The following is a 144,179-nucleotide window of genomic DNA, read 5'->3' on the forward strand; positions in this document are numbered from 1 at the left end:
GGCCAGATGGCTTCCTTTTGTGCTGTAAATAGCTGTGGTTATACAATTTAGAAGGATTAAGTTATGTGCAACCAAATTCATTGGAGTTTTGAGAGGATGTTACAGATCTAATAGATAGGCAATGGACGCTATATACCTGGAATTACAAAGCCATTTGAATATACATAACATACTAACTTACATTATGCATCCATAGATAGATAACATTGTACTAAATTGGATTGGAATTTTAAAAACTGATGATGCTTATAGCAGTATTACAGTAGAGACAGGTGGTCAGTGGAGTTCCATTGCTGTATATGTTGAGGCACTGTCATTGATAATGTATATAAAGGACTCAAAGGACATGATATTGTTCAAAGTACTTAAGTTTGTGGATGACACTTGTTGAGTTGCAATGGCCAATGATGCTATTAAATGTGTTATCATCCAAAGGGATTTAGGTAAGTTGAGCAGAGAGACTTTGGGAAGAATATTATGGGGAGCACGGACGTCTGCTCAGGGCTGGAGAGGAAATTGCAGGGGAAGGGAGAGGATCGTGGTCCATGTAGGTACCAACAACATAAGTGGGGCTAGGAAAAAGGTTCTGCATAGAGTGTATGAGGAGCGAGGCACCAAATTAAAAATCAGAACCCCAGAAGTCATAATCTCCGGATTATTACCTGAGCTGCGTGCAAATTGGCATAGGGTACATAAAATTAGAGAGATGAACACGTGGCTCCAAGACTAGTGTGGGAGAAGTGGGTTCCAGTTTGTGGGGCACTGGCACCCTACTGGAGAAAGTGGGGGCTGTACCAGTGGGACAGCCTATACCTGAACCATGCTGGGACCAGTGTTCATGCAAACTGTACATGAGGGAAGTAGAGAGTGGGGGTAAGGGATCAAATGTGGAAAGAGGTGGTATATCAAAGAGTAGAGACAAGGTAAGAGAGGAGAAAAGAAATATGGAAAATGAGGGCCGGAGAATGGCAAGAATGGACAGGGAGAAAAAACCTATGAGCGCACCAACAATCAAGACTAGGAGCCAGAATTTTCCAGCCCCTCACGCCAGCAGGATTTTCCAGTCCCGCTGATGTAAATGGAGATTTCAATAGCTCACGGCCCTACTGCAGGGGAACCTGCCAATGGGATGGGGTGGGGCAGGGGTAGGGGGGGTTCTGGAAAACTCCGGCCTAGATGTTACAAAGATAACAAAAAGACAAAACTAAAGGCTCTGTGTTTGAATGTGCATAGCATTCATAAGAAAGTAAATGATTTGATTGCGCACATTGAAGTAAACAGATATGATCTGATAGCCATTACAGAGACGTGGCTGCAGGATGACAAGAGTTCGGTCTTGAATATTGATGGGTATATGACATTCAAGAAGAATAGGAAGCTAGGTAAAGGTGGAGGGGTAGAACTGTTAATCAACGATGGCATTTGTGCAACAGTTAGCGATGACCTTGGTTCAGGAGATAAGGATGTAGAATCAGTTTGGGTGGAGATGAGAAATAGTAGGGGAAAGAAGTCACTAGTGGGAGTGGTTTACAGGCCCACTAACAGTAACCACAATGTAGGACAAAGTATACAAGCAGAAAAAATGGGTGCTTGTGATAAAGGGATGGCAACAATTATGGGTGACTTTAATCTACATATAAACTGGAAAAGTCGGATTGGCAGTAGTAGCCTGCAGGAAAATTTCATAGAATGCTTTTGAGATAGTTTCTTAGATCAGCATGTTCTGGAACCAGCCAGAGAGCAGGTTGTATTAGATTTGGTATTGTGTAATGTGACAGGATTAATTAATGACCTCAGAGTAAAGGCATCCCTAGGTAGAAGCGACCACAATATGATTGAATTTTATGTCCAGTTTGAAAGGGAGAAGAGTGGGTCTAAGCCTAGTATTTTAAACTTAAATAAGGGCAACTATGTGGGTATGAAAGCTGAGCTAGCTGAAGTGAACTGGGATTCTAGGCTAAGGGATGGATCAATAGAGAAGCAGTGGCAGACATTTAAGGGGATATTTCAGACTAGTCAGAATAAACAATAGTGTATAACTGCGCAAAGATGAGAGGCGGGTCAGATGATTGGTCAGAATATAAAGAATGGCAGAGAGTGACTAAAAGGTTAATCAGGAGAAAGAAATTAGAGTATGAGGGGAAGCTAGCTAGAAATGTAAAAATGGATTGCAAGAGTTTCTATAGGTATTTAAAAGAGTAAGTAAAGTGAGTGTTGGTCAAGTGACAAGAGGGGATTAATAGTAGATAATAAGGAAATGATGGATAAATTGACAAATATTTTGTTTCTGTCTTCATGATAGAGGATATAGAAAACATTCCAGTAATAGCTATAAATTAGGAGGTGGAAGGGAGAAAGGATCTAGGTGAAATTACAATCACTGGGGAAGTGGTACTGAGCAAACTGATGGAGCTGCGGACTGACAAGTCTCCAGGTCCTGATGGACTTCATCCTAGGGTCTTATAAGAAGTGCCTAATGAGGTAGTAGATGCGTTGGTGTTCATTTTCCAAAATTCCCTAGATTCTGGAAAGCTTCCATCAGACTGGAAAGTAGTAAATATAACCCCTCTATTCAAGAAGGGAGGGAGGCAGAAAACAGGAAACTATAGGCCAATTTATTAGAGTTCTTTGAAGGAGTAACATGTGCTGTGGATAAAGCGGAGCCTGTAGACGTCTTGTGCTTGGATTTCCAGAAGCCATTTGACAAGGCACCATATCAAAAGTCATTGCGGAATAACTTTTGATATGGTGCCTTATCAAATGGCTTCTGGAAATCCAAGCACAAGATGTCTACAGGCTCCCCTTTATCCACAGCACATGTTACTCCTTCAAAAGACTCTAATAAATTGGTTAAACATGATTTCCCTTCCACAAAACCATGCTGACTCTTCCTGATTACCTGGAGTTTTTCTAAGAGTCCAGCTATAACCTCTTTAATGATCGATTCTAATGCTTTCCTCATGACGGACGTTAAGCTAGCTGGCCTATAGTTTCCTCTTCGTATGTTTGTACCTTTTGTAAGGCCAAATGGATCCCAGAGGCAGATAAGCCTGGAGTCTTGGGCAGGGAGGGTTTGGGCAGGTTAGGGAGGGGGCCGAAGTGTGGTAGTAGTGATAATAGGATTTGTTTAATGTAGCAGGTGGTTAGGAAGAAAGAGGAGATTCTATCTTAGGGGTGCTGTGCCCCGATCTGCAAAGGGAAGCCCCCAAAGATAGGATTCCCCCTTCCTTCTCGCCCTTCAAATTTTTTTTTAAAAAGCAGGCTGCCCATTCCAGCCCGACTGCCCATGCCAAACTTTTGGTGGCAAGTGGGCTGCCGATTTTGGCACCCGTTTACCACCCATATTATGGCCGTGAGCTTGGGGTGGGCAGGAAGGTGGTGGGGTGGGCACCTGCCTATTTTGTGTGCCCCCCTTGTCGAAAAACGTGCCCGGCTGCAGCACATAAAACAGCCCTTTGTTACTGACTGCAATCAGAAACCAATCTTAAAAGATAAATTTAACCCATTCATAACTTCGTCTTAATTAGTTTTGCACACAAGGGGGTAGGATTTTGTCTTCAAAGCCTAGGTGGTAATCTGAAGGAACAGATTGGCTGTCTGTTACAGAACCCACCTGATTTTCATTCTATTGAAGTCAACTGAATTAAAATTGCATCGGTTCTACAAGGGCCTGGTGATCTGCTTCACCAGACTAATGTCTAAGCAGTGAAGACAACAATTTACCTCAGCGAGTCAAGACAAATAGTTGAAGCAAATAGTTCAGAGGCTTAGAGATAATTAGAGCTGAGAAGGCAAGTACAATTTAGTCCTCATTTTCAAGCAATGTATTCTATCCTTATTTTTATACAATGCCTCACTTTTATATTATTTATGGTTAAATAGCAGTACTTAGGATTATTTTGACAGCACAGATTTTATGGAGTTGGTTGGAGCATAGTAGATTCTCTGCAGTATGGGCTGAGGAGCTAAATGCTAGACTGGCATGCGATTGTGTTACTTCTGGTGGAAGCGTGTCATTGCAGAGTGACAGCTCTACTTCATTTCCATCATAATTGTAGACGTAGGAATTTAGTGTAGAAAAAGCTGAACCAAAAGTGTGACAGAAATGTGACCTCAGGAGGCAAGGTTTTGTAAGCAGAAAGGATACGCATTTTTAGTATATATAAAACCTTTATTATATACTTATTGATGTGCTTCATGTTGCTATTTTTGTCCCTGTAAAATATCTGTCGGATAAATACATTAAGGATGTATACTGAAGAACGTAATATACAGAATAGTGAAACATGCTTGCACATTTGATGTTCTAGAATGCAGTGTTATTGCAATGATAGACTATTGCCTTATCCATATGTGTATATTTGTGGTCTATGACTTTTGCTTGCTTGCAGTCCTTTGCAAAGAAATAAACCAGAATTTTACACATTAATTGCCTGATGACCATAAAATCCTGCCATAGCTTCCTAGCCTGGCAGAGGGCTGGGCACTGCCTCTATGTAAAGTCCAATATCACGATTTCCAGGATTACAAATCATATGCTTGCAAACCAATGCTTGGAAGCCATTTTTAAAATTGAAGCAAACAATCTTTGCCTATGGCAATAAGGTGGAGCATGCCTTGCATAAGTGTATCTTAAACTGAGCCTGAAAGCCTAGCCTTTACATGTAAAAGGATGTTGCAAATGTCATATAGAAACCAGGCTTTTGCTCTAAATTAACTGAAATGCAAAAACTCATTTTCTACTTGCTGATTCAAGCACCAATTAAAATCTGTAATTTTTTGCAATTCCATAATTTGATTTTTTGGTAAAGTACAGTGTATTCCTTTTTTTCTGTGATGGATAACATCACCATACATGCAACTATCCTTTCATGTCATACATGGTTAATGAAAAGCAAGTCCTTTTTGACATCTACCATTTGAAAACATATTTGAGTTATTTTCTAATGCTGCAGCACATTAGTTATCCCATTTATATTAGGTAATTTACTCCAATGTGCACAAGTGGTATTGTTATTGCTGCATGGAGCAACCTTTCAAAATCAAGAGTGATAATTTGTGTATAAATCAAATGACATTACTGTGCATCAGCGTGTACAATTGCCCCCCAAAAAATTAACCTTTATCCATCGAGAAATGTACAGAAATTCCATTATTATAATTCACAACTATTTTGATTTGAAAGGGCATGGAATGTGACTAAGTTGTATGAGAAATGTTGTATCCATAGAATCAATAGGACACCTCAACCATAGATAATGAATTCCACTGAAGCACCATAATTTATGAATATATCATTATAGGTCTTTCAAACTTGACAGACTGGTTGAAAATGTTCCAGAGATGAACGCATTGAAGCTGTATGCGCACAAGTTCCTGTGCACATTCACCTGTAATGCATTTCTTTTTAAAAAGACTGCTGCTGGGCATGCAGAAGGTGCAGCCAAGTTGGATGAGGTTGGTCCGGTCGCTGCCAGGGTTCAGCTTCTCCAACACCAGACATGTGGTTAGGCCATCAGTTCTGTACAAGCTCACTCCTGGAGCAATACCATAACAGTTGCTCGCACCCAAGTAAGACCTCTGTATTTATGCCAAGAACACAAGAGCTCCTGCAGCTGCACATCAGCAAACTCATGCAATTCAAAATATCGGCACAGAATACCAATAGTGAAACTCTATGCGCTGAACTTCCTGTGGAACTGACAGGAGCAGTTAGTGACTTGGATTATTATTGCCTTTGTGTCTAATGGGCTGACTTTCTTTTTAATTGTGCACCACCAGAATTTGAGTATGATGTTATCGATCTTTCAAACTTGATAGACTGCTTAAAAATGTGGCTTGAGGGTCAAGACCTACAATGCAGGACACCACTCAGGCTGAACTGAGCAGGCAAAATTTGACCAGTATTTCACCCATGGACATATCATGTTGGGTTTCAAAATTCTGTGCATTGCCAGAGGGGAAGCCCTGTGCACCCATGTCTTTACAAGGGTGTGGATCCCTGATTCCTATCAGAGTTCCCCACCAACACCACCTCCCCCAACCCTCACCGGCCCATGCCACCAGTTTGCTAATCAAGCCAAACACTGGGGCCAACTCCACAGTCCCAGTATTAATCAGCTAACTTAATCCTGGCGGCTGATGGACTGCTCCTTGCATCAGTGCACCTATGAAAATGAAGAAAGATCAGTCTAAGAATCCTTTAATTTGCCTATTTGCAATAAATCAGACTACCTTGTGTATTCCATGTTGATGGACCTTGAGCAAAAACACATTCTATTTTCTGAGTAAAAGCATTGTCTGCAATGTGAATTGTTTGGGGATGTACGGAGAATGCGAAAGGCAAATGCAGCGGGCAATTTGCACACAACAATGCCTTACAAAGAGTAATGCAACAAATAACCCATTCATCTATTGTTATTTGTGTTATTTGAGGGATAAATGTTGAGCCTGAAGCCTAAAGAATTCCCCTGCTCTTCTTTGAATCGCACAATAGGATCTATTAATAAAGGGCCTATGCCTGTTTTAGGACCTCAATTTGAAATTGGTTTGAACTGAATATATCAGCATTTAGGTTAATTGTGTTCAGGATTGCTGGCTCTAAATAAAGCCTAACTAGTTGTCTTCAAAGGAGCTGCTACAGCGTGGGCCACCAAAAAGGCGTACTTTAATACAAAGCAGGAAGAATTATACTGATGCGTGCTTTCCTGCACCGACAGTCCCCAATATCCCACAACCCACGGTTGCTCAGACGGACTTTATGCCTTGCGGTTGGCGAGCTGTCTTTCTGGTCTTGGCTGATGCCTGTAGCGTAGGATACAATTCCAATGAAGCTGCTGAATCAACCTGCTATGGGCACACCACTGGCCTTATTAGGCATGTGCAGCACAGAATTTGTGCCACGATTTGCACACAACTTTATATCCAGGCAATGGTCTTCCTCCCCATGATTGTTTCTACCTCCCTCTCTGTTTTGTTTGAGCTGAACTATAATGCTGGCTTCTCTTTCATTTTGAAGGTTCTATACACAAAACTTTAAGCCACATTCTCATTTTATAGCAGTTGATCAAAGTGCTGTCTGTTTCAACCATTTTCTGCTTCAGATTTGAACCTCTGACATCTGCAGTTGTTTTTATTCTTCTTGTTATACATGGCCATAACCTAAATAGCTGCATATTAAACATAGATAAAGAACAGAAGAGAGTCAAAAATAAAGGTGTCCAGCTGCAAATGAGCTAATTTTGGTGGCATAAAAGTGAACTCAGTGCAAGTTAATTGGCCGGGAAAAAACAGCAAATCAAACAGTGGACAAGCAGTGGGAGATATTTAAATACAAGATGAATTCAGTACATTTTAAATACATTCTGACTAGTTGTAATGGGGGATGCATCAAAGATTGGGTTTCCATGGTTAAATAAAAAGGTTAATACAAAAGGGAAGTTGAAAGATGAGGAGCTATGTTAATTGAAGAGGAGATAATACAGAAGAAAATTGAGAAAATTTAGAGGAGTAATTGGAATGTCTCAGAGGGCATAGGAATAAAAGCCTGACAGTCAACATGAGAACAAATCGCAAAAGTTTTTATAAGCACATAAGAAGTAAAACAACAACCAGTAAGAAATGGAACATGGAGACATGAAATGGGGAAGGGGGAGATCTTGTACTTGAGTTTGAAGGATTTGTAAGATGTTTAAAAAGTATTTGGCCTCAATTTATAATGGATAGTGCAAGTGGAACAGTGAGTGAAACAGCCAACAACGGAATTAAATATTTGTAAGGAATCTGCAACAAAAAACGAATGGAACTGCATGTAGGCCTAGATATTATGCATCCCAGAATATGAAAGGCGATGATAGTAGAAGCAGCAACCACTTTCCAAAAATCTTTGGAAAGGGGACATTTGCCAGAGGATTGGAGGCTGTCACATGTCACATGCTACATCGGTAATCAAAAAAAGGGAAAGGACTAAACCAGGAAATTACACGCTTGATAGTCTTTAATTTAAACATAGATAATAGAGCAAGTCATGGGCCAATCACAAATTATCAGCCCACATTTATAAAGGAAAGGATCACACTTAACAAAATGTATACATTTTCAGAAGGCATTTGATAAGATGCCAAGATAAAAAGTTTGTTACGGTACTTGTTACTGAAGAAAATGCAACTCTGCGGATACAAGAATAGGTAGATCAATGTTTTTGGAGATAGGCACAATAAAAGTTTTATGTTTAAATTTTCTAATGATACCAAATTAGGCGACATGGCAAACTGTGAAGAACAATGCAAGGAATTACAGGAACACGTAGATATATTTGCGGAATCAATTGATAAGTGGCAGGTGAAGAGACATTCCACATTTGAAGAAAAGTGGTTGGATGTTTGTAAACAGGGATCTGTCAGTTGCTATGGGAATTACTTTGGCCAAAGGATGAGAACAGTGCTAGTAAGACTAATCTGTTTGAAATTCTGAATTCAGCATACAGTTGGGTTCAATTACCATAATTTAAATTTGCCAAACCAGAAATTTGCAGGTTTAGCACTCAGCTACTGATTTGACACAATTTTCATATGCATGTGAGTTCTTTGCAACCACTCCCACTGAAGGTGTACAGTGCTCTGGCTGGCACACAGCAGAACATTGCTCAGGAACCAAGGGAAAGGATACATAGGTCATTGGCCAGACATTGGAAGTCTTGGTGGTGGAGGTTCAGAGGAGGAGGGATGACCTGTACCCACAGATAGGAAGGATACTTCCTCACTCTCCCTCTCTTCTGCTGGTGCAGTTCTGCCTGGCCTCGTGCCCTCCCCTTATTCCTCACCTAGACCAATTGAGGCCCCGAGCAAGATAACCATGACAAACCACTTGCTTCCTCCTGTTGACTCCCATAAGCTATCTAATAAGATGGAATAACACAGCACTCCCTCTTTTGAGGGGTCAGTTCTGGGAGTGGTGGGACCTGTACAGGCCGAAAGGGTTGCACCTAAACAGAGATGGAACCAATTTCCTTGCAGGGCGATTTGCTAGTGCTTTTGGGGAGGATTTAAACTAACTTGACAGGGGTGTGTGAGCTAGGAGGTAATGCTAGAGAGGAATACCAAGGTGCATACTAGAAGAGACAGAAGGAACCAGAATAGGAAATGGTAAAGTAGTCAGCAGGTTCAGTGTAAGGGGGAAAGCGAGATTTTGGACAGCCTTTTGCTGGTGGTGCCCAAAAAAGAGGCCACCATCCACTGGCCCTTAATTGGCCACTTAAGTAGCTCGATTGGCAACCAAGGTTCCTGCTGCTCGCAAAATTACACAGCGGCAAGAAGACATTGATCACCCCTCCCAATGAACCCCAAACCACCCCGCTCCACCCACCCTGTCATTTTGCCAGCCCTCCCAGCTCCAAGTACATCACCTATGGGCCAGGAAAATTCAGCTCAAAGTTTATCAAAACTGAACCCATAACCACAGTAATATGTTGTAATATTAAAGCTGCACTAGCTCGTTTACTTCTGCCTTCAGAAGGTGAGATTAAGTTTTGTTGACTGTTATTAAGACACTTGGCTTACCTGCAATTATTCCATGCATTTCAACCTTACTTTTAATATTTGTGCAGCTTTGTAAATTAATCCAAATCCAATGAAAAAGGGCTAGGTAGCCAAATTAGTAATTGACTGACCCTGAACGTACTGTTTCTGAAGAACCAGAAAGCAATATTAGCATTTTTGCTGTGCTGTTTTATTTTCCCAACCTTCATTCCACATGACTGTGTAACTCTGTTTTTTAGGGACTTGCATAATTCCGAAATGTCTGCGTTTGCATATTTTCATATCAGGAATCCAGAGGACGGTTTCCTTTGTGTGGTATTGGGAGTGAAACTCTAAAAGTGTTTACAGTTTTGCCACAGAGCACATAAATTTCCCTTTCTCTGACTGGCTGCTTTAATTATGCTGTCAATAGTCAAATTATAATTCCTCTACAAGTCTTGTATTTTTGACAAATGGTTGATCCATTTGTATAAGAGTATAAGAGCTATGATATACTGTGCTCCATTTTAATAAGTTCCATGTTTCTACTATTTTAAAAGTAAAACATATCTTCATTAATTTCTATTGCAGCCTACACATCTAACTATTAACAAAGATAGCTTCTCTTTTAGTGTATGTTTTCATCGCTTATCGATGCAGTATGCTGTATTGTAGCAAAAAAGATTAATGCAGGTACAACCAACCTTTGGCTGGGTTACTCTGGCTATTGAGCAATTAAATAATCTAGTGTAGATACTTCATTCTCAATTTAATATGAAAATAATTTTTGAAGTACGACACTCTAGGTGTGTATTCGGCTAACATAGGCACATTTGAGTTTCCTGTACTACCTAAACATATTGTCTAAATATTAAAGAGAACTTATTAACATGTCATCTACCAAATGCCTATTCATTTACATGATCTGTACTAAGAACATTCTAGTAAAGGAAATGTTTGAGAAGCTCAGTGTGGTCCATTGATCCATTCAAATGCACTCTACATTAGTCAGCTACTACAAAGGATGAAAAGGTTTTGCTCAGCGTTGAGGTGTTTGCTTTAAGAGATTTTTACTCTATTATACAGACCTCAGTTTATATAAAAGAGCCTGCAATCTGGAGGAAGAAACGGGAGAGGATGTCTGAAGCAGACCTTTAATAGAATGCAGACTCTCCCAGCAGGAATCATTGGCTTTTCTGTATTAGTTTATTTCTACAGCAGGGTAATAAAACTAAGGCTCATCAAGAAGGAACGGGTCTTAACTGACAAACAATAATATGGTTAGACCTTAATGCTATGTGGGATTACTGAAACAAATGGATGGATATATAAGAAAAGGACAGCATCTGTGCTGTCAGCTGTGGCATGTGCAAATGGATTTCATAAGTAGCAGTGAAGACATTTAAGCGTCTGCTGGAGGGCTTGTATTCATTGTAACTGTAGCTGCACAAGTTCCAGGCTGAGGCTGGAAGATACTGTAGAGACGTTGTGTGCAGTGAGTAGTCTGATTATTTTTGATTCATAGTCCATTTCATAAAATGTGATTGGTTGGAATTACCACTGTATGTTTCTAAATGTACTTTCATAGACCTATAATGTTTTGATGGAATTTTATTTTGATCAATTTGAAAGAAACGTTGTTAGACTTGTTTGCTTTCTGAATGGAAACCCTGGTTCAGTTTATTTGCTATTCATTGTTTTACGTGGATTTAATTTGTTGTGAAGAAAAGAGGCAATCCAGAGGAAAAATTCTCCGATGCTGATACTACGTTTCTTTTTTTTTTTTGGTGCTGACATGTTTCTGTTTGCTATTAGCCCCCAAAAAGGGGAAATTTTTGTCAGTCTCAGTTCAACTGATGTTGAAAAATCGAGTCCCAAAGAGTAAAAGCTGAATCGAACTCCTTTTGAATTATTCACTCGCTTCAATTATTTATGAGCTATAATAGCTTCTGTGTATGTGTGGTAGCTGAACCCTGACAGTTTCACATGACTTAGTTGAGAGAGATAATGTGGATATTGCTGTAATGGATGTGGAAAGCATTGCAATAAGTGGGTGGGGGAATCCTGAGAGTACAGTGGTCACTCCACTTTAGATTCCTGTGTGAGTGCAGAAGCAGGTGAAGCTGGACATAATGCAGCAGGTTATCTTGCAGGCGAGGACTTGAGCTTTTTTTTTTCCCCCTTGTGCACTAACAACCCCTGAAGAAGTATTTTAGAAAGGGGGAGAAATGCATAATTCTTATTACTTCCGGCTGTCTGTAAGCTGGAATGAAAAATGCAGAATCAACACACTGTATAATGCTAAATAATTATTAAGTATAAATTATTCAAAACCTGTTTATTGACTGAATACGCTTTGCATCATTAGCTTCATCTAGCATTAGTTAATAATGAATTATCCAATGTAGGAAGGTTGTTATTTTTACAAAAGATTGTCCCTGACATGGGAGGTGACCACACACTTAATTTTATGTTGTTGCTTCATTTTCTGTCTTATAAAGATTCTTCCTCCTGCCACTGTAAGATTAATGGTAAAAATACAAGACGCAAAATCAAGTAAGATTGCACATCGGTGAAAGTAAAATATTAATTGTCTACAACTGTCATTTAGTTGCTGTAAGGAACAAACGTATATTCACACATCACATTCTTTTACAATCTCACAACATCCCAAATTACAAAAGAAACAATTAATTACTTTGAAGTGAATTAATTATTGTTTTATGGACAAACAAGATAGCCAATTTTTAGACAGCAAAATCCCCTAAACAGCAGTGTGATCAATGACCAGTTAATTTGTTTAGGTGGTGACTGAATAAGTGAATGACTGTTGGACAGCAGAAGGACACCTTGCTTTCCTCAAAAAATGTGCTGTGGGATCTTATACATCCACTCAACTAGGCAGAGGGACCTTTGTTTAACATCTCATCCAAAAGACAGTATCTCTAACAATACAGTACTCTTCTGAAGTGTCAACCTAGATTATGTGCTTACATGGAGTGGGTTTTGAACTCGCAACCTTCTAACAGATAAGCAAACATGCTGACACTAAGCCAAGATGACACTGCTACTTGGAGTTTGGGACTGGATTGTGTTTAAGCTTCATGCTCATAGCTTGAGAACATCAGAATAAATTTGCTGTATTACAGCCTTGTAACACACTCCTGAAACATTATGGCATGACAAGATAACCATCCAATATTAGCTCTGCCTCCTTAAGAGAAAGAAAAACTCAAGTTTTCAAAGGAAGGCACTCCAGTTAATAATAAATGCATTTAAATGAGGTGGTGAATCCATCTTTTAATAATAATTACTATTGTAACAGAGAATTTTTAATGCAGCAAGTTGTTGTGATCTGGAATGCATGGCCTTAAAGAGTGGTGAAAGCAAATTCAATCATAACTGCCAAAAAGGAACTGGATAAATATTTCAAACAGCAACATTAACAGGGCTATGAAGAAAGTTTAGGGAATGGGACTAATTGGATAGTTCTTTCAAAGGAACTGAACAATGGGCCTCCTCCATTTACTCCTTTTCTCACCTGTTAGAAGGCAGATAGTCCGATGGGAAAGCTTGTGGTAGAAGGCTGGAGCCGAGAAACACTGAATGGGAACAGACCTCGGCAGCTGGGAAAGATCAGGGAATAGGTGAGGGGAGGATTGCTGAGTGGGTGCAGCGCAGCCAACAGATTATGGGGAAGCTGTTTGACATGATGGAGGGTCGGCAGATCATGGGTTGGAGGGCAGATCGCGGGGGGCGTCAGTGGATCAGAGGTGGGTCATTGGATTATTGGGGGGGGGGGGGGGTGCCGAGTGTCTGTGGGGGAAAGTGTTCCTGTTCCTCCCCCTCCTGCCTCACAGATAGCTCTTGAAAGCACTTATCACCTGCAGCTCCCACTTCCTTTATTAGCTGCCAGGTTTTCCCCCAGAACAGGTTACTCAGGCACCCGCAATCCTGCCCCAGTTAAACTGGAAGCAGGTGTATTTGTGATGCGTTGGTTTTGGTTTGCACATCTTCAGCGATTTTAACATTCCACTCCATCCACCCCATGACCCTCCCCCACCCGTCATGAGTGTGGGTTTAAATGCTCCCCCACGATTCCACTAACGACGCACCATTAAATCTGACAAAGGCCAGGATATTTCAGATGACGGGGTTTCCCTTCCTACCATCCGAAGGGTCGGCCAGGAACACATCCCTGCCCAACTTTGCCTGCCCCGCCTTTTCACACTCGAATAAGCGTCAGCTGGCTGCAGGCGGGACTTCCGCCCCTCACTCAGGAGAGGTTGCCAGCCAATCTGATTGGACGCCAGCTTTCTCGTCCCTGCAGCAACAGGAGCTGCAGTGGACAGAAGAGGGAGTGTATGAAGATGACAGAGCCTAAGTCCCTGTAAGCTCTCGGGGTCCCAGGGGCGGGGAGGGTAAGGAAAGGCCTGGGAGGGGGTGGAAATTGGTGATTGGGTGTTGAAGGAGAGGCCGGGGGAAGAGAAGGAGGTCCAGCGGCCACCAAGCTTTAAGGAGGGTGCACCCGAAGTTGGAAGGGCGCTTCTGATGGAGGCAACCCCCCCACCCCACCAACCCCCTCTCCCCACCTCCCCCACCACTTCCCGTCCCAGACATAAGCCCAATCATTTTTGGGCTTCTGCCATGCCTGGGAAATCCTCCCACCACCCTAAAGATTGAGGCTTAGTGGGATATGACACTTAAGTGGTCAATAATTGACCACTTAAGGGCCTCAATTGGGGCAAGGGTGGGCAACCCATCTGAGGCCTCACCTGCCCCGGTGTAAAATTGCTGTGGGGTCGAGGCAGCTGGGGACCCAGCGGGAAGCCCATTCCTTCTATTTCACGCATCCCAGCCCCCCCACCCCACCACCTAAGAACCCGCTGACGGGGAAAGGTGAAATTCAGGCCATAATATATCTTCCAAATTACTCTGATACTAGCACTGATGTAAATCGGAAAAATGGGAGAGGCAGAGGGTCTGGTGGATCATGCAATAAGGCAAAATTGTACAGCTGCAGGAAATCTGAAATAAAAACAGAAAATGCTGGAAATACTCAACAGGTCAGGCAGTATCTGTGGAGAGAGAAACAAACTTAGGCCAGAACGTTCCGCCCCTGTTGGCATCAGGCGTCATTGTGGGCATGAGTGGACAATATGGATACACCATCGTGAAACTAGGTTGCGATCGTCCGCTCTACCTGTCACGGGCCACATTTTCCACCACTGGACTTCAGGAACGTCATTTTAATACATTTGCATCTAATTATAAGCCCTGCTCACTGGGATCATCCCCCCCATACTGGGTCATCCAGGCTAACATGTTTCACAACTGCACATAAGCGATGTGCATCTATCAAGCCGCACTTCACTCGGGACTTCAAGGTTTGTTTACCTACCTTTCTTCGGGCAGCACTCGCGGTCATTAGTGCCAGGCAGAACCACATCACTTTTGGGGGAGCTCAGGGCAGGTCTCTACCTACCAGACTAACCAGAACCCAGAATGAAGAAACAGTGAAAACTGGGAAATAAGAATACTGGTCTGAACTGGTTTCATATACCTTAAAATGGAACACCAGTTAAAAACTGGGAAATAAGAGTACTGGCCGAAATGTTCTTTTTTCCTTCTGGGAAGGCTTTCCAATGGCTGCAGGGCTACGGCTTGCTTGGGGAAGGGAGAGAAGTGGCCTCAGGCAAGGGAAGAGGATGCAGGGCAAGAGCTGTACTGGGGAAGGAGGGAATCCCAGGATGTGTGTGAGGACACATGTTGATCTGTGCAAGTGGCCTCAAGATGGTGAGGACAGAGGGGGCAGTCTCCAGAGGTGATAAAGCCAGATGGAGATGTGAGAATGTGTGTGAGAGAGTGAGTGGTGATGTCCCTTGAGCTGGCAGTTAGTGAGATGCCAGTGAATGTGTGATGGGCTTGCGAGTGTGTGAGTTTAGAGTGATGAGATGGCTGCCTTACCCTGGTGGCATGGATGAGACGATTCATCCGTTTTCTGCACTGGATGGCTCACCTCTTATGTGCAGCATTGGCACTGACCACCTCCGCTATACCGCCTCCCAAGCCGGAGTGATGAGACTGGTGGGCCTCCTGCAGCCAGAGTGGGGTAGAGAACATTCCGGCAGGCCTTCACTGTGTTCAGAAGGCATCCCAGAAATACGTCACTGACTTAGGGGCGGGGTGGGGTGGGGGGGAGGGGTTGGGGGTGGGGGGGTGTGGGGGGTGGGGGGGCTGCACTCATCTTGGCTTTTGGGGCCATGTCTTCACCAGGGCCCGACTGGGCTGTGATCATTGAGAAGAGTCCGCGCGGCTGCAGTTTAAATGTTGCGCCCTGCATGAGGAAGCGGCGAGGTAATGGCATGGTGGGAAAATCTGAGGCCGCCCGCCAGCGAGACAGCGTGTTTCCTATGGCTGCATAATTAATGAGGAGGGAATGGGATGATACCGCGCAAAAAGCCACCGTTGTGGTCAGCGGGTAAAACGTCGTTTTTCCCGCCCGCTACTGCATTTAATGCAAATCTAGAATGATTCTGCTCTTAGAGTTTCCAGTTGATCATGACCCTTCATCAGATCTGCTCTGTCATCATTGACCCAAAACATTAACTCTGGGCTGGATTTTGTGGAGCCTGCTGGAGCGGGAAAGATGGCGGGTGGGCTCTGAGAATTGAGAGGGAGACCACACATCAGAATCCCAGCGGTTACCAATAACGTCAGTGGTGGGAGGGTAAGCAAACAGGAAACTTAACCATTATTGACAGGAATGGCATAAATATTGAAAAACAACCAGTGCCTGCAATTCATCAGGAATTAATGCAGCCTCCCCAATTAAATGAAGCGGACACGAGTCTCCCATCCCCTCAATAACCCGCCCAGGCTTAAATGTGGTTTACCTGACTCACTGTGAGAGCTCTTTTGACTTGCAGGAGATTGAGTCACAGGGACCTACGTTGCCTTTGGAGATTATTTCTCCGGGTTCAAACTTGAAAATGGGGAGTGGAGTTTGAGGTAGGGAGTCACTAAGCCTAAAGTGTTGGTTGCACAAATTAGTGGCAGTGCATAGCCTAGGAATAGAGAGGCCACTCATTAAAGTGGCAATGCATAACTGAATCCTAGGAGGGCACTTCAGAGGCTGCCTGGAAAGAAAGAGAGAGGGTGTTGCACTATGGGAATCAGTCACCCTGTATTCCTTCATCCTTAAGCGTTGGAAGGGATTGGCACTGCAGGAACACTATGCTGCACAGGAATCAGGGCAAGTAGCCCAGCAACAGGAGGAAGCACAATGATGGGAGGCCAGGCAGCAAGGCAAAGGCAGATGGACTCCCCTGGCATATCCAAGAGTCTACAGGGCCAGTTTGACGTACCTATAAATGTTGGAGAAACAGTGCCTGAAGAGCCTACACCTCAGCCTAATGCCGTACTGTCTGCATCCATGGGGATACAGTGGGCACCCAATGCCAGTAGAATTGAATGCCATTGCAGCTTTTAACTTCTATGTGGCCGGTTCTTTCCAGGGTCTATAAGTGATGTCTTTGGCATCTCTCAAGCAGCTGCTCACCACTGCATCAAAGAGGTGACAAATGCACTGTACAAGAGGGCTGGAGAATTCATACAATTGTAGTCACTTAAGGGTCTCAGCCTGGCACCGATTGAGTTGTACCAGCAGTGGGGTGGGAGGGCCACATGGAAAGACCGACTAGTATACCTTGGCGGCCTCCCTGAAGTCTTGGATAGGGATGGCTCTCCTAATCCGCCACACTGTGGCCCATGAGGCCCCCTCGGGAGCAAGGGACACCCCTTGCTGAATGCACCTCCCTGCCCTACGTTCTGACCCCCCACCCCCACTCTCGCTGGGTCCTGCCTAGCTGGCCCTGATGAATCTGCCCAACCCAGCTTTCTTCTGGGGCTTCCTTCATGACTGATGTTCCAGGGTCTGCTGCAGTCCCAGCAGTGGCCACCACTCCCAGTGTCGCTGCTGCACCTGAAGGAGCTGCCAGCCCTCTGATTGGGTGGTACCTTCACCCTTAAAGGCACGGGAGCTGTGATGGCAGGGAGTTAATTGCCTGATTGACATTTCATTCCGATGGGGCTCCCAGAAATGGCTGCGGCGGCGTTACTGGGCCACCAACATAGTTCGTAAATTCAGCCCTTTGTCTCTTGCTTCAGCAATGGCCTCCCAGCTCGAGATTAAAAGTGAACCTTTCAATTCTGCTTAAGATTTGCAATTAAAAGCTCTCCTTTCAAACACCAATGCTCCTTCCTTACTTTCTGAGCAGATGCGAAGTGTTGAGAAGCTGGAAGTCAGTCTGAAGGGCACAAACATTGGCTTCCAAACATTCCCTTGGAAAACACATTGTTGGTGGATCAATAAACATTCATTATGTATCTACCTCATGTTGGGAGTTTGTTTTGTGGCCAAACTTTAAAAATTTAGGCGTGGCACCAGCGACATATTTCTGTGTCAACCTCGAGTATTCTTTTCAGCGATCTGGTTGTGTGTGAGTGAAAGTTGAAAAGCTGCTGGGAGCACTTTGCATGTGGTTTCAGTCAAGCAACGCCAGGATCAAAGGAAAATCTGTAGGGTATGGATATTTTGTTGATTATAGTTGTGGTATAGGTGTCACTGAAGCGTTTCATTTAAAACTTTACACTTGGTGTTTACTTTGTAATATATTCACTGATATGTATAAATGGGGATTCAAAAGTCAGAACACAACAGCAAAATAAAGGTTAAACATTTTAATGTAAAAGATGATACGAAAAAGAAAGTAGGGCAGTGAGATTAATTTAGAATTGTTTTGGCAAACACCTAACACTGATGCGATTGAATAATTGGCCTGCTTTTGTGGCACAAGTTTCTATGATTCTTAAAAATATATATCCTTTTTGGATTGTACTATTATTCAAGCAAGAACTATTATAAGAATCCTGTGTTTTTCCATAACTGAGAGCACTTTAAAAACAATAGGTCCTATTGCAGAAGTGTTGAAGAAAGAATTGTATTAGTTTGACACGTTCTTGAGTTTTGGGTTATTGATTTCCATTATAACAAGCCATATACAGCCTGATGGGCCTGTTTGATCCAAGTTTTAAAGGCATGTTTGTTGACTCTCCAGAGAATTTTGTTGAGACCACTATATTTCACACCTTCATGCATGTAGGAAACATAGAAATAAAGTACAAAATGATTTAATGGGCAGGAGTTTCCACTAGGTTGTGCTGGTGTTCCCAGCACATTTTGCCTGAAATCAGATAAAGTAGCTCAAAAGTTCACGGAACTTTAAAGATTCCACAAAATTCTTTGCGCTGGTTCTAAAAAAAAATCAGTCTTTGAAGCCTTGGCCACCCACAAAATAGCCACTAAGCCAGTTATAATTAATTCACATTCTGAATTTCTGTTCCAATTTTCTGTTTATCCAGCCCAATTATGGGCCTTCAAGGAGGTACTTTTTTAATTCTTTCAGAGGATGTGGGCATCGCTGGCTAGATCAGCATTTGTTGCCTATCCTTAATTGTTCTTGAGAAGGTGGTGGTGAGCTGCCTTCTTGAACCACTGTAGCCCATGTGGCATGGGCGTACCTGCAGTGTTGTTTGGGAGGGAGTTCCAGAATTTTGACCCAGTGACAGTGAAGAAACGGTGATATGGTTCCAAGCCAGGATGGTGATTGGCTTGGAGGAGAACTTGCAGGTGGTGGTGTTCTCATGCATCTGCTGCCCTTGTCATTCTAGGTGGTAGAGGCCATTGGTTTGGAAGGTGCTGTCGTAGGAACCTTGGTGAGTTCCTGCATTGCATCCTGTAGATGCTACACACTGCTGCCATTGTGCATTGGTCATGGAGGGAGTGAATGTTGAAGGTGGTGGATGGGGTGCCAATCAAGCAGGCTGCTTTGTCCTGTCCAGCTTCTTGAGTGTTGTTGGAGTTGCATTCATCCAGGCAAGTGGAGAGTATTCCATCACACTCCTGACTTGTGCCTTGTAGATGGTGGACAGGCTTTAGGGAGTCAGGAGGTGAGTAACTCACTGCAGAATTCCTAGCCTACCTGCTCTTGTAGTTTTAAAAATTAATCATTTTTTCCAGCCCAAGGACACAAATGGGCACCGATTTTAAAATCGCTTAATTTATGAAAGAAACTGACTACTGCCCTTCAATGAAATTAGGAAATGGCTCTCTCTAGTCTTTTTAGGGCGTTTCCAGTTATTACACGAGGGTTCCGAACAGGTGGTGGATCAGACGGTCATTAAAAATACACTTCAGTGCTAAAGCCATTTCTGTTGTAGTAATGAAACTGGTTCATGTTGCCCCTCTTAAATATGTCACTGATTTTTAAAAAATGCAAATACATTCTAAAATGTTGTCTGATTATGTTAGCTCGGCAGGTTTTATGTTCAGCAATGTACAAATTGAGTGCAAACTTGAGAAAAAACACTTCCCAAACCTAGCGCAATGAATAAATGAATGCTGAAGTACAGTGCCAAATATTCAGTACAACTGTTCAGATTTATATTGGAAAGTGAAAATGCTTAACCACAGTATGGCATAAACTAAATCCATGCAAACTGTGCTTGATAATCTTCCAGAAGTCAGAAAACACCTTTCTCATTTTTTCTCCCAATCTCTAAGGATGAGAGATGGCACTGAACCTTTTGCTCACTTCCTCCCACATAGTGCGGACTTGCAGCAGAAGCACTTCACATGCAGCATTTTCAAAGGGAACAGTCAAATATCTTTCATCCGTCATTAGACTTCCAGCAATTCAGGTGTGGCATATTGCAACATGGCAAGCTGCTTCACTTTAAGAAGCAGCAGCGACCCTTTAACAGCAGCTGATATGCAGGAATACCTCACCCCCTAAATCAGCAAATACCCTTTCCAAGGCCCAGCAAATACCTGATCCGAGAACAATTCTAGGCAGGGCGTTCATTGATCACATGGTTTTCTTTCGCAAGGCTGGCTCATTTGCAAGTGAAAAGAGTCAGTAAACCAGGTGTACATTTCATTTTAGGAATCCAGAGGTCCATTGTACTATCCTCTTGTCACTCAGGCACAGGCCAGCTAATCCAGCAAAGGGCCGACATTGACTTAGTTTAGCAACTCCCTCGATTAAATTCACTGGGCCTTTGTGGGAACTTAGCATTATTTTTTAGCCTACCAATTTTTGCATCTAACAGATCAACTTCCCTGATCTTCTCCCATGCTCCTGGATTTTCAGAGTTGAAATTGGTGTACATCAGTGATGCACAATGGGCTCATCATGAATCAGCAGCCTATTTCTACAATTGAAGAGAAAAATTTGATGGGTATGAAAAAGGCTTCTGATTCACCACGAGCCCAGTTTGAGCTTCTGTAGTAGACCTATTTCAGCTCTCTCTGACAATGGACTTTCCATTGATTATCTACAGGGAGGCAAACTCGAAAGCCACTTGGATTATGATTCCTCCCACACTTTTCCTACAGGATCCACCTCTTCCAATTTGTCCATTGCAGTTGCATGCAGCAATAGGGAAACAGAACTGAGAATTTTTTGTTCTTTCACGCGATGTGGGCATCACTGACTAGGCCAGCAATTTTGTTCCCCATCCCTAACTGTTCCTGAGAAGGTGGTGAGCTGCCTTCTTGAACCACTGCAGTCCATGTGGTGTAGGTACACCTACAGTGCTGTTAGGGAGGGAGTTCCAGGATTTTGACACAGCGACAGTGAAGGAATGGTGACTTGGATGGTGGGTGTCTTGAAGGGGAACTTCAAGGTGATGGTGTTCCCAAGCATCTGCTGCCCTTGTCCTCCTAGGTGGTAGAGTCTGCTGGTTTTGAAGGTGCTGTCGAAGGAGCCTTAGTGAGTTGCTGCAGTGCATCTTGTAGATGGTACATACTGCTGCCACTATGCATCAGTGGCAGAGAGAAAGGATCTTTAAGCTGGTGGATGGGGTGCCAATTAAGCTTGTTGCTTTGTCCTGCATTGTGTTGAACTTCTTGAGTGTTGTTGGAGCTGCACTCATCCAGGCAAGTGGAGAGTATTCCGTCAAACTCCTGACTTGTGCTTTGGAGATGGTTTACAAGCTTTGGGGAGTCAAGAGATGATTTACTCTCCGCAGACTTCCCAGCCTCTGACCTGCTGTTGTAGCCACAGTATTTATATGGCTGGTCCAGTTCAGTTTCTAGTCAATGGTAACCCCCAAGATGTTGATAGTGGGGGGCATTCAGTGATGGCAATGCCATTGAATGTCAAGGGGAGATAGTCATTTCCTGGCACTTGTGTGATATGAACATTCCTTGCCACTTATCAGCCCAAGCCTGAATGTCATTCAGGTCATGCTGTATATGACCACGAACTGCTTCAGTATCTGACGAGTTGCGGATGGTGCAGAACATTGTGCAATCATCAGTGAACATCCCCACTCCCTACTTCTAACCTTATGATGGAGGGAAGGTCATTGATGAAGCAACTGAAGATGGTTGGGGCCTAGCACACTGACCCTAGGAACCCCTGCAGTGATGTCCAAGGACTGAGATGATTTTTCTTTATTCATTCAAGGGATGTGGGCTTCGCTGGCTAGGCCAGCATTTATTGCCCATCCCTAATTTCCCTAGAGAAGGTAGTGATGGTGAGCTGCCTTCTTGAACCACTGCAGTCCATGCAGTGTAGGTACACCCACAGTGCTGTTAGGGATGGAGTTCCAGGATTTTTACCCAGCGACAATGAAGGAATGGCGATATATTTCCAAGTTAGGATGGTGAGTGGTTTGGAGGGTAACTTCCAGGTGGTGGTGTTCCCATGTACCTGCTGCCCTTATCCTTCTAGATGGTATTGGTCGTGGGTTTGGAAGGTGCTGTCTAAGGAGCCTTGGTGAATTCCTGCGGTGCATTTTGTAGATGGTACACACTGCTGCCACTGTTCATCAATGGTGGAAGGAGTGAATGTTTGTGGATGGGGTGCCAATCAAGCAGACTGCTTTGTTCAGAATAGTGTCAAGCTTCTTGAGTGTTGTTGGAGCTGCACTCTTCCAGACAAGTGGAGAGTATACCAACACACTCCTGACTTGTGCTTTGTAGATGGTGGATGGGATTTAGGGAGTCAGGCGGTGAGTTACTCGCCACAGGATTCCTAGCCTCTGACCTGCTCTTGTAGCCACAGTATTTATTTGGCTAGTCCAGTTCAGTTTCTGGTGCATGGTAACCCCTAGGATGTTGATAATGGGGGATTCAGTGATGGTAATGCCATTGAATGTCAAGGGATGATGGTTAGATTCTTTCTTATTGGAGTTGGTCATTGCCTGGCACTTGTGAGCGTGACTGTTGCTTGCCACTTGACACCCCAAGCCTGGATGATGTTCTGGTCTTGCAGCATTTGGACATGGGCTGCTTCAGTATCAGAGAAGTCGCAAATGGTGCTGAACATTGTGCAATCATCAGCGAACATCCCCACTTCTGACCTTATGATGGAAGGAAGGTCATTGATGAAGCAGCTGAAGATGGTTGCGCCTAGGACACTACCCTGAGGGACTCCTGCAGTGATGTCCTGGAACTGAGATGACTGACCTCCAACAAACACAACCATCTTCCTTTGTGCTAGGTATGACTCTAAACAGTGGAGAGTTTTCCCTCTGATTCCCATTGACTCCAGTTTTGCTAGGGCTCCTTATGCCAATCTCGATCAAATTCTGTCTTGTTGTCAAGGGCAGTCACTCTCACCTCACCTGTTAAATGTTGTTAGATCTAATTGTTTGGGTATCTAAGGCCTGTTTATTTTTTTCTTCTCTTATCAGCAGCAAAGCTGAACTAAAGGCAAGTTAATAATATTTTTCTCTGTTTCAGACATTTTCTACATTTCTTAATTAGCCATTAATGACAGAAATCCATCATTTCTCTCAGGATCGAAATTTTTCAGGTATCCGTTGAACTGCTTTCTTTTCTGTATTACTTTAAACAACAAGTTACACATTCATACACAGTTGCAACAATCCAGGATTTAGTTTTAATGAGACACCATATAAGTGCTGCTATATGGTGAACAACTCATGCACATTCTTACCTTTGATCTCTACATTCCGTGCATGCCATAAATAAAATGTAGCGAAGCAATGATGCATATAAGTGACAACAGAATAACAACATGGACCCAGAAAAAAGCACTTAGCCCTTCTCAACCTCCCCCTGCTATGATGGTTATACTGCCCTCTTAATCTCTTCAGGTCATTTCATTCCATGGTTATGTTGCCCTTAACCTTTTCACAAGTGATCAAACTTACATATTGCAGGCCATTAGAGAGATGGTTGAGTGACTTCCACACATTCCATCATCCTCCTTATCTGCGAACATACATTTGGCTAAAACCCCCTAACACAATGCAAAAACTTCAGAAAACTGTTTTAACTGATTGGGCTGAATTTTACTAACCCCGGGTGATGGGAATGGAGATGGGGGCCAGTAACGTGCTGGGGAGCCATGTAGGGATGGCTGCCCACTGTATTCGCACTGTTGCAGATGTTTCCCAACAGCGGGCTGCATGCCAGATTGGCTGCCTGGACCAAGGAGGCGGGCAGCCCATTAAAGCATTTAAGGCCCAAATTAATAACCATTAAGTGGAGGCGCTGGTCTTTTGCCAAGGGCCAGAATGGACCTTGTGGGGAGCCTGCCAATTTCATGGAAACAGCCAGCCTCAGGAAATTCAGTAGGGGAGTGGCTCCATGATCCTAAATAATCCTCCTGGAAAGATTTCCCCTCCAATCAGTGAGGTCTATCACCCTTGGCCACTTGCTTTTTTAAAAAATCTGATATTACCTTTCCAAGGGTGCCTCTATTTGGAGGTGCCCTGTGGGTCTTCAGCCTGCCTTAGCAGTGCCCACCTCTCCAATGGCTCTGTTGAGACTTCAGAGCTGCCCCTTTCTCCAATTGAGACAGGACGCAGCCAATTAGGAGGCTGTCTCCAATAAAATCACCAAGCAGGCCCTGCTGGGCCCGGAATACCCCTTTGGTCTCAACATTCGGGTCCCAAAGACCACAGGAAAATTTCAGCCCATTATGTGCAATCCCACAGGCTGCCCAGAACATTGTAGTACTCAGGTATCATGGAATCTCACACCAATACTCCAGAGGTGCATGCAATGAAATTAATGCCGTACCTTGAAACTTTATTTTAAAAATGTTTTTTTAAGAGTCAGTCCTGATGGAGTTCATATCTAAATTGGACTTGCTCAGCTGTGTATGTATTAGTAATTGAGGCCAGTGGTTACAATCTGGAATGCCTGTTCTATATAATTATTGTACAAATGCCTAGCATCTTTGTATCAAATTCCTCTGTCTGCTATTTTAAGAAGAATTTGCTTAGTGTCTATAACAATGGACAGAAATTTTGATAAGCACACATTGACTCTTCATACAACAATCTCCAGGCTTGCATCTCCAACATCTCTTATAGATGAAATTTGGTAAAAGTGTTAAACAATTGTGAAAATCAGTCTGGTGTTAGATTGCAGACCATTATAACATCTGGGACCTTTATTTGTTGCAGCATGTTGACTATATATGGCTTCAGCGTGCATCATCTAGCTTCATTTTTAGCTGAGAGCCATAGCACTTTGTTACCTCCGATTTTGCTCTATGTTCAATTGCTAGGACTATTTAGGGAGCAAATGTGTAATTTTTGCTTTATCTAACCATTAAAAAACAGCTGGCTCAGTGGTAGTACATTAGTCTCCATCTCTGAAAGTTGTGGCTTCAAGCCTCTTTCCAGGTACTTGAACACAAAAACTAGGCAGATAATAGCTCAATGCTAAGAGAATGGTTATATTGTTGGAGGTATCATCTTTCTGGTGATATTTTTAAACCGAGGCCCTGTCTGGCTAATTGAAAGCAAGAAAGGGAGCTCCCCCAGTGCCCTATTCAACATTTATCCCTCAAACAAAACCAACAACAAACTAACCGGCTATTTAAACTGACTATATAAACAATGAAGAAGGGTCATACGGACTCAAAACTTTAACTCTGTTTCTCTCTTCACAGATGCTGCTAGACCTGCTGAGTTTTCCCAGCATTTTCTGTTTTTGTTTCAGATCTCCAGCATCTGCAGTATTTTGCTTTTATGTATAAAATAAGTTGGGTTAAAAATTCAATTAGATCTAATAGAGAACCCAGGGTTCATGGTGTGCAATTACCATATGTCTGGTCGACTTGAGGCAAGCTGCATGCAACCTTTGTGCTGCCTGTTCATCAGCTTGTTTGCACTCTGCAGCTTCTAACTGGCTGTATGCTCAGCAAGGGATCAAGGTACATGTTTAGCTAGCACAAGTCACAGCTGGCCTACACTTCTTAAAGACAGCCTGTCCTTTTTAAAATAGGGGAAGAGGCTACATTCAGGCTACAGCAGTTGCTGGAACTGTGTTAAGAAGGCTTTGATGGAAGGAAGAGGACCACCAATGGAGCAATTGGCCAGAGAAAGGGTTCCCAAGTTAACTGATGCGTTACTGGAGGCCTTAGTTCAGGAGGTCAAAAAGATGAGAGAGATTCTGTTTTGACAAGTGGCCTGCAAGGTATGCCCTCTGAAGTGAATTGAAGCATGTGGCCAGAAAGATGAATTCCCAGAGTCTGGACCTGAGGAAGATGAATTCCTGGAGTCTGGCTGCGGAGCTAGAAAAAGCTCAATGAGCTCTCATGAGTGGTCAAGGTCTATGAATACATCTTCAAATGGCACCTCCAACCATCCTCTCGCACTGCACAATGCACCACATTCCCATCACTCACCCATCATCAATCAGAACCCACACCCAATATTCAGTGCTCCACCTCACCTTCATACACTTATCACTGTAGCCAACCTCACAATCATTTCTCACAGCTTTCACATATCTTGAGCTTTGGCAGGCAAATCACACAAAAACACCATCAGTCAGGAAAGGCAAATGAGTAGGGTGTGGGCTGGATTAATAGTAAGTGAGGGAGAGTCATACTATAAAAAAGCAAACCCCCATAAAAATCAGAGCAGAGAGGGTTGTGATTATAATGGATATCTTCAGGAATTGCTAAATAATAAATTGAATAAAACAAGGTGGAAGGTCAAAGGGATATTTTCAAATTGTCCTCAAAATTCCCCAGTTTGAATTGGGATGCAACTGATCTACTATCCGAATGCAAAATGTTTAAACAGCATACAGACGGTACACAACGGGTACCTTCAAGCAATAAGAATTGACCATCCAGTATCCCATCAGAAACGTATACATGAGGTTCATTGACAAACCATGAAATAACGATTAAGTACACAACGAGATGATAAACTGCAAACACATTTTTCACACTGTCAACCTTGTGGAAAACATAGATGCCATCACACTGTCCAAGGTGTTTGCCAAGAATAAAATTATCTGTCCAAAGTAAGCTGGCAAACATTCGTTATTAACCAAGATTGACACAGGAGCAAGTGCCAACATACTACTCCTGCGAATTCTAAAAGACATGCATCCACAGTCATGGAAGGCCATGGAAACCTACTGCTGTGAAAATTTCAGCGTACGATGGTTCACTAATTGCAAGTGCAGGATCCATAGTTCTGGAGTGCAAATATAATCAATCCTCCTAGGTGCTACAGATGCTCCACCTGGTGGAGACTAAAGGCCCAGTGATCACAGGCCTTCCAGCATACTGTGGGCTCGAACTAGTGACAATGCATGGAATTAGTCAGACCTCACAAAGCACATCAAACTCAGAAACTATTTCTATCACCTCAGATCATAATCTAGCGTTGAAATATCCAGATTGTTTCGACAGAATTGGCAGTTTCTCGTGAGCTGCAATGTTTTAATTGCAGGAGAATGCAAGTCTGTCAACTGATCTGGTACAAATGGCAGCAGTTACAAGAAGAAGCAGCAAAAGATTATATACTGCAGAAACCGTCAAAAACCATCATTGAAGGATGGCCTGATTCAATTCATATGCCAAGTATCACGATGACGGGAAGCTGTGACTGAGTGAGATCTACACCTAAATTCACTAGCTAACCACAGATATATTGATCTGCTTAAGGAAGACCTGTTTTTTTTTAAAAAAAGAAAAGACACTGATCAAAAAATGGCTGCCACGAGTCACCTGATGTCTGATACTGTAAACTGACGACTTTTCTGGAAAGTTTCTATATGAATTTCACTGTTGCATGGAATTCTACACCTTGGGGGTGGGGTAACAAGGTCCACTTAAAACAGGGACTCTCTTGAAAGGAAGGCATTAAAAATGCAGGACTTTGATCAGCTGTAGTTCTATCAACACAATGCAAACTGCTAACCAGCCAGATACTCAGACATTCAAATACCCCTTTAGAGAATGAAATCACCCCATCCACTGTTGATTTCTATCTTGAAATGTGTCAAAAGCTTTGGAGATGAAAAGATAAAATAATTGGATTACTTGGTCTGCAACAATGATTGACTACAAGATATGCTAATTGAATCCTTTTGTGGGAATATACAGACAGGAGTTTTAAGAACTAGTTCGGCCATGCAGAATCAGAAGAAGGAGGTGAAAGAAAATCACTGTCATCTGAAAACACTGCTGGAAGAGAGCATTAAGATCAACCTACCTACCTACCTATCTACCTATCTCTCTCTCTCTATCTGAAGCTAAAAGAATGTTGTCAACAAGGTGCAGATCTGAACCAAATCAACTCCAGAATTCAACAGAAAACCAAGTAACTTCAAATGGCTGCAACATTCAACGTTCTACACCTCAGATACAAACAAAGGACATAACTTTTTATTAGACCCTAACTTTCTTATGTCTGAGATCTGTGTGTGAATGTCATTGCATCTTTATTATTTTTTTTGGGTTTAATAACTCATAAACATGCTCGTTCTTTGACTCAAGAAAACCTGGGTTTGATGGGCTCCTTGTTAAAGGAACAAATACATTTGGATTACAAAGGGCATTTATGGGGAAAATAAATTTTAAAACCTTTGTTGCGATTAACCAAGAGGGCAGAATATAAGGGGAACCAGCTCACTCCTCCTCACTCAGTCATAATACAAGTCAGCACAAAGAACCACTGATTCCACATGAAGTTCCTACCCATCCTTGGTCCAAAATTGCATCTGACGTCTTTCATGTCCATGGCACTGACTTCATCAATATCATTGACTATTTTATCAAGTGCCCCATCATTTGACAATTGCACAATACATCAAGCACAACTCTTGCAACAGTGTCATAACAGTGTCTAAGTGCTATACTCAGGTTTTCTGATGTGCCTGGAGAGACCATTCAGGACAACAGTCTGTAATTTATTGGTAAGCTATTTCAGAATGTGTGTGAGAAGTGGAATATCGATCACACTACTTCTTCTCCTCATTATTCTAGATCTAATGGCCTAGCTGAATGAATGATTCGCACAATGAAATCCACAATTCTCAAATGTGGGCATGCCAAGCAAGATCTACACATTGCAATGCTATATCTGGGAGGGGCACCACTATTCCATCACCAGCAGAGCTCATGTTTGGCAGACCAGTGCGTACCAATTTACCTACTCTTACCCATTCCACTCTCTCAGAAACGTACCCAATCTACTCCCTCAGAAATTAGAGAGCAACTTTTAAAACTGCAAGAGAAGATGACCAATTTGCATGATAAAAATGTAGGTACAGAATTGCCAAATTTATATTGGGACAACAAGTTCACATCAAGGATCCCACAGAAGGTACATGGCAACCTGCCGAGGTGACAGGATTTGTTCGGAACCAAGGTCCCATGAAGCCATTACACACAAAAGAGCAATGGTGAGGAGTAACCGAGGATAGGTCAGATCTATTCCATCTCCACAACCATTGTACAGCCCTATTGTATCTAAGACAAGATCCAAAATGTAACCAGGAACAATATCCAAGAATGGCAATCCCACAGATCACTGTGAGCATTTAAAAAAACTTCCAGAAAAGGTTACAATTACAGGATCTGTGTGTACCTGCAGGTTATCTCTACGCTTTAGAGGCTCATAGATTTCACCAGTCCTATAGACTTATGTAATGGTAACTAAACATGAACATATAAATAGTTATACTTTTTTGGAAGGTGGGAAGGGGGGCAAATGAGGAAGGGGAAAATTATCTTGATAAAGAAAAGGGGATGTTGTAATTTGCCTTTAAGGGATAGCATCATACCATCACTAGAAGGGAAGTGTGTCATGTAATCCTGTCTCAGTTTCACTTTAGCCTGTGAGCAGAACATAGCACACACAGCTCCGCTACTGATGTATTCAAGCTTTCTACCCATGTATATCTGTTCTCATGTGCCTAGCCTTAATTAATGAACCTACAATATATTTACCCAGTCCCTTATGAGCGATTGGTGCCTTTGTATCACAATAAAACATGACAGAATTGTGGGGCAGGCAGTAACTGAGGTAATGTGTCTGGCTTCAACAAGAACATTCAGAGTGATGGTATGTTCCTGCCTTATGCCCCTTTTTAATCCCACTTCACCCTCATTGTGCTATTTAGCATAATGGACTAGCTGCAGATGGTGTGATCTTGGACCTCTCGCTTTTTACCTCAAAACTTCTCTTAATCATTTTTGCTTTCAAATACGTTTAATGCCAGTGCAGGGCTCACCATGAAGGGTGCGAACAAGAGCAGATGTCTGATAAAGAAGCACCATCACTTGATCTGACACTCAGCTACCAGTTGAGATACTGGCATAACATGTATTTTCGAGGGTAATATATAGACTTGGTATCAGCGTGTATTGAGTCACTGGGCTTGAGTAACCTGCAACCAGGCCAAGGGGAAAGGACCACATGTGCCAGCTTAATAGAGGGGAGTTCACAGACGAGTCCGCCTGCAGAAGACTCAGATGAGTGGTTTGATCGGGCAGCATAGAGGGAAATACTAATGGGTATGCATACCAAGATGTCTAGTGCATTGGCAGACCTGCCAAAGAGCCTGTTTACACTGTCAAAAAGAATGAGGAGTCCTGCTCCAACTTGGCACTTGGCTTTGCACAGAGCTTGGAGCCCAATATTTCATGTGTGAAGTTGTGGCCAACTCCATGGCAGCACTTGGACCCAGCCTTATGGTGGTTGATGTCTTAGCCTGCATTGCAGCACAGGCGGAAGCCCCCCCTCCCCCTCCCCCCCCAACCCCCCACAACCCCATGTCAGAGTGCTGAAGCGGAAGTTTACATTAAGGTCATTAATTCTTGTCGCTATGCAAGCCCAACTTGTTGTCATGCAGGCTCAGACTGCTACCATCATGGCTGAGGATAACAGTGCTCAAAGGAGCTTTCAGGCTTTCACAGCAGTCCAGAAATCTAGACTCCAACAGATGACTAGGATTGCTAAGGTGCCATCCTGGGGAATGGATGTGGCTCCATGGAGCCACAGGATGACAGCATTTGTGTTCCCACTATTCTGCCCGGTGAAAGCATGTCCTGTTCATAACCTTAAACATGGACTGCATTCAGTATATAATTTTCGGTAACTGTCCCTTGTTTCAAAATGGGCACTAACAAGATTGCTAATATGGTTGCTGAAGGGCAGGTGACTTTTGCAATTTCTGCCTCAAATCTTCAGAACGTTCCTGGTTGAATAACCAAGGGTGTGAACCTTCCCCTTGAATGGGCATACCAAGACAAAACCCATCTATGGGATTTGCACTTGCTATTGTTTGTGGACTCATCCGAAACTCAATCTATAGACCCAGAGACTGCCTGACTCTGAGCTTGATACTTAACAAAAGAAAGGTGCAGAAGCCAGTTTACCATAAGTGGGTGTGAACAGAACCCCGTCCATTCTCCATTGTATAGCAATGCTTCTAGCTTTAAATCATTCTGGATGGGCAATAGAAATATTTGATCATGTGGTCACCTGATCAGAACTATCTTCAGGTAACATATCTATTATCCCAAGAACCAGAGAGAAAATAGTCAGTCTGCAGTGAACATAACTAGAAACAACAGCTGTAGTAAAAGGCAGTAACATCCAAACCTTTTCTGTAAATCTAGAGACAACTACATCTTAAAGTATCCCAGCCATTCCTTTTCAAAGTCCACCAGTACACGAACTTAACCTCCTAGTAGGAAAAACTACAAGTGACTAACTTAGTAACCTGCTGATCATTCCTTTCTTTGAGGGATTCCTGCAATAATCCTGATATAAAACTCCAGCTATTGAAACCACCTAGACTACCCTTCAGAAGTGGAAACGCCTTCTTCAATGGGCCCGCAATGCACTGTTTTTCCTACAACGAGCCAAACACATGCCCGCACAGGGATCGCTCAGTGCTTCCGGGCGCACATCACAATGGGCGGGCCTTAATTGGCCCACCCACATAAAATGGTGGCGCGGACTCAATTGGGGGTGCCGGTCGGGTTTGTGCCCACTCCCGCCCGCCCCTGCACAACCCCCCCAACCGGGGGAAATTTCTGGCCAATGTCATAACAAAAAAGTGGAAGCACTAGAGAGGTTGCAAAAAAGATTTACAATGCTGATACCAGGACTGAGAGGGTATAACTATGGGGAAAGATTGAACAGGCCGGGTTCTTCTCCCCAGAAAAGTCAAGGCTGAGGACTGGCCTAATGGAGGTCTTTAAGATTGTTGAAGGATTTTATCGGGTAGATGTGAGAAGGGAGGGGCCAGTTAGCTCGGTTAGCTAGATGGCTTGTGTGCGCTTCAGAATAATGCCAGCAGCATGGGTTCGCGTTCCGTTCTAACTGAACTTAACTTGGGGACTGCCTCCTCACCCTGACCCCGAGTGTGGAAGGCAATCGCAAGCCATTACTGGGGAAAAAAACTACCAAGAAAACAGCTCCAGATGAAGCATCAGCCAATAATGAGCTAAGAATATGAGTGAATGTGAGAAAATGTTTCCACTAGTGGGCAGATCAAAACTAGAGATAATAAATGTAATATGCAATAGGGATTGTAGGAGAAACATCTTTATCCAGAGAGTAGTTAGAATGTGGAACACACCCACCACAAGAAGTGTTTGAGGCAAATAGCATAGATGCATTTAAGGTGAATAGAAGATTATACTGATGGGGTTAGGTGAAGGAGGATAGGAGGAGTCTCATGTGGAGCACAAACATTGGCATGACCCAGCTATACTGAATAGCCTGTTGAATGATTGAATGAATTTCTGTGTAATCAAGACAATCAAATGTACATTCCGGAAACAGCCACTTTTCAGTGTTCAGACGCTCATCAAGTTTTAAAAGTACACGACCAATCTTGATTTATTTTGGGAAATCACAAAATTGCTTCACCATGATGTCACCTTACCACCCTTTGCTCCTGCTTTGCCAAAAAATAATAAGGACTTACCATAAGAAATAGGAGCAGGTGTAGGACCTTTCCCCATTGAGCCTGCTCAATCATTCAGCAAGGTCATGGCTGGTCCTTTTCCACAACTTCACCTTTTTAAAAAATTTGTTCTTGAGGTGTGGGTATTTCTGGCTAGGCCAGCATTTATAGTCCATCCCTAGGTACAGTTTTATAGCCATGGTGTTATAATTTTTACAAATATTAATGTCTGTCTGTTATATACCCACCTAATTTTCCTCTCCATTGACTTTAACATATCGCGAGGTAGCTGAAAAACACCCGCCAGTTTCCAACGTGGGTTCTGGGAGGAAATTACCTCCTCAAAGTCACCACTTAAAACAAAAATAAAAAGTTCAATTTACATAAAACCATAAAGCATTTTCATATGTTCCACTATAGATTGAAGTGATTCCATGCCACTCGTGACTACCACACACAAGTAGAGTTCTCCACATTTTCCAACCTGATTTCCCCCATCAGGCAGACTTATTGCTCCTGACAATTCTTGGTACGCAGCTAATACTTGTCTTTTGAAAGCTGAGCTCTGGAAGTCATTCTATCCTCTACAGTAGGGCTAGGTCACAGTTATGACACAGCAGTTGGTAAAGGCTGAGTTACTTAAAATCCCAGAGGGAAACTTTAAACAACTGTCATAACCTATATTTTCAATTGGTGTGTTTGAGATGCAGCTCTGAATTCAGAAATGGAACCCACCAAGTCTCAAGGTTTCTTATATAAATTAAATTAAACATTTATTGACTTAACAACAAATTTAAACACATACACATGTCTACAAGTTACTACCATAATAACAACTAAACAAATCCCCAAATTACTCACTCCCGGGTAATCTTCCCCAAGGCAACAATAACCCATAGGCTTAAACAGGCACCAGGCAAAGCACATATTATCTGACAAATTCAAAATGAGGTTCCTTTCAATTTGGTTCCTTTGCACAGTTGTAGGCTTATAGGCAGCATGCCTCTGACTCACACACAAAACTCTTTTCTGTATATACCTAGCCTTCCCTTTGAATGCAAATTCTCATTGTATCACCAGGCCCTTCGAACTCCTCCTCTTCTAACAATAAAACTCTTTCATAGTACCAATTTTATTAGTAATATGAACATATTGCTTGGTGTCTCATAGCTACGTGCAAGTTTTCACCCCCGGTCTTTGAATGGTTTATTCAACAAAATGCAAATGGGTCCCCCTCTACCTTACTGTTTAACATCTCAAAATTAGCATACATCAAAGCACCCAGACTAGCTGGCTTTAATCCAATTAAGACACACACACTCACATCCACAGGCACAGACCCTACTACAAGTCCAATTAAAAAATAATTTCCAATAACATTATATACATTAATATCTTCCTGACAGTCACAAGATTGCCCTCTGGTGAGCCACGACCTGAGCCATCCACTTCTCCTGCCCTCCTTCTATACGCATGTATTCAGGGTGTTAGATAGTACTGACCCCTCTTAAGTCACTGTCTAAAGGCCAGTGGTGCTTTTAAGTGTGAGTGATAGTGTACCTTCAGTTGCAGTAGCCTCCTGCTCTTACTGTCAATGGACTTAGCGCATCAGGACCCATTTTTCAAAAATCATCAGCATTGAGGTATATTGTTCCAAATAACTGCTTACTCAATGAAGCACCAGACAGTGATATAGACTGAGTGACAGAGATGGCTTAAAGATAAGATAAATAGATGGTTATAGGGCTAACCATCCTATGCCATGCTTCCTCTTGCCTTGGTCTTTGCAACAGCTCAGGCATTGCGCTAACTCGCCATACCCATAGAAGCCTCTGAAGCCAATGATAGCACATAAAAGGATGGAGTCCTTTCTTTTATGAGTCCTCACTCTCCCTGGAATTGAATGGAAGTTTGCCCTGCAAAAGGAAAGGGTGTGTATTAGAATGTGTCATGCTGAAGAATTCTGAACATCAGCAGCTGAGGGTAGGATAGTTTGGCTACTATTATGAAGAAACATCAGGTATGTGTAAGAAGGTATTGATAGTGACAGCAATGACTTTGGCAGGGTTCGGATGTGGCAGAAAGAGGATGGACACTGGGGAATGTTGCAATGATTGGAGAAGAGTAATGTGAAGTGGGGTAGGCCAAGATTTGCACTTGTCTTGGCTGAATTAACAAAGATAGAAAGACTATGAATGGAAGTCTTACCTTAGCAATCTGAGTCAGGTCACTGAACTTCTTTCTGTACTTCGAAGGGAGTAAACAGCAGGCAGTAATATTCTTATGCTATCTAGAATCATGCTTCCCTGATAGTGTGACAGGGCACCTTTACCCATCTGTTGGAAATGAGACATCCTTCACTAAAGCCTCCAGGGCACTCTCCAAGAAATTGGACGCGCTCCCAGTGGACAATTTCTGCCTTTCAATTCACTGAAATTGTACTCGGCTCAGCTCTACAACAAGTACTTCATCTCCCCTTGAAGAGCTGCAGGCTACCAAGAATTGACATTGGACGTGTCCAGAATTCATCCCCTCCCCAGCCACAATGGACGGGCTGTACAATTACTGACACTATCCACATTGACATGTCTCCTTGTCAAACTTATATAAGGCAAGAACTAGAATAGGTTTCATACCTCGCGCTGATGCTATTGGGCGAATGACAAAATTGCCTTGCCCATTTCCTACCAATTTTTGGATGTGAGATAAACATTTGGCCCAATATGTAAATATTTCTGTTTGCTTTATGAAAGCAAACTTGATTCGGAAAATTTTAATTGCTTCTAAAACTAGTCTCGGTATTAGATGAGACTTTTGATAAAGATTCTAATTTAGTTTCAAACATGAGTCTGCCAGGATTATCGGTATGAGGCATCACAGCTATGATTTTGGATGTTATGGCTATAATAACAAGGATTTCAGAAGGATTAGAGATGGCTTCCTATGATATCCATAAAAAACAAAGTGACCCATCTCTGTTGGAACTTCAGTTATTACTTCAACAATGTTTTTTTACTTTTATGTATATCTAAATGTTATTACATTAATCAATCTTCTGATTTTGAATCATTGTGAACACCAACATCACAATTGGGTTGATTTAGAATTTATGAAATTGCTTTGAAACTGACAAGTAGCTTATCAGAGAAAAGAAAATGCAATTTCAAAATTATGCTTTGTGGAAGGGATCGTGGAAATGATCTTTGAAAGACTGGTTGCCTATTAATTAAAATTGCTGTATTAGTTAAAACCAAACTGCTTTCTCATCATCTATCCAGTTAAATTACATTCATCTTTACTTATGTGGCGCTCACAATATAATGACATGGCCAGCTAACAGAAATTCAAAAATGTTTTTACGCAGATTTCTTATTTTGGCTCCCCAGCATTTGTCAAGAACTGTTTAATCATCTGATTTAGCAATTCTAATTTTACAAATTACATTTCTACATTGGCAAACACATCATTTACATTCCAGATGGTGACTGCAATCAATCACATGTAAAAATTCATGCAGGGTAGAGTGAGCTGTGGAGAAATGCTGGAATCATTGAGCAGATGTTGAACTATAGTGTACTGATTAGAATCCAGAACTGGCATACTGGATATTAAACCAAAACTTTTTTTTGTTATATAATCCAGACACACTAGAAATACACACAATCCCACATTGCGGGCTGCCTTGCCTATGTTTTCGAGGGGCCTAACACCTGTTTTGCAACCACTACCTGAAATTCATCTGGTCTGAGCAGAGCAGGAGCCAGGATTGTTCTGCTTAGGTTTTCATGCCTAGGTGCAGCCTTACAATCGGTTGTCAGCACAAGCTTTTTTTTTATATGCAAGGGATGTTCCTCCCAGCTCCAAGGCATTCCAGCAGGAATGCTAATGGTCCACGATGGCGCCATTCCCATTCTCCTACTCCTCCCACCTAGCACCTCCCCAAAGGCTGCTACTGATGAGACAGGTAGTCTACATTAGATACCTCAATATGGGTGGGCAGCTTCAATTTTGCTCGGACCTCAGACCTACTTGTTTGTGCGCAGAGATCATTCCTTGTACCCTGTTTGCACTGGCCTAGTGGCATGAAGAAATGTCTACCCCTATTTCTGCTTGAAAACAAACCAATATTGCTGCCAATTTATTACAAATGATTGCAGATAAACTCTTCATGAACTGTTCAGCAGAGCAGACCCAATATAAAAGAGCTCAGCCAGATTGTTTCATTAGGACATGGACATTAACCTTAGAACCTTAGAAGTTTAACCCTGCAGGAATTAGGCGAGAATTATGCCATGGACTGGATTATTTAGACTAATAATTCTAATGTTCTGAGATGTCCCTTTCTTGAGCTCTGGAATTCTCCATGTTGACAAACTCAATAACAACATGGTATTCAGTGGAATTCCTTAAAATTTTCAAGATCATCCTCTTCTGCATTAGCATGAAATAATCCAACCTCTTGCAGAAATATTACCGTGGTTCTTCGTTCAGCTCTTCTAGCTATTATAAGAAATCAGAGAGAAACAATGTTAACAAAGAACCTAGTTACTGGGGTCAAGTGACAATGGATTACCAATTCTGCTAGTCTTTTTGCTGGATAAACACTCCCTTTACAACATCAATAATAAGTGAAACAATGTACACTCATTTCAGTCTTTTTAGGGCCTGCAAATGTCTGTTCCTTCTGGGGGACAGGAGGTGTAAATTGAAAAGGAATTCTGTCAACATTCATTTTTTCTCCACTTGTGCATTTTAACAGGGCCACTTTAGGATCAGGCTGTTGATTCTTACTGCTATGTGATTACTAGATTTCTCTTCCAAATGATCAATACTGAAGAAGTTAGTGTATTCACTGCAGTCCTTGGAGTCTATGAGAACCAAATATAAATAGAAAATATCATTAACTTGGACAGGTCACCATCATGGAGGAATAAAATCCATGCATGTACATGCAAGGCAACAATCAGGAGACAGATAATGGTACACAGCATACAAGATACTAAGACCCTGATAATGACTGTGTGACAGGAAGAGAGCATGGTTGCGGGGCAAGGGATGGGGGCAGCCAGCAAACATTGAAGTACTGGATGTTCTGCCAAATTTAACAGCAGAAAATCATTTCAATTTTCTGAATCGGTTTCCCTGACACAGGTTTATAATATTAGGAAAGCCCATCTTTAAAGGGATGGTTATTTGAATTGATGGAAAGGTTTAGTGTGTTTGGTTTGGCTTGAACTGACCCAAGTGTGTCAAACCTGGAGCCTGAGGCAATAATATCCTTACTTAGGTCATTTATTGCAATTATAGTGAAGTTTACTTTCAAACTGTAAATAGCCGCCATAAGCAAGGGACCCAAGGTCGCATCTCAGTTGAGACATTCAGTGGGCATCATAAAATGTGAAAATGAAACTCAAATGGCTTTCACCTCAATCCAAGTGATAGCCTTTTACAAGAATTAATTGTGTTATTTGAATAAATAGTAAATGTACAAGCCCCTTTCCTGAAAGTGGTTTTAAATTTTTTCTTGGGATCTGAGCATTACTGGCAAAGCCAGCATTTATTGCCCAGCTCTGATTGCTCTTGTGAAAATGCTGGTCAGCCACCTTCTTGAACCACTGCAACCCATGTGGTGTAGGTACAACCATGGTGCTACTGGGATTTTGAGTCTGCGACAGTGAAGGAATGCTGATATAGTTCTAAGCCAGGATCATGGGTGACCTGGAGGGAAACTTATACATGGTGTTCCCATGCATCTTGCCCTTGACCTCCTCGGTGGCAGAGGTACAGGTTTGGAAGGCGCTGTCAAAGAATCCTTGGTGAGTTCCTGCAGCGCTTCTTGTAGATGGTAGATACGGCTGCCACCACGTGTCGGCGGTGGAGGGAGTGAATGTTTAAATTGGTGGAAGGGGTGCTGATCAAGTGGCTGCTTTGTCCTGGATAGTGTCAAACTTCTTAAGTGTTGTTGGAGCTGCACTCATTCAGGTAAATGGAGAGTATTCCATCACACCCCTGACTTGTGGACAGGCTCTAATCAGGAAGTCTCTTTTTTATTCATTCATGGAATGTGGGCTGCATTGACTGGGCCAGTATTTATTGCCCATCCCTGGTTGCCCTTGAAAAGGCAGTGGTGAGCTGCCTTCTTGAACCACTCCAGTCCATGTGATGTAGGTAGACCCACAGTGCTGTTAAGAAGGGAGTTCTAGGATTTTGACCCAGCGACAGTGAAGGAACGGCGGTATATTTCCAATTCAGGATGGTGAGTGACTTGGAGGGGAACTTCCAGTTGGTGGTGTTCCTTTCTATCAGCTGCCCTTGCCCTTCTAGATGGTAGTGGTTGTGAGTTTGGAAGGTGCTGTCGATGGAGCCTTGGGGACCGTTTCTGGGGAAGGTGGGACCTGTATAAGTGGGACAGTCTACATCTGAACCAGAGCGGGACTAACATCCTTGTGGGTGGGTTTGCTAGTGCTGTTGGGAGGAGTTTAAACTAATTCAGCAGGGGAGGGGACACAGAATGTTATCAGAATAGGGACACATCATAATACAGTAAAACAATCAAGTCAGAGGGAGTACAGCTGCATTAAGCTTCAAGGAAGTAAGGCAAGGCTGGATGGCCTCTACTTTAATGCCAGGAGTATTACAGGTAAAACGGATAAGTTAAGGGTGAGGATTGACGCATGGATTTGTGATATAGTAGCCATCACTGAGACGTGGTTGAGGGAGGGGCAGGATTGGCAGCTCAACATTCCAGGATATAGAATCTTCAGGCGAGACAGGGGAGGGGGTAAAAGAGGAGGAGGCGTTGCATTATTAGTTAAGGAGTCAGTTACTGCAGTAAGGAGAGATGATATCTTGGAGGGGGCATCGAATGAAGCTTTGTGGATAGAACTTAGGAATAAAAAAGGGGCAGTCACAGTGTTAGGTGTTTATTATAGACCCCCAGATAGTCAGCGGGAAATTGAGGAGCAAATACGTGCACAATTTGAGGAGGTGTGTAAAATTAGGTTATCCTAATTAATAGGTTAAAATTAATATTAGGTGATTTCAACTTTCCCAACATTAATTAGGATAGACATAGGGCAGAATTTTCCCATCAGCAAGTTGGGGGCGGGGCCTGCTCGCCGACGGGAAAATGATGCGGGATGACGTCGGAGGAACCCCCGACATCATCCCGCCCCATTTAAATATTCAGGAAGGCGGGGGGACGGCGCAATCAGCTGTCCGCCCGCCGACCTGTCGATGGCCAATTGAGGCCATTGACAGGGTAGTTAAATCAATTAAAGACCTGCCTGTCCAACCTTAAGGTTGGTGGGCAGGCCAGGAGCCCCAGCAGGCTTCTGAAAAAACATGAAACCTCATCCACCGGCAGGATGAGGTTTCATGTCGGTTTTTAAAAAGTTTAATAAAATTTCTGTGAAATTTATTAACATGTCCCATCTCATGTGACGTTGCCACATGAGGGGGACATGTTAATGATTTTTTTATTTTTCTATTTTTAAACTTTCAAAAACTTTCAGCGCTCTCCCTGAGGCAGCACTTAGTCTCAGGGAGATGTGTGCTCTTTCGTGCGCATTGGTGAAAGAGCGCACTATGGCAGTTGGGGAATCCTCCCCTGCCCACACAGGAAGCACATAGCGCTTCCCATCAGGCGGCCACTTAAAATGGTGGCGGGGCCCATTTTGACAGCAGCGATCGGCTGCCTGCCCGCCGCCGAGTTGGCGGGGCCCATCCGCCCATCGAGGGCAAAATTCTGCCCATAGTGTTAAGGGCTTGGATGGAGTGGATTTCTTGAAATGTGTGCAGGAGAACTTTTTAGGTCAATATGTAGAGGGTCCAACAAGGGACGGCGCAGTGCTGGACCTAATTCTGGGGAATGAAGCCAGACAGGTGGCTGAGGTGGTGGTGGGGGAGCATTTTAGTGATAGCAACCACAACATGGTACAGTTTAAATTTGTTTTGGACAAAGAAATTGACAAGTTGCAAAAAAATGTTTTGGATTGGGGGAGAGTGGATTTTAGTAAAATAAGGCAGGATCTGGCCAAGGTAGACTGGGAACAACTACTTCTGGGGAAATCTACAGATGAGCAGTACGGGGTGTTCAAAAAGGAAATGGGGAGGGTACAGGCTCAAGGGTGATAGGAAGGAATAACAATCCCAGAGAACCATGGATGACTAGAGATATTCAGGTTACGATGAGAAGGAAAAGAGAGGCTTTTAGCAGGTCCAAGGGAAGCAAATCAGCGGAGGCATTAGTGGAGTACAGAAAGTGCAGGGTGGAGCTTAAGAAAGCAATTAGGAGAGCAAAGAGGGGATATGAGAAAGCTCTGGCTGGTAAAAGTAGGGAAAATCCCAAGATATTCTATAAGTATATCAATGGGAAGAGGATAACCAGGGAAAGGACCAAGGAGGCAATCTATGGGTGGAGCCAGAGGACATCGCTAGAGTGTTGAATGAATACTTCACATCCATCTTCACCCAAGAGAATGAGGATGAAGGTATCGAACTCGGGGAAAGAGACTGCGTGGTTCTTAAACAAATTGAAAGAGAGAGTGACAAGGTATTGGAGGTGTTGGCAGGCTTAAAAGTGGACAAATCTCCAGGCACAGATGATTTGTGTCCCAGACTGCTGAGGGAGGCAAGGGAGGAGATCGCAGGGGCTCTGACCCAAGTTTTTAATTCCTCTCTGGCCACGGAGGAGGTGCCAGAGGACTGGAGAACAGCTAATGTAGTTCCGCTATTTAAGAAGGGTTGTAGAGATAAGCCAGGGAACTACAAGCCAGTGAATCTCATGTCAGTGGTAGGGAAACTATTAGAGAAAATTCTGAAGGAGAGAATATATCTCCACTTGGAGAAGCAAAGTTTGATCAGGGATAGTCAGCATGGCTTTGTCAGAGGAAGGTCATGCCTAACAAATTTGATTGAATTTTTTGAGGAGGTGACCAGGTGTGTAGGTGAGTGTAATGCAGTTGATGTAGTTTATATGGATTTCAGCAAAGCTTTTGACAAGGTCCCACATGGGAGACTTATAAAGAAGGCAAATGCACATGGGATACAGGGTAATTTGATAAGGTGGATTCAAAATTGGTTTAGTTGTAGAAGACAGAGGGTGATGTCAGAAGGATGCTTTAGTGACTGGAAGCTAGTGTCCAGTGGTGTACCACAGGGATCTGTGCTGGGTCCCCTAATATTTGTCATTTATATAAACAACATAGATGACTAGGTAGGATTAGTAAGTTTGCGGATGACACAAAGATTGGCCGGGTGGCTAATAGTGAGGTTGAGTGACTTGGGCTACAGGAAGATGAAGACGGGATGGTCAAATGGGCAGATAAGTGGCAGATATGTGGCAGATGGAATTTAACCCTGAAAAGTGTGAGGTGATACACTTCGGAAGGAATTTGACAAGGAAGTATTCAATGAACAGCATGACACTCGGAAGTTCTGAGGAACAAAGGGACCTTGGCGTGTGTGTCCATAGATCTCTGAAGGTGGAGGGGCGTGTTAGTGGGGTGGTGAAAAAGGCATATGGGACACTTGCCTTTATCAATCAAGGCATAGATTACAAAAGTAGGGAGGTCATGTTGGAGTTGTATAGAACATTGGTGAGGCCACAGCTGGAGTACTGTGTGCAGTTCTGGTCGCCACATTATAGGAAGGATGTGATTGCATTGGAGGGGGTGCAGAGGAGATTCACCAGGGTGTTGACTGGGATGAAACATTTAAGTTATGAAGAGAGGTTGGATAGACTTGTGTTGTTTTCGTTGGAGCAGAGAAGACTGAGGGGTGACCTGATCGAGGTGTACAAGATTATGAGGGGCATGGACAGGGTGGATAGGGAGCAGCTGTTCCCCTTAGTTGAAGGGTCAGTCACACGGCAACATAAGTTCAAGGTGAGGAGCAGGAGGTTCAGGGGGGATGTGAGGAAAAACATTTTTACCCAGAGGGTGGTGACGGTCTGGAATGCATTGCCTGGGAGGGTGGTGGAGGCGGGTTGCCTCACATCCTTTAAAAAATACCTGGATGAGCACTTGGCATGTCATAACATTCAAGGCTATGGGCCAAGTGCTAGTAAATGGGATTATTTAGGTAGGTCAGGTGTTTCTCACGTGTCGGTGCAGACTCGATGGGCTGAAGGGCCTTTTCTGCACTGTGTGATTCTGTGAATTCCTACAGCGTATCTTGTAGATGGTACACACTGCTGCTACTGTGCGTTGGCAGTAGAGGGAGTGAATGTTTGTGGATGTGGTGCCAATCAAGCGGTCTGCTTTGTCTTGGATGGTGTCAAGCTTCTTGAATGTTGTGGGAGCTGCACTCATCCAGGCAAGTGGGGAGCATTCCTTCACACTCCAGGCTTGTGCCTTGTAGATGGTGGACAGGCTTTGGGGAGTCAGGAGGATTGCAGGATTCCTAGCCTCTGACCTGTTCTTGTAGCCACAGTACTTATATGGCTAGTCCAGTTCAGTGTCTGGTCAATGGTAACCCCAAGGATATTGATAGTGGGGGATTCAGTGATGGTAATGCCATTGAACATCAGGGGGTGATGGTTGGATTCTCTCTTGTTGGAGATGGTCATTGCCTGACACTTGTGTGATGCGAATATTATTTGTCACTTGTCAGCCCAAGCCTGGATATTGTCCAGGGTGAGTTCCTCACCAAAGAATTCCCAGCCTCTGTACTGCTTTTGGAGCCACAGTTTTTATATGACTAGTCCAGTTAACTTTATGGTCAATGGTAACCCCACAGAATTTTGATAGTGGGGCACTCACCAATGGTAATGCCACTTATCAGCCTGACCCTGAATGTTATTCAGGTATGGACTGCTTCAGTATTTGAGGGGTAGTGAATGGTGCTGAACATTGTGCAATCATCAGAAAATACTTCTGACGTTATGATGGAGGGCAAACCATTGATGAAGAAGCTGCAGATTTTTGGGACCTAGTATTGTTTTTTTTTTCTCCCTCAAAGAAATGCAGCGTTGGCATATGTGAAAGTGAGTTATTATGATGCTTCAAAATGTCTACAGCCTCATGCTTTCCAGCTTGGTTTCAGTTTTCTTAACCACACACACGGGGTTGACTGACAGCACACAGTGAGCACGCACAATCAAACCCTGAATAATTAAATACAGCATCTTTGGCCCCTTGTAAAACTAAAGGACCTTAAGCCATGATAAACAACAAATATATGTACATTGAGTAATTTTTTAGAGTCCAGCATGTGTGTTTTCTCTAAGAACGGAAATAGTCTTTGAGATATGAAGGCTGCTGGTGATGGTGCTGAGATGATGAATTTGAGGTTGTGGTTCCATGTGAGTGCCCTGTTGAGGCAGGTGATCAACATCACAGTCGCTCATGGGAAAAGGAAATGTATCCTCATAACCACTGACCTTGAAACATCCTGGTCTGTTTACTGTCAAGCATCTTGCATTCCACTTTGTGTTGTCATCCAACAGATAAGCGCTGGTAATGAGCAGTTGCTTGATCTGCTTTAGTCCTGATAGAGATGATGCGAGCTTGTAGTTGTGATTTAGCCCATTTGTGCAAACTCAGTCTCTAACTTCAAATTGTGATTTCCTTGCGAATGTTCGCTTGTTGAAGTACACTTTTGCTTTTCCTTGTTGCCTTGTGATTTTCTTCTGCTTTCACTCTGACATTCTCATTGGAAGGCGGGTGACAGCTTAAGAATGATCACTGGTATATAAAAGTTATGACCAGTCATGAGTTTGGCTGGCGTTTTTCTGGACAGAGAGTGTAGGGTGAATCGACATGTGCGAAGTAGAACGTGAATGGATTGTTCAAACATTTTCCCCTTAGACATGCTAAGCCTCAGACTGTCCTTGATCACCCTAACGGGTTATTTGATGCCACCATTCAATTGCGGGTTGGATCGCATCAGGTGGCGGTGAGTTCCATAGCTTGCTAGGAACTCCGTGAACTAACTAGAAGCAAACTGCGGGTCCATTGTCTGTAGCGGTAATCTCCACAAACCCTGTTTGTAAACAACTTGTCTAGAATGTCAATGATTGAAGTGGTGGTTATGGAATTTGTTGTCGCGACTTCTGGCCATTTTTTATGTAGGTCATGAACAGGAAGCAAAAAACATGAATTGCTAGGGGCTGCTCGCAGCTCTCCAGAAATATCTACTTGGAGCTGTCACCATGATGTTGTTGGCCATGTGGTTGGTTGTAAAGGTGCAGAACATGGTTTAACAGATTTTTTCACTGAGTATATATCCTGCTCAGTTTCTAATGAACTCTTCTCTGTGGCGATCTATTGCTGGTCACCAGACTGCTTCAAGGGATTGTTGCTTCATCTTAATGGCGCAGGGATATTCTTCATGGGCAAGACGCAATACAGGTTGCTGTGGGATAATTGCTCAAGTTCTCTGTGCAAGACAGTTGTCATTAAACAACTGGAGCTCATTGTGTACTCTGTAGTACAGAACCAGTTATTCCTCTATTTTGCGAGGCCACTCAGTTTATAGGCAATGGCTTACTTTCTGTAGTACGCTGTCTGTCACTAATTCTGCCATCAACACCTCTTGTGCAACAAAATTCATGGTTGCGTGTGAAATCACCATGATTACATAGTCCTTGTCGCAAGTTGCTTGCTATATCACTAACACTGTCTGCGATAGTAGTACAGCTAAGCATGTCAGCTACTCATTTCTATGAACCTGCAAGATACTCGACCTCAAAGTCGCACTGCAGAAGGCAATTCGACCGTCCATCGATGTATAGAGGTCGATGACCAGATTCTGACGTGACTTAACAGTGTAGTCAGCACTTGGTGATTGGTGCAGAAAGTGAACTTTCTACCACAGAGATACATGTGCTGATGTTCACAAGCATAGATGCAGTAGAATATTTGTGTTCAGTTTCTGACAATGGGCATGACATATAGGCAGTTGGTCATTCACTTCCTTCAATATACTGAGTGTATAGCGCCAGTTGCATTTCCTGACGCATCTGTTGTGACATGCACTTCTGCACGTGGGTTGAAATGCACGAGGACTGGCAGAGGTGTTATCCTTGAACATGTCAAACGCTGTTTGCTGTGCGATTGTTCATTCCCATTGTGCATCTTTGCACAATAGCTTTTGTCTGCATATTTAGGAATGAGTTTATGATAGAAGTTTATGAGGAATGATGCCAATTCTTATTAGATGGGATTGGAAGCACATGAATGGTTTTGTCGATGTCGTGTATAAACTTTACTCCGGCTGCTGTCACTCTGTGCTCTAGAAAGTCAATCTCAGCTGCAGTGAATGTGCATTTGTCCTTGTTGAGCAGCACATTGTATTGTGCAAGTCAAGTGAGTACTACTGATAACCTCTGACCATGTTCTGCTTTATCCCTTCCCTGGATAATAATGTTGTCAAGGAGGTCAAGAGCCCCCTCAATGCCTGACAAGACCGAAGAAACAATCTTCTGGAATGTGCTAGGTGCTGAACTTAATCCAGAGGGCATTCTGCTGTGTTAATTGTATAAATCAAGGTTAAGTGTCTAAAGGTAAAGGGGGTGCACTCATTGGATAATGGCTTGTGCACATATAAGGAGACACATATTGACACTGTTGGTGGGTTGTAGATTTAGGAGCTATATACCTGTAACGTTTCACTTTGTGAAACTGAGTAAAGATTGACTTCTGATCTCTTCCTTTAACAACACGTTATAAGAAGTTTAATGTGCAGTACTGAAACACACCATCGTGAATAACAAAAGCTGTAAGATATCGACTTTGCTCCGCTAATGGTATCTGGAGATAACTCCGTCATATGTCAAGCTTCATGGAGACTGTGGAGTCATGGAATGATGTCAGTAGTTCTGAGATCATAGGAAGTGGATCTTGGATGGAATTATTGCTTTGTTGGCCACCTTAAGGTCAAACCACAGTCTAAGTTTGCCATTTTTGCATCACGCAATGATTAGCTTCAATATCCATAGAGATGAGTTGATTCGTTCAATGATACTGTTTGCTTCAATAGTTTCAGATTCTGTGACACTTCACAGGTATTGCAAATGGCAACTGTCTCAAATTTTGCAAACTGACCGAATTGACATGTCGACGTGAGGAGTGTGACAACACTCCTTAATCTGTTGAGAGATGTGGGAACACTTTGCTTTAAGGCTGTAGCCTGTAGAAATATGGAGGTGTGACTGCTGCAATTATGAAAGAGCTTTTAAAGCGTGGGGATAACTCTAGCCTCACCATCGAGAGCCTGCAAGAGACCACTCAGAATAGGAACTCCTATGAAAGGGTTAAGTGTATGCCAATTTTTATGCCACAGGCTCAATCCAAGCAGCCATTGGTTCCCAAAGGAAAGTAAAAAGCACTTCCCTGAAAATGATTTGCCTGATCCTTGATCCTCTTTCTACTGTTATCATTTGGCGGGAAATCCACTCAGGCCACAGTTAAAATTGCAGTTGGGCCCTGATAACATCACCAGACTCTGATCTGTATATTTAAATAAGGATCGCGCCAGCTTCAGGCTAATGTCGTTGCTCTTTGTTCAAGAGAGAAGATTAAAATTGAAGATTGTGGGATTGGTGCAGGACATCAGCGGGTCAGGCATCTGGCTTATGTTAACTACCCACCAGCCCGGTTTCCACCAGGTGAGCGGGATTAAAATTGCCCCCAATATGAATACTTTAGACCTTCTTTTCTGTGTTATGGAGTAGCAGCTGTAGTATGAACAGAAATGCTGTTTCACAGTATTTTGCCCTTGGCTGCAAAGAATTATAATTCTACTGCCAGAATTACTGTGAGTTGGTTTTTTTACTTTGCTAAAGGTGAAGGACCATGATCATATGCTGATAGGCCTTGGCAAGTTTCCCTATGTGAGGAAAGGAAAGCACCTAAGGCTTCACTAGTGAATCATTTTGACAGGTAATAGGCACCACGAGAGATATTCTACTAGTAAGCTAACTTCACTGGATAATGTGAGAGGAGTCGACGAGAGCTAATTGGCTTTATTTGAGCACTTGTTGCGCCTATACATGTCAGGCAGATTATGTCTTGCCAAGTAGCCTATACCTACTTGAAGCCTCAGCTCCTCCTGCTGGCTCAGTTGGTAAAATCACTGTGTAATTGGGCTACACTGAGCAGCAGGCCCTAGTTTCAGTTCCTGATCTATGCTAAATTAGCTGAGCTCTGCCAGGGTAGCAGGAGGAGTTCTACAATTGGCTCAGCGCTCCCTGATTAACAAGGAGAATATCGGACAGGGAGCCCACTCCTATTCACTATTCAGTGACTGCTCCTGGAAACTGCGTTGTGCAGATGTTGAGGGAGGATGGATTTGGGCTCGGCCGAGAAACCCCTGCAGTTGAACAGTGTACGAATGCTTGCTGTGCTTGGATGAAGAATAAGAACTTGGTTAGGTACTGGAGGGAACCCATGCTTGGAAGATAATTCCCTAGCAGCAGTCACACATTAAAAGAATCTTACAGAACACAAGGTGGACATTCAGCCCGTTACTCCAATGCCAATTCTTTAAAAGAGCCACCCGCCATTTTCATTCCCTTGTTCTTTTCTCCAAACACTTTTGTATCGTTTTTCCTTTTTTGAAAGGGTAATCCGCTTGTCTCTTAAATGTTATTATGGATTCTGTTCTGGTATTCTACATCTCATCAATGCTATTAAATGTATACAATTGCTTACCAATTCACAGATTGATGGAAATAGTTAAGGAGAACCTTGAGTCAATACCTTAAGCAGAAGAGAAAAGAGAAGTTTAGGAGAGACTTCAAGAGCTCACCCTCTATATCCATTTTAAAAACCCAAAAATTATAAAAGTATTGCGATTAACATCAACGACATATTACTGTTTTGTTTCATTGTATCCATTTCTGGTGATTTTTGAATATTTTTATTCAATCAATCAGTGAATAATTTAGCACTAATTGTGCATGTTCATTCCTTTTGCCTCAGTAATGCTAGCAAGTCTTGCTGATATTATAAGCATTGACTGCTTTCAAAGAATAATTGAAGTGCAATGCACAGGGCAAAGCAAAAGAAAATAATGTCACATATCTTTGAAGCAACTTGACGTGAAAATGTACCTTCAAATTTGAAGGTATGGGATTAATTTTCAATCCACAAAACAATAGAGTTGGGTCACATGGGATATTTTAAGTTTTGAAAATCTCAGACCCAAACTCAACTCACCTCGAACAAGATGCTGCCTGACTTGATGAGTATTTCTAGCGTTTTCTGTTTTTATTTCAGATTTCCAGCATCCGCAGTTTCCTGCTTTTCCACCTCGAACCTACCAATTCTGGTTTTGACAGAGACTAAATGGGGGGACAAGCAACCAACCTGCTCCCAGGAGGTGAGCTGCTGGTTTAACTATTTTACTGAGGCTGCATACCTAAGGTTTTATTGTTGTTTCAGGCTTAATGGTTGTCAGCAGTTGAAGGGAGACAGGGACGAGTGTGTGGAAGAGGCAAGTGTTTTTCCAGCACTGCTTGTGGCCCAGGAGGAGGATGAGTGCTTCCTCCCAACCTCGCCATCCCAAACTAATTTGCTTTGCTCCATGCACTTGGAGTCCCTTCCCCCCTACCCCCACAATCACTGCATCCTCCTCATAAAATTTCCGTACTGCACCTTCTCAGTTTGCTTCAAATCACAGGCCTTTGTCATAAAGTCAATCTTATTCCTTAGTCTCTAAATTGAGCCCACTTGACTATTGGAAATTAGGTTAGCAACGAACAATTAGCATTCACATCGTAGGCCATGAGGTTAGTTTAGAGTCCTTTGCCAATTCATTCTTGATTATTTTCTTGTCCTACCTAAGAGGGAAAGGAATAAAATGAGAAAAAAAAAACATTCAGCTTTCCTGTGTGTTTCCAGAAATAATATCCTGCTGTAGAAATGGGTGATGATGTCTACTATAGTATTAAATGTGTTTCTTGTAGAGCTTTTTAATTGAGAAGAATGGGCACAGTGTTAGCATAAATTTCCTCAGCAAAAAATGCCTGAAGTTTTAAGTCATTAATTGAGCAAATATGACTTGCATTTAAAACAACAACAACTTGCGTTTGTATAACACCTTTAACATACTAAAACATGTGAAGATGCTTCATGGGAGCATTATCAAACAGAATTTGACACCAAGCCACAGAAGGCAATATTAGGACAGATGACCGAAAGTTTGGCTGAAGAGGTAGTTATTAAGGAGCATCTCAAAGTTGAGGTTAACGGAGTACATTCCAGAGCTTAGGGCCTATAAGCAGCTGAAAGCATGGCCGCCCATGGTAGAGGAATTGAAAGAGTTCAGTATTGGAGGAGAGTGAGAGTTCCCAGAGGGTTGTGGGACTGGAGGAGTTGATGGAGATGGAGAAGGGCGAGTCCATGGAGAAATTTGAAAGAAAGGTTGAGAATTTTAAGATTGAGGCGTTGGTGGATAGCAGCGAGCCAATGTAGGCTAGCAAGCACATGGGTGAATGGGACTTGTTGCAAGTTAGGTTACGGGAACAGAAGTTTGGATGAGCTCAAGTTTATGGAGGGTGGAAGGTGGGAGGCTCACAAAGGAGAGAGTTGGAATACTCAAGGCTGGAGGCAACAAAGGCATGGATTGTTTTATCTGAGGCTATTATTTGAAACCCAGCAGATTGTTTACCCCTAATTAAACATTAAACAAGGGTACCACAACTTCCACATCATAGTTTTACTGTCTGTGCATGTGCAATCCTAGCTACTATTGTTTTCATCAAGTTCTCTGATACTGAAATAAGTGAAACATCAATAGAACAGATTTATATGCCTGGTAAGAGAAAAGGACCTGTTTTAATTAAATTTTGGATTGACTTTATGCAGCTGAACGTTAACAGATTTGTGATTCAATAAAGACAGAGATGCAGTTAATGCAGCTGCAGCTCTCACAAGACAAAATGCTAATGAGTTTCTTTTGTGTTGTACTCCACTAGATCCTCCAAAAAAAACTACATGCATCTGCAGCCAATTTATAATTCTTCATGAAATTACTTTCTTAATGTTGTATTATGATTTGGATCTAATGAGATGCAAATTGCTTGTAAACTAGGTTTAATTTGTGTGCCTGTCAAGAGTAGATTGGCTGCTTACTAACACTATCCTTTCACGAGGCAATAAATAACAAGATGAGTTACAAGAATATTTGGTTGTGCAATGCTTCCTGGCATAGAGTCTATATTTTATCCCTTTCTGAGAGTGGCCCCAATCAATTATTTCACACTGATTGTCTACTTAAATGAAAAATAATAATTTGTTTCTTTGTGATGGTGCAGGCCAATATTAGGCTCATAAAATATTAAGTGTGAATGTTTTGGGAAATGGATGTACCCCACACAATGCCTGACACTCAGCAATAGTGCTGCTTCAGTCACATCCATTTCCTATCCATCTTACGATTTTGAATTTAAAGATGGCATAAAAATCCTCATATTGACTGTCAGCTTGGATTAAGCTGAACATGAATCCTCAAGAAAGGTATTCAACATTTTTGCTAATGTATGTGTTGGATTATTGCAAATTCATTAGGTCGGTGGTGAAATGTAAGTGACTTACAGTGAGATCTATATTCTGTGAAATGCTGTGAGCATACAGTCATTTTCCAGAAGGAAAATGATTTGAGGCTTGATTAACCAAAACAATAATGAGTTCTAAAAGATAAATTTCACCAGGTGCAAATAAATACAGAAAATAAGTCCTTGGTGTGAAGAATTATGGTAAATATTTATATGTTCCATTATGAAGTATTCAGTACATATTTAATGTATTTAAATTGTCTGAATCGGATTTATACAATCTTAGGAACATATTCTGGCCAGACACACCAGACACAAAGGAATATTCTGACTTGTGCTGCCTATTGTTATTGACATGTTTTACTGTAACTTAAACTGCAATGTCACTGGCGATAGCAGAACATTTGTACAAAGTGGAATTAACGCCTATTATTTCTTTTAACGTCACAACACTATTGCAGTAAATTTCTGTGTGGCAAAGGCAGGAGGGAGCCTGACTGTACTAACAATCAGCTTCCACTGCACCTTATGCTGTCAGCAAGTAATTTAGAGTATTTGTCAGAAATGTCACAATGCCAGACTACAAATGTAGGCATGTGCTGTGGTTTGTACTAAGTAATTCCAAGTAAAAGTTAATCTGTTGTAGACCAAGGCAGCATCTGAGGAAAAATGAGCCAAGTAACAAACTGAGGTGATTGCTAATTTCTTTTTTTATTCATTCACGGGATGTGGCCTTTACTGTCAAGGCCAGCATTTATTGTTCACCCATAATAGCCCTGAAGAAGCTGGTGGTGAACTGCTTTCTCGAATACAATTGAGGGGCTTGCGACGCCATTTCAGGGGGCAGTTAGGAGTCAGTCACATTACTGTGGTTCTGGAATCACATATAGGGTAGAGAAGAATAAATGCAAAATACTGAGGATGCTGGAAACCTGAAATAAAAACAGAAAATGCTGGAAAAGCTCAGCAGGTCTGGTAGCATCTGTGGAGAAAGAAACAGAGTTAATATTTTGAGTCTGTATGAGTTCTTCAGAGCTTCTTGTGCTCTGAAGAAGAGTCATACAGACTCAAAAAGTTAACTCTGTTTCTCTCTCCACAGATGCTGCCAGACCTGCTGAGCTTTTCCAGTATTTTCTGTTTTCATTTTTGGCTAGACAGGCAAGCTCAGCAAATTTCCTTCCCTAAAGAGCATTAGTGAACCAGGTATGTTTAAATGGCAATCTGGTAGTTTCATGATCATTATTAGTATTTTTATAATGCCAAATTTTAATAAATTAATTGAATTTGAGTTTGCTGGTTGCTGGGGTGGGATCTGAATTTACGCCTGCAGATTATTGGTCCAGTAACACAGACACAATTCTGCTGTACCCCTTTTTTTCAGTTTCTTTATTCTGGGCTTTTCACTTTCATAAGTTTTTCATTTCTTTTTCTCCCATTTTACCCCAGTTCGTGTGAGTGCTAACTTAAGCAAGGCATTGTTCATAAATGTTGGCGATCTACAAGTGACCTTTTTTTTTAAAAAAAATGCAGCCCCTGGCATGGGACTTGAACCTGGAGTGAGGCAGGGATGATTCCGCCGCGCCACAAGTCCTTTTGTGCACACCTACTCATTACGGAATGGAAATTCATCTGGGCGGAACAGAAATTGGGCCTTAAGCTTCATTTAAAGGTTTCATATGAGTTGCTGGTGCCTGTATCTCCACAGGCAACTTGCACTTCTCCATGACTGAATTTCCGCCCAGAACATTTTTTAAAAATGAGCTCCATAAATTTAACAGTAGGATCAAGATTCGTGCATACTGGACACAGATCACTCCACTGCTAAAAATGACTTGCTTTGTGCCAATTGTATGCCCCAAAGGGGCCGTGACTAATTTCACTTTCTACCTATAAATGTTGGCAGGCTACTTGACTGTGGTGAAGCGTATATCACAGCTTGGCCTGAACTGTTCTCATTTGGCATCCACACAGTTACACTTTCCAATTGAATTTCTTGGATGCTGGGAAGAGTGATTGATCCTGCTCCTCCTTCCAATTATGGATATTAAAGACAATTTGAAAAATCCCCACTAGCAGTCTAAGATCAGTTAAACGACTGAAGATAGCACCTAAAAATAGTCTGGTCTTTATGGCTCAGTCCCACACAGTGTCTTTAGCAGCTAAACCATCAGAGGATAATTTCTGTCCTGCACATCCCAACCTGAAAAACTAAAAGCTGACCAACTTTAAAGCAGCTGATACAGCTTCAAAAAAGCAATTGATGCAAGAACAGATCTGAATGTAAGCCTATGACACGTATTTACACATACATTGAGGTACTGGCACGTGTAGTTGTCATTTTACCATAACAAAAAGTCCTGGCACAAGCTGTTGGGTTAGTTGTTTCTTGTGGTGACATTAGCAACTACCGTAGATATGGAGAGAGTACAGAGATGTATCAGAAGGACACCAGTAATGGGGAATTGTAGAGCAAGAGAAACTGAAATTGTGCTCCTTAGGATAGATATGTTTAAGGGGATATTTAATTCATTTGTTCAAAACCATGATGATTTCTGACAGGATAAATAGGAGAAACCATTTCCACTTGCAAGAGAGCGAAGGACACAGTTTTAAGACAATAAGCAAAAGAACTGTAGGGGAGATGAGGAGATTTTTTTTTTGCATGGAGTTATGACCTGTAATGCACTACCTGAAATTAGGGTAGAAGTTGAATCTGTAGTAATTTTCATAAGGGATTTGGATATATACTTGAAGAGGAAATATTTGTCAGACTATGGGCCGGTATATCGTACCAGTGATGCAGCTTCAGGAGATCGTACATCAACATCTCAGGTAGTATCATTATCCCATAATTTGGATGGAGGTGATTCCTTTATGCAACCCTTCCAGTAGGAAGTGGTTCTCGAAATGAATGCATCTTGGGCCGCAGCTCATGATTTTCCATCCGTTGTTTACAAATGAACGGTTAAAATTAGCTATTAAAATGCATGGCAAGTCACAGCTTTGGCCACAACAGAGAACCTCTGGCATGTGTGAAAGACATGCCCCTCCCCTCGCGAAAATGGGAAGTGCTGTCTTCGGGGGCAGGACTTGATTTTCAAGCAGCTCCACTATTTTCACCATGAAATGGATGGGACATGGGGACTGTGTGGGAAGTGAGGGGTGGGGAGGGTGGTGAGGGCTGGGGGGAATGTTTCATATTTTAGTCCTTATTTTTGAACATTGGACACCATGCCGGATCCCCGAGGTAAGCCTTCCAACCAGCCCACCTCTGAACCCAACAGCCCACTCGGTCCTTCCAGGGGGTCGCCCACCCCGACTCCTAATCCAGCCCACCCAAAGGCACCCGTTTTTGGGAGTTAAAATTCCCTTAATGCTGTTTGCTAATATGCCACAGAAAATTAAATGCAAACTGAGCCCAACCGGTCGGCTCCGGGAGACAGTCATTTCCCAGCAAGGCCTCGCTTACTCAGTGTTATAAATTAGAGCATTTTGAAAGATCTTAAGGAACCTCAGTGTTCAAAGTTTAACAGTTAGGAGCCACTGTTAAATTTTAAACTCAGCTATTAATTACAAAATAATATTAAACTAAAAAGCCAAGTACTCAGCGATGCTGGAATTTTTAATGTGTAAATGATCTATTTATACTAATAGCTAAACTCTCAGAGAATCCTAGGAATTAAGTTACTGCTTTTGAATTCAATCTGGGATTTTTGCATGAGGGACAGATTCTGCGGAAGAAAAGCTGGTTGGGAATACCAATTATTTGACAGCTTGGTAATTTTAATACTTGCCCAATTAATTTCTATCTTGATAAAAAAATGGCCATTCAGATTTTCCATTACATATTCTCCTTTATGTTATATTTAGTATAGCTTGACATTTATCAGGCTTTCAACAAACCAACTACATCGGTTACAAATTCTAGTGATCATCCTGCATATTCTGGTAAAGCTACAAGGATCATATTTGTCACTGTAAAAATAGATCAATGAGGGTGGTAAATATACATTAATATGTTCTATCTATTTTACAGGAAGTCAGTTTGATGTATGTTGTTATTCTGCAATGTGGCACAATATCAAACATTTTCCCGCACCTGGACAAAAGAGTCAATGGACAGAATCTTGCGCCATCCCCTCTGGCAAATTTGGTGGTGGGGGCACTTAATCAGGGAGGAGGGTGGTGGCTAAGGACCTCGCCACTTCCCCACCTCGCCCCCAAATAAGCTCGTGGCAGGAAGGCTTGCAAAGAAATTCCCCGCACCCTCCCACCCCCCACCCCAACAACCAAATGAGGCCCTTAAATTGGCAATTAATGCCCACTTAAGGGCCTCATTCTACCGTTGCTGGTATTAACCTAGCAGCGGGCGAGGGGCTCATCATGCGTGGTGCATGACAAGTACATAAAGGGTTTCTTGCAGGCTTCCAGGGTGTCCCTCGTTCAAAGGCACTCGGTGCTTGATCGAGGGACCTGGCATTAGGAAGGGGAGCCCACTGGGAGCCATCCCCTTCCCTTGCTGCTGGCCCCCACAAACCCCCTCCCACCATCGCTCACCAGTGGCCTCAGGATCCAATGACGATCCCAGGCCTCAAGCAGTTGTGCCTCAAGTTGTACCAGCAGCAGCCACCACCTCCCCGATGGCACTATTGTTCAATAGAGCTAAAAGCAAAAGACTGTGGATGTTGGAAATCTGAAAAGAAAATGCTGGAAAAACTCAGCAGGCCTGACAACATCTGTGGACAGAGAAACAGAGTTAACGTTTCGAGCCCATATGACCCTCAGAGGAATCACATGGACTCGAAACATTAACTCTATTTCTCTCTCCACAGATGCTGTCACACTTGCTGAGTTTTTTCCGGCATGTACTGTGTTTGTTCAATAGATCTGTTGGTCTTTGATTGACCAGCAGCTCTTGGCCGGCTGGATTTCTGCCCCCAGGGTCCTTGATCCCGGGGAAAGGCTTGCTGCTGGTCTCTCAAGTGCTTTAGTGGAACCTGATGTGACAAACATTCCCGAAGCGACATGAGACTCTCACCGTCTCTCCAACCAGTAGCCAAGATCCTCATCACCTCCATACGATTCCGATCAACATGCACTAAAACGTACGATAGGTTGAGTTTTTTAATCCCTGGCAGCAAAGATGCAAACAATATCATTAAAAGGAAAGAATATATGTTAATTAGGTAACGTGTAGGTGTTCGTGATCCTGAAGGCATTTTTCCCTCAATTAATTCACTTACCTCGGGCTATTAAAGCAAAACTGTGACCTTAGCTTAACTTAAAGCAGCCAACTGAAAATTCAGAACTCATTCCAAAGGAATAACTGCAGGATACTTGAAGATAATACCAGGGCCAGATGAGAAAATCACTTTACAAATTATTTTTAAAGCAGTGGTTTATCATTATTGACTTTCTGCAGCTTAATTTGGTGAGTGTAATCATTCTGATGCTGCTCATATTGTTCTGTAACAACCAAGCTCCTACCACTGTGGAAGATGAGAAAATACTTCTTACCGACTTGGAAGTTTAATTAGCCAAACACTCACCTGGGACCTTAGCGATAGAAGTGAACATGTTTCAATCAATCAGGCATCCCGCTGATAACTTCATTTTGTTTGAGATCTCCACTTGAGGAGTTAGCTCTACCTGCAATTAGTACCATGGTCAAAACAAAAACAAAATTACCTGGAAAAACTCAGCAGGTCTGGCAGCATCGGCGGAGAAGAAAAGAGTTGACGTTTCGAGTCCTCATGACCCTTCAGCAGAACTGATTGAAGTTAGGAGAGGGGTGAAATATAAGCTAATTTAAGGTCGGCGGGGTGGGGGGGGTGGGGGAGAGAAGTTGGGGTGGGGGGGTTGGTTGTAGGGACAAGCAAGCAGTGATACAGATAATCAAAAGATGTCACAGACAAAGGAACAGGGAGGTGTTAAAGGTGGTGATATTATCTAAGAGAATGTGCTAATTAAGAATGGATGGCAGGACACTCAAAGTACAGCTCTAGTGGGGGTGGAGTGGAAACACTGACAGGGTATTATAGTTATAGATTTAAAAATAATGGAAATAGGTGGGAAAAGAAAAATCTGTATAAATTATTGGAAAAAACAAAAGGGAGGGGGAAGAAATGGAAATGGGGGTGGGGATGGGGGAGGGAGTTTAAGATCTAAAGTTGTTGAATTCAATATTCAGCCTGGAAGGCTGTAAAGTGCCTAGTCGGAAGATGAGGTGCTGTTCCCCCAGTTTGCATTGGGCTTCACTGGAACAATGCAGCAAGCCAAGGACAGACATGTGGGCAAGAGAACAGGGTGGAGTGTTAAAATGGCAAGCGACAGGGAGGTTTGGGTCTTTCTTGCGGACAGACCGCAGGTGTTCTGCAAAGCGGTCGCCCAGTTTGCGTTTGGTCTCTCCAATGTAGAGGAGACCGCATTGGGAGCAACGAATGCAGTAGACTAAGTTAGAGGAAATGCAAGTGAAATGCTGCTTCACTTGAAAGGAGTGTTTGGGCCCTTGGACGGTGAGGAGAGAGGAAGTGAGAGGCAGGTGTTGCATCTTCTGCGTGGGCATGGGGAGGTGCCATAAGTGGGGGTTGAGGAGTAGGGGGTGATGGAGGAGTGGACCAGGGTGTCCCGGAGGGAACAATCCCTATGGAATGCCGCCAGGGGGGGTGAAGGGAAGATGTGTTTGGTGGTGGCATCATGCTGGAGTTGGCGGAAATGGCGGAGGATGATCCTTTGAATGCGGAGGCTGGTGGGGTGATAAATGAGGACAAGGGGGACCCTATCATGTTTCTGGGAGGGAGGAGAAGGCGTGAGGGTGTATGCGCGGGAGATGGGCCGGACACGGTTTTGATTATCTGTATCACTGCTTGCTTGTCCCTACAATCAGCCCCCACCCCCCTCAACTTCCCCCCCCCCCACCCCCCCACCCCGACCTTAAACTAGCTTATATTTCACCCCTCTCCTAACTTCACTCAGTTCTGCTGAAGGGTCATGAGGACTCGAAACATCGACTCTTTTCTTCTCCGCCGATGTGCCAGACCTGCTGAGTTTTTCCAGGTAATTTTGTTTTTGTTTTGGATTTCCAGCATCCGCAGTAGTTTTTTGTTAGTACCATGGTCAGTCTCCCAGTGTAGAGCCATTTTGATTTTATTCATTCACGGGATGTGGGCTTCGCTGGCTAGGCCAGCATTGTTTGCCCATCCCTAGTTGCCCTTGAGAAGGTGGTTATAGTTTTGTTTGTAATTGTCATTTGATCTGGGGGACAATTTCACACTGAATATATGATTTGGATATATTTCTGGGCTGTGGAATGGCTTCCATCATTCTGATCTGGACAAGCAAAGAACAGGAAATTTGTCAGCATGGGATTTCATCCAATGTCCATTAGCATCCCATTACCCCCAGTTTTGTGCAAGAGTATAATTTAAGTACTTGAATAAGTCACTAATGCATATAAATGTGAACATTCACAATTGCTGGCCTCAGGGCTCCATTTTGCACTCAATCCATCCCTCTGCAATGGGCACAAACAGAAGTTCAATGCATAGAAGAAGCTCCTCAAGGAGCAGAAACATGCTTAATACATTGTATTGAATCATTGATTTAGACAGTACAGAAGAACTTGGTCCATCATGCCTTTGCTGGTTCTCTGACAGATATGCATACTTAGTCTCATTCCCTTACCCTTTTTGAAAATCTTCTTATTCAAATGTTTATTCACTTCTTTTTTTAAAAAAACTATATTGACTTCAACTGCCATCGTTGTCTTTGCTAAGGCATACATACCTTAAACAACCTAAAAAAAATTCTTCTCACATCAACCTGAATAATTTTGGCAGTAATTTTAAATTTATGCTAATGGATCAGCAATGCATAGATTTTTCTTTTAATCTATTCACTGTATCAATCTTTTGAGTACCTCTGTTAGATCTCTTAACTCCCCCTGCTATAATGAAAGGCAGCGCTTTGTGACATGAATAGTTGTGCAATATACTTGCTAATGATACCATTGGATTTTTGCACCTTACTATTAACCTTAAAGCACCCATCTTTGTCCACATCTGTTTTTACAGGTGGGATCATCCCAGATTTGTACTAAGTGCGGTAGCAGCCGGGAAAAAGGATGTTTTACCCGCCGGCCTCAATGGAGACTTCTCACGCTGTATCGTTCAATTCCCGGCGCATTCTGCCTCATCACTCTCAACTCACAGACTCACAAACCCATCAAACATCCGCAGGGATCTCACACCTCAACAGACAACACCACTAACTCTCACACACACCCTCACTTCTCCATTAGGCTCATATCCTCTGGATTCCATGTCCTCATCCTGTCCACGGCTCCGCTCACCACACAAACATTCCACGCAGTGCCAAGTGTCCTGCTCACACTCTACCTGTTTACAAGAGGAAGAAGCTGGCTCACATCTGCAGGAAGAGGGTCCAGACGGGGGGTGGAGTGGTCCACAATTGGCCCCTCACTCACTTCGAGGAACGTGCCACCGCGCTGACTGGTGAGGACGTGGACTGTGTCTGCGGCAATGGCCAGGATGCCAGCGAACACATAGATGAGGATGTTGCACCACATCACCCCTCTCTCAACACAACTGTGAGTGCTCTCTCTCCTGTTATTGACCCTGCTGCCATGCACTAATTATCTCTGCTTTGGTTCACAGGAAGCTCTGCCAAGTGACCAACACCCTCAGCCAGCCAGTCCCTCAGCACCATCCACGTCTTCACCTCCAGCCAAGAGGACACCTCCTCCATTGAAAAGCTGGAAATCAGCAGCCTGGAAGACCCTTCACAGCGCTTACCCACACCCTCCACCAGCACAGACACCTCAGTGGGACCTAGATCTAGAGCAGGCTCGGTTTCACAACTTGGTGGTCAGCGCACGGACACGTGTCCGCAGCAGGGGGAGGCAGGTTCAGCTGAGCTCCCTGGCACTTGGAGGACTGCTGGGGAAGAGGAATCCGTGAGGTCCGAGTCAGATGACGAGCCTCGGGATTCAACCTTCCAACTCATCGTGGAGAGTCAGCAGAAGGCGGTAGCCAGGAGTGACTTCCTGCAGTAGCAATGCGAGAGGGGAACTGAGCACCTTAATGTCCCTCCAGGCGTTCCTTCCCCTCACGGAGTCAGGCTGGGGCGCTCAGGCACCCAAAGGGAGGAAAAGCGGCAGCAGGACACCCTGTCATCCACTCAGGACTCTTAGAAGCTGTCCTCTCCCTCCAAGTCCCCTTTGCCTGTGACCCCCTCATCCTCATCCTCCATCACCACAGAGGGAGCAGCTGCCGCACAGGATGACAGCCAAAGCAAGCCAGGGGCCTCTCCAGAGGGCCCATGCCAAAGTCATCAGAGGCAGCAGGGCCAACCATTGCACAAGCTGTCTCCACCCCTGCTGCAGGTGCCAGGGCAGCACCTAGAAGACATGGTAGGCCTAGAAAAGTTAAGAATTTCTGATCACAAGTGGTTGCGCGGGTGAACACATTTTGTCATTTTATAATCTGAAAATATATTCACTTTCACTGAACAATGTTTAATGTTGACTTTCAGCTTTATTTGCAGGCTTCGCGAGTCCTCCCCCTGCATTCCCCCCGATTAGCAGTTCAGCTGCGCGCAGCCGGACCACGACTTATTCCGGAGGGAGAAGTGTGTGTATGGCAGAGCCTTTCGGAGACTTGTGCAAGCTCTCTCCCACACACACGGAGCCTTCGTCCGTCACTCTCATCTTACTGTCCCGAACAAATTCATGCTGCCCGCTGGGGTTCCCTTTTAGTTGTTCCTCTGATCTGACCTGCATCTCCACCCACCCACTGACCACACTCCCAGGCAGCACCTGTGATCGTCCAACATGAGGCTCCTCTCACCTTCGATTTCAGAAGCATAGTCATTGTAAGGTTTGTTTTCAGCTCCCCCATCCTTTCCCCTCACACAGTCATCCATGTCCTTTCCCCCATCGCTGTTGATGCCCTTGCATCATCTTCCACCTCCCCACCATCAGCTACCAACCAGAACTTTATTGTTTCCAGGATGTCCAGGTGAACGTACACAATCCCTCCTTTCCTGAGAATCCCATGCCCATCCACATTGACCTCCCTGACCTCCTCCTTCCCACCCCCAGGGTCCGTGCCTGCCTCCAAGTTCCCACCAACCACCCTTGCTGTCCCTTCTACCGCTCCTGTCACACCCTCACCCTCCTACCCTACCAACTTACTCTGTTCTCTCTCATACTCATCATTCCCTCCTACCACGTCCACCCTCAGTTCACTTCCCAGGAGGGAATGGTGAGTATGAGACTCCATAGACCCTCCCTTATGCGTTCACCTGAACATCACCGCCGCCCCCCTTACTCCTTCCTCCCCCCGGACTCCTTCCTCCCCCTGGACTCCTTTCTCCTCCTGGACTCCTTCCCACTCCAAACACCTTCTCTTACACCTTCCTTCCCCCACACACGCACCTCCCCAGTTGCCGCATTCTCCTCTGGTGCATCCTCCTTCCCCCCACAGCCAGCAACACCTTCGTTCCCCCCTCCCAACCTCTTGCCCCACCGACACCTTCGTTCCCCCCAGTACACCTTCCTCTCCCAGTCAAACCTAGATCTTCCTCACCCACCATCCCCCACCTCACCGCCCCTGCCAATACACCTTCCTATCCCACTCACAGCTGGACCTTCCCCTCCACCCCCTGCCCCCCCTGGATGATCATCCTTAGCAGTCCACGGTCAAGACCCCAATGTCCCGAAGCAGATCTCAAACATCAACAGAGACCTCCCACCTTCCACGAGCTGCTTCACAGCAGAACTATGTCCATGGGAATCCACCCAGCATGCGATGCACGTGTACCTCCAGGGCCCAGTAGTTGTAGGGCACCAGCACCTTCTGCTTCTTGGATGTCAGTGATATGGGCAAGGCCCTAACAGTAAGTCCCGACTTCTGCCCGGCACACTTGTCAAGATGTATTCTGGGCCGGCGTTATTTCCCGCCGATGTGAGTGGTAAATTTGACGTGGGGGATGATTCCAGCAAGCAGGGCTTACAATGAAATGCAGATGTACTAAAATGATGTTCCCGATGCGTGGCAGCGGGAACGGCAGCGCGCCATTGGTGGATGGAGCGGGCAATCGCAAACTGGTTTCACGATGGCGTGAAACCAATTGTTGGCCTTCTTGCCATATTGTCCACTCACGCCCGCCATGACGCCCAACAGGGACGGAAAATTCCAGCCTATGGCTTGTAGGTATTAGTTAGAGCTTTGTGCACTGTTGTGCTCTGGACTGAGGGACAGAATGACCTTCCTTGCAGCCACCCCACACAGCAATACCCTAGCTTTACCAACTATCTATAATGGTGGGTGGTAGGGGAGGCCTGGCGACTGAGTCACTCATTACTTGTCCATTCACCTCCTTTCCTGCCTCCAAGTTGATTTTATTTACTACTGGATTTTAACAGCAACTTCCTTGCCCAGTGCACTCTTGATTAAGAATTAAAAATATGTGTTACATACAATAAATTATAATATATTTAGAGTGATTATATTCTTTAAAATGTTACGAAACAGTCCTTCTCTCATTTGTGACTTCTCAAAAACAAGCCCAACTTACTATGGAAAGTAGGCACTTGGATAAGTGATTGAGTGACTGACAGGAAACAGAGGCCAGAATTTTCCATCCGTGTTGGTGTCGGGCGTCGTGGCAGAGGTGGGCGGACAAGATGACGGGAAGGCCAAAAATCACTTTCACGCCGTCGTGAAACCAGTTTGCGATCGTCTGCTCCACCCGTCAATGATGAGCCACCTTTCCCACCCCACCGCACGTCGGGAACATCATTTTAATACATCTGCATATCATTATCAGCCTCGCTTGTCACAATCATCCCCCACGTCAAATTTATCACCTACATCAGCGAGAAAACACGCCGGCCCAGAACACTCTTGACACGTGTGACTTCCAGAAGTCGTGACTTGCCGTTAGGGCCTTGCTCACGTCACACACATCCCAAGAGCCAGGAGATGCTGGAGGCCTACAGCTACTGGACCCTGGGTGGGTGGGATTCGCATGGTCACGGCTCTGCGGCAATGCAGCTCACGGAAGGTGGGATTTCACCATCGATATCCGGGGTCTGTTTCGCGACATCAGTGTCATGGCCATGGTCTGCTATGATGATTCTCGAGTTGTAAACAGACTAAGATCCCTTTGAAATTCAAATAATCCCATCATTTATCTAAAAATGTAAATTCCCTTCACACCTTACATGCTAAGCCAGCATCCATGTTTACTCTTCAGCATGTCAAGCACCTAGCTTCTTTTGATGATTTCAAGCTTGCAGCCTACTTGACTCCAAATGCAATTACCTCACACAAACAGACCCAACTATACTTAGCCCCATAAACCTACTTCATAATAAACCAGAAAAATATGATCAAAATTACTATACCTTTGTCACAAATGTGGCAACTGAGGATATAGCTGTAAGGAGGAAGGAAGGTGTAAAGGAAGGAGCTCAGTGCGTGGGGAAGCACTTTGCGGGGGAGGAAGGAGTTCGGAGGGGAGCAGGACTTTGGGGGGTGGAAGGAGTTCAGAGTGGGGAAGGAGTCCAGGAGGAAGCTGTCCTCTTTTGCAGGGCATTGGCGCTGACCACCGCTGCCCACAGCCTGCCACGCTTGATTGGTGACCTTGCTTACTGGCCTTCACCCAGAGCCCAGGTAGAGGACATCGCAGAGGGCCTCCAGTAGGCACTTCAGGGAGGTGTCACTAAACCAGGGTATAGCGTGTTTCCTCCCTTTGATGGCCATCAGTTCCCAGTCGCTTCCTATCCCTTGAAGAGTGCTAGCTTTTTGCAGGTGTGGCCTTTAAGTGTGACACCCGGTTTACTGAAGGCCTGAGTTAGCAGCGAGTTGAGCGAATTAGAGCAACCTGGCACTGATTCCCTGGTTTCCCGGGGATGCATAATGAATGAGGCAGGAATGGAATGATGAGGTGCAAAAACCTGCCATTGCAGTCAGCGGGCAAAACGTCCTTTTCCCGCCCGCTACTGCACTTAGTGCAAATTTGGGACGATTCTACCCAGAGAGTAGTGATAAATGTTTTTCAGATTGGAGGAAGGTTTGTAGTGGAGTTCCCCAGGGGTCAAGACCCTTGGTCTTCCTTATAAATATTAATGACCTAGACTGTGGTATTCAGGGCATGATTTCAAAATTTGCAGATGATACAAAGATTGGAAACATCAACTGTGATGAGGATAGTCTTGAACGTCAAAAGGACATTGACATGTTGGTGGATTGGGCAGACAAGTGGCAGATGAAATTCAGTGCAGAGAAATGTGAGGTGATACATTTTGGCAGGAAGAATATGGAGAGACAGTATTAAAAAAAAAGGAGAAATGCTAAAGGAGGTGCAGAAGCAGAGGGACTTTGGTGTATACGTACATAAGTCATTGAAGGTGGCAGGGCATGTTGAGAGAGCAGTTAACAAAACATAAAGCATCTTAGGCTTTATTAATAGGGGCATTGAGTACAAGAATAACGAGGTCATGTTGAACTTGTATAATTAGGTCTCAACAGGAATATTGCGTACAGTTCTGGGCGCCATATTTGAGGAAGGGTGTGAAGGCATTGGAGAGAGTACAGAGGAGATTTGCAAGAATAATTCCAGGGATAAAGAACTGTAGCTATGAGGATAGATTGGAGAGGTTGGGACTGTTTTCCTTGGAGAAAAGAAGGCAGAGAGAAGACTTGATAGAGGTATTCAAGGTCCTGAGGGGTATGGACAGGGTAACAAGAGAGAATCAAGACCTCGAGGGCATAGATTCAAAATAATTGGCAAAAGGAGTAAAAGTGGTGTCAGGAAAAAAAAAATCACCCAAAGGTGGTTGGAGTCTGGAATGAACTTCCTGTGAGGATGATGGAGGCAGGTTCGATCGAGGTATTCAAAGGGGAATTGGATTGCTATCTAAAAAGAGAGAATGTGCAAGGTTATGGGGATAAGGCAGGGGAGTGGGACCAGGTGGAATGTTTTTGAAGAGAGCCAGTGCAGAATTGATGGGCTGAATGGCCTCCTTCTGCACTGTACAGATTCTGTGAATTTGGTCTAGGAGTCGTTAGTCCTAGTTAGTGTTAATAGCCCTGACATTGCAAGATTCAGTAGGCTCAGCTATCCTGAACTCTGAAGTGCAAATTCCCATTTACAGAAAATCTACAGCTGAGGGAGTAGACACCTACCAATTGAATCCAAGACAAAAGTGTTTGATCAAAATCTTGGAGTTATTTATTTGCCAAAAGACACTCAGCAAAAGCACTGGTGATTAAGTAATAATTAACTAACATATATTCACCACAGGATGACTGACATTCACAAGTTCAATGATATTGATTGTCCCTCAGTTACAATAGATGTCATGCAATAGTGGTTTATGGCATCACAGGTCATGAATGATTTGTTAGTAAGAAATCATGTACATGCTGCCCAAAATTAAACCCAACAAAATGTAGAACTGTTAACCTGGTGTAAGATTATTGGATATCAGTCAGCTGCATGCAGAATCATTGCCCCGCATTAAAATGACAAGCAGAGACATGAGGATGACCTATCCTTTGGCCTATTATAGCTCATTGACCTAGAATGACCCATAAACAAAGAATTGAAAATACTGAAATCAAAATATAGGGGTTATTGCTCAAGAAATAGGGGAAAAATTTTACCCTTGGCATGCGGGCTTGGCAGGGGCAGATGGGGGCACTTGGGAAGCCTCCCGCTGCCTGCGATCGGCAGTGCACCGCAATTTTATGTGGGCGGGCCAACTAAGGCCTGCCCAGCGAGAGGCGCAGCCTGTGACTGAGCACGAAGGGGCAGGCAGGGGCGGGGGTTTAATGTCTGCCGGGTCCAATGGTGACCCAGCGGCTGATTCAAATGCGGCCTTGGCAGCCCTTGGAAGGCTGCCACCGATGGATGTGGAAGTTGACGGCATGGATGGCGCAGCGGGTGGTCATGGCAAGCAGGAGGGGAGGTCGGGGAGGCAGTCGGCCCAGCATTTTTCAGACTAGTGCCTCGGTGCACTCCTGGAGGAGGTGGCAGCGAGGAGAGAAACACTTCCCCCGCCAACCTCACCAAAAAGGCCTGGGAGGATCAGCATCAGCAAGAGGATCAGGGTCAGCAGCCACGACGTAGTGAGGCTCACATGGGACCAGAACCGGAAGCGCCTTAATGATCTCCTGCGGTTGGGAAGAGTGAGTACCGTGTTGGCATGGGTCACTTTGCAGAACGGGTAAGAGCTGCCCATCCCACCATGGACCTCAGAGGTGTTAGAGTGTGAGTGACAAATGTCAATGAGGCAGGATCTGGCCATGAGGATGAGCCCTGGCTGCTTGGACTGAGTGCCTTGCGGCTCCAGGGTCACGAATGGGCTGAGCCCTGCGAAGTGTTCCTCAGGTGGGGTTGGCCAGGCTGCAACGGCGCTGCAGGTAGATGGTACATTAATCAATGCCCCTCTATCCTACCAGGAGAAAATATCCCATAAAAATGCTGAAAGGTCACGGACTGGCAGGGGACCCCGCACCTCCTCATCCTCACGCGATACGAGCAAGAGGCCCAGGAGCTGGAGAGGCGCCATGCATCTCGGTCAAGCGGCCGCGGCGAGGTTGGGGTGCCAGGGGGTGATAAGAGTGAAGTGCACTGAGGTAAGAATGTGGCTTTTCACAACCATTGCAGTGTAGCCTGTATAAAGATGTCAGCCTCGAACCTGGAATGCCCATTGATAATGGAAAGACGAGGGCACCATGATGCAGATTTCTGTCTTATCAGGGTGCCAGGCATGCACAGTGACAGTCTAATAACTTAAACTAATGACATGTCCTTCTTCTCCCCTTTAGGCTCACCAGCAGCCCCTCATTGTGAGGAGCCTGAAGACCCACCCTTGACCCCTGAGGACCAGCATGCTGAGCACGCACCAGTGTCACACCCTCTCTGTCAGGCAGGCACCAGCGCAGATACCAGCTCAGTGGCCAAAAGATCGGCATCTAGTATCTCGGTGCACATTGGTGAGGGCACTTCAAACTCGCTTGAGGTGCAGGCAGAGGCAGAGACTGCCCAGGACGGCGGCAGTCAGAGGACTGCTGGGGATCAAGACAATGCTCATTCAATGGCTGCTGATGGGCCTCTGGAGTCATCCCTGAGGCAGCAGATGCTGGAAGTCCAGCAGGGTGTGCGGGAGGATCTGGCAGAGATACATGAGGGAGTGCGTGCCATGATATCCGTTGTGGAGGAGTCCCTGTGGAGCATAAGCACTGTGTTGACCCTCATGGCCGAGTACAATGCCCCCTCCATGGAGAGAGTAGCGACTGTCATGGAGAGGCTCCTCCAGGGACTCAATCAGGTGTTCCCAGGGATGCACTCGGACCTGCAAGCCCTCACACCGGCAATGCCCTCACAACGGCTGGTCAGTGTCAGTGTGGGAGATGGATTGGGCACCCAGTATCCCAGCTAGGTGCCCATCCATCAATGGTGAGCAGGGAGCTTCCTGTCGTCTCTGCGGGCTCCTCTCAGGGCGCTCTGGATGATGGCAGCAGCTCCTCTGCCCCTCTGCCAGTGACCGTGGCAAATGATGAGGCTGCAGCAATTGAGGAGATGCCAGCCGTGGCGCTGGACACTCCCTCCCAGGCAGGGCCAACACAGGCTCCACGGGCCGGAGGACGCCCGCCAAGGTCATCAAGGCCAACAGGGCACCAGAGTGAGCAGGCTGCCTCCAATGCTGGTGCCAGCGAGGGGGGGAGCTCCTAGGCAGAGTACTCGCAAACGAAAACTTAAAGCACCTTAAGCACAACACAGCCTGATCACAAGTGATATTTGTTTCCCCCATTTCTCTATTTTTTTTAATGTTGTAACGTAAAACACCAGTCAATGTTAATTTCAGCAATGTTTGTCAGTCAGCAGTAAATGGCCTCTGGCTGCTTCAGTTGCTCTGTAGGTGCAGGGTAAGCCATGATCTTTTGATGGATCTGTGACTCCTTTCACTATGTGCCAGTGCAATAAAGTTTATGTTGTTGATCAAGGAACTGGTCCTGTCAGGGATCGAATATGGAGCCTGCAGCCCTGGCATGTGGTGGTGGCTCTTATCTGGTAGGTTAGCTGAAGGAGCGTTGGATCAAAGCTTCCTGGGTGGCCCTGCCTCCCTGGAGGTTTCCCAGGCCTGTGTTTATGCCCTCAGTGTTCCCCTGACTGTGCTCGTGCTTAGACTCACTACTGGACTCATCGTCTGTTGCCTGTGCAGCTGTGTCAAGATCTTCTTCCTCCACTGCGTCCCCCTTTCCAGGCCAGATTGTGTAGAGTGCAGCATGCAAACACTATCAGTGACACATGATCTGGGGGATACTGCAGAGCGTCCCTAAACAGTCCAGACATCGGAAGTGTATCTTGAGCAGACCGATGTTTCTCTCCACCACCGCCTGTTGTGTCGCTGCTTGGCCTCTGTTCTTGGGTGGCAAAGAGGCGCCATGAGCCACCATTTGAGGGGATAGCCCTTGTCACCCAGCAGCCATCTATCCAGCTGGGCTGGAGCACTGAAGAGCCTCGACACCTGGGAGGGTGTAAGTGTCATGGGAGCTGCCAGGGTACTTTGCACAGACTTGTAGAATCAGCATCCTGTGATCACACACTATCTGCACGTTCATGGAGTGGAAGCCCTTCCTGTTGACGAAGGCACCCGGCTCACCCGCTAGAGCCTTGATGGCCACATGTGTGCAATCAATGGCACCCTGGAAGCAGAGGAACCCAGCAATCATTGTGAAATCTCTGGCTCGCTCTGCCTGGCTGGCCTCGTCCGTATGGTAATGAATGAAAGTCAATGCACGCCTGAACAGAGCGTCGGTCACCAGTTTGACGCAACTGTGGACAGCTGATTGGGACACTCCACACAGATCCCCCACTGACCCCTGGAAAGAGCCAGAGGCATAGAAGCTTAGAGCCACTGTAACCTTCAGAGCCACTGGCATGGGCTGTCCACCTATACAGTCAGAGCTTATCTCAGGGCCGAGTTTCTAACAGATGGAGGTCACTGTCTCCCTTGAGAGATGGAGCTTCCTTCAGCATTGCATCTCAGACATATTGAGGTAGCTGCATCACTGCCGGATAGTGGCAGCAGGGTAGTGGCATCTTCTACGGTCCCTTCTGCCTTGGCCTTCCTGCTGGCCCTGTGCCCCTTGTGCCTGCACCTCTCCTCCCATAGGTCACTCCCCTGGAAGCTGAATAGGGACACCTGGCCTCCTCCCCCTTCTGCCTCTCTCTTCCTCCTCAGAGGATGTACCTCCTGTGGAGACCACAATCCCCATTCCCAGGGTAAGGGGAGGTTGTCTGATACCTGGAAGGCCCCATGCGGTGTGAATCCAACACTGGAAGACAACACTGAGTCCTGAGCTGAAGCCTCTAAATGCTCTGAATGCAACTCTGAAGTGAAATGAACTGTCCTGTTCACAGAAGCAAGCAGCAGCAAGTGATATCCAAAACTACTCACTATTCACCTTGTGAAGCCCACTGACCCCACTTATCCCACCCGTGGATGAGGTTTTGCTAATTGTGGCCTGCCCGCCTGCCCGTTTTGCCCGTGCGACGGCCTGAAAATCGCACGGGCTACGTAAACTCAGAGTCAATTGGTCTCTCAAGGGCCTTAACTGGCCACTTAATTAATAGCAGGCGCACCTCCGTCTTCATCGCGCGCCCGCCTAGCGAAATATCACAAGAGTGCTCGTTGACGCTGGGACGCTCGTCTGATGTCAACGCGCTTTATTTCATGAATGGGCATGTTGGGCACGCGCCCAAACACCAAGGGTAAAATTCTGCCCAGGGTCTTGATGAGTGACACCTTAGTCGGCTACCTTTTCTCATGCCTCATTTCTTTTCTCAATTTTTCATACTTGTGCGCAGTTCTTCGATGTATTTAAAAAGTTGCCCCTTATTATTGCTGAGACCACCCCGTGCTTCCTGCTCTCTGCACAGACTCTATGACTCATGCTATCAGTACATATTTAGACCTTCCCCTCTCTCAGTATAGCCCCTATTCCTCCTCCTCAGTCGGTTTGGACCCCGTTCCTCCTTCTCTCTCAATTGTCCCTGTTCCTCCTTCTCATTCAGTAGAAAGCCTGTTCCTCTTCTTACGACGGACCCTTTGCCTGTCTCTTTCTCTTTCTCTGTCTCTCTCTCTCTCTCTCTCTCATGCCTCTGGAGCCAGTGCCTTCTTCTGTATTAGGTTTACAACAGGAGACAGTCATAAAGTGAGTATGCTATAACAAAATAACTATCTACTTAAAGATTCAGATCTCACATTATTAAACTAAATAATGGATGGACACTCAATTATTCTGTATGAAAATGTACTTTCATTTTGTAAATTATACATAATAAAAGAAGATGAATTAACACTTAAAAAATGAATGTGCAATTCTAGTTGGTTTTAGGCTGTGTTTGCCGCCAATGCGGTACCTGCGCAGTTGTACTGTTTTACCCCATGAGCGGCAGAGATCAGAATTCATATCAATTATACTTTTCAGTTCCTTAGATATAATACCTTGTGATTTCCCAAAGCCTTACTGCATTCTATTTACCTGTTACGCATGACTAGATGCACATGAGATGCCCAAAACTTTTCATTTCCTACATACAATACAAAAGTGCGAAAATTCCTGTATGGACTGAGGCTTCACGATGTACTTAATACCATTAATTATACTTGATCACAAATGCACCAAGTCTAAAGTAATACTACACAAGGCAAAAAAAAAGAATCCCTATCTAAAAATAACTGCTTTTTTTTCTAACAAATAAGGCCAGAGCTACTTTAATGTCTGAGAGGTCAATGCATTTCAATCCCTCCCACCTTGTCCAGTTGGCTGTCTGTGTACACAACTAAAAAAATATCTCCATATATTCAATGGATTGCAATCATTTTATTGTATATGAGATCAAAAGCAAAACAGCAATGGCTGTGCAACATCTATCCTTTGAGTAGCTGTGTTGTGGGAAAGATGAGAATTGGGCATTAGGTTCTAGGATCTGCTGATAGGTTGCAGAACTGAGAAAAACCTGTCAGTCTCTCTCTGCAAGCATTGTCCCTTGAACATGTCAGATTTTACAATGTAAGCTCAAAGGAACTCCAAGAAAACTTGGAGATCCCCATCCCAAATAAGTATGCCATTTCTGCCATAGTGACACATTGCAGCCTCCATCATAAATAACTCCAGGGTTTTTGCCTCCACTGTTCTAACCAGATGTTCAGTCCATATGCAGATCTCCTTCAGCTTAAGAACTTGCTGAAATCAGTCCTGCTTTTTGCTACTTTTTTCTGGTTTGTACCTGTGCCCCTTTCTCTTACTGTCATGGTTTTGTTTGAAGTGGTGTTCCTGATCTATCTTTCCTGGATCACTTCCTATCTTTTATGCCTGTTATCTCAAGGCTGCAAAGCACAAATATCTCTAATCTTAAAACTGAGTCCTTTGATGCAAGGGTCATTCTCTTGGCTTTCTCTGAACAGTCTCTAGGGGCGAAATGCCTTGTGTTTCATTGAGCAGAACTTGGCATTGTATTCAATTGACCAGAGCAAAATACGTTTAACAATTCTGTGATTCTGTAGGAAGCAATGGCGACATGAGGAAAAGCAGTGAGTGGTTAGGATTCGGAAAGAACTGCCAGAGAATGTGGTGGAGACAGATTCAATCGAGGCATTCAAAAGGGAATTAGGTGGTTATCTGAAAAGGAAGAATGTGCAGGGTTACGGGGAGAAGGCAGGGGAATGGCACTAGGTGAATTGCTGATTCGGAGAGCCATTGCAGACATGATGGGCTGAATGGCCTCATTCTGCACTGTAACAATTCGGTGATTCTTTTTTGAGCAGGAGTACGCACTGATATTCTGAAGTTTGATAGTTTTGCTTCAGAATTCTCTTCATGCCCTATTCTGGCTTTGAATTACTGCTGATGTGTTTGCTCAGAATTATCAATATTCTTTCGTTTTTGCAACAGCTGCCAAGTTATGATTCCTCCTAAGTACAAGAAGTTTTATCAGCCAATAATCTATCAGCAACAAAAAATAATGGCTGAATAGAAAAGGTCATCAAATGTTAGCAGTCTGCTCAATCCTCCATTCAGAGTTTAATGGAAAACTATCATTAAAAATGATAGTGGTGGAGAGGATTCATTAGGCAGTGCTCCACGTTCATGCTTCAGACCAGTACTGCACCATTCACTGGGTTATAAACAAGACATTAATACTGAAAAATGACCTATTTTTGTATGGATTTTATTTCCTACCCTATCCCCATATTCTTGCAGCAGTAGCTGATATCCAAATGTTCATGATAAAAAACATTCGAATTGTCACTCAGCTTTCCCTTATGAAAATTTTACAGCATGATTACTTATTTTACTACAGCTGCGGAATCACACCCAAGCACAGTGATTCTTGAACTGTTGTCCACAAACAACTGGGGGTCCATTGGGACTTTCTGGCGGTCTGCAAAATAAGATGAAAGTGTAAGGCCATCCTTAGGGATGGGCAATGTGGGCAACGGCTCAGAGCCCTGTGGCCAGGACTTTGATCTCATCTTGTCACCATGTAGCCACTCAGGACTGTCTGCTTAAGACGCTGAGCTTTTTGTGGTAAAGAGCCACGATGGGAGTGATATGGTAAATGCTAACAGAATCTGCAGCCTCTTGTATTGGTGCTCTGTCACTCAAGGAGACTCACAATGCTGTCAAACTAATCTCAGACCATCCTTCAGCCAGTCTACCAGTGCTCTTAAGGTCACTGCTTCACCAGGCTGAGTAAATCAAATTCTGTTTTCAATTAGGCGGGATTTTTATGGGCGTATTGGAGAACCACATTTTACAATTCCATCCACTTCGCTATGAGAAATAAAAAAAATGTTGGCTTTTATTTAGAATGAGTTATGAGTGTCTTTGTCAAAAGTTATACCGAGAGTAGACAGGCTGAAATGAAAAGCAGACATACCCATTTCAATGCTATCAGTAAGTAAATACTTGTTTCTTAAAAATCACTCTTTCTATGGGTATTATTATGAGTATTACATACTATTATAATTTAGGTGAAGGGCCTGTGATTACTCACCCATTTGAAAAGGGGTCCTTCAGCCTAAAACATTTAAGGACCACTGCCCAAGCACAAATCAATACCTTCAGACTGCTGTCAGGGAGGGGGGTGCGTGAGAGGTGGAGTGGGGGGGCGGTAGTGGTGGTGGGATGAAATTGGAAGCAAATATACAGAACTAATTATGAGTGATGACAAAAGTGAAACTCCTTTTTAAGCTTTGGGAATTGGTGCAACTGCTATTTTCTTTGTCTACTTTCTCCCCTTCCCTCCTGTCAGTTGACTACCTATTTAAGAAAGTTGACAGAGGAAAACCATGGAATTAGAGGCCAGTCTGACAACTGTTGTTGGGAAATTGCTAGAGTCTATAATTAAGGGTAGGTTGACTGAACACCTTGAAAATGTTTAGCTAGGGGAGACAGTGGTGTAGTGGTAATAATACTGTACTAATAATCTAGGGACCCAAGCTAATGGCTCTGGGAACATGGGTTCAAAATCCACCATGGCAGCTGGTGGAATTGAAATTCAATGATTAAAAACCTGGAATTCAAAAGCTAGTCTCAGTAATGGTGACCATGAAGCTATCAACAACTGTTGTAAAAACCCATCAGGTTCATTAATGCCTTTTAGGGAAGGAAATCTGCTGTCCTTATGGTCAGGCCTACATGTGACTCCAGATCTCTTAACTGCCCTCTGAAATGGCCTTGTAAGCCGCTGTTACGATTCAGCCTTTCGGTAAAGCTGAGTTATTAAAATGTCCCAGAAGGAAACTTTAAACAACTGTCATTACCTATATTTTTAAGTGGTATGTTTGAGATGCAACTCTAAATTCAGGAATCAGATCACCAGTTCTCGAGTTTTATATTAAACTAAATGAAACATTTTATTAATTTACACAAGTTAAATATGTACACATGGCTACAAATTACTACTATCATAACACTTAACAAATTCCCAAACTAAACTCCATTAAGGCAACATCAACCCTTAGGCTTAATCAGCCACCAGGCAAAGCAGTTTCACCTTACAAATTCAAAATGAGTTTCCTTTCACTTTGGTTCCTATGAAGACAGTTGTAGGCTTACAGCTACTTTGACCTTACATTGCCTCTGCTCTGTACACACAAAAACTGCTGAAGCTATACCTAGCACAGATCATTGAATGTAAATTCTCATTGTATCACCAGTCTCTTCTAACAATAAAACTGCTTTCATAGTACCAATTTTATTAGTAATATAAATATATTGCTTGATCTCCGCTAGCTAGGTGCCAGATTTCACTCGTCTTCTTGAATGTACTATTCAAAAAATGCAAATGCACTCTACCTCTCTTACATCTCAAAACTAGTACACATCAAAGCTCCAAGACTAGTTGGCTTTAATCCAATTAAGACACAACCACAGCCTAAGCCTCTATTTTAAAAGAAAAATATTTTCCAATAATATTATATACATTAATAGCTTCATGACAGCCACTCAATTCAAGAGCAATTAAGGATAGGCAACAAATGTTGGCCTTGAGATTGTTTTACAATATAAGCTAGTCAAAGAGAGTCAACATTGCTTGTAAAGGGTAGGTCATGCCTACAAATCTGATTGAATTTTTTGAAGTGGTGAATAAATTAGTGGTCAAGTAAATGTCTGTGGGTGTTATTTACATGGATTTCCAGAAGATATTTGATAAAATCCCTCCTAAAAGACTGTTAGCTAAAGTTGGAATTAATGGAATTGAAGGCAAATGATTGACTTGTTTAGGAAATCTGCTGTGTGCCAGGCAACAGAGAATAGGGATAATAGATAGGTTCTCTAATTGGTAGGATATGACCAGTGTCCGTGTTGGGGTCTCAACTATTCACTGTAGACATTAGTGACTTAGATAATGGGATAGAAAGCCTCATATTCAAATTTACTGATAACTCAAAGGTAAGGGGTGTTGTAAGCAGTGTAGTTGCTAATAACATAAAGGAATATTGATACATTAAGTGAATATGTAAAACTGTGGAAAATGGATTTCAATGTAAGCAATGTGAGGTCATCCATTTTGCATCTGAATAGATGGAACAGGGTACCTAATGTTGAAAAACTAGAAACAGTGGAGGTACAAAGAGACTTGGGGGTCCAGATGCACAGGTCATTAAAATGCCATCAACGGATAAAGAAGAATATCAAAAAGGCTAATGAAATGCTGAAGTCATGCTTCAGCGACACAAGCCTTGAATTTTTTGGTTGTCGGGCACATGAGATCAGCGGGCCTGGGAGCGGTCGGGAAATGGGCCCTTGACCTTGATCGGCCCCTGACTGCGATTTCACACTGGCAGGCCAATTAACGGCAAGCCAACATGAAAAGCGCCCTGAAAAGCTTAGCGCTGCCAGGGTGTGGGTGGGAAGAGGGCAGGCGTCGATGTCACCGCGGGCGCGGGTGAGCGCTTCCACTGAGCTCCCCGAAGGCAGACAGCTGCCTGAGGGAGCTGCAGACCTCCAAGTAATAAAATAAAGCACAAAAACGCTGCAGAAAATATCCATGCAGCACCATCAAGCACCTGAAAGCATACCTCATAAAAATGCTGTCCCCAAATATTTCTTTTTATTTTGTATCCTAATGGAGATTTCATCCCGCCCGTGGATGAGGTTTCATCAAAAATGTAAAGCCCACCTGGCTGATTGTCCCATCCATAAGGTAGGACGGGCCACGAAAAATCCCTTACAATTGTGCCGTTAATGGGCTTAATTGCCCGCTTAATTGTTGGCAGGTGTCCTTCTGACTGCCGCGCATGCCCACCGAGCGAAATATCGCGTGACTGTGACATCGGGACGCTCGCCTGATACCATCTCGTGCATTTTTCTGCCCGTTCAGGTCAGGCACACGCCCGCCCGCGGAATGTAAAATTCTGCCCTCGGGACACATGAGCTACAGTTCGAGCCGCCACACACAAGGAAGGACACATTGGCCTTGGAGGGAGTGCAACAGATTTACCAGAGTATTACCTGGACTTCAAGGGTTAATTTACACAAACTAGGGTTGTACTCCCCAGAATTTAGAAGGTTAAGCAATGGCTTGCTTGATGTTTTCAAGATATTAAGGGGAACAGATAGGGTAGACTGGGTGAAATTATTTCTGCTGTTTGGGGAGTCCTGGACTAGGGACATAGACAAAAGTATTAGAGCAAGACCTTTCAGGAGTGGAATTAAGGAATATTCCTTCATGCAAAGGATGGTAGGAGTTTGGAACTCTCTTCCCCAAATGGCAATTGATGCTAGATAAATTGTTAAGTTTAAGCTGTGATTTTTGTTAGCCAAAGTGATATGGGGCAAAGGTAGGTATATTAAGGTTTTTTTCTTTACCCTTTCATGGGATGTGGGCATCGCTGGCAAGTCAGCATTTGTTGCCCATCCCTAATTGCCTAATTGACCTGAGGGCTTGCTAAGCCATTTCAGAGGGCAGTTGAAAGTCCACCATATTGCTGTGGGCCTGGATTCACATGTAGGCCAGACTCAGTAAGGGTGGCAGATTTCCTTTCCTAAATGATATTAGTAAACCAAATGGGTTTTTAACGACAATCGATGATATTTTCATGGTCACCATTACTATGACTAGCTTTATATTCCAAATTTATGAATTGAATTTAAATTCCATGAGCTGCCATGTTGGGATTGGAACCTGTGCTCCCTGGACCTCTGGCCACAGATCAGTCACGAACTCACTGAATGACGAAAACAGGGTCGAGGGACTAAATGGCCACCTCTTCTTCATATGTTCCTAGGTATTGCCTTCTTGCTAGGCACAGTTCAATTGCCACAAGTGACTCTCTAGTGTCTTACCCAACTGGCCATTATTTAAGATTCTGGAAGGGATTGACAGAGTGGACACCGAGAGGTTGTTTCCTAAGGCTGGAACGCAAAGGCACAATCTCAGGGTACGGAGACGATCATTTAAGATTGAGGTGAGGAGAAATTTCTTCACTCAAAGGGTTGTGAATTTAAAGGTATAGCACAGCTGAACCAGTTCACACAATCTCCATGCATTGCTGTCCAATAATCCCTGTTTAATCAGGAGCAGGAATCCTGGCCATTTGTTTTATCTCCCTAATGCAGGTGCGCGCACAACTATTCCAGTAGCCATTCTGTCACTCCAACTGAAATTTGATAAATCAGCAAAGACCAGGCATCAAATTTGGAACTTTTTCTCATCTGTATGGTTTACTAGTCCCTGGATACTCCACTGAGCATCAGGGGGCCTATATCATCGGAGACTATAGAGGAGACAATAATGCACTGTGACATGGCTTGAACTCTCCAGAGTATGCATTGATTATAAAAACATGCGCTAGAGTTTCACCATGCAGAGAATGACACAGTTCAGAGTCAGAAAAATCCAGCATATTAAGTTGTGTTCAATATATCCATTATTAAGTAAATCCAAGACCGAAATAACATTATATTATACTAAATTAATCTAATAATTATTATATAATATTCAATAGTGAAAAACATTTTTAAAATGTAGTATCCAGATGTGGGTGTGCTGGAGGACTGAATTTATGGCCCATCCCTGGTAGTCCTGAGAAGGTGGTAGTGTCTCCTCCCCTGAACCACTTCCATCTTTGATATGATTCCCTTACAAAGGTATTCTATTCGGAAATTTTGACTGAGTATTATTGAAGGAACGGTGATGTATGCCCAAGGTAAAATATTGTACAACTTGGAGGATACCTTGCAGGTGATAGTGTTCCCTGATGTTCCTGTTCTGGTCCTCCTTGGTGGTGGAAGTCTTAGGCCAGAATTTTCCACTCCCATTGGCGGTGGGCATCATGGTGGGCAGGGGTGAGATTTTGGTGGGGGCACAGAAATCAGTTTCACAGAAATCAGAAATCACAGTGGGATCACCTGATAGTGTCCATGGTGGATCACAAATGCCACTGGAGACCGGCATGAGCCCAATTTGCATCCCACTAATGGGATGCAAAGTAAGGCCTGACTAGAATCGTCCCCCCAAGCCCGATTTACCGTTACGTCGGCAGGAAAACATGGCGGCCCAGAATATGTCTTGACAAGTGTGATGCACAGAAGTTGGGATTTACCTTTAGGGCCTTGCTCAGATCGCAGACATCCAAGGAGAAGACGATGTTGGAGCCCAACAGCCATTGGACCGTGGAGGAGCACATGCATCACATGTTGGGTGGGTCCTCATGCACATGGGTCCGCAAAGCAGCAAAGCAGCTCTCGGAAGGCGAGAAGTCTCCATGCAGCAGCTTCAACTTTGCTGAGGCTTTTGAAGTTCATGGACTTTGCCATGGGCACACACCATCTTCCATGGTCTCCATTAATGCTTTGAACCTGCTTTGGAACTTCACAGACTTCGCCATGGGCTGTTCTGGGTGGGGTTGGGGGAAAGGAAGGTCTGATGTGAGGGGGAGAGGGAGGTGTACCGGGGCGGGGGGTGGGTGCGGGGGGTGGTGTGTGGGGTGGTGTGGTTGAGGTTGGAAAGCAGGGGTGAAGGTATCAGGGGGTTAAGTGTTATAAGGGTGGCCAAGTTGTACTGTTAGTAATAGAGTTGAACTGCAGACACTTCTTGAATGGAAGCACTAAGTTTATTTACAATATACTCAGCAGCAGCTACACTTCTGCTTTCAACTCCAACTCTATCTTTGCGTTGTCTGCTGAGGTAGCCCATGCTACTCTCCTATTGGTTACTACAGATCATGTGATCTTCCCTAATAAGTATTATTCTTAAAGGTATTTAAACACTAAATAAAACCATAATTATTACATTCCTCCCCCTTAACTCAGCTATAAATATTATGTTTACAAGGACATATTTTTCAAGACAACATAATATTTACACTGGGTAAGTTCAGTCTTGCAGGTAGTTTCCTGGTATGTGTGGAACATCGCAGCTCCACAAATTCAGATTCTTTGTCAGGAACCTCCTTTCCTGGAGTTGCCTGAATATCAGGTGCTTCCATGGACACTTGCAGTTCTGTATGGTCGATTCTTACAGAAACATTGGACATGTCAGTCCTGGGTTGAGTATCTTCAACAGCGGATGCAGACCTAATCATGGTCACTGGTGGAACCAAACCTTGGTGATTTGTCTCTCTCTTCCTTAAATGGTCCACATGTTTATGGATGATCCGGCCTTCCATCTCCACGTGGTAAGATAGAGGTACAGTCACCGCACTTATTTCACCCGGTAACCACTTTGGTCCTTGACCGAAGTTTTTCACATATACCGTTCTCTCACAGTAAATTTCCTCTGTGGAACTGGGACATGTTCATCGTTTTCTTGTAAAGGCAAATGACTAAGGGCATCAGCGTTTGCAATTTGATTGCCAGGCCTATGTACAAAAGTGTATTCATATGCTGCCAGAATAAAGGCCAACCAATGTATTCTTGCTGAGGCTATCTGTGATATAGCCTTTTCCTCACTAAACGACATTAGCAGTGGTTTGTGATCTGAAACGATTGTAAAACGACAGCCGTGTACATACTGGTGAAACTTCTTGACACCAAAGATGATTGACGGGCCTTCTTTATCTATCTGTGTGCATCGCTTTTCTGCGGTGGTGAGTGTCCTTGATATGTATCCTATTGGCCGTTCCGTGCCACCATCCATTCGACGAGATAGCACTGCTCCCACTCCATAGGGAGATGCGTCACATGTCAGCACCAATTCTTTTGTTCGGTCATAATGCACTAATAGATTGGACGAGTGTAACAATTGTTTCACCTGTATGAAAGCTTCTTTCTGGCTTCTCCCAAGACTTATTTGAGTAGAGAATGCAGGGGGACCAACACTGTGGACAAATTGGGTAAGAACCGCCCACAATGGTTGATCATTTCTAGGAATGATTTGAGCTCTGAGGTGTTCTTTGGCCAGGTGCCTCTCTTATGGTTCTCACCTTCTTCTCAACTGGGTAGAGGCCCTGTGAACCTACCCGATGACCCAAATAGGTAACCTCCCTCTCTGGGAATGTGCCCTTTTCTTTTTTTAGATGCACTCCAGCTTGCAAGAAACATTTTAAGACTTCTTCTAATGCTCTTTTTCAGCGAATCCTGTCACCAATAAATAGTCACCAGACTACAACCTGGGGCAGTCCCTGCACTAAGCTTTCCATTGTTCTCTGAAAGACGGCACAAGCTGAGGAGACACCAAAAGGCAATCATGTATATTGATACATGTGGGTATTAATTGTGACAGATCCCTGGGAGTCATTATCCAACTCTAGTTGTTGATAAGCATGACTCATGTCGAGTTTTGAGTACGATGTCTCTTCTGCCAGCTTGGCAAACTGGTCTTCAGTTTTTGGAATGGGCTACCTATCAGCTTGGCTACCTTATTAACTATCAGTTTGTAGTCCCCACAAATTCGGATGCTTTGGTTGGGTTTAAGGACGGGGACTATGGGTGCTGCCCATTCTGAGAACTGAACAGGTTATATAACACCATGGCTGATCTTCTTGTGTTTCGAGTTCTACATTCTCACCTATTCCGATAAACTTTGATTCCCTTGCCTAATAAGAATCTATCTACCTCTGCCTTAAAAATATTCAGTGACTCCACTTCCACTGCCTTCTGAGGCAGAGAGTTCCAAAGTTGCACAGCCCTCTGAAAGAAAAACATTTCTCCTTATCTCTGTCCTATAAGGGCGATCCCTAATCTTAAAACAGTGCCCCCTAGTTCTGGACTCACCCACAAGAGGAAACATCCTTTCCACGTCCACCTTGTCAAGGCCATTTAGGATCTTATATACTTCAATCAAATCACCCCTCACTCTTCTAAACTCCAGTGGAAACTAGCCCAGCCTGTCCAACCTTTCCTCATAAGACAACCTGCTTATTCCAGGTATCAATCTAGTAAACCTCCTCTGAACTGCCTCCAATGCATTTACATCCTTCCTTAAATAAGGAGATCAAAACAGCACACAGTATTCGAGATGCGGTCTCACCAATGTTCTGTATAACTGAAGCATAACACCCTTACTTTTATATTCAATTCCTCTCGTAATAAAGGATGGCATTCCATTAGCCTCCTTGATTATACTGTATATGCTGTACCTGCATACTGACTTTTTGTGACTCGTGCACGAGAACTCCTAGGGCAGGATTTTGCCCTTGATGGGGATGCTCAGAGGGGGCGGTGGGGTGGGTCTGGAAGCCGACTGCCACCCACAATCAGTTCTGCACCGCGGTTTCATGCAGGCAGGCCAGTTAAGGCCCGTCCTGCATGGATCGCGAGCGGCAGCGCTGAGTGTTGCCTGTGCAGGCGGGGGGAGGAGGGAGAGCCGGGCCTAGCATGCAGTTTGCACATGCTCGAGAAAGAGCGCTTCAATCTCCCCGCGTGGAGCTGCCTCAGGGAGATTGAAGCGCTGTGTAAAAAAAAAGGGAACAAAAATTCAATGAAACATGTCCCCTCATGTGACTCTATCACATGAGCTGGGACACGTTTTTAATTGAAAAATAAAGTTTATATTTAATGTTTATTTGCTTTAGGAAACCTCATCCCGCTCGTGGATTTGAATTTAATTAGATTGTTAATGGCCTTAATAGGACTTCTGGTTTTCGGCGGGCATGCAGCTGACTCCAGCACGTGCCCACCGAACGAAATAACGCCAGACTGCGTGATGATGTCGAGACGCACACCGACATCATCGCGCATCATTTTACGCTCGGTCATGTCAGGTCCACATGCCCAGTGTAATATTCTGCCCCTAGATCCCTTTGCACCTCAGAATTCTGCAGTTGTTCTCCGTTTAAGTAATACTCTGCTTTTTTATTCTCCCTGCCAAAGTGAACAACTTCACATTTTCCCACATTATACTCCATCTGCCAGATCTTTACCCATTCACTCAACTTATCTATATCTGTCTGCCAAGTCCTTATGTCTTCTTCACAACATACTTTCCCACCTATCTTTGTGTCGTCTGTAAATTTAGCGACTATTTAGCCTTCGCTCCCCTCATCTAATTGATGTAAGTTGCAAAAGGTTGAGGCCCCAGTACAGAGCGCTGCGGGACTCCACTCGTCACATCCTGCCAATCAGACAAAGACCTATTTATGCATAATCTCAGTTTTCTTCTAGCCAGCCAATCCAGGCTAATATATTACCTCCTATACCATGAACTTTCATTTTCCACAATAACCTTTGATGTAGCATCTTATCAAATACCTTCTGGAAATCCAAGTACTGTATGTATACAGACCCCCCCTTTATCCACGGCACATGTTACTTCTTCAAAGAACTCTAATACATCGATTAAACATGATTTATGTTTCACAAAACTATGCTGGCTCTTGCAGATTACCTTATGTTTTTCTAAGTGCCCACTATAACGTTGTTAATGATTGACTGTAACACCTTCCCCACAACAGACATCAAGCTAACTGGCCTATAGTTTCCTGTTTTCTGCCTCCCTCCCTTCTTGGGTTATATTTGCTATTTCCCCGCCTGATGGAACCCTTCCAGAATCTAGGGAGTTTTGGAAAATTAACACCAACACATTTACTATCTCATTGGCCATCTCTTTTAAGACCCTAGGATGAAGTTCATCTGGACCCGGAAATTTGTCAGCCCGCAGCTCCATCAGTTTTCTCAGCGTTGCTTCCCTAGCGATTGTAATTTCACCCAGTTGCCCTCTCCCCTCTACCTCCTGATTTACAGCTATTACTGGAATGTTTTCTATATCCTCTATAGTTGATAAAAGCAAAATATTTGTTCATTTCATCTGCCAGTTCCTTATTATCTACTATTAACTCCTCGTTGTTACTCTCTAGAGGACCAACACTCACTTTAGCTACTCTTTTCCTGTTTAAATACCTGTAGAAAATCTTGTTATCCCTTTTTACATTTCTAGCTAGCCTCCTCTCATACTCTAATTTCTTTTTCCTGATTGCCCTTTTAGTCATTCTCTGCCGTTCTTTATATTCTGACCAATCACCTGACCTGCCACTCATCTTTGCGCAGTTATATGCTTTTTCCATAAGTTTGATTCTTTCCTTAACTTCTTTAATTAACCACGAATGGTGGGTCTTCCCTTTAGAATTTTTCTCTATATTAGCAATATAGTTATTCTGAATATTCTGAAAAATACCCTTAAATCTCTGCCACTGCTTCTCTATTGATCTATCCCCTAGCCTAGTATCCCAGTTCACTTCAGCTGGCTTGGCTTTCATGCCCACATATTTGCCCTTATTTAAGTTTAAAATGCTAGTCTTAGACCTACTTTTCTCCCTTTCATACTGGATGTAAAATCCAATCATATTGTGGTAGCTGCTACCTAAGAGTGCCTTCACCCTGAGGTTATTAATTAATCCTGTCACAATACTCAATATCAAGTCTAACATAACCTGTTCTCTGGTTGGTTCCAGAATGTGCTGCTCTAAGAAACTACCTCAAAAGCATTCTATGAACTTTTCATCCAAGTTACTACTGCCAATCTGATTTTTCCAGTTTATATATAGATTAAAGTCACCCATGATTATTGCCATCCCTTTATCACAAGCACCAATATTCCTTCATGTACACTTTGTCCTACATTGTGGTTACTGTTAGTGGGCCTGTAGACCACTCCCACTAGTGACTTCCTTCCTCTACTATTCCTCATCTCCACCCAACCTGATTCTATATCCTGATCTCCTAAACCAAGGTCATCTCTAACTATTGCACAAATGCCATCCTTGATTAACAATGCTACCCCTCCACCTTTACCTAGCTTCCTATTCTTCTTGAATATCATATATCCCTCAATATTCAGGACACAATCCTTGTCTTGCAGCCACATCTCCGTAATGGTTGCTTGATCATATTTGTTTACTTCAATGTGTGCTATCAATTTGTTTACTATGTTAAGAATGCTACATGCATTCAGATACAAAGCCTTTAGTTTTGTCTTTTTGTTATCTTTGTGAAATCTAGCCTTGATTCTTGGTGCAATTTTAGGTTTCTTCTCTCTGTCCCTTCCTGCTATTCTCCTACCCTCATTTCCCATATTACTATTTTCCTCTCTTACCTTGTCTCTGCTCTTTGATATACCACATCTTTCCACATTTAACAACCTCTCTGCTTCCCTAGTTATGCGGTTCACAAGAACACTGGTCCCAGCATGGTTCAGGTGTAGACCATCCCAATGGTACAGCCCCCACTTTCCCCAGTACTAGTGCCAGTGCTTCACAAACTGGAGCCCATTTCTCGCACACCAGTCTTTGAGCCTTAGAAGGGACAGACCAACCCCCCCATAGAACTACCTCAGCTATTACAGAAGTTGAACCCACACCATCGGGTGAGGACTTATATAGAGTGGCACAATACTCCCTCTTTTTAAGTGAATTCCTGAAAGAATTTCTGGAATAACTATTGGTAGAGTGTTGGTGAAGTTTTGACAAACTGTCGAGAAAGTCTCCTGATATGTTTCAAAAGTCACCTTCAAATTTCCAGCAGTAAATGAACAGTAAAAATACCTTTATGTCGCAGTGAAAATCCTCAGCAATGACTTGTTTACTCCCAATCGCTGTTAGGATAGCGCATTAAGTCAAGCACCATCCACCAAAATGCCATATAACCTCGTTAATGAGTGCTACCAGGCAATTTAAGTGGCAATCAGCCTCTTAGCAATCCTCCTGGCTGCCATTTCTAGTGTGCCAGTTATTTTATCAAGGCGGCGTCATGGGTTTAATGCAAGCTAAACCAGTGTTTCAGCTCCAAACCCCACCTCAAAGGCTCTTTAGCACCTGAAGGAGCATTTGAAAATTGGCCCATAATCTCTATAGGTTTTGTCTGATATGTCCAAACGCTGGCGTTTAAGCCTTTGTGTATAACTAGCGGTGGACTGTTGGGTGTTCATTGATATTCTCAAACACAACTGTCCAAGATGCCTCCTGTTATTCTATTGCTCCAGAATCTAAAAAGAGAAAGGGATGCTCAGAAGAATTCCCACAGCTCCTTTTGAAGCAGCACACCAGGACCATTTTATAAAGAAACAGGCACAGATAATGGATGGATTGCAGCATTAAAAACTTGGCTGTAAGAATAATATTCTTCCACAATATAGGACAGAAGAAGCAAAGGACCAATAGCAACATAGAAATTGGAAAAACAGCAATGTGACTTTAATAGTGAATACCAAACTGAAGAAAAGAGGTGACCAGGCAGTACTTATTTTATCCATAGGCATTAGATATTCCCCCTGGTCTACCAAACAGCAGAGTACTGCTGCTCAACCTGGCTCAGGAGCCGCCACACAAACATGGTAGGAATCAACCTCTGGGAAGTCGTGAGGATTATTTCTGGAACGGTGAGACCAACACTGCCCCAGTGGCTTCCCCTGCCAGCACACATTGAACCTCCTTATGTCCGCAAAGAAAACATCCTCCTCAAAGAGCACCACCAGCTGACAGCTAACAAAGTACTCCCACTGACACAGGACCTCAAAAGAAACCCAGGCACCCATCTGAAATCCCGTAGCCCCTACTGGAACACACTCCACACCCTGCAAACTGATGACAGTCCCACCTCCCGATGGCCCACCCCCCTGGTTGACTGCAAACATCACCAGCTGCAACCTGGTAACTGATCCGAGTGGTGAAGTCTCGGGTTTTAATCTTCCACAGGAAATCTGGACAACCCTCAAATGCTTGAGGATAGGTCAAGGAAGTCGTGGCTACTTGCTCCACAAGGGAAACATGAGGAATAGTTAAATTGTGACTGTGGCCATCCATGTCAGACCATCACTCACATACTGAACCCCTGTCCTGAGAGATCCCTTCTTGATGGCATCACAACCATTCATATTCAGTCATCTGAAGCCATTGAATGGATTGTTAACCTCAATGTCGAACTATAACTGCTTGCCCAGCCATACAAATAAAAAAAAGGTTAAACTTTAAATGAATGCTGATGGCATCGAACTCTTTCTCTCCACTACCTCTCTCACCCATTTCACTGCCTTTGTGCTGTTAGACCATTTATCTAACATCTAACCTTGGATGAGCTGCAATCCCGTCCAGCTAAACATTGGGAAAAGTGAAACTATTGCCTTTGACCCCTGCCACAATGTCACTATCCTTACCAATGACTTCTTCCCCCTCCCAGCCATAGTCTCAGGCTGAGTCAGATGTTTTACAAACTCGCTGTTCTGTTCAACTCCATATAATCTCCATCAAAAATATCATCTACCGCCACAGAAATAATCACCCACCACCACTGCTATCACAGCCCATTGGCTGCAGGAACTCTCATTTATGCCTTTGACACCTTCAGACTCAATTATTCCAATACTCTCCTGCTTGTTCTCCTGTCCTCCTCTTTCTGTAATGTTCAATTCCTCCAAGACTTGTTTTCCCATGAAGTTCTGCTTGCCATCACATCTTGCCCAGAAGGAAAAAACAGTTCAGACCAGTACTCTTGTTTCCCAGTTTTTACTGTTTTTTCATTCTGGGTGCTGACTTATATTGGCTACTTACCATCAACATCTCAAATTTCAAACTCTCATTCTCATATTTAAGTCCCTTCATGGTCACGCTCTCCCTGTTTTTGTGATGTTCTGCAACTCTACCACCGCCAACATGTCCATCCCTCTGACTCTGACCTCGTCTTCTCCCCTCCTCATTTCTTCATCTTTAGGTCAATATTCACTGTTTGCTTATGTCCCTGTGAAGCGCTGGAGGATCTTTTCCAGATGAAGGGTGCTACTTAAATGCAAGCTATTGCTACTGACTATCCTGAGAGCTGCTCAGGTGTTCTTAACATATTAAGGCAACATCCACAAATTGAAATTAAAACTGGGACCTTAATGAGTCTAACAAAAAGCAAGTGCAAAAGCTTTGAAACACCACAGGTGCAGCTGCCACGTTATGATATGCACTTTGCTTCACTCAGAAATCCTCAGTGCCTCATTACATGAGGAGTTGGTTATGATGAACAGCAATGCTGCAGGTGCCAAAGAACATATTATTGGCCAATAAATCTACTGGCTGTCCTGCAATATGTTATCAAGTTTATTTTAACTCCCAAGAAAGGAATAAGGAGCAGAGATGAACATTGCTCTCAGGATGTGTGCCCTTTCAGTGCCATTGATGTAGAAGGGTATGTTCATGAATAGCTTAAGGTTATTAAATCACCTGAATATTTTATTGTTGCATTTTTATACAAAATAATTTGTATTAAACAGCTGGCATTACATGTTGTATTTAATTCAATTTTCGATTGTAACAAATTGAATTTTCCATGAATAATGAATGAACCAGTTTCTGTTAAATGCACAACATTTCACTGCAAACTAAGTTAGAATTTCAACGGTACAGTAGGTTCACATGGGAAGGATTAGCAAAGGGTTCGGTACCAACCGTCAACAACTCGACAAGGAGTCGAGTGAAAAATACATAGAACCATAGAACCATAGAAAAGTTACAGCACAGAAGGAGGCCATTCGGCCCATCTTATCCATGCCAGCCCGAGGACACTCAGGTGCCCTTTCCAATCCCACCTTCCTGCACCCGGCCCATAGCCCTGCAGCTTACAGCACTTAAGGTGCAGATCCAGGTACTTTTTAAAAGAGTTTAAAGTTTCTGCCTCTACCACCAACTTGGGCAGCGAATTCCAGACACCCACTACCCTCTGCGTAAAAAAGTTCTTCCTCATGTCCCCCCTACACCTTCTGCCACTTATCTTGAATCTATGTCCCCTGGTTCTAGAATTAAGTGAGCTCAGTTACAGGAGCATATGTCAGGTGATAGGACCGAACCCATGTAATTTCAGCAACATTAAACATTGCAAGTTGAAACGTAATAATAAAACTTTGATGGGTAGACATTCACCTTGGGTGGTCACATAAACCAGGTGCTACAGGATCGACATAGCAACAGAGATTGCTGATATGGAAGACTGGTCAATAGCAAAGAAAATCAGGCATGGTGTAAAATGAGCTGCTCCTCCCCTACCACCCGTCAAGCACTACTGCCAAAGACTAAGTTCACCCAAAACGTTTTTAAAAATGGACAAAAATGTGCTCTAATTTCAAACAGTCTGGGTGTATGAACAATATTCCCCCACTCCTCTATTTATTAATTACACTGGTTGCAAGCAGAAGCTCCAGTGTTTCAATGCTTCAAAATCATTAATCATTTTCAAACAAAAAGTCTAAAAAATAATAGAAGGATTTGTTTTCTGCAAAACTTCCAGCCAAGCAGAGCAAGATGAGTTATTAAAAAATAATTGTAACTCATTTATGATGCTGGAATTTTTTATTTGAAAAATCAATATAAATTGATTAATGAATTATTTAGTAGCTAAATTCACTTAACTCCTCCTATCATTGCTTACTAAATTCTCCTTTCCAGTTTTTGAAATAAGCATTTTAATTCAAATTCACCACAAGCAATGAATGCCAAGTATTGCCAGGTTGGAAGATAAAAGCTTTTGAAATCAAAGAAAATCACGCTCATTCTCTGAACAAAGAGAAATAAATGCTAATCATGTTTCATGTTTTTTTGATGCAAAAAGGTTCCACAGACTTCCAAAGGGCTGCTAATAAAAGCCTTTGAAGCTAAGGAAATTACATTTAATACCAGCCTATTGTAGGCTCTATTCGCACTCGCAATTCAAATTGGCAGAGATCACTGCTATTCTTTTTAAAGCTCTGTTAAGGTGACTTTCTGTTTGGTGCTCCCATTAGGGAACCCTGTCTGCCAAGGGTGCATCCGAAATCCAATGTTCACTATGATTTAAATAAGTTATTGAAAAACCGTGCACAGTCAGATTTCCAATACAACCCACCTGTCAGTAAGGTCAGCAAATCATTCCTTGAGGATTTTGTTTACACTTGTCAGTCCATCAGCCTTTTTTTAAAAAGAAAACAACAAATAGGAGGTCCTGCTGCAAAAGATGCAAGAAAGGAGGATAGCCTAATCACAAAGACAGATTGCCTGAGCATTGTCACATTGCCTTTTCTGGGAGCTTGCTGTGTGCAAATTGGCAGCTGTCTTTCCAGCATTACAAGAGTAATTACATTTCAAAAGTACTTCATTGACTGTAAATTGCTTTGGGATTTTGGGACATTGAGATATGAACGGCATTATATAATGCTGTTCTTCCTTTCTTGTAGGTTAGGGAGAGAAGACGTGTATGGTCAACATGGTGTGAGGCAGGCTTGATAGACCAGCTGACTTTTAGCTGCCCATCAACTTCGTATGTTCATATGACTTAGGTACTTACACACATGTCTTCCTTCAACCCCTATTGTGCTTCCCTATATAGTTTGTACTGTTCTTTGCTATTCTTGGAAGTAACATTCAACTAACCACCCAAGTATAATCTTTGAATCTGAGCTTAAGCTGGTTTGAAGTAGATCCAAATTGCAAGAATCTGGAGCACACAGCTCAAGAAGGCCATGAGTACTAGTTCATTTGAGATGTATAATATTTGGGATTTAAGGACATTAAGAGTTGCAGAGAAATGCAGGAAAATGCATAAAAATGTGGAGCTGTCTTTATTAAGAAACTAAAAACTTGATGGCCAAAATGCCAATTGTCCCTTTTTTATGTTCCTATCTCTAGCTTTAAATGTTAATTTTTATTGGAACATGGACATTCATTGCTTTGAAATTCAAATAAGGTTTTCAGTTCAGTAATTAGTTATAAGTACACATATCTCTATAGCCTTAGAACTGCTGGCTTTTTCTGTCCACTTAATTTCAAACATCAAAAAAAGTTGGACATATTACTGGAGTATAATCTGAATACATGTTGAAAGAAAATGGCAAAAGCAAAATACTGCAGTTGCTGAAGTTCTGAAGTTCTGAAGTAGAAGCATTAAATGATGAAAACACTACAACAGGTCAGGCAGCAGCTGTGTAGGTTCAACCACTTCAGGTTGACCACCTTTCATCAGAACCCTGAATGGAATTTGACAGGGTAGATGGAGATAAACTATTTCCTCTGGTGTCTGAGTCCAGAACAATTGGACATAATAGTAACATTAGAGTTGGGCCATTTAGTGGCAAAGTCTTCACACAAAATAGTGGGGACCTGGAACTCAAAAAAACTGTTGAGGTTCAACTAATTGAAAATTTCAAAACTGAGATTGATAAATTTTTGTTACATAAGAGTATTAAGGCAAATGGAGTTGAGTTACAGGTCAGCCATGATTGAATGGTAGAACGGTCTCAAGGAGCTGAATGGCCTACTCTTGAGACCAGGCAGGAGTGGTTTGGAATAGTCGAGCCTAGAGGAAAGGAAGGCCTGGATCTTCACCAAGTCGGAATGACTCGGGAACTCTTTAAAAATGGCGGGCAGGCCCCAATTCTGGGATTCCCGACCCCATGCCCAGACTGCCTGATTTGCGGGTGTGCCTTTAAAGGGTGTAGGCTGGTTCCTGTCAAAAGCCGCATCCGGCACTCCCAACCTGGCTGGCCCCATTGCAGAGACAGGCAGGTCCTACTCCTCCGCAATTTTCATGGAGTCAGGCCAGGTTTTAAAGAGCTGTGGTTCATGGCCCTCAGAAGAGCCATGAACACTAGTCTGCTTGAGGGGACCTTTTAAAAGGTGAGTTCAAAAGAGTTCATGTTCCCTATGCCAAGCTCTGCCCTTCCACCCAACTCCTCTGGCCCCTCATGCTCCCTGTTCAAAGCTCTGCCTTTCCACCTACCCACCATGGCCCCTCATGCTCTCTCTGCCAAGCTATGACACTTCAATGCCCATTGACCCGCTATACACTGTCTAGAACCAATGAATCCTGTAGTGACCGGGAGCCAATATAGGTCAGCGAGCACAGGGGTAATCGGTGAACGGGACTTGCTACAAGTTAAGACATTGACAGCAGATTTTTAGATGACCTCACGTTTACAGAGGGGAGAGCATGGGAGACGAGGCAGGAGAGGTTTGGAATAGTCGAGCCTAGAGGAAAAGAAGGCATGGATGAGGGCTTCAGCAGCGGATGAGCTGGGACAGGGGCAAAGTCGGGTGATGTTACGGAGACAGAAAAAGGCGGCCTTAGTGATGGTATGAGTATGAGGTCAGAAACTCACCTCAGGATGAAATGTGACACCAAGGTTGCGCACAAACTGACTTGATCTCAGCCTGTTACCAAGGAGAGGGATGGAATCAGTAACTACAGAACAGAGTTTGGAGCAGGGACTGAAAACAATGGCTTCGGTGTTCCCATTTTTTAACTGGAGGAAATATTTCTGCTCATCCAGTACTGAATGTCAGATAAGCAGTCTGATAATTTAGCCACAGTGGAGGAGTCGAAAGAGGTGGTGGCGAGGTAGAACTGGGTGTCGTCAGCATATACATGAAAAATAACACTGTGCTTTCAGATGATGTGTCAAGGGGCAGCAAGTAGATGGGAAATAGAACAGGGCCAGGGACAGATCTTTGGTAATTATGGTTTTATCTAAATGTGTAGGATACATTTAAGAAGAATGTTGTAAAGGAAGATAACATGATCTTATGTAACCAATAGAGGAGTAGCATGGGCTACCTCTGTAGTCAGTAGTCCGTAGTTAATAGTCAGTAGTATGGAGGCAGGGCTTGAGTTGAAAGTGCACAAGTGTAGCTGCTGAATACCTTTGTAAATAAACAGAATGTGTTCCACCAAAGTGTTTGCTGATCAACTCTATCTATATTACCAATTCGGCTATCCCACGGCAAGCGTGCAACTGGGATTCACAAGTCCTAGCAAGATCCTTGGGTGATAGCAGAGGTGATGGTACAGGAGCAGGAAGAGGAAAGAAACAGATACTGGTGCATCCAAGCTGAGCATCTCCTCTGTTGTTAAGAGGCTTCTCAGTGGGAGGCTGTTACCATTGGTGAAAGCATAATCCTCTATCCACTGATTTGTCTCTTTCAAATAACGGGAATGAAGGTTAGTTACTGGATAATTGCTGCTGTCGTGCACGATGACTTTTCTGTGGTCAGCCAACATCTATTATTAATTAAGTGCAAACTCTTTCTCTTCAGAAAGGCCACGGGAGTGATAGGAAGATCCCTGATTTTCACATTGATGCCAAGTGCACCTCTTTACAATTGAAGGATCCGTGCCCAGTGAAAGCCGTGTATTCTCTTCAACCGATGTCCACTTTCCACAGAAAAAAGATGAAGATGCTGCTCTTTACCAAAATAGCAGCTGTCATTTCTCTCGCACATGCATGCACTGTAGACTGCCTGATGCGCTGAATGTCTCCTTGGTGACTTGCAACAAAATCAGCATGAAACCATGACGCTGTGGTAACATTCACTTCTAGGGGAGCAGCTGTGCCCAATCCAGCTGTTGTGCACAGATCCTTGCACAGCAGATGGTGTGCAATCCTGCGGCAGCCTGCCTTCTGAAGTGAAGCTGACAAAGACAGCGATTCCTCCGAGCTGCCCAGGTGTGCCCCGGGGTAGTGATGGATGAGGGGGAAAATGTGCATTGATCTGACTGTGCTGAGTTTGATGCCCCCTCATTCATTCCTGTTCCACACCTCAATTATGCGCATGTTCAGATCCCTTGAAGGAATACACATCCCCATCTCTTTGTAGAGGGTGAGAGCAGAGCCAACAGATCAAAGAAAAAATAATAATATCATGGTAAGGAAATCCAGAAATGCAAAAGTGGAGGCCTAACTGAGAAAAACCAACTAATGCATGGAGGAAAGTGCAGCATAGGGAACACAAAACCATAAAAAAAAACCATTTTAAAAAAAAAAACTTCAAAAACCAAAACCTTCCCTTTAAGAGTCTTGAATCAGCAGGAAAGCACCAGGCGCTACCTTTTCACCCAGCTTTCAGAAGTGTAGCCTGCACTATGGGCATGGTTTGCTTGAACTTGTAACATCCACTACTTGCAGTTTTGGTGTTGAATCTACTATTTAGGGGAGTCTATATTTATTGTTAACAAAACTGTATAATCTGACTGTAAAGCACTTTTGAAAAATCAGGTGCATAGCCAATTTTGTGACCAAGTCTCTGCCAATAATGTGAATTGTAAATTCAAATCGCAAATTGTACCCTGATTAAGGAATGTGTTAATCTCCCACCGTTTACAATAGGTGATAACAGACACACAGGAGCTGAATTTCTGTGGGGTTCTCCCACTCATCTGCCTTCATTTTGGCAGAAGAGTAATGCAAATCCTAGACCGAAATAGTTCTTAAACCATTTTTCTAACGTTTCCAAGGTCCTCCTTGCCGTGTTGCAGTGGATGAGCAGAAGAAACTCTATGGAAATTCATTCCCAAAAAGTCACAAATGATGTGAAATAGACAGGACACCCTTTAGTTGATTGCACTCTGAAAAGGAAGTGTTGAGGGAGTTTAGTCTGCACAGCACACTCTCCCTGCAACCTCCGGGCTTTTGCAAGTGACAACATTTTTTTTATTTTACAATAAACTCATCATCCCTCAGTGTTTATTCCTTTTAGAAAGCCGATCGAATTTCAGAATTGCAGTTTTTTATCCTGTTGAATTTATTCCTCTACTGTCTAATCTCATTTGTTTCGTACAGCAGTTATAGCCTTACAAAGAGCTATACTTCAGACTCACCGTCATAGATGACACCTAGTGGCAACAAAGCAATTTTTGTTTAATTGTGCTGGTGACTGTCATTCATTACTACGTATGCCAAATGACAGTACCAGCCAGCCCTGTTAACTGCGGCTTACCTTTTTTTACGGGCAAGGGTGACTGGATTTCAAGTGCTATTTTATTTAGAACAGCAGATTCCCTGGAGAGCGTCACTTCACTATAACTTAATCAAGGGCTTCAAATGGCATCAAAGCTTGAGCATTTTATAAAACTTTCTGAATCCTCATATCTTATTCGTATGCACTCTCAAATATATAAGAGAGCTATTCTAAAAGGTAGTCACACAAATCTGTAAAGAATAAACCTGAATATAGTTCTTGATAAAGGAAACATCGAATTGCAAGGACATTTGTTTTGCTTTCAGGCACTAACCGATCAGTTGAGCTGTAACAAGGGCTTTTCAACATGCTAATCATAGTGGAATACTCGCTGAAACTTAAACTACTTCTCATTGTGAATTTTAATCTACTTTTTGGTAGGATGTACAATTAATTTATTCAGGAACTTAATGTAGCAGGGAAATGTATGGATCCAGGTTAGAAACAGATTAAAAAGTCTTCTGAGGATTCTGGAATTAGTCAGCTAACAATAGGTTGGAATCTTGCATTCTCGGCAGATGCCTTGCACATAGCTTGAGAAAACAACGAGACACCCACGCTGACTCTAAGGAGGATGGCCCACCATGTCCTCTGCCCATCAGTCAGTTAAGTGGACAGCGGTGGGCCATCCTCCAGACTGAGGACCCTGGAGGACGACGTCCCGCCAGTCAAGAGCTGCCGGCGGCCAATCAGAGGTTGGCAACTCTTGCACTCAGCAACGACATGGAGGCGGCCGTGGCTGCTGCCCAAACAACACCCCAGAGCCCCAGGATCGCAGAGCAACCCAAGAGCAAGGTAGGTGCTTTGGTGGTGGGGGGTGGATTCTCATAGGGCGGGGGTCACGGGGAGAGGGTGGAGCCATGGGGGTCGGTAGCAAGGGCAGATTAAGATCATAAACAAAGACATTAGAGAATTATTTTTGAGTTGAGAGAGTTTGGGATGCAGAGTTCCAGGGAGATACTAATATCACAGAACATGAGAAGAGAGATTGTGGTGGAGAGACAGAATGACAGAAAGGTCAGTGCAACAGAAATAGAGGGTGAAATTTCAACTCATTTAAAGCCCACCCATTTGCACAGAGTTAAAATTAGGTCTGAAGATAAGTTGATGATCTACTAAATATATATTTATAAATGAAGGTTGTTTTATTTAAGTATGAAACATTTTGGTTTTCTAATAGTCATTTGGTAGCACAGAACTTGAGTATTGCTGAAAAAAGAGACATTTTGTCGAAGCTTTTCATCTTGCACTCATCGGGACAACTCACAAGAATACAATGTAATAGAAAACAAGAAGTTTGTACTCTATGAGAAGAGATCTGTTCATGATATGCGTAGCAAATGGTCGGGAATCACTATAACAAATCCCATAACCATCACTTCAATCATTGACCTTCTAGACAAGTTGTTTACAAAATGGACTTTGCTGGAGATTACCACCACAGGCAATTAAAAGGACCCCAGTTTGTTTCCAGTCTATCCATGGAGTTCCTCGCAAGCTCTTATCATAAAGTACAAGCTTGTTTTTTGCCCTTACATTGTATTCTTGCAAAGTGTCCTGATGAGTGCAAGATGAAAAGCTTTGACAAAATGTCTCCTTTTCCAGCAATACTCATTTCATTTTCAACAAGTTTTATTGATGAGTATTGAATTCTGTTCTAGACATAATGTTGTCTACTTGGCAGGATTAATGATTGCAGCGTAATCAGAATTCTATTAAGTGACAATTAACAACTAATTACTGTGAAATAACATAGACAGTAAATATTATAGGAGGAGGTCTGATTGAAGGGTCCAAGGAAACCCATAAACCTTACTTGAGCACAGCAGCATAACTGCTGTGTCAGGTTAGTGCTTGTGAACAAAACTCCAAGAGTGGATCCCCATGTCGAATTCACCAAGTAGCAGCTGGTGTGACTCATAATATGCTTAGGATGGTATATTTTACGTCTAAAGGGTTTCCTCACTGGAAAGGAAAACACTTTGTTAATTGACTGCAGTTGATTTCTTTGAGGTTGCAGCTTTCTCATCCCTTTGTAGTGTTGTCATAATGCAAAACCTCAAGGAATAAATGTTTGTCAATGGATCGTACATGAAGAATGTTCTTCCCTACTTCCTAAAAAAGGCAACGTGCGATAAATAAAAACAGAAAATGTTGGAAAAACTTAGCAGGTCTGGTAGCATCTGTGGAGAGAGAAACAGAGTTAACCTTTCGAGTCTGTGTGACCTTTTGGGACTCTGAAAAAGAGTCTTATGGACTCAAAAGGTTAACTCTGTTTCTCTCTCCACAGATGCTGCCAGACCTGTTGAGTTTTTACAGCGCTTTCTGCTTTCATTTCTGGTTTCCTGCATTCAAAGTATTTCAGTTATATTTTAGTGTGCTAGAAATGTCCTTTGAAAAATTTCACTGTATTTATAGAGATACATTACATTCCAAGTTTAGAAATCAACTTCTACAATTGTTGTAGTGGGACTATCTTTTAAAACTGCAGGGACTCAATGGCCCCATTATTTCTCGAAAGTGAAATATAACTGCCAGTTGAATGCCAGGTGAGCATAAGCACACCTGCAGAGACCTGTTATCCCGCGAGGCTGACAGTATAACTCAAGTCTCCATCATATCACTGAAAACAAGTTAACAGTCTCTGTGGCATTATAACAACACCCATTGGCACCACTTTAGTATTTTGACAATCCATTAGTGGAATGTCAGTTCCTCACACCTCCCCCGACTCACCACCTCCCCACCCCAATCCCACAAAAGCGGCAGTGATTTCGAGCCACGCGCTTATTATCACCAGACTGGCAAGCTACAGACTGATCATTTATTTTTTATTCTTTCACTGCATTTCACCAGCATTTGTTGCCCATCCCTAATTGCCCTCGAGAAGCAAATCAGCATCCCAAGGCACATCGGATTGAGGCTACCAATGTCAGGCTGTGCCGGTTGTCAGAAAGTTAAACAGGGTGCGTTACGATTGCCGAGATGTGTATTTTCTGCAGAGAGGGTCCAAATTATTATTTTGCTGGGCTCAGAGAAAGCACTGGTGCACCTCCTGCCTCTCAGAAAATAATGTCAAGCTTATCTTTGTTGGGCTTTTCCTCCTCTATCCACCCATTGAAATAGTCAAAACTCTCTCAGCATGCACAACAACCTTAAGGTGACAGTCAGTTTTAGAATGCTGAGACGTGTATTGAAATGAGCCTATCCCCTGAAACAGGGAGCAGCTTGGGCACCCAGTGGGTGGCCAATTTCAGAATGGCATCAGCCACATCCCTGAGGATAACAGGGCATTGACCCCATTAATATAAAATGATACAAGTGAAAAATCAATCCCATAAAGTAATAACCAAGATTATGTGAATGTACATTTTCTAAGGAAGAATCCAGAATACACTAGAAAAAAAAAAGATGAAAAAAAAGCTGCTGAAAAATATACTTATTATCTTCGAAAGCATAATTGATGATTAATGAGCAATGAATTCTTCAGCTTCTGTGTTTTTATTTGTTTCATTATCAAAGTTGTACAGGGGATAAAAAAAATCATACAATATGTTCTAGCATTCTTTGAAGGATGTAAACAAATACTAATTCCATGTTTTCACTCTCTGATAGAGCAGCATTTTTGCTTAAGATACGACACAGCTTTAATATAAACCCTCATGTTCTGATTTTCACATTCCTTTTCTAACCAATATTCTTCAACCTTCTCTCCCCCAGACTATCCTGAAGGCATGGTTCCATGGGTCCGATTATCTGCTTGTCCCTCACTAAATTGGTCATTATTCTTGTGTAGGCCTTGATAGTGAGCATTAGCAGGCTATGCAACTAGTGAAGGGCTATCTGTATACCAGCTCAATCCTGCTTTCACCTAACATCCACACATCTATACTTCAAGCTGCCAGCAGGGAGCACAGATTAGTTGCTAAGAGTGACAAATGGGAAACCAAGCTGATCTCCTCCTTCCCAATTCTTCTAAGGACAACTAGTATACAACATCCAGCTCAGAGCAGCCAGCTCGGAACTGATTGGAGATCGAACCTGGTGGTCTTCGCATTGAAATAATTATTCACAAGCTACTGTGTCTGCACTTTCTATAATTTTGTTTAAAAATGTAAATATTACCTGCGTAGTTAGGTTGTGCTTCCTGAACTCTGTGCTAAGTTGCTGTGGAATCACAGCTGCCACCTGGTGGATAACATTAAAAATGGTGGAAGAGATGGAACAAACCATGATATTCAGTTCTCTCAGCATACCACCGGAAAATATTTAAGAATGTTTGCATTTACACAGATAAGCTAGAGGTCTTGTCAGAAATTTGTTTTTGGCGTATTTCTGACTTACTAGGAAACCAGTTAATCCTCCAAATGAAGGAAAAGAGATTTCGAAGGAAGCACTGTAAATGTTAAAACTCTTTTTCCCAGATGTAAGTCATGTTAAATATTAAAATTGTAGGATAAGAGCAGATCTCTGCAAGCTTTGTTTTTTTCAAACTCCTGTCTTTGATGAGTTTTTCATAAAATGCTTTCTGTTGATAACAATCCAAACACAGACGCCGATGCCAAGACGCTTGTGTTTTCCAAAGGGCCGCTGATTGACATCAGCACAGTCTGGCTGCTTTTACCCAGCAGATGGAACAGACTACAGGGCTTCTTTGGGCAAATTCTTAAAATGAGATTATTTTTGATCAAGTTTATAGAAAAATAATGCGTAGGGTGCATCTTCACAGCACTTATCCTGGAATTTTGTCCTTTTTTAAAATATATAATTGATCCTGATTACATAGCCAATATTTTAGGGCCAGAATTGTTTCCCAAACAGAATTAAAATTACTAAATCATTTTACTAAACCTGCAATCAATTTGGCATCAAGATACAAGTTATTACTTTCTCCTATGTTTTGAATGCAAAAGAAGACCATACATGAAGTTACTGATTTGGGATTGGCTCTAATTTTAACTGGACAACAGTTTTCAGTCAGTTTCGGTGTCATTTTTTTAATGCCAAGTCAGGGTATGTTAACTCTTGGGCCTCATGTAAATGCCATGACTAACTTCACACCCCTTCCACACAAAAAGCTAACTGTGTGAGGTGTCTGTATACTTATATATGTGGGGGCTCGAAAACGTTTTGGGACTCGAAACGTTAACTGTGTTCCTCTCCGCAGATGCTGCCAGACCTGCTGAGTTTTTCCAAGTATTTTTGTTTTTGTTTTGGATTTCCAGCATCTGCAGTTTTTTGCTTTTATATATGTGGGGATATGATCTGGTTCAATTTCACATGATTAAGATTTTAGCTTTCTTTTTATTTATGAAGGGTGTGTAGATTTGTACTGTAGCTAGAAATAATGTATTAGTTAAAGTTGTTCATTCCCAGGATGTTTCGGTGTTTATGTGTCAAGGTACAATTTAGCTGACTGTGCTGTTTAGCTTCTGCTAAAATTACAGGATGTGTGATTCACACCTTGACTTCTTTTTGTCACCATGTTGTGAAGCAAAGTAGTCAAGATTGTCCCAGTTCCTTCTCTCAAGACTATGAGCTCAGAATGATTAGCTACACGCTAGATGATAACCATGTTGGTCACATGCTGTTTTGTAGGAACTGCCTCATTTCCAGGGATCCTATTCACAGTAACACTTGTCATCCCATAATGAATCATTAAGGACATTTTAGATGACTAAACACCTACAGAGATCTTGAGCTTTCTTTCACAATTTGCAAAGAGTCAGGATTGAAGGATCAGCAATGACTACATCTCTACCCAGAGGGGAAACAAGGTACTTGCATTGTTTCTCCACATGCCCACTGCTTGAGACTTGGTCGAACACAATAAAAGGATTGAGTTGCAAACCAAATATGGCTGTCGGGTTTGAATGCTCTTTTAGTGGGAAGCATTGGCAATACACCCTGACGCTGCCAACTGAGGCCAGGTGATTGACAGGAATTGATGCTAGGCTATCCGAAAGGTATCCCCATGCAGGGGTGTCAGGGGAATGTAATTATAGCAAGGGAGGCCTAAGATTTCCCGTCGAACCTGGGGGTTATACTGTTGCTCCTTCAGGTCCCACATGAAAAATTTTTTAAAAAGTAAACGTTTCTCTTTTGGCCATCTTCTGGGCCGGAATCCTCTTCACTGCTGGTTTGGTCTGGCACATTCGCTTCTCGCTTAGGCCTCCTGGTAAAAATTGCAGTTGAGTTCCACTGACTTTATTGGAATGTGACATGCATACGCTATAAAGGGCCAGAAAAACTCAGCAGGCCTGACAGCATCTGTGGAGAGAGAAAAACATGTGTTGATGTTTCGAGTCTGTATGACCCTTGTTCAGAGCCATGCTATTGAAATCTGAACAAGGGTCATATAGACTTGAATGGTCAACTCTGTTTTTCTCTCTCCACAGATGCTATCAGACCTGCTGAGTTTTTCCAACATTTTCTGTGTTTGTTTCAGATTTCCAGCATCCACAGTATTTTGCTTTTATCTATAAAGGGCCAGAGTGGTTTTGGATAGGTGTCCTTCTCAATGTAGCAGATTAAAATAGTGGCAGCTATGCTGTGCGAGTAAATGGCCTGTATAATTCTACCTGCCCAACTGCACAGTTTCCATTAGGCGGGCAGTGTTAAAATCGCCTCGAAGCTTTGCCTTTTCCCAGACAAGATTAGTTAACAAAAACCTTTTTCATGAGGAAAACACAGGCAGCCTGCACAAACCTAGCAGAGAGCTATTACTTTGACCTACTTTGAGATGAAAATATGTAATTATATAAATCAAATTGGAAGGCAAATGACACCTTAACTGACAGCCGCATTAGCATTTCAGCTCCAATATTAAATATATAACAATATGAGAATGTGGTAAATTAAGAATTGTTCATCCCTGCATCAGTAGAGTTCTATTTCATAGTAATTATTGAAAAGCTGAGGTGATTTTTATAATGGTTATGAAACAGAAAATATTGGAAAACTGGAATTTTTTTAATGCAATATTGTGGTTCCTTTTTCCTTGAAAAGCAACAACCTAATTTGTTTTGCCATAAGCTTATATAATATGGAAGGAATAGAAACTCAAGGGACATTATAAGATTTTATGAAGCTGATAATAAATAAAAACAGGCAATGAAATTTGAAGAAACACCCCTGACTGATAAAAACAGAGGATATGCCAGAAAGACGTAGAGCTCCAGTCGTGATAGCACAGCCAGAGGGTATTTTAATAAAAACAGAAAATTCTAGAAATACAAAAAAGATAAGTAAGCACATGTAAAATAGAAAACAGATTCTGGCATTTTGGGTATGTATTTTTCATTAGATCTATGGGATATGACATTGTTGGCAAAACAAGCACTTATTGCCCTTTTTTTATTCATTCGTGGAATGTGGGTGCCGCTGGCTGGGCCAGCATTTATTGCCCATCCCTAATTGCCCTTGAGAAGGTGCTGGTGAGCTGCCTCCTTGAACCACTGCAGTCCATATCATGCAGGTACATCCACAGTGCTGTTAGGGAGGGAGTTCCAAGGTTTTGACCAAGCGGCAGTGAAGAAACGGCATTTAGTTCCAAGTCAGGATGAAGTGCAACTTGAAGGGGAAATTCCAGGTGGTGGTGTTCCCATCTCTTTGCTGCCCTTGTCTCTCTAGGTGGTAGAGGTCGCGGGTTTGGAAGCAGCTATCAAAGGAGCCTTTGTGAGTTTCTGCAATGCATCTTGTAGGTGATACACACTGCTGGCAATGTGCGCAGGTGGTGAAGAAGTGAGGATTTAAGATGTTGATCAAGCAGACTGCTTTGTGTTGAATGTTTTGAGCGTTGTTGGAGCTGCATTCATCCAGGCAAGTGTAGAGTATTCCATCACACTCCTAGTGCCTTGTACATAGTCAACACGCTTTGGGGAGTCAGGAGATGAGTTACTCATCACAGAATTCCTAGACTCTGACCTGTTCTTGTATCGATAATGTTTGTATGGCTATTCCAGTTCAGTTTCTGGTCAATGATAAGCCCCCAGGATGTTGATAGTGGGAGATTCAGCGATGGTAATGTCATTGAATGTCAAGGGGAGATGTTTAGATTCCATCATTGCCTGACACTTGTGTGATGCGAATGTTACTTGCCATTTCTCGACCTGGGCCTGAATGTTATCCAGGTCTTACTGCATGTGGACACAGACTGCTGTAATACCTGAAAAGTTGTGAGTGGTACAGAACATTGTGCAATCATCAGTGAAAGTTCCCACTTGATGGATGAAGCAACTGAAGATAGTTCAACCGAAGATGCTATCCTGAAGAACTCCTGCAGTGATGTCCTGGAGTTGAGATCATTGGCCTTCAACAACTACAACCATCTCCCTTGTGACTCCAACTCTCCAGTAGAGAGTTTTCCCCTGATACCCATTGACTTCAATTGTCCTAAGGCTTCTTGATGCCACACTTGGTTAAATGCCACCTTGTTGTAAAGGGCATTCACTCTCACTTCTGGAATTCAACTCTTTTGTCCATTTTTGGACCAAGGTTGTAATGAGGTCAGGGGCCGAGTAGTCTTAATGGAACCCAAAATGAGCATCAGTAAGCAGGTTATTGCTGAGTAAGCTCCAGTTGATAGCACTATCAACAACATAACATGCACCAAAAGTTCTAATGTTGCTGTACTGTAATCTGAAACTCAAGAATGTGAAAGTATTCTCATTAATGGCCTGAATTTTGCCGTCAGTGGTGAATGCATGACGTTGTACACACAGTTGCCCATAAACTTTAAATGGGCTTTTGCACAGCAATTTACGGTACTTAAAAATCCATTTCAGCATGGCACCATTTACATGTGTAAACCAAGCATGCAACACCAACCAGATTGAAGAATCCTTACTGAACCACACCGCATTTAAATGAGGGAGTGTAAATTAACATATTTAATTCAATGTAAAGTCATTTACAGAAAGCAAAATAAATAGATGGGAAAAAGGATGTTATTAAAAGACAAAAATAGAGATAGAATGAAAACATAGAAGTAGTAATATTTATTTATTTTTAGATTTCCAGCAATAATCAAAGTCTGAAGGAGTGAGACTCCTTACTGGTAAAAGCTAATTTTCAGTGCCCGAGAGGTTATTTTTTAATTAAGACTTTATCACACAGTTAAAAATTCACTGACCTCTTGAATGGGCCCAGCCCACGCCTTTTCTGGATTGGTTACTGAGTAACTAATGGGTCAATACAGAAAATTCATGCCTTCATGTGTTTTAATGCTGAATCTATCAGTGAGGTACTGGTGTAGTGAAGTTGTGCAGGAACAGGACAAATTAAGAACATATGAAATAGCAGCAGGAGTAGACCATATGGCCCCTTGGACCTGTTCCGCCATTTAATACAATCATGGTTGATTTTCAGCCTCAACTCACTTTTCTGCTCAATCCCCATATTCCCTGACAGATCAAAAATCTTTCTATCTCAGCCTTAACTCTATTCTACGATGGTGCATTTGCAACCTCTGAGGTGGGGCATTCAAAAGATTCACAACCCTTTGAGTGAAGGAATTTCTTTTCGTCTCAGTCCGAAATGAATGGCTCCTTATGCTGAGACTGTGCCCCTTTGTTCCATATTTCTCAGGCAGGCAGGAGAAAAAACCTCAGTGTCCACCCTGTCAAGTCTTTTCAGAAATGTACATGTTTCAATGAGATCTCCGCTCATTTTTCTAAACTCCAGAGATTAAGGGCCCAATATATACAATCTTTCATCATAGGATGACACTTGTATCCCAGGGACCAATTTAGTGCATCTTTACTGTACTGTCTCCAATGCAAGTATATCCTTCCGTAAATATAGAAACCAAAACTGCACACAGTATTCCAGGTGTGGCCTCATCAAAGCCGTCTACAACAGCAGCAAGTCTTCCTTATTCTTATACTCCAAACTCCTTGCACTAAAGGCCAGCCGGCCATTTGTCTTCATAATTGTCTGCTGTCCCTGCTTGCTAACTTTCTTTGAAGGATGTTTTGCTGAGCAGGCGGGCGCCCGCCCGACCTGCTCGAGCGTAAAATGGCGCACGATGACGTCGGGCAAGTGTCCCGACATCATTGCGCACTCACGCCATATTTCAGTCGGCGGGTGCGAGCGGGAGTCAGCAGCATGCCCGCCGACAATTAAAAGGCCTATCAAGGCCATTCACAATGTAATTCAATAAAGTTTTTCACTGCCTGTCCAAACTACAGGTGGCGGGCAGGTGAAAAGGCCAAACGGCCTTTGCACTTTTTTAGAAAACCTCATCCACAGGCGGGATGAGGTTTCCAACAGCAATTAAAAATGAAATATAAATTTTAACATTTCATTAAGTACAGGTCCCTGCTCATGTGACTGAATCACATGAGGGGACTCGTTTCTTAACAGTTTAAAATTGTTTATTTTTAATCTTAAACTCGTCATCTCCCTCAGGCAGCTCTGAGCTACAGGGAGCTTTACCAGCGCACACCAGTGTACATGTCCGAAGTTGCATGCTCACCCTCCTTCCCACGCCCGCCCCCCCCCCTACAAAGGCAATGCTGAGCGCTACCGCACGTGTTTCACGCTTGGTTGGCCTTAATTGGCCCGCCAGCGTGAACTCACGGTCCGGCCCCAATCGCGGGCAACAGTCAGCTTCCTGACCGGTCCCGCCCGCCCCGCCAAGCCCGCCCGACACAGGAAAAGCCTGGGCCTCTATGTTCCTTGAATGTGTACACTCAAGTCTTTCTGAACATCAACATTTATAAGTTTCACGCCTTTTAAAAAATATTCTACTATTCTATTCTTGCTACCTGTAGTAATTGTAAGTTAAACTTTTCATACTGTTATGAGGATCATGTACAGGCGAATTAGCCCTCGGTCTGGTAATCTTAGGGGTGGAGCTTTCTAGCCTTGGCCTTGGAACAAGCATGTAGCTTCATCAGGAGCTCTGTAAATAAAGTTTCCTGTTACAAGAAACCGCCCGGTAACCCAAGTTTATTTCAATTGGCGACGAGGATAAATAGCTCCAACACTGCACCTCACCCCTTGAATATGAGTATTTCGATTTTTAAGGGAAGAAAAAAAGTACACTCACCAGCAATGCCACTCGCTGGCAGAATTGACCCGTATGACTCATCCACCGAGGACTGAAGTCAGTACATAGATCGCCTCGGTTTCTGCTTTGTGGCGAACGAAATAACGGTGGAGGAGAATCTAAAGGCAACTCCCCTAAGTGTCTGCGGGAGCAAAACTTATAACCTAATCCACAGCCCGACGGCTCCGAATGCCCCAAATTCCAGACCCTTCACTGAGCTTATAGGCCTCATGGAGGCACACATTCAGCCTAAACCAACGGTGATCATGCAAAGATTCAAGTTCAAATCTTGAAGGGTGAGTCGATTGCGACGTACATCACAAAGTTAAAACAGTTAACGGAGCACTGTGATTAAACAACATGTTGCGAGATCGTTTGGTTTGTGGCATACATGACAATGCCATTCAGTGCCGTCTACTTCCAGAAGCTGATATAGACCTCAAGCACGCCATGGAGATAGTGGTAGCAATGGAGAGTACTGAGAGGGACTTGCAGGCTTTGCAGAGTGTGCAACATGGCGCCGTTCTGCAGTTAGGATGGGAACCTACCGCCAGGCGTGGCGCAAAGAACAGGGAGGCTACCGCCAAGTAGGACGCAGTCCCTACCACTTGAAGAACAAAAATAAATACTGGAAGCAGCTCACCAGTAATTCAGAAATTAAAGTGTTACTGATATGGGGGTAATCATGTACCCAAAACCTGCAGATTTAAAGAGGCAGAAGGCCACTACTGTCACAAAAAAGTGCATGTTGTAAAACAATGCAGGACAAAATCAAGACAGCCATTCAGACAGCAGATCAAGTTGAATGAAGTGCACAATATAGATGAGCCAGAAGCTGCTGATGCTGGCATGTATTCCCTACACAATCTGAAGGCCAGGAAAACTGAACCAATCACCATTATCCTTCAAGTAAATGAAAAGCCTTGACTCATGGAGGTTGACACAGGAGCATCGACCACAGTGGTAGGAGAACACATCCTTAAACACCTCAGAAAAGGTACCCAGCCATTGAGTTTGGAGCAAGCCACAGCTCAGCTAAAAACCTAAACTGGAGAGGCAATGCAGGTGAAAGGCATCACCTCTGTACCTGTATCCTACAGGCAGCAGACAGCCTAGTAGCCAGTTTGGAAAAGTTAGGAATAATCCAGCCAGCCCAATTTTTAGAATGGGCAGCACCCATAGTCCCTGTGATGAAACTAAATCAAACCATTCGCATCTGCAGAGATTACAAATCAACTATGAACAAGACTGCTAAATTAGACAAATACCCAATCCCAGCGATTGAAGATCTGTGCAGGAGGAAGATCCTACACTAAACTGGACATGAGTCACGCATACCAACAGCTAGAGTTGGACAACACATCAAGAGGGTATATTACCATAAACACACACAAAGGTCTGTACCAGTATACACGTCTAACCTTTGGTGTGTCATCTGCCTGTGCGATGTTCCAAAGAACCATTAGAAAGCCTACTACAAGAACTTTCTCAGGTTATACTGTACCTGTATGACATCCTGATCACAGAATCCACGGAAGCAGATCTTTTGGCCAACCTAGAAGAGGTTCTGAAGAGATTTTTAGAGGCTGGCATATGTTTGAAAAATGAGAAGTGCACTTTCCAAGCAACTGAAGTCACATATTTGGGTCATCAAGTGGATGATCAAGGGTTGCATCCATTAGAGGAGAAAGTCAGGGCAATCAAGGAAGTACCCTCTCCTACCAACATCACTGAGCTCAAGTCTCTTTTGGGCATGGTAAATTATTATGGTTGCTTCTTGCCTAAGCTATCTACAGTGTTAGGCCCTTTACACTTATTATTGAAGAAGAACCACAGATGGTCCTGGGAGGCACAGCAGGAGGAAGCCTTCATAAGAGTCAAGAATATTTTACACTCGTCATCTCTACTAGTACACTATGACCTGCCTAAGGAATTAATACTCACTTGTGATGCATCCCCCTATGGAGTTGGAGCAGTATTGTCACACTAGATGGAGGATGGAAATGAAAGTCAATAGGACATGTATCCAGAACTCTCTCTGCAGCTGAGAAGGGTTACTCATAAATTGAAAAAGAAGGCTTATCTGTCATATTTGGAGTAAAGAAGTTCCATCAATACTTTCATGGTCGACACTTCACCATAATGTCAGATCACAAGCCACTGTTGGTTTGTTTAGTGAAGATAAGGCAATGCCACCAATAGCCTCTGCTAGAATTCAAAGATGGACTTTAATTTTGTTGGCATATAAATACACTTTTTTGCACTGTCCGGGTGTGCATATAGCAAATGCAGACACCCTCAGTCATCTTCCTTTGCCAGCTAGCATTACACATGCTCCAGTACCTCAAGAGGTAGTACCTGTGTTGAATTTCCTGGACTTCTCACCAATCTGTGTGAAACAGATAAAGAATTGGACAAATGGGGATCCAACGATATGATAATATAAAAGCAAAATACTGCGGATACTGGAAATCTGAAACAAAAAGAAAAATTGTTGGAAAAACTGAGCAGGTCTGACAGCATCTGTGGAGAGAAAGACAGAGTTAATGTTTCGAGTCCATTTGACTCTTCTTGAGTCACATCGTAGGCAACTTCTTGAAGAAGAGTCATATGGACTCGACACATTAACTCTGTCTTTCCACAGATGCTGTCAGACCTGCTGAGTTTTTCCAGCAATTTTTGTTTTTGATCCAATTTTAACAAGTGTCTGAGAACAGGTATTGCAAGGATGGTCAAATACACAAGTATCTGACGAATTAAAACCATTCTATGCCCGTAAATCTGAACTGAGTTGTCAAGATGGTATATATATTGTTAAGGGGAGCAAGAGTCATCATCCCTTTGCAAGGGAGAGAACCACTATTGACAGAGCTTCATAGCGCTCAACCTGGTACTTCGAAAATTAAGATGCTCATATGAAGTTATATCTGGTGGCAGGTATAGACAGTGAACTGGAAAAAATGCTTAAAACACTGTCTCCAGTGTCAGCAACAGTGGAAGTTGCCCGTTTCAGCTCCACTGCATCCGTGGGAATAGCCTGGTCAACCCTGTGTTAGACTACGTATAGACTATGTAGGTCCATTTTTAGGTACCTTACTTTTAGTGATCATCAATGCACATTCAAAGTGGATGGATGTGTATGAAGTGAGATCACCTACATTGTGTGCAATTATTGAAAAGCTGAGCCAATGTTTTAGTGCACATGCCGACCAGAAGTTATTGTGTCAGATAACGGTAATGCTTTCACTAGTATGGAATTCCAGAGATTCATGAACCTAAATGGGATTAAACATATTAGAACAGCACTGTATCATCCCTCAAGCAATGGGTTAGCAGAAAGAGCAGCACACACCTTTAAAACAGGCATGAAGAAATGATCTGAGGGAACGCTCAAAACATGAATTTCAAGTATTAGTTCAAATATCACACAACTCCTCATGCAACCACAGGTTCAACATCATCAGAATCGCTAATGAAACAGCGCCTTTGTACAAGATTTAGCCTAGTATTCCCTAACTTAGAGGGGAAGGTGGAGAAAAACCAGAGTAGTCAGAAAGTAAATCATGATGTTCACTGTAAAGATTGCGAATTTACTGTGGGGGAGACAGATTTTGTATGAAATTTTGCACCTGGACCAAGATGGGTTCCTGGTACAATCGTCTCTAAAACAGGGCCTTAGTCATATCAAGTGGAAGTGGAAAACAGGATTGTTAGGTAGGAAACACGTGGATCATTTCAGAAGTTGAGAGACACATTCCAACAACAGTTACTTCATCTGAAATTGAAGTCAAACCTTTGATCCCTGAGGTGCCAGATTGACAAAGAATTGACATACCTGACATCTCTGTTGAAGTAAATAATTCTGAACTGCCATTGTCTAAGGATGTCCCTGATGCTGCAGCCCCTGGTCAAGTTGATCCAATGGAAGAATCTCAAGTTGTAGAGTTGCATTGCTTTACCCGAATCAGAAAACCACCTCAAAGACTAAATCTATAGTTGCATGAACAGTATATATTTGTACATGATATGTGTTAATTTTTTTTTGTAAATAAGAGTGATAAAACAAAATTAAAGGGGGAGGAATGTAGTAATTGTAAGTTAAATCTTTCATATGGTTATGGCGATCATGTGACTGTACAGATGAATCAGCCCTAAGTGTGGATAATGTTAGGGGCGCAGCTTTCTAGCCTTGCAATAGGATTTTCCCCTCGGCGATTTGGGGGTGGGGCCCACTCGCCAAGGGGAAAATAACGCGGGATGACTTGGGGAGGAACCCCCGACGTCATCCCGGTCCATTTAAATCTTCAGGAAAGCGGGCAGACAGCGAAATCAGCTGTCTGTCCGCCGACCTGTCAATGGCCAATTAAGGCCATAAACAGGCTAATTAACCTTGTTAAAGACCCTGCCCGTCCAAGCTTAAGGCTGGCGGGCAGGCCAGGAGCCCCAGCGGGCTCCAGATTATTCATGAAACCTCAGCCACTGGTGGGATGAAGTTTCATGTCCGTTTTTAAAAAATTTAATAAACTTTATGTGTTTCTTATTAACATGTCCCATCTCGTGTGACATTGTCGCATGATGGGGCCCACACACCCACCAAGGGAAAAATTCTGCCCTTGGTCTTGGAACAAGCATGTAGCTTCATCAGGAGTTCTGTAAATAAAATTTACTGTTTCTTACAAGAAACCTGCCTGGTAATCCAAGTTTATTACACTACCAAAGTGGATAACCTCACACTTACATTATACGCCATCTGCCACCTTGTTGACCACTCACTTAACTTGCCCTTGGGCGGAATCATGTTCCCTCTCTTTGCTGAGTTTGGTGACAGGGGGGTGGGTGGGTACATTTAATCAAGCGGCTGGGTGGCTAATGGGGACCCCACCACTTGCCCGCCTCCACCCCAATTAAGGCCTAGTTGGGAAGGCCCATGGATGGCCTTCTGTCCCCACCGCCAATTGAGGCCCTTAAGTGGGCCACTCAAGGGCCTCATCCTGCTGCCACTGATTTTAACCTACTTGCAGGCTGGAGGTTCGCCACACGGGAAGCACAGCAATCAAATCTGTACGGGATAGCTTGGTGGCTCCAGGGTTGGAGGAGGGGGTCCCTCTTTCAAAGACATTCAGTGCCTGATTGAGGGACCTGGCATCAGGAAGAGGGGGCCCCTTGAGGACCATACACATATCCATCCTTCTGACCTTCAACACCGCCCCCCCACCACCCCCCGTGATTAATTTAGATTGTCAATAGCTGAGGCCACAGCACTGATCCTTGCAATAATCCACAAGTTAAGCCTGCCAACTTGAAAATGCCTCACTTATCCCTCCCCTTTTTCTCCTGTCCAGAGATCAATCCTCTATCCATGATAATATATTAACCCAACTCTGTGAGCCGTTATCTTGCTTATTAACCTTTTGTGTGTCACCTTATCAAATGCCTTTTAGAAATCCATGTATAGTACATTTACTGGTTCCCTTTTAACTATCCTATGAGTTACATCTTCAAAAAACTTTAATAAATTTGTCTGACACAATTTTCCTTGTTGACCTTGTCTGATCATACTATGATTTTCTAAGTGCATTGTTAAGACTTCCTTAATAATAGATTCCAGCATTTTCCTGATGACTGATGTCAAGGTTTGTTTTCTCTTGCCCTCCTTTCTTGAATAGTGGTGTTACATTTGTGAAATTCCAATCTGTTGGTTCCAATGATGAGGACCGCAGGAAAATTATATTTCTTCCCACCTACAATACCTTGTGCTGGTGTGTGTTTTGGAAGCCCTAAAAAAAGCATCTCCTTAGAGAGTTAGTGACCACTGGGGGAAGCCTGCTGAGGAGTCAGTAACATTCTGAAAGATAAATGTAAAATGTTTTGACACCTTCAAATGTCATTACTCAATGCTGTATTACAACACAGATATGTTTTAATGCAGTGATTCAGCATAGGGATTCAGCAAAGATAAGTTGACCTTTTCATTGACGACTATTGTGTAAGTGTTGTTATGCATTACAATACTTTTTCCATTGAATAAAGTGCCATAATGCATTAAAATTGTAAAAAACAAAATCATGTCAGCCTCTGCTGTCATGTTTTGTGTTGTGATTTAAATCAACTGACAGCTCTGGCTGTGAGAAAAAGGCTTTCAAAAGTTTTTAAAAATCTCTGCACCTGCTCCTCTCCATTGATTGACATTCGCTCTGCTTTGAAATAGAAATGGGACACCATTCTGTTCTGCCGATTTCAGGAAATGCAACTGAAAGCATTTGTTATGAATGCTTGGCTGGGTTTCAAAATCTCATAATGGCGTCAGTTCAGAAGGTGGTTTATTGATCTAAGAACCACTGAAATAGTAAGAACACAATATGATTCGATGTGGTTTCTTGTTTGTTTACAAACCTAATTGACATTAAATGCATGACAATTTTTTTTGCACTGGAGTCATTTTTGTCGCAGTATCAATGATAGTGTGTTTGAACTCAGGGTTTTATTAGACTGTTAGATTGTTAGAGGTTGAATTTTTTTAGTGATTTTAACATAATTCCCATTCCTACACTCCTAAGGACTGTACATAGTGTATGTTAGGTGAGTGGCTATGAGGATAAGTGGGGGGGGTGCATATAGGTGGCATGGGGATCTGATGGGGTATGAAATGGCATGGGGTGGTATGGTAGTAAATGGGGGATGGAAGGGGGTGAGGGGCGAGGTTTAGGGGGTCTTTAAACCATGTTGGGAACTGGGCTGTCGTGTTACAGAACCGAGGTGGGCCTTCTAACTGGGCCACCTCTACACCCACACTCCTCACAAATTCCATTGCAGTTTGCAAAATGCAATGCATGAAAAGACAAAAATCCCAAGCATATTTGGGTGTGCATCTTGGAAGTCACTAAAATGTACAGGTTGGGTTTTGCGGAGCCCACACAAAAGTCCAGCTCTCCATGTCCGGATGCTGGAAATTGCTTTCCAATTTACTGCATATTAACATTGAAGCCTCACCTTCATATCGACCAAAGCTGCCAAATCTTTGCTAACTGCTACCGATGTTACTATTAGTTTCCTGCTTCAGTGACAGGAAAAGAGCGCAGGGTGGATCTTGACCTTGTGGGGTAGTTTTAAACAGGTTTTGGCGAATCAGCAGCCTGATGTACATCTCCTGATTTTTATTTCCTTTGACTTTAATGGAGGTTGGAGAGTCGTGCTGTCTCCAAACTAAGAATTTGGAAGGAAGCCTGTAAGAGATCTCCTCGAGGCAGTGCAGTCATGTGTTTAGATTAGTTACTACAGAATCATTGCTTATGCTCTGTAGGAAGGACTGATAGATACATAAAGAAATCTCTGCATATAGTACGAGCAAGCAACTGTTCATCTTTACGGACCACCTATTTATAGTAGGAGTTTTCATTTTAACTGCTAAGTAATGTGCAGGCCCCAGATTCACTCACCATTTCAAGTGCATCAAGGCTGCTGGAGTGGCAATTCTAATTTGTGAGGTTTGGAAATCAGGGATAGATGCAGTTTAGACCACGTTTTAGAAACCAAAGCAAAATAGGAGAGAGAATACCATGTGAAAGCAATTAGGTACTTTTTCTTAAAGGCTTTTGTCACCATTTTTTTTACAAATGCAACTACCCGGTTACAATGTTTCTTTAAAACAAAATAACAGTAACTTTCATTGATAGCGCACCTTTAACATACAAGGTGTCCAAAGGTGCTTTGCATTGGAATATTAAGGAATTCAAATCAAGTTATTTTTTTCTGTTGGGCATGTTATTAATTAAATTGTAAACCGCGATGTTAACTGCAACTAAACAGAAGTGACATTGTGCCAAAAAAAGAAAACTATGAATATATTGTTGAAATCTCATTTAACTTGTTAGCAGATTAAATTTTATTCACTGCATTAATGCCAGACGTGGGGCCCCTAACATTTGTTTCAAAAATGTTACCTCAGTGTGTCAAAAATTAAGCAATGCATTAAAAAGTAGCAAAATATTCTTATTAATAAAAAGGGTGTGTGTGTGTGTGTGTGTGTGTGTGAATGCGTGCGGAATGTAGGACAGGGAAAGTTTTTGAAATCTTTCTTTTACTTTTGCAGGAAACTTCAAAGTTAGGTCTATCATGAGATTATATTGGAAATGTGCAGAGAAAATGAGATGCTTCCGGAAGCGCTCAACTATTCCAGTGCTGGCTCTCCTTGCAATTTGCCTCCTTTGCCTGAATCTGTATATGGAAGAGGACAGATATGTAATGGTAAGAAACACAAATGGTAACAGCAACATTTAACATTTGATCGCAGTGACTTTGAATGAACATGTTCCTGGTTAAATTAATTATTTTAACTCCATAAAGCCCTTAACCACTGTGCGAGTTCATAGCATAAATATTTCTCTTTAAACATATGTTAATTTGGCTAGAATAAAATCCACATAACTTTAAGGGCAGAATTTTCCGGTTGGCGTGCGGGGGCGGACCCGACGTGTAAGATGACGCGTAATGACGTCGAACGTGCGTCCCAACGTCATCGCACTTAGAAGCGATGTTTCATTCGGCGGACACGCACCGGAGTCGGCTGCACACCCGCCGATATGTAAACGGCCTATTAAGGCCATTAAGGATCTAATTAAAGTTATTCTAAACGCTGCCCGTCCAACCTTAAGATTGGCGGGCAGGCTAAAAGGCCAGTGGCCTTCGCGTTTTTTAGGGGGAGAATTTTCTCCCTGTCGGAGGGGTTGTGCGGGACCGGGCGCGGGGTTGGGGGGGGGGTGCGCGGACCCGATCGGTGCCCCCAATCGGGTGCGCACTGCCATTTTACGCGGGCGGGGCCCCATTAAGGCCCGCCAGCATGACACGCACCGGGAAGCATGCGCACGAAAGAGCGCAGAAAGCCCCCTGAGGCACAGAGGTGTCTCAGGGGGATAAGTTTAATGTGTAAAAAGCTTAATAAAGTGGCGGAAATTTTTTTATGACATGTCCCATCATGTGAAACTGTCACATGAGCTGGGACATGCGCATTAATTTTATTGAAAGTTTTTGCGAAAATTTAAAATCATTCATTAAACCTCATTCCGCCCGTGGATGAGGTTCCATGAAAAATGCGAAGGCCGCCTGGGCTCTTCGCCTGCCCCCCGCCAACCTTAAGGTTGGACGGGCAGCTCCGTTAATTATTTGAATTGAAAGTTAAATGGCCTTAATAGGCCTTTGACGGTTCAGGGGGCGTGCAGCCGAACTGAAGACCTAAATGACGCACGGTGACATCGTGACTCACGCCTGATGTCACCCCGCGTTATTTTATGCCTCAGCAAGCGGGCCCCGCCCCCGCTCGACTAGCCGAAAATTCTCCCCTAGGAAACCTCATCCACGAGCGGGATGAGTTTTCCTAAAGCCTTTATTAAATACATTTTTAAAATTTTCATAAATTTAGAAACATGTCCCAACTCATGTGACACAGTCACATGAGGAGCCGTGTTTAAATAAATTTTTACACCTTTTACTTAATAATTTTATTATCTATTCAATCTCGCTGAGGTAACTCCATGGTGCTGGCCCCAACTCTCCCTCCCCCCTCCCCACCCGCACACGAAATGCTGAAGCGCTACCGGCCACGTATACGCTGGGTTGGCCTTAATTGGCCCGCCCACGTAATATGGCGGTGTGGAGCCAATCGCAGGCAGTGATCGGCTCCATGCCCACCCCCGCTCACTCCCGCCGAGCCCACCCACCATATGAAAAGTCCTGCCCTAAGGAGAATTCATGGATCATTTTGATGCAAACTGGCTCTTAAGAAAATCTATGGGCTCTCTGTCAAACATTAACTTAATCTTACTTAACCCGAATAGATCGCTTTGCAGCTGCAGGCGTAACTCCACCTTTTAACTGGTTTATAAAGGCTGCACCAGAACAGTATTCTCTTTGCTCCCCCAAATTGGTAAGCCAACCAAAGGTAGTCTCTTGGTTTCCTGCAACGCTGGGCGGAATCTTATGCCGGCGGGATTTTACAGTCCCACCGAAGTCAATGGACTCTCCGCATTTTACAGCCCCGCCCCCACCATGGTGCAGCCGTAAAATTCCGCCCTCTGTATGGCTGTTCTGGGAGGAAATTCCAGTGGAATAACAGTGGATTCACTTGTTGGGTGCCACCCTGCCACAAATGTGCCAATCAGAGGGCAGTTCAGACCTTGGATACCATTCTGGCGCTCATTTCATCCCAGTTGATGCCAGATCCAATGTTAATGCACCGGTGTGAAGTGTTCAGACTTGCTTTGCAGTTGGAAACCTGGAAGTATCCTGGGAATTTTTTTAAATATCCATTTATGGGATGCGGGCATTGCTGGCTAGACCAGCATTTATTGCCCATTTATTGTCCAACCCTAATTACCCTTGAGAAGGTGGTGGTGAGGGAGACAGTGTTTAGAAAATTGACTTAGAACCGAAAACAAGTTGAAGATAATGGACCTTTTGATTATAACGTGTGATATTTTTAAGCTTGCCATATCTTTTACACTGAAATTACAATTATATCTCTTACTATTCAGGAAAGAGAGCGGAGACTGGCAAGAGAAATAACTTCACATCAACTTAACTCAGAAAAATACGTTCATACATTCAAAGATTTAACTAACTTTTCAGGAGCAATAAATGTCACCTATCGTTATCTTGCAGGTTTCCCTATACCTAGAAAAAGTGAGTTTGTTTCTATTATGTTTGTAATGATTTTACTGAATGCAATTTGAATCAATCATCAAAAAGTATCCTTGTCTAAAACAATTAAAATAACCTGTGATTTAGTGATAATCTCTTTCTAATGTTTTTGTGCAGAATATTTAACAATAGGACTATCATCAGTGAAAAGGAAAAGAGGTAACTACCTACTAGAAACAATTAAATCTATTTTTGACCAATCCAGCTATGAAGAGCTGAATGAAATTGTAGTTATTGTACACTTAGCAGACTTTGACCTCTCATGGTGTGAAAGTGTTGTCCAAGATGTCTCCAGAAAATTTGCCCATCACATCATTTCCGGCCGATTGATGGTTATCCATACTCTTAAGGAATATTACCCTAGTTTAGATGGCCTCAAAAGAAACTACAATGACCCAGAAGATCGTGTGAGATTTAGATCTAAACAGAATGTAGATTATGCTTTTCTACTTAATTTCTGTGCCAATTTATCGGACTACTACGTAATGTTAGAAGATGATGTTCACTGCTCTAAAAACTTCCTTTCTGCCATTAAAAAAGTCATTACCTCAAGAAAAGGCTCCTATTGGGTGACGCTAGAGTTTTCAAAGTTGGGATATATTGGAAAGCTTTACCATTCACATGACCTGCCACGACTGGCACAATTTTTATTAATGTTTTATCAGGAAATGCCATGCGATTGGTTGCTAATTCATTTCCAAGGACTGCTTGCCCAGAAGGATATCATACGATTCAAGCCATCTTTGTTTCAGCACATGGGGTATTACTCTTCATTCAGAGGAACAGAAAATAAACTCAAGGATGATGATTTTGAAGAAGATTCCTTTGATATTCCTGACAATCCCCCTGCCACTCTTTACACCAACATGAATGTGTTTGAACATTACGATCCTAGTAAAGCATACAGCAACGTGGATGAGTACTTCTGGGGGAAATCTACTTCGGCTGGAGATTACTTTGTTATTGTGCTCGACAAACCTGCTAAAATCGACAAACTGAAAATCCAAACAGGGACTGATGATAGACAAAACGACATTTTGCATCATGGAGCATTAGAGGTTGGTCAAAATGTGCAAATAGTGAAAAAGAGAAAGCAATGTTCTAGCTATACCAAACTAGGCGAGTTTCAACATGGAAATATTGAGATTAAGGATATTGGTCACAAGGTTGAATTTGACATTCACTGCATTCGCATACTGGTAAGAGAAAACCAGAAGGAATGGCTGATTATCAGGAGTATCAGCATTTGGACCAGTCAGCCATCGAGTTAGACCATTCAATGTTAACTCACGGGAATCAATACACAAGATTTTGTAAACCTGAAAACAAAATCAAGGCAGCTGCTGAAAAATTGTCATGTGTGTTATCAAAATAAATGGTTTGCATTTTATCTTCTAAAATAAAAGTTCCAAAAAGTTAATATGGAGAGAATTAGCAGTAGACTCGGACCACGGATCAGGAATAGTTTCAATGGAAGAAGGTAGATAATGACCTTCATGATCTAAGGTAATTAGACTCTATCAGGTCCAATATAATTCCTAGCATTTCACCTTAAGCAAGTTAATCATTGAAATTATATCATGGAATACCAGTGTACAAATATTTATTCTGTTCCTTTGGATTTTCTCTCTCAGCTGCGTTAGTGGAGGGTTTTCCCAAAGAAAATAAATAGTTTAATGCCTCTGCTAAAGTAGCAGAGGAAGGAATTTCAAATGAATTAGTTAGCATTTACATGCTAGTATCCCACATTGTAAATTCAGGCCTTTTGATCTGTTTCTTCTATTGTTTTATCCTACCATTTTGATTGTCCCTAAGGACATTTACAAAGGTGATGGCAAACCAATCAATATAATTCAGGTTATAAAAGAGAGCACATTTACTGCATCATTGCAACAAAATGTTTGTTTTCTTCAGCTGTTCGAGTTTTGCTTTAAATGTATAACAGGATGTCAGTTATATGAAGAAGGAATATCAGATCTGTATCATCTCCTTCATAGCTATGTCTTGAACGAATTATAATAGTTTCTTCACAATGTATCTTGTGGGCCAATTTCATAACTAAAGTTAAAAATATAGTACATTTTTTTCCAATCGTTTCCTCAAACAAACAACTTGATTACCCAAATAATTCCAAGGGACCAGAGGCGTGATAAACAGTGTTCCATTGCATGTCATACCATAAGGAAAACTAAGTGTAGCAACCAATGCAGTGACAAGAAATTAAAATGCTGTGGTCACTTTCACAAAACAGTTCTAAGCAAGAACCATTTTAAATGTGGGGCCAGAGATTTACAGTCCCCCACCAGCGGGCTTTTAGGTGGGGATGGGGGGGTTGAGTATGAAATTGAAGGGACAGGGTTCCCTCTGGGTTCCCGCCCACCCCAACCAAGCAGCCATTTTATGCTGGTTGAGCATTCCTCAGATAGGAAGCCTGCCCTTACCCCAATGGAGACTCTTAAGTGGCCAATTATCCATGGGCGAAGCCTGAAAAAGAACAGAGTTAGACGCCGGTCGAGAAGAGGGGCGGGGGTGTGGCACCTCCATCAGAAGGCCCCTTCTGACTGGGGGTGCCCCTCACTACCACCCCCCACCCCCACCACCCCTTAAGGTCCGGTGGCCTCTGGACTTCCCTCCCCTGGGCCTCACCCCCAAGACTGCGATTGCCCCCTTTGCATCCACTCAGGCCTTCCCTATCCTCCCCACCCTCGGACCCCTTGAACTTACCTGGGCCTCTGGTGCCCAGACTTAGGCTCCGCTTCCTCCTGCATTTTTTCTTCTGTCCCCACTGCAGCGCTGTTGCTGCAGGGACTGGAGAGCTGCCGGCCAATCAGATTGGCTGCAAGCTCTCTAAGATGGACTCCCTCCCGAGTGAGGGGTGGAAGACCCACCTGCAGCCACTTCATGCTCATTTGAGCGTGAATTGGCAGTGGGGCACTCGGAGTTGGCGGGGATGTGTTCCCCGCCGACTCTTCGGATGGCAGGGAGCGAGACCATCCCAAAGGTTCTGAGGGCTTGTTCCTCAAAACACTTCTGGTACAGATAGATTCTGGTTGTCTTCAAGAGAATAACTATCTTTCCAACTGCAATTCTATTTGGTTAGAGCTAAGAAACAATAGAGACACCGTTGCACTACTAGTTATATTCTATAGACCACCAAATAGTGGAAAAGATATAAAGGAACAAACTTGCAAGGAAATAAGAGAGACGTACAAAACTACAGTAATACAAAGGCAAAATACTGTGGATGCTGGCAATCTGAAACAAAAACAAAAAATGCTGGAAAAACTCAGCAGGTCTGACAGCATCTGTGGAGAGACAGAGGTAACGTTTCGAGTCCGAGCTCTGAAGAAGAGTCATACGGACTTGAAACGTTAACTCTGTCTTTCTCTCCACAGATGCTGTCAGACCTGCTGAGTTTTTCCTGTTTTGGTACAAAACTACAGAGTAGTTATAATGGAGGACTTTAATTACCCAAATCTGGACTGGGATAATAATAGTGTTAAGGGCAGAGAGGGGGAAAGAGTTTCTAAAATGTGTTCAGGGAAGTTTTCTACATCAGTATGTTTCCAATCCAAAGAGGAAGGATGAATTGCTGGATCTGGTTCTGGGGAATGAAGTGGGACAAATGGGTCAAGTGTCAGTAGGAAAACGTTTAAGGAACAGTGATTTTCGTATCATTGAGTTTAGGTTCACTTTGTGAAAGGACAAGGAGCAATCCAGAGTAAAAGTCATTAATTAGAGGAGGGCCAACTTCAATTGGGTGAGAATAGATCTATCCCAGATAAATTGGATTCAAGGATTGGCAGGCAAAATTATAATTGAACAATTGGCTGCCTTTAAAGAGGAGATAATTTGGGTGCAGTGGAGGTGCATTCCCACGAAGGGGAAAAGTAGGACAAACAAATCCAGAGCTCACTGGATGGTGAAAGAGATAGAGAAGCAGTAAAAAGATGCAAATGACAAATGTCAGGTTGATAATACAAGTGAGAACTAGGATGAATGTTGAAAGTTCAGAGGAAAGTGAAAAAAAAAATAGGAGAATCAAAGATGAGAAGAGATTGGCAGCCAAAACGAAGGGGAATTCAAATGTCTTCTACAGGCATACAAATAGTAAAAGAGTGGTAAAAGGAGGAGTAAGGCTGATTACAGACCAAAGATGGAGATGGAGGGTATGGTTAAGGTACTAAATGAGTATGTCGCATCTGTCTTTACCAAAGTCATAGGTGAGACAATGGGCAGAATCTTGTGCTTTTGCAGGTGGCCATCTTGAAGCTGGGAATGGCATATATTTAGGTGGGATGGTGGCATCCCTGAACCCTTCCTGCCTCCGCCCAAATTAAGTACTGAGTGGGAAGGCCCATGGTTGAACTTCCCACTCCACCATCAAATGAGGTGCTTAAGTGGTCAATTAATGACCACTTAATATCCTCATGCTACAACTGCTGGGATTAACCCAGCCGCCGACAGGTCTGTCACCTTGCAATGTGCACAGCAGCTACAACCGTGCATGCAGCTTGTCACCTCTGGGTGGGTGGAGGGGGGCAGATCTCTCACTCAGGCACTCAGTGCCTGATCAAAGGACTGGACATCGGGAAGGAGGGCCCCCACTGAGAAACCACTGCCCTTGCATCCGACCTCCTTTCCCCATCTCCCTGCAACCCCCACCTGGTGAAGCACCCCCTCCCCACCCACCTACCCCCCCACCATTGCTTATCTGTGCCCATGGTCGCTCCACGACCCTGGGAATCTGGCAGGATGAGGGCAGGGAGTGGGTGGATTCTGTTCTTCTGGCTACAGAGTGCAAAAGCTACTGGCCCCTGATTGGCCGGCAGCTATCACAAGGCATGGCTTTTACTAGTGGGCTCTTGGTTCCAGGGGAAGGCCCGCAGCAGGCCTCACCACTGCCTGATTGGCTTATTGTTTTGCGGGGGGGGCCTTCTTGATAAGAGGCAGTGCAGGTCTCTCGCCAGCTCTCCAGCCGGCAAGCGAGACCCCTCTCCAACGCCTCAACAAGATTTTTGCCGCTGGATGGGCTAAAAATTAATAAAGATGGGGATGAGCTAAAAATTAATAAAGATGGGTCTTGGAAAGGCTGGCTACACTTGAACTTGATAAGTCACCAAGACTGGATGGAGAGGCATTCCACGATACTGAGGGAAGTACGGGTGGAAATTACAGAAGCACTGGTCGTAATCTTCCTTAGATACAGTGATGTTTTTAAATTTGTTCATGGGATATGGGCTTCACTGGCTCGGCCAGCATTTATTGCCCATCCCTAATTGCCCTTGTTCAGCAGGCATCTACGAGTCAACCACATTGCTGTATCTGGAGTCACACATAGCAGACTAGGCAAATTTCCTTCCCTAAATGACATTAATGAACCAGATGGGTTTTTACAACAATTGGCAATGGTTTCACTGTCATCATTAGACTTTTGACTCTGCCATCTGCCATGGCGGGATTCAAACAAAGGCCCCCAGAGTATTACCCCTCGGTTTACGGATTACTGGTCTAGTGACAAAACCCTTGGGGGCAGTGGTGTAGTGGTGGTGGTAGATAAGGGGAAAATTGCAAATGTTACACCCTTGTTGCAAAAGAGAGTGTGAAAGCGTCAACCCGGCAACTCCAGGCAAGTCAAATTGTCCTCAATGGTGGGAAAGCTTTTAGAAATGATAATCCGGACAAAATAGTCACTTGGAAAAATGTGAACTAATTAAGGAAAAGCAGTACTGACTTGTTAAGGGAAAATTGCGTTTAACAAATTTGATTGAGTTTTTCGATGAGGTAACAGAGAGGGTTGATATGCGTAATGCAATGTAATGTGTTGTACGTGGACTTCCAAAAGGCGTTTGATAAAGCGCCACATAACAGGCTTGTGAGTAAAGTTGAAGCCCACAGGGCAAAAGGAACAATGGCCACATGGACACGGAGCTGGTTGGGTGACAGGAAACTAAGAGTAGTGGTCAACGGTTGTTCTTCAGACTGCAGGGAAGTATATAGTAGGGCTCCCCAGGGGTCAGTATTAGGACTACTGCTTTCCTTGATCTATATTAATGAACTAGAGGGCACAATTTCAAATGTCACAGATGACACTAAACTTCGAAGTACTGTTAACTCTGAGAAGGATAGTGATAGACTTCAAGAGGAAATAGACAGGCTGATGGAAGAGGCAGACAAGTGACAGGCAAGGGAGTGCTGCAGTATCACAAATGCCATATTTTGGATGAGATGTTAGATGGAGACTCTGTCGTGTGGACATAAAGGTTCAACTCTACAGTGTTTGGTGTTCTGTGTAATATTTCTCCCTTAAAAATCAGATCTTCTGATCAATCATTCATTTCTTAAAATTCATTCAATTCTAAAAAAAAATCAGAACAACAGCAACTGTCAGTGAAACTGGCCTGCTAGTTCCGATTTTATTCTAGAGCCGGTCTTTAGCACTGAAGCTCTGGCTGCTGAAGTCTGGACAAAAGCAAGAACTCAATTTACGACAAGCCCGGGCCCCCCATAGCCATCAGGTTCCGGTGTTTTGCATATTGTGCACCCCCCTCTCCCAGGCCCTGCTCAGTCTTAGGACATCACTGTAGGAGTTCCTCAGGGTCGTGTCCTAGGCCCAACCATCGTCAGTTGCATTGTCAAATATCTTCCCTTCACCATAGGGTCAGAAGTGGGGATGTTCGCTGGTGATTGCACAATGTTCAGCACCATTCGCGACTCCTCAGATACTGAAGCAGTCTGTGTCCGCGTGAGGCAAGGCCTGGACAATATCCAGGCTTGGGCTGATAAGTGGCAAGTAACATTCACGCCACAGAAGTACCAGGCAATGACCATCTTCAACAAGAGAGAATCTAACCATCTCCCCTTGACATTCAATGGCATTACCATCACTGAATCCCCCACTATCAACATCCTAGCAGTTACCATTGACCAGAAACTGAATTGAACTAGTCATATAAATACTGTGGCTACAAGGGCAAATCAAAGGCTGGGAATTCTGTGGTGAGTAACGCACCCCCTGACTCCCCAAATCCTGTCCACCATCTACAAAGCACAAGTCAGGGGTGTTATGGAATACTCTTCATTTGCCTGGATGAGTGCAGCTCCAACAACACTCAAGAAGCTGAACACCATCCAGGACAAAGCAGCCTGCTTGACTGGCACCTCACCCACCACAATAAACATCCATTCCCTCCACCACTGACACATAGTGGCAGCAGTGTGTACCATCTACAATATGCACTGCAGCAACTCACCAAGGCTCCTTCAACAGCACCTTCCAAACACAAGACATCTACTACCTAGAAGGACAAGGAGAGCAGATACATGGGAACACCACTACCTGCTAGTTCCCTTCCTGACTTGGATTCCTTCACTGTCGCTGGGTCAAAATCACAGAATCACAGAATTTTAATGGCACAGAAGGAGGCCATTCGGCTCATCATCTCTGCATCGGCTCTCCAAATGAGCATTATGACTTAGTGCCATTACCCTGCCTTTTCCCCATACCCCTGCACATTGTTTCTAATCAAATAATCATTTAGTGCCCTTTTGAATGTCTCGATTGAACCTGCCTCCACCACACTTCCAGGCAGCACATTCCTGACCCCAATCACTCGTTGTCTGGAGAAGTTTTTTCTCACGACACATTTGCTTCTTTTGCAAATCACTTTAAACCTGTGCCCTCTCATTCTTGATCCTTTTATGAGCAGGAGCAGCTTCTCCCTATCTACTCTGTCCAGCCCCCTCATGAGTTTGAACATCTCTCTCAAATCTCCTCTTCTCTCTAAGCAGAACAGTCCCAAACTCTTCAATCTATTTTCGTAACTGAAGTTTCTCATCCTTGGAACCATCCTTGTAAACCTCTTCTGCACTCCAATATGTTCACATCCTTCCTATAATGTGGCTCCCAGAACTGTACACAATACTCCAGCTGAGGTCCAACAATCGTCTTATGTAAATTCAGCATAACCTCCTTGCTCTTGTACTCTATGCCCCTATTAATAAAGCCCAGGATACTGTATGCTTTATTAACTGCTCTCTCCGCCTGCCCTGCCATCTTCAATGATCTATGCACAGATACACCCAGGTCTTTCTGCTCCTAAAAAATCCTAGAACTCCCTCCCTAACAGCACTGTGGGTGTACCTACACCACATAGATTCCAGCAGTTCAAGAAGGCGGCTCACCACTGCCTTCTCAAGAGCAATTACACCCTCGTCCCGTGATTGAATGAGAAAACACTGATTTAAGGTGAATGGCAAATAAGCAGAGGCAACATAAGGAAAAAGCTTCTTTATGCAGCAAGTGGTTAGGATCTGGAATGCACTGTCTGATAGGGTGGCAGTGGCAGATTCAATCGTGGCTCTGAAAAGGGAATTGGATAATTATCTGAAGAAAAAACATTTTCAGGACTACAGGGAAAAGGCGGTGGAGTGAGACTAGCTGAGTTATTCTTGCAGCGAGTCAGTAGAGACACAATGGGCTGAATAGCCTCCTAGGCTGTAACCATTTTATGTTTCTATGAAATTATAAACCGACAAACGGTTTATTGGAGATTTTAATACATATGTATTGCAAATCAGGTTGTTAAGGCCTGTTTTCAGAAGAGACAGTATGTGGTCATAAAGCGATCACAGCCAATTAAGGTTGAAGAAAAAGGCTTGCCAAGTCCTATTACTTTTTACCCATGCAACTTTGCTTTAAAAATTCTTACAAGAATTGTAATGGGTACTGCCGTGTGTGAATGGGGCCTTTTACTTGTATATTGACTGTATGATTCTTCCTAGTTGCCACCCAGAATGAGACCCTGATGTTGCAAGAGGATTTGCCTGGGACACAAAGCATTATTCATATATCTATAATGTGAACATCTATTCTGGAGTCCTTGCTCCATGCTGTGGATGTTGCAATGAAAGCCATTACAAATCAATCCAAAACAATGACCATGCGAAAAGCCACAAATGTTGTTTCAATGTAATGGGAATTTGTTGAAAGCATTTGTTTAATGATTCTCAAAGAACAAGAGGTATTGGTGTCAATGTTAATGAACTAAACAATACATTAGTTTAGCAATGGAAAATCCTTAATATTGTACAATGTGAAGAGGAATATAAATCTGTGTGGAGTCATCCCATTTAAAGGTTACAAATGCAAAGGTAAATATCAGAAATTCCATCACAACGAACTGTCTCAAGTTTGCAAAACTGGATCCTGAATTTCCCCTGGATGCAGTAGGGCAAATCTATGTTTTTTGGTGCAAAGGGGTTTTACACTTGCTGATAGCACAAGATTATTATTGAATATATGGCCTGAAGTTCCTCCTCCCTCTCTACTGCCAGCCAGCAGTATAAATGTAGGAAATGCCAATCAATATGGTTGTGGAATGATACTTGAAACAGCAAGCCACAAGCTTTTTCCCTTCCTGCCCCTGGCAAATGGTAGAGTGAAGATGGGAACTGGTCTTCTCTTATGCAATCAGTACTTCCCCAGTTGGCCTCTTGCTCTTACAAAGGTTGAAACGTTGATGTTGATATGAATTCATTTTTAGATGGAAATTTCACACAATTAGAGGAGGAGCAGACACTCGAGTGCACTTCCCATCTGCTCAACCCAGGACAATCTTTAAAATGAGCACCAAGATGGGATGATGTAACTCATGTCGCATGTTCTTATGTGTATCGGCGAAAAATTACATATCTGCACCATGGTGTACCCCTCACCTAACTGCACCAAACAAATACTGCTAGTGCCAATAAATGTGGGGATGGAGGGAGGTGAAATTAAGCCCTAGAGGCTTATTTAGTTATGTTTTGTAACAAAATATTACTTGTCTGTCTAGAATTTGTAGTTTGATTTGTATTGTCTGGCACAATAATTTATTGTATATCCATGGATGTGTTTTATCCTGAAATTTTGTAAGGAAAATGTCAATTGTTCTGCACTTTGTACAGTAATCTGTTTGTGAAGTGTTTTGATCTTAAAAAATGTTTTACTGTACATTTTTTTTCAGATCTCTGTTTTCAAATGGTTTGCAACAGCAAAATATAGCCACATGCTGTTTCACAAATGATTAGTTACATAGCTTCTTACTTACCAAGCAAGCAAAATAATAAATTAGTCTATGAATTAACATGAGAAATGGTTGACAGAGCCAGCACACTATTCCTCTGCAGCATACAAAAGAAACTACCATGACTTTCCTACTTTCAGGTTGTACAAAACTGTAAACACAATTGTAGTTACTAACAGGCCTATTCTGAAAATAAGACAACAAGATGTTGCTCAATCAAATCATAGGCCGGGATTTTCTGGCCCTGTCGCAGGAGGGACCTGTTGCGGGCGAGGCGGCGCCCCAGCCAGAAGTCCATTGACTTGCGGCGGGCGGGTGTGGAAAGTCACACTCTTAGGGTCGCACAATGCAGAAGGAGACCATCCAGCATGCCAAGCCTGTGCTAGATCTTTGAAAGAGCCATCCAATTACCCTTACTACCCTACACAAACACTATGGGCGGAATCGTCCCAGATTCGCACTAAGTGCGGTAGTGGGCAAGAATAAGGACGTTTTACCCGCAGGCCCCAATTCACACCATGTCGACCACTTCCCACCTCATTAATTATTCAGCCACAGGAAACACGCAGTCTCGCTGGCGGGCGGCCTCTGAATCGCCCGTCACACCGTTACCACACCGGTTCCTCACTCCGGGTGCCATATCTAAAATGTAGCCACACACACAGTTCTCAATACCTACAGCCCAGGGCTGCTCCAGTGAAGACATGGCCCTGAAAGCCAAGGAGAGTTCAGTGACCCATCACTGGAATGCCTTTTGGAGGCCCACTGTGATGTCTTCCACCCCCACTCTGGCTGCAGGAGGTCCAGCAATCTCACCACTCCAGCTTGGGAGGTGGGGGCAGTGGTGTCAATGCCAATGGTGCACAGAAGAGGTTGGTCATCCAGTGCAGAAAGAGGATGAACGATCTCATCCATGCCATCAGGGTAAGGCAATCATCTCATCACTCTAAACTCAAACACTCACAAGCCCATCACACATTCACTGGCATCTCACTCACTGCCAGCTCAAGGGACATCACCACTTACTCTCTCACACACGCCCTCACATCTCCATCTGGCCTCGTCTCCTCTGAAGACTGCCTTCTTAGCCTGCACCGTCTTGTGGCCACTTGCACAGATCAACTTGTGCCCCACATACACCCTGGGATATCCCCCTTCCCCAGTACAGCCCTCGCCCTGCTACCTCTTCCCTTGCCTGAGGCCTCTTGTTCCCCTTCTCCAAACATGCCCTAGCCCTGCAGCCATTGAAAAGCCACCCCCACATTACAGCTGGTCCGGTAGGTAGAGAACCGCCCACGAGCCACCCCCAAAGGTGATGTGGTGCTGCCTGCGAAGCCTGGTGCTGATGACTGTGAGTACTGCCCTAAGCAAGATAAGCAAACAAACCTCGAAGTCCTGAAAGAAGTGCAGCTTGCTCTGTGCACTTTGCTTATGTACAGCTGTGAAACACGTCGGCAACGTGCCAGGGTGATCCAGTGCGGGGGATGATTCCAGCAGGCAGAGGTATTAATTATATGCAGATGTATTAAAATGACGTTCCCAACATCAGGAAATGTGCCTGCCATTAAAGGGTGGAGCGGACGATCGCAAACTGCTTTCATGACATCGTGAAACCGTTTTCTGGCCTTCCCACCATATTGTCTGCTCACGCCCACCACACGCCTGACGGCAACGGGGACAGAAAATCCCAGCCTAAAGCTCTGAATTTCTTTCCCCTTCAAGTATTTATGCAATTCTCATTTGAAAGTACTATGGAAACTGCTACCTATGCCCATTCAGGCAGTGCAGTCCACAGCATAAAGTAAAAATGATACTCCTCATTTCCCTGGCTTTACAAATAATTATAAAGCTTTCAAAATCATACCATAGGTGCCTAGAGTGCAAATATTGAATATCTTTACCAGGGCTAAGTTAAGGAGACAGCTTGTGTTGTACGATTATAACATTGTACAGATGCCTGGATGGAGTGAATAATGGATTCCTGTCAGTGACACTATATGCCATTGTTTCCTTTCATAAGAAACAATAAGAACGCCAAAAACACTTATTTCAGTCAAGATAAACTGTTTTATATGCAGTGTCATTTCTTTTGGTTTCAGGGTTTCGGTGGGAATGGTAGCTGTGTAAATCTTTTATCTACGAACATATTCAACCAATGGCCATTATTTTATCCTTTTTATTTCCTGCCCCATTTAAAATATGAAATGTATCATCAAAGTAACAGTGACTGTGTGAAGATCTCCGTGGACTGATCTCAAGGTTGGGATCGGTCCTTACTCCCAAATCATGCTACAATAATATTGAAGGTACCTGCAAAGAGATTTAACGGAGATTTATCAAATAAAGCCAGATTCACAAATGCAGGCCAATTTGTTTAAAAAAAAAATCCTCATGCTAATTATCATTTTAAAAGTTCACTGAGATCATGAAAGGCTATAAAACAAAGATATGGAACAAATTGAAATTGCCATGGCCGCCTTATGTTTGTCAAGGAGAAAAATGGAACGCTCACACAGCTCTTATACCCAGTCCTGCTGCACTGTTGTTCAGATGATCATTAGTCATAAGGCATTCAAGCAGGAAAGCATCCCACAAGAGTACAATCCATGGCAGAAAGGAGCTTGCATGATGGAATGCCTGAGAACATGGCTTATCAAGATTAAATCTATAAGCTCTTTGTACCTAACATGTAGATTTGTCAAATATGTTCAATTGGAGTCTAAGTTCAGTATTATTCTACTAACCATCCACTGAAGCATGCAGAGAAATGCCATGTTTTTATCTGTGTTGCAGCTGTGTTAAGTTGCATTGAATTACCGTTGCACTCCTTTCCCCTTACTTTGTGCAGTCCCTGTAACTCACTGCCTGCCTCCAGCAACCGTCAGGACCAGCAAGACTGATTTCACCAGCAGAATCCCATGTGGTTAGTTCCTGATGGGCACATTCTTCTCTTGTTTGCAAATGACATCAGTAATACCTTTGAACATTGCAAGACCCCAACCATTTGCCCACTACGTGCAGTCGTCTCAAGACTTGGCTACCTCTCGTTAGCTTCTTGTTGATGTTACTGCTCATCCTTTGCCAGATCCAAGTCAAAGTACTTGGAATGTCAGCAATATTCATAGCCAGTGAAACATCAAAAACAAGAAACTATAGGATATCAGGTGGGATTTTGAGATTAGAATTTATGGGTTTTTGGTACTAAGAAGTATTTTTCATGTGCAATAATATTTTACAATGTTTAGAAAAGTCTACATCGTTTATTTTTTAAAATTTTCTTTAATGATGAAAACTTTATGGCAAAAATTATTGAATATATCACAAAAGAAAGAACCATATATTCCAGTGCTAGGAAATGATGCCAAGGAAGGTCCGAGTTACTTTTGTATAAAAAGACACGTAATCTGGCAGACCTGTGGGCTATAATGCTTTTTTGTAATGGCACACCTTACAATGGTTTATTTGCTCAGCCTTAGGCAGCTTGTGTCCTACACCCAGGTTGGCCTAAAGTAGAGGTTCTTCTCCAGTTAAAATTAGTGTAACCATTGAAAAGGTGGGGTGGGGGCACACTCAGCGCAGTTGGCCAGTTGGCTGATGTGTGGATTAGATTAACACCAACAGCAGGGGTTCAATCCCTGTCCCAGCTGAGGTAGACTTAGGGCCTGCCTTCTTGCCTACCCATAGTAAAAAATCAAGGCTCTTTGCCATGTGTAGGCAAATAATCGCCAAGGACCTACCTTCAGGCAGAGAACAGAAGAACCACCATTGGAAAAATACAACCAGGTTATTATGATTTTTTACATCCAAAGTGGATAATCTCACACTTCACCACATTGTACTCCATCTACCACCTTTTTGCTTAACCTGCCAACTTCTCTTTGCAGTCACTTTGTGTCCTCCTCACAGCTCACATTCCCACCTAACTTTCTATTGTCAGCAACCTGAGGTGAGTTACTCTCAGGCTATTGGTCAAACTCATTAAATAGATTGTAAACACCTTTGTATTGTCAGCAAACTTAGACACCTCTGGAGGCCATGAAATCTACATTAGTGATTCTTATCAGGGCATGCAATTTAAAAATGCCTTTAAAAAAAAGATAACAGGCATTTATTTTCTTGCCTGGAAGGAATTCTAAGGATAGAGAGTATCAGCCAAAACTTTCCCAGCCTAATAGAAGTAGAGATTCTTACGGACCCAGTCACATAAGAACAGAAGAGAAAGGAACAGGAGTAGACCATATGGCCCCTTGAACAATTCAATATGACCGTCTGCCTCAATTCCACTTTCCTGCCACGCTCCGCATATCCCTTGATTCCGAGACATCAAAAATATATTGATCTCATCCGTGAATATACTCAATAATGGAGCATCCATGATCCTCCGAGGTAGACAACTTCGAAGATTCACAACCTTCTGAGTAAAGAAATTTCTCCTCATCTCAGTCTCAAATGATCGACCCCTTATCCTGAGGCTGTGTTCCCATGTTCTATATAGCCCAGCGAAGGGGAACAACAACTTAATGCTACCTGTCAAGTCCCTTCAGAACCTTTTGTGTTTCAATGAGATCACCTCTCATTCTTCTAAACTCCAGAGAGTATAGAGCCAATTTACTCAGCCTCTCATCATAGGACAAACCTTTCATTCCAGGAATGAATCTAATGAACCATTGCCTCCAAGTTAGGTATACCCTTTCTTAGATATGGAAATCAAAACTGCGCACAGCACTCCAGATGTGGTCTCAACAAAGCTCTATACAATTGTTACAAGATTTTCTTATTCCTGTGCTCCGTCGTTGAAACCCCAACTATCAAAAAAAGACATCCTGGAGGTTACCATTGACCACAAACAAACTGGCTAGCCATATAAATATTGTGGTTACAAGAGCAGATCAGAGGTTAGGAATCCTGTGGTGAGTAACTCACTTCCTTACTGGAGGAGAAGGCTCCACAAATATCCCAATCTTCATTGATCGGGTGCCCAACACATCAGTGCAAAAGATAAGGCTGAAGCATTTGCAACAATCTTCAGCCAGAAGTGCTGAGTGGATGATTCATCTTGGCCTCCTCCACAGATGCATCACAGATGCCAGTTTTCAGCCAATTTGATTCATTCCATATGATATCAAGAAATGGCTGAAGGCACTGGATAGTGCAAAGGCTATGGGCCCTGACAATATTCCAGCAATAGTACTGAAGACTTGTGCTCCAGAACTTGCCGCGCTCCTAGCCAAGTTGCTCCAGTACAGCTACAACACTGGCATCTATCCAGCTATGTGGAAAATTGCCCAGCTAAGTCCTGTACACAAAAAGCAGGACAAATCCAACCCAGCCAAATACCGCCCCATCAGTCTACTCTCGATCATCAGTAAAGTAATGGAAGGGGTCATCAACAGTGCTATCAAGTGGCACTTGCTTAGCAATGATCTGCTCACTGACGCCTTGGGTTCCGCCAGGGCCACTCAGCTCCTGACCTCATTACAGCCTTGGTTCAAACATGGACAAAAGAGCTGAACTTCCGTGTGAGGTGAGAGTGAGTGCCCTTGACATCAAGGCAGCATTTGACAGAGTGTGGAATCAAGGAGCCCTAGCAAAACTCGAGTCAATGAGAATCAGGGGGAAAACTCTCCACTGGTTGGAGTCATATCTAGCACAAAGGAAGATGGTTGTGGTTGTTGGAGGTCAGTCATCTCAGCTCTAGAACATCACTGCAGGAGTTCCTCGGGGTAGTATCCTTGGCCCAACCATCTTCAGCTGCTTCATCAATGACCTTCCTTCCATCATAAGGTCAGAAGTGGGGATGTTAGCTGATGATTGCAGAATGTTCAGCGCCATGGACTGCAGCAATTCAAGAGGGCAGCTCACCACCACCTTCTCAAGGGCAACTAGGGATGTGCAATAAATGCTGGCCTAGCCAGCGAAGCCCACATCCTGACAATAAGTTTTTAAAAACATTCTTGGGGTTACCATTGACCAAAAACTGAACTGGACCAGCCATATAAATACTGTGGCTACAAGAGCAGTTCAGAGGCTAGGAATCCTGCAACGAGTAACTCACTTCCTGACTCTCCAAAGCCTGTCCACCATCTACAAGGGACTAGTCAGAAGTGTGGTGGAATACTCTCCACCTGGCTGGATGAGTGCAGCTCCACCAGCACTCAAGAAGCTTGACACCATCCATGACAAAGTAGCTACTTGATTGGCACCCCTTCCACAAACTATCACTCCCTCCATCACCGATGAACAGTAGCAGCAGTGTGTACCATCTACAAGATGCACTGCAGGAACTCACCAAGGCTCCTTAAGCAGCACCTTCCAAACCCACAATTGCTACTATCTAGAAGGACAAGGGCAGCAGATGCATGGGAACACCACAACCTGGAAGTTTCCCTCCAAGACACTCACCATCCTGACTTGGAAATAAATTGCCGTTCCTTCACAGTTGCTGGGTCAAAATCCTGGAACCCCCTCCCTAACAGCACTGTGGGTGTACCTACACCACAAGGACTGCAGCGGTTCAAGAAGGCAGCTCCCACCACCTTCTCAAGGGAAATTAGGAGTGGGCAATAAATGCTGGCCTAGCCAGCGACGCCCAAATCCTGTAAATTAATTTTTAAAAAATCCCCCTTGCAATAAAGGCCAACAACCCATTTGCCTTCCTAATTATTTGCTGAACCTGTATGCTAACTTTCTATATTCCTTGTACAAGTACACCCAAGGTCTTCTGAACATCTGCATTTAAAAGTTCCATGCCTTTAAAAAATATTCTGCTGTTCTAAAGTGAATAGCCTCACACTTACCCACATTGTACCCCTGTTACCTTGTTTCCCACCCATTTAAATTGTCTATTCCTCTTTGCAGCCTCTTTGTATCCTCCTCACAGCTTACCTTCCCACCTAACTTTCTATTGTCAGAAAACTGAGATAAATTGTTATCAGGCTCTTGGTCAAACTCATTGATATAGATTGTAAACAGATGAGGCCCCAACGCTGATCTTTGCCTCACTTCACTAGCACTGCACAGCCTGCCAATTTGAAAATGCCCCATTTATCCATATCCTCTGGCTCCTGTCTATAACCAATCCTCCACCAATGCTAATATAACACCCCAAACTCCATGAGCCCCTATCTTGTATAATAACCTTTTGCACGGCACCTTATTGAATGTCTTTTGTCACCCAGTTTTAGATCACAGAGCAGAGATGAGATTTAAAAAAAAACTGTTGCTTTCATAAAACAAGGGATATTATCCATGAAACATAACAATTATAAAGTGATAGGCACACCCAAACAAAACAACTCACCAGGTTTTTTTTAACCTCACAATGAATTGAATTGAAACCGGTAACCAAAGATATTTTTCTTGAAATTAAGAACTTATCTTAAAGCTACAGGTGTTTGAACAATTGTTTTTATGAATAAAATTTTCTTGAGAAACACCTTATAGGATCTAGGTACATGAAACCCCGAATGTTCATTGTGTGGGCTATGAAATGTATTTGAGAATGTGCATAAAACAGAAATGTACTATTATCTGGAATGTTCTCGATGACCACGGATATTACAGTCACTGGCAGCCTTACAATATGGAACACCATCTCTTCCAAAGGATCAGGAGGTGTATGCATGCTTGCTCTTCGCTGGTTCTCTGCTGCTGCCTCCTATTATTTGTGACCTTGTCCTGCAAGAGATAGGGAAGAATGTCAGCAAGTCTGTTACAATGTGTTTGAATGATGTGTCTTCCATAGCTGAATAGCTGGAAGAATGTGGAAGCTGTGAGATGCGGGTGTGAGGCTAACAGCATTGTTCAATACGTGAGGAGTCTCTGAAAGTTAGGCAGGAACCCGGGTTAATGTCTGGCGTGTGATGGGGATATGGTGCATTGGACAGCATGAGAGGGTGGTTGTGTGGCAGGGTGGAGGGGGTAGGTAGGAGGTGTCACTAGGAAATGCATTCACTGACACCTTGACTATTTGTGTGAGGTCATTGAACATTTTCTGGCACAGTCGCCAACTCCTCAGGGCCAGATTCCAGGTATTTACCTCCATGGCCACCTGCTTCCATTCCCATTGTCTTGAGGGCCTCCTGGTCCCCTGCATAAACATCAGCTCTCTTCTCCTTTCAACCTCCGGGACTAAGACTACCAGTGCCACAACAAAGAATGTGGAATTCCTCTCTCTGGCCTATTGTCCCATTGGTAGTCTTTTTCCTTTCCTCAAAGACTATGACTAATAGCTCCACTAGCTCTTGCAACCTGAATTCTCTTCCCCTTTAAGAGAGTCTTGATGCCTTTAAGAAGTGCAGCCTAGCCGTAAGCCTTGCTAGCCACGCACGCGCTTAGGTCAGTTAGCAGCATATTTCATGCTAGGCTGCACATCACAATCATTGACTTGAGCAGTTAGTATAAAGTTTGCATGCCACTCGCATTGACTGGAGGCGGGGTCATTCCTCATCACAATCCCTTGCTCACTAACGGGCCTGATCAAAATTTACGTTCCAAATGTTGAGAAGACTTTAAGGAGAGATGGAGAATTATAGTCTCTTGCTCCTATCATTCTTTTTTTTATTCATTCATGGGATGTGGGCATCGCTGGCTAGGCCAGCATTTATTGCCCATCCCTAATCACCCTTCTATTAACACAAAGTGTAACCCCTTCAGAGTCCCAGTTGGCATACGGTACTTGAAGGGAAAGAGATCATAGTGAGAGCCAGGAAGAGCTTTGGTATGCCATAGGAATGCAGTATCAGTGCAAATTAAGTATTCCTGTATTAACCTGCCAGTTGAACACATTGGCTGCAAAGGAATTATGCGGTCCTCACCGAGAAGCAAACTCTGATTCAGGAGACAGTGAAAGTTATACAACCTGAAAGAAAAGCATAACATAGCATTTTTGTACAAATTGAGGATGTCCTAAAGCACTTCAGAGGCAATGAAGTATGTTTTGAAGCCTCGTCACTGTGGGAAATGCGGCAGCCAATTAACCCTCTAACAAACATCAGTGTGGTAATGCCTAGATATCCTGATTCTGTTAAATCTATTGAGAGATAAATATTGGCCAGGACAATGGAGATAACTCCCCTACTCTTCTTCAAAATAGTGTCATGGGATCTTTTACACCCCCCCTTTGAAAGCAGACAAGGGCTCAGTTTAATGTCTCAAATAGTACTTTTGACATTGCAGCACTCCCTCAATATGCTGCACTGGAGTGTCAGCCTAGATGTTGTGCCCACATTTCTGGAGTGGGACTTGAATCCACAACCCTATAACTCCGAGACAAGGATGTTACCAACAGAGCCACAGCAGACACCTGTGTGCTGCAACAGGTCCTCGCAGCTGCCATCCCTCAATTCTCTGGCAGTCACGGAACTGCCATTGACAGCGAAAGTCACAGACACCTCGACACATTTTACTTTGTGCAGCCTGCATCCCTAGCCCTTGCAATGATTTATAATCCCCAACCTTTGTTCAGATCTGGCATTTATCTGCCAGTTTGACCACATCTTTTCACTGTATGTACCCCTTTTGCTTACACTGCCACTCTTTGACCAATATATTTTTAATTTATCTCTGAAATTAACATCTGCTACTGTACTGTCTATTTGTGTTGTGCGCAGCTACCTAGCCTGGTGCTTTTTCTCTATGCAGTCCCAATAGATGCAGCCTGTGAGGTTCAGTGGGAGCTGGGTTTCTGTGGAATACAGAAGGTTCTCAAACTTTGCGCACAAAACTCCAAGATGGCCCTGTTTCAGGGTGCTGCACTTGAGCAGATGCAGCGATAACTCTTTCCTGCCCATTTGCTGATACATGAGGAAATATTGGAGAACTGATGCACAGCTGTCATAAAGTGAGGTAGCACCACTATTCATTGCTGGGGCCTGCCAGCAGCCTTTCTTAATGTGATTGCTGATCTATTGGTGAGCAGACTCCACGGCATTAATGACATATAAGACCCTCGTGACAACAGCTTCAACGATTTTTTTTCCCTTCTGGCGTCCACAAGCCATCAGAAAATTAGGTTAGCATATATTTAAAAAGATAATTAAAAAGTATAATTTTCGTGCTTTCAGAATAAAAGGAATGTCCATAATATTAAAAAGTAGATCTTTATAGATTATATAGACCCTTCCAATAGAGGTGTCATAAACACTTTAATTAAAGAAAATGGTTCATCTTCAAGGGCTAAGAACATGCTGGAAGCATTGGTAATTTTTAGAGGACATTGTCCTTAAAGGGTTAATGCATTTAGTGGGCATTGAGTGGTCATTCTGAGATTCATAGGTAAAGCACATATTTGGCTGTATAGCTAGCTGGAAAAATCATTTAAATATATGTTGTGACCGGTGGAGTAGTGAAGCTAGAGACAGACAGTGCACTCCCCCATCTCGGTCGTAACAGAAGTTAGGAATGCTATACATTTACCGAAAACTTTGTATACAGTATTTTACAGAATGAATACGTAGAATCCATATACAAAGTTCTAAAAACAAAATGATTGTGCATATTTACTGTTATGTCAGTGCCACATTTTCTGCATCACAGGCAGGATCACACATTGCCATCATTATTTCTGACTGACTGAAAAAAAGCAGTGAGTTCCATTTCAGTATCTATCCAGAGATATATTGTGACAATTGAGCTTTTGAGAGAGGCTGAGGCTTCTAAGTTAAGCATTGATGTAGGTGCGCAAAGGCATGATGGTGGAGCAGGCTCAGGGGGCCAAATGACCTACTCCTGCTCCTAATTTGTATGCTCATAAAGGCCATCTTATAGACAAATTTATTGAGAGATGCATCATTTCTTTCAACATTTCAGTTGTTACAAGTCTTACTTTGAGCTTACAGTCAGTTGGCTCAGTGAGAAAAATCTGCCAGAGGAATTCCTTTTCCATTAAGCAATTTGAGAAACTGTTTTGATTAAACTTATTAGATATTGTCACAATGTAACTCTGGATAAATACTGAGTTACATCCAAACACACAAACTAGGAGCAGGAGTAGTCACACTCGGCCCCTTCAAACTTGCTCCGCCATTCATAAGATCATCTGGTTTTAACCTCAACTCCACATTCCTGCCTACCCCCGATAACCTTTCACCCCCTTTCTTATCAAGAATATATCTAGCTGTGCCTTAAAAATATTCAGAGATTCAGCCTCCACAGCCTTTTGAGGGAGAGTTCCAAAGACTCATGACCACCTGAAAGAAATTTTTTTCCTCATCTCTGTCTTAAATGGGTGGCGCCTCATTTTTAAACAGTGACCCCTAGTTCTAGATTCTCCCACAAGAGGAAACATCCTTTCCACATCCACCCTGCCAAGTCCCCTCAGGATCTCATATGTTTCAATCAAGTCACCTCTTGCTCTTCTAAACTCCAGCAGATACAAACCTAGCCTGTCCAGCCTTTCCTCATAAGAGAACCCGCCCATTCCAGGTATTAGTCTAGTAAACCTTCTCTGAACTGTTTCCAATGCATTTACATCCTTCCTTAAATAAAAAGACCTATACTGTACATAGTACTGCAGTGCTGGTCTCACCAATGCCCCGTATAACTGAAGCATAGCCTCCCTGCACCTGCATTTAATTCCTCTTGCAATGAACAATAACATTCCATTTGCTTTACTAATAACTTGCTGTACCTGCATAGTTGTAATTGTTTTTTTTTAAACAATCAAAACTAAGATGTGATATTGTTGTGTGATGTAGAAAATGTGGCACTGATATAACAGTAAATGTTCACAATTGTTCTATAACTTTGTACGTGTATTCTACATCTTGTTTGTCCTATGAACGAGGCGAAGATAACATGTACATCATCCGGGGTGTTTGGTAGGGTCCCGGTGGCTATGTAGGTGACTGCCAAGGCCAATTTATGCCTGGAAGGTTCTGCTGCAAATAGGACAGGATACCGCAGATGACTGAGTTTTGGACGAGTTGCTGGTTCAGGATTTCCTCTCCTCACTTCCTGCCTCTGATGTGCGCTTGCTTTCAAAGAAGGTTGTACCATTTATTTATATAATGGCTTTCTAGAACATACAAAAATGGCAGATCCATTATATAAATGTATACAAAGATTGATCAAAGTATACATCATTCATAACTTCTATTGAAAGGGTCTATATGTTGTATAGATAAGATAGATAGATGGACAGGTAGACAGACACTCTGTAAAGTTAGAGGAATTTCTTCTTTTTCTGAAAACCCTAAAATTATACAACAGCTTTGTTAGCCTGATTTTCTGATTAACTAATGTAATTAAATTGAAGTTACAATATATAATTCATTCTTTTATTTTCAATTATATACTCAAAATGGCAATAGCATATACCATCACAATATTATCTGCTGTACACTGTACAAAGCTCCTGCCCTTATTAAACAGCATATCCAGAAAATTATTATATGCTTTGCTTTAGGAGATACAAGCACTTTTATAAACGCACCATGAAATACATTTAAGCCATCACACTTCATAAATATTTCCTTCTCATTGATTTTCCGATCTGCTTGATGTCAAACAGGATCACCTGCTACCAGTTCAGCAGCAAAAGGGAGCGGCAGCAGCAACAAGCGAGAGCAGAAGCAAACTATTGGGAGTGGCAGCAGGCTTAGATGGCTCGCCAGATCAAAGGTAAATTGACTTGCAGCAGTAACAGGCTGGATCTGGTGGTACTAGACAGGATGTCTACAGAATCTGGCACAAAATAATGCTCTCGTATCTCACAACATCCAACAGCCTGTGCAAAAAATCCAATCCCTGGAAAACTTGTGAGAAAATGAAGGAACAGTGCAATAGAAGCCTGTAAGAGCAATGTGGCAAACTGGGCTATCAAAGCCAACTTTAATCACTGGAAAGCAGCCCATAAAGGGGAAGCAAGCCTTGTTACAGGCATACATAGCAATAATATTCCACTCAGGTCTTTCTGACATGCTTTGCTCTTCTATCAACACATAAACACAATCCTGTTGAACAATTCTAGGTATTTATATGTCAACCAAATAATAATTTAGATGATGATCAATATCTTGTAAACACAAATACTTGACCAGGCACTGAGTCTTTAACCGACAGAATGCTAAAAGGGCTGTAGCATTTTCATGAAAACTTGTTTAGCAAACCATTTGCTGTTAGAGAAGGGTGACCAGTCAGGAGGAGCCCACATTTTTTAAACATTTATTCATGGGATGTGGGCTTTCCTGGCTAGACCAGCATTTATTGCTCACCCCTAGTTGCCCTTGAGAAGGTGGTGCTGAGCTGCCTTTTTGAACCGCTGCAGTCCATGTGGTGTAGGTACACCCACAGTGAGGATAGGGAGGGAGTTCCAGGAATTTGACCCAGCAACAGTGAAGAAACAGCAATATATTTCTAAGTCAGGATGGTGAATGACTTGGAGGGGAGCCTTCAGGTGCTGGTGTTCCCAATTATCGGCTACCCTTGTCCTTCTACGTGGTAGTGTCATGGGTTTGGAAGGTGCTGTCTAAGGAGCCTTGCTGAATTCCTGCAGTGCATCTTTTAGATGGTACACACTGCTGCTACTGTGCATCGGTGATGGAGGGAGTGAATGTTTGTGGATGTGGTGCCAATCAAGCGGGCTGCTTTGTCCTGGATGGTGTCAAGCTTCTTGAGTGCTGTGGGAGCTGCACTCATCCAGGCAAGTGGGGAGTATTCCATCACACACCTGACTTGTGCCTTGTAAGATGGTGGACAGGCTTTGGGGAGCCAGGAGGTGGGTTACTCATCGCAGGATTCCTAGCCTCTGGCCTGCTCTTGTAGTATTTATAGTATTTATATGGCTCGTCCATATTTTATCACATGGATTTTGGGATACATTGTGTCATGACTTGTCATTGAGTTATCAGATTTGTAGATGAAGAGCAAAGATTTGGCAAAGTTTTTCATGAACTCTGGCCTCTCTACATCTTTAAATTGCATGATTAAGAATCACCCTAAGTATGTCTCTTGTCCTGAGGTTTCCAATTCATACATTGCAATCCATACATAACCAATCTTTGTTCCTTAATCTTAAATGTAATGCACCTTTACCCTTTAGAATCACTTTCTGAACTGGGATTCTTCAACAGAACACAAGAACACAAGAATTTGGCGGCCATTCAGCCCCTCAAGCCTGCTCTGCCATTTCATAAGATCATGGCTGATCTGATTGTAGCCTAAACTTCTTTCCTATCTGTCCCTCAAAAGTCTCAACTCCCTTGTTGAAAAAAATCTCACTCAGCCTTGAATATATTCAAAGATCCAGCCTTCACTGCTCCCTGTGTAAGAGAATTTGACAAACTAACGACCCTTTTGTTAAATTCATTCATGGGATGTGGGTGTTGCTGGCTAGGCCAGCATTTATTGCCCATCACTAATTGCCCTTGAGAAAGTGGTGGTGACATGCTTTCTTAAATCGCAGTTCATGCGGTGTAGGTACACCCACAATGCTGTTAGGGAGGGAGTTCCAGTATTTTGGCCCAGCAACAGCGAAGGAACGGTGATATATTTCCACGTCAGGATGGTGAGTAGCTTGGAGGGTGCTTCCAGTGGTGGTGTTCCCATGCATCTGCTGCCCTTGTCCTTCGACATGGTAGTGGTCGTGAGTTTTGAAGTTGCTGTTGAAGACACTTTAGCGAGTTACTGCAGTGCATCTTGTAGATGGTACATACTGCTGCTGGGTGTGTCGATGGTGGAGGGAGTCAGTGTTTGTGAATGTGGTGCCAACCAAGCGGGCTGCTTTGCCCTGGATGGTGTTAAGCTTCTTGAGTGTTGTTGGAGCTGCACTCATCCAGGCAAGTGGAGTATTCCATCACACCATGACTTGTGCCTTATAGATGGTGGACAAGCTTTAGGGAGTCAGGAGGTGGGTTATTTGTCGCACGATCCCTAGCCTCTGACCTGATCTTGTAGCTACAGTATTTATCTGGCAAGTCCAGTTCAGTTTCTAGTCAATGGTAACCCCCAGGATATTGATAGTGGGGGAGTTCAGCGATGGTGATGCCATTGAATGCCAAAGGGTGATGGTTAGATTGTCTCATGTTAGAGGTGATAATTGCCTGAAACTTGTGTGGTGTGAGAGAAAAAAATTCTCCTGTCATATCATTCTTAGAGGGATATCTGTTGGTGAAGAAAACAGTTAAAAAAATTCTTTCGAGTTATCAACAGTCACAGATTGCAACTCTTTTGAGTACAATCACAGTTCTTGGTTTCCGGGAGTGGGACATGAACCCATAACCCTCTGATTCAAAGGCGAGGGTGCTATGGACTGAGCCACAGCTGACACCTCTAAGAAAACAGTTAAAGGAGTTCAATTGCTGATTATTAGTTAACAACCTAAGTACCTATTTGGTTGTTTAAAAGGGATAGCAGGTGAGACAAGTTTTCTCTTTGGAGATTTTTATGACCAGCAATAAAACTCTGTCTGAAGGCACCTGTCTTGGTGTTGGTCTTCATTTCCAAACAACTACTGTTTAACCATATCTACTGTTTATTTTCACTCTTACTCTCGTAAATTACTTATAGAAAAGAAAGACTTGCATAAATTTAGCATTTTTTACATCCTCAGGGCATTCATAAGTGCTTCATGATTAAAAAGCAGTCACTGTTGTAATGTTGGAAATGTTGTATCCAGTTTGGACACAACAAGGTCCCAAAGGCAGCTCTGAAATAAATGACCAGATGATATGTTGGCTGGGTATAAATGTTGGCCAGAACGCTGGGAGAACTCCCCTGCTCGTCTTCAAACAATGCCATGGATTGTTTTGGCAGACTCCCTGGTGTTTCAGAAGGGGAACTTTTCGTGACAAATCCAACATCTGTTTTGTTAGGTGACAGAGGGATCTTTATGTTATTAAGACCCTAAAAAGTTCCTGCTTGTTCTTGCGCATCACCACTTTAAACTGTTTACCAATTATTTGGTTTCTCTGTTTTGGAAAATGATCCACATTCACATATGGTTAGAAATGTCATAACTGAGTTCCAACAATGACTCATGTTTGGTGGGGCTTATAGGTCTGATCGCTGCACATTCATATTGTTATTCTTAACAGCCAGATGACAGAAGGATCAGTCAGTTGCCACTGTAACTCTTGATTAATCAGCAGCAATTCCAAATCCTCATGAAACCTGAACTTGAGAGGCCTGGTTTCCACAGCCTAATGGACAGGGTGTCACTTGTCGAAGGGGTTGGACACCACTATAGCCAAGCAAAGAAATAATGTTGGCAGTTTTAGACCAGTTCAGCTTTTCTTTGAGTTCTAATCATGTGAAAGTGAACACGTGAAAGCTCTGTGTGATGGACTCGAGGGGTCAAGTGGCCTGCTCCTGCTCCTAATTCATATCTATGTGCATATGTACATATGTATGACTCCGCCTCATGTACAGGTTTTGTATTTAGTTACAAAGAAACTTAATAAAACTTTGTATCTCTTATTGTTTTGCAACTAGATATCCTGTGTTTAATGCTGTAAATAAATGAAGCAATTACAGTAACAAGTAAAACTCCCACGTTATCAGCAATTGTTCTGCAGGGATTGAGAACCCATCTGCATGAGAAATACCTGGGGGCAGAATTTTACACTGATTGAGCGGGTACGCGCCCGACCCGATTAGACACAAAATTGCGCGAGATGACTTCGGGCGAGCCTCCTGACGTCATCCTGCGCTCATGTGATATTTCAGTCGGAAGGCGCACGCTAAAGTCAGAAGCGGGCCCGCCAACAATGAAGAGGCCAATTAAGTTTGTTAAAGGTGCAATGGTCTCCAAGTTTCTGCGGTCCGCCCAACCTTATGGTTGGCGGATGGACAAATCTGGCAGGCAGATTTTTCATGAAACCTCATCCAAGGGTGGAATGAGATTTCCATTATTAAATGATAGAAAAATAAAAATCTATGGGCAGCATTTTTAATCATCTATATGTTCAGGTGACTGATTGTGATGGTTGGACATTTTTTTTTTCCTGATTTTAAAAACTTTATTTAATGCTTTTCAGGTCTTCAGCTCCCTGAGGCAGCTCTTTGCCTCCAGGGAACTTTCTGTCAGCGCTCGCCCGCGCCTGCGCTGATGCCAGCGCCCATCCTCCTCCCGCCCCCACCCTCGCAGCGCTGATCCAATTGGCCAGCTAGCGTGAAATCGTGGTCGGGGGCTGATCGTGGTTGGCGGTACATTCCGGACCCGCCGATTGCTCCCGCCCGCCGACCTAAAAATTCTGTCTCTGGTGCAGTTGAAAATTGCAACCCTATTGTTATGAATGGTTAAATGGTTTTGGCTGAAGTAACACAAAATAAGTGCTTGTCTTCCATTGTTCCTTCCAAGTCAGGTTTTCTGCATACATTCACTGCACATCTCACACTCCAAGGAATCAAAATCTCCAGCCTTCATTTCAATTTAGGAGATGGAGTTCTCAAAAGTGTAAACTGAAGCCTGAGCAGAAGATGAACGTCAGGCCTGCAAGGCTGGTCCACGCTGAACAGTAACGTGCGAATAAGCATGAGAAAGGTCCCTGAGAGCTGCAAAAAGGCAAGACGACTCCACCAGTAGGCTGGTCTGGCAGAGAGAAAATAAAATAAAATGCCTGGGTGCAAAAGTGCATAATGAAAATCTCACAAGATCCAGCAACGGAAGAAAAAGACAACTTTGCAAAAAGTGCTCCTGAACTGAAGAATTTGTCACGAGATCGCTGCAGCTTTTTACCCACATCGCCATTCTGCAGCCAGCACCTATGGGTTTTTTTTTTGACCGCGTGAATGATTACAGCAAATTCAAAACTTGTACTCATCCACATTCATGTACATGTTTCCAAAACGAGTAGGAGCCAGAATTTTGTCCAAATATCCTCTCCTCCAGCCCAAGGGATTTTAACTCTAATTATAGGATGCCCAATGATTCCCTGGCAGATATCAGGGATAGGTCAGGGATTGGATCTCCTCTGGTCAATATGGCATATTGGCACAGCATGATGTGTATTTGTTGACTGCACCATTGTGTTGACTCATTAACCAGTGTTTATGGACATGACGATAAACAGTCCTCCACTAGCTCATTCCTCGGAAGGCTATCATTTATTTTGGAGAGGTCAATCTTCAGTTAATATTTTTCACAACTGGGATGAAATTTTACGGCCCCTTCACGGTAGGGGGCGGGACAGTAAAATGTGGCGAACCGTTCAAACACCCAATGACTTCAGCAGAAATGGAAGATCGGCCGGAATATTCCGCCCATGTTCATTTCTTCCTTATGGGCAGGATCTACCCGCACCACCCCCCCCCCCCCCCCCCAGCCGTCAGGGGGGTTGTGTGGGAGCGGGCGCAAGCGGGCGGGTTCCCGATGGGTGCCTCCAGTTGGGGGCGCGCCACCATTTT

At 43.3% G+C, this 144,179-nt stretch overlaps 1 protein-coding gene across 1 annotated transcript; it reads left to right on the top strand.

Moving 5' to 3' along the window:
* The first annotated feature begins 10,941 nt into the window (after nucleotides 1–10,941).
* On the top strand, nucleotides 10,942–117,080 carry mgat4c (mgat4 family member C). The gene is made up of 5 exons (XM_078567570.1): nucleotides 10,942–11,010; nucleotides 49,017–49,119; nucleotides 113,165–113,319; nucleotides 115,602–115,749; nucleotides 115,885–117,080. The coding sequence occupies exons 2-5, from the start codon at nucleotides 49,086–49,088 to the stop codon at nucleotides 117,036–117,038; spliced, it is 1,491 nt and encodes a 496-aa protein (XP_078423696.1). The 5' UTR covers nucleotides 10,942–11,010; nucleotides 49,017–49,085; the 3' UTR covers nucleotides 117,039–117,080.
* The last annotated feature ends 27,099 nt before the right edge of the window (nucleotides 117,081–144,179 follow it).

The sequence above is a fragment of the Cetorhinus maximus genome, chromosome 22, assembly GCF_964194155.1.
Source record: "Cetorhinus maximus chromosome 22, sCetMax3.hap1.1, whole genome shotgun sequence".
Lineage (NCBI taxonomy): Eukaryota > Metazoa > Chordata > Chondrichthyes > Lamniformes > Cetorhinidae > Cetorhinus > Cetorhinus maximus.

Excerpts from the sequence above, each read along its gene's own strand:
- mgat4c (XM_078567570.1), top strand. The coding sequence starts at position 49,086 with ATGGGGGGACAAGCAACCAACCTGCTCCCAGGAG. Across the intron at positions 49,120-113,164 it reads AACCAACCTGCTCCCAGGAG|GAAACTTCAAAGTTAGGTCT; the intron begins GTGAGCTGCTGG and ends TTACTTTTGCAG. Across the intron at positions 113,320-115,601 it reads AAGAGGACAGATATGTAATG|GAAAGAGAGCGGAGACTGGC; the intron begins GTAAGAAACACA and ends CTTACTATTCAG.